Genomic DNA, 144179 nt, shown 5'->3' on the forward strand with positions numbered 1-144179 from the left:
TTTGAAAATAAATTGGAGTTTTAGATGTAACTTTCTTGTAATGTCGAACGTTACTGATGTTGATTGCATCAAATCCTCAATTGGTGAAGTGATCAAGAAGACATTTCCTCGAAAAAGACGAAACAGACAAAAGGTCTGTATATTGGAGAGATGCATTTATGCATCTTTTGTCGAGTGTATAATCTCTCCAACATTTTATAAATTAACAGGTAGTGAAAAAAGTATAGTTCTAATAAACTGTAACCATAGCGGATGAGAAAGATGTAAAAGAGGGTCATCAAAGCTCCCAGAGGTCGATCATAGATCATTTTCTATACAGGCAGATGGTTATGTTTTGTCCATGACTAAGTTGTTGTCGTATGGTATTATTAAGTAAGCTCATTACATTAACATCATATCAGGCTGGACTTGATAAATGGCCTTCTCCTTTGACATTATCATTACAACCATATGGCATTGAAGTGCCTAGTTCCCTTATCCAAAAAATAATGTTATTTATTGTTTCGAAAGGAGTATTTAGTACAGGTCTGTTTGTATATGTTAAAAAGAACCCTGAATTGAGGATCTTTATTATCAGGCTGGTGTTGGTTCATCCTTTTACACAAAGATTGTCGAGTTTCACCAATATATACTGAAATGCAGTCGACTTTAGCGTTTGATAGTTCATTGAAAACATTTTGGCGTACCACAAACAAACAACGTGTTACGTCTTATTTCATTGGCCGAAAGATTTAAATACAACAACAATTTAGTCAGTGTGCACGTGAATTGACACAGGTGACCGACAATGGAATTTACTATGTTACTTCGAACGTAAAAACAATGATTTGTATAGTTTAAAAAACCTTTGGTCAAAAGAAATAAATAAATGTTTTGTTAACTTCAAATAGTGGGGTCGAAATATTATACTGATATTTTGTTTTAAGTAATATTCTAAGTTCTTTGCATGCAGCAACTCAATTATCTTGTACCCGGCATGATGAGAAATATAAGGATAAAATAAATTCTAATGCAACAACGTGTGTAACGTTCATTTTGATTGGATAACGTCACTTTCTTACATGGCATCAATTGACAATTGATGCTATGGGACGTACGCGCAAGCGCAGACGGCATATGATAGATTTTAAATACATGTTTTAACGTTGTTTTCTGTCAGTTTCATTAGAATGGAGATAACTGTATTGTATTTTAAGCTCCGACGGCATCAATTGGGGATTTGATGGTCGCAAATTAAGTTTACATGCCACATCTTCTTTTTTACAATATAAATGTACTGTTTTCGATTTTAAATGGATGACCATTTATCCTTCAATTTTATACTGTAAGAATAGAGCTGCATAACATTGTTGAACTATCCGCTAAAGTATATATGTAGTATGTATTCGTTTTTAAAATGCAATACAAAACGAAACGTGTATGATAAACTGATAAACAAAATATCAAGAAATTAAGCATGACTAAATGCATGTACAAGAAGAAACTCACCTTTTTATCGATACATTTAAATGATTTAATGAATAAACACTTTTTAAAAAACTGTTTGTTTCTTTTTACATAGATATAGGAAGATGTGGTGTGAGTGCCAATGAGACAACTCCCCATCCAAATAACAATTTATAAAAGTAAACCATCATAGGTCAATGTACGGCATTCAACACGGAGCCACTGAACAACAAGCAATAACAGGTCCCCAAAATTACTAGTGTAAAACCATCTAAACGGGGAAACCTACGGTCTATAAATATTTACAATATATAATTTACGTTCGTTTTTCAACCGAGAATAGCAAAACCTAATGAAGTATATCGTTAGAGTTTATAAACTACATTTAATCATCCCCTGTGCCATGATTGGCCATCTCCGTTTTTTCTTAACAAAGCATGGTTGGTTACATGTTATGAATTTACTTACAATTTCGGGATTTTTTTTTTCTTCAAGTAAACGGAATCAGAAAAAAAATCGCTATCCTATGTCGATTACATAAAACTTGGAAAAGAATATGAAGTGTTTGGGGGGGGGGGGGGGGGGTAAATGAAAAAAATATGTGAATAGAGTTTTTTTTATCCTACATTGATGTCGTCCCTTGATCTAGAGGAGACATTTAATTTAAATTGAATATTTAGATGTGAAAACTGTTAAGATTTTAAGGTTTAAACTTAACTACCAATTGCAGAAAACTATAAAACCAATGAATTTCACATGCACATTTTTAAAAGCTAGAATTGTGATTGGAATCATTTATGAAAATACGTCGATGGAAGCTTTAAACGACCTTGACCAGATACGTGAATATTAATCAGTCCATTCAACGTTATAGTACGTGTGTTCTATTTTCGAAGGTGTGAGGTCGAAGGTTTGAATTGACCAATGGAAACGATCGTTCCTTAGAGAGTTAATCTAATAAAGTTTGTTTGACTGATTACGTCGCACTACCTGTCGCTAAGCTAAGCCGTATATGAGTGTAAAATAGACCACAAAAAGTGCATTCAATTTCGTACACGACATTTTCAGTGGAACAGTCCAGAGGCTCGAAAGATTTAGTAATAATACATCAAATGATAATGAATATAAAACCAGTAATGCATATGATGACAATATAAATCCTTTTTTATTTTGTTTTGAAATGATAAAGAAAAATTGTTATCTAACTGAGAAAAAAAACTTAAACATCTGGTACTAATGCAACGGAGACCCCAAACGAGATAGGTGTGTTTATGGAGTAATGGATAACAGCGTGTGCATAATATTATTGAATAAAAAAATAAGCAAAAGCGTGTGGCAAAAAATGATAAAAGATCTTGACCATAAACTGACCATTATCATGACAAATATAGTTATTTTGTACATTAATAAACATGACCTTGATATTTTCTTTCCATCTTTAATATGTGGAAATTCCAAGCTAAATGTAGAACAAACGAAATATACGACAATTAAATGTTTTCATACATATGGAAAATGTAGATCCTTTCAAATTAAAAAAAATCATGACAAATATAGTTATTTTGTACATTAATAAATATGACCTTAATAATTTCTTTCGATCTTTAATATGTGGAAATTCCAGACTAAATATAGAACAAACGAAATGTACGACATATAGGGAACAGTCATTATTTATCAGCTGAGGGGGTCGGTACATTTCAGGGGGGTCATTGCCAAAAATATGATACCACTGGGGAGGTTACCATCAAAAAATATTTTAACTAGGGGGGGGGGGGGGTCACACAATAAAGGTTTTTATGTCTGACTTGTATATAACATGTATAAATTGTTGACAAAATTGAAGTGAGTGTGCGATCTGTGAAATAATGTCTGTTTATTAAATCTTTGATAGTGTAAACTGTAAAGCCCCATGCAGCAGGATATGCCTAATTTCTCAAGGGCAGTGAATCTGATCACTCCTTATCACAGTTGTGTAAAATTACAATCAATAAATTACCAACTCTATGAAACGTTTCTTCCTAGTTTTGACCACAGGAAACAGTGAATTGGTAATCTATAGTCATAATAGTGTTTAAATCATGATGTGATTCTTGAGATGAAATGGGTGTGTAACTGTGTATATATAATTATTTTGATGAAAGCAAGGATGCATGTTAGTTATATGTCCGTCACGTGGTAATGGGTATACTTATTTTATGAAATTATTACAAAGATATCGAATAAGAATAAAAGAAGATCTCGATATTATAAGTATATCCCGTCTGTATTCTTTAATTTTTAAGATAATATTTTTCTATTCGTTAGTATTTTTTGCCCTTTTCTCCTTTTCTTCATATTTGAACACCAGTGTTCTCTGTTCTTTTTTTTTTTAAATTTTGGGTCCATTTTTCTGTAAATTTTATCCATTCTCCGATATTCTATCCTATCCAGATTTCAAATCTTAATAACAAAAACTACTTGATGGGCACCATGGTATTCACACACATTAAACAATACTCTATATGATTTGGAAAAAAGAACTAGTATATTCAGCTGGGGCCCCTAAACAAAAATGTGTACTTGTTCAGAGAAAAATGATAACACACTAAACTCTTAAAACATACATCTGTACAAAACAAAGAAAGACCAGAGGTTCCTGGCTTGGTTGTATATTTCTTTATCTCAAATAAATCATTTACATATTTAATCAAGAAAGGACAAGAACCATTTAATCGGTGTTATTTTATTTGCACTTCCTAAATCATTTGTACATTGGAATCCTGAACCCCCCCCCTCATTTCATAACTAGATATTTTAAAGTTCAAAGGAAAAAAAAAGAAACAAGGGCCTGTGATTGGGATTAAAATAACAGTCAGTATTGAAAGTTTATCTACCAGTATACTGATAAAATTTGTAGAATTATAGGTTGCAGTAAAATAAATTAATAAATTGGAACATATAATTTTCTGTATATTTTTTTTCTATTTTTCTACATGCAAGAAAAAAAAACAAGAAGAAAAGCTGTTTGTTATACTCAGAGCTTCCCAAAGCCGGTTACTATGTAGCTGGTCACCATCTCCTCAACACAACTGGGAATTCTTTTTTTTGGGGGGTCAAACTTTTGAAATTATGTTCTTTCGGGGGGTCATTATGTGGTTTTATAAAATAATGGGGGGGGGGAGGGTTCCCAACATAAAATTTTATGTATGATAAACTGATAAACAAAATATCAAAATATCAAGAAATTAAGCATGACTAAATGCATGTACAAGAAGAAACTCACCTTTTTATCGATACATTTAAATGATTTAATGAATAAACACTTTTTAAAAAACTGTTTGTTTCTTTTTACATAGATATAGGAAGATGTGGTGTGAGTGCCAATGAGACAACTCCCCATCCAAATAACAATTTATAAAAGTAAACCATCATAGGTCAATGTACGGCATTCAACACGGAGCCACTGAACAACAAGCAATAACAGGTCCCCAAAATTACTAGTGTAAAACCATCTAAACGGGGAAACCTACGGTCTATAAATATTTACAATATATAATTTACGTTCGTTTTTCAACCGAGAATAGCAAAACCTAATGAAGTATATCGTTAGAGTTTATAAACTACATTTAATCATCCCCTGTGCCATGATTGGCCATCTCCGTTTTTTCTTAACAAAGCATGGTTGGTTACATGTTATGAATTTACTTACAATTTCGGGATTTTTTTTTCTTCAAGTAAACGGAATCAGAAAAAAAATCGCTATCCTATGTCGAATACATAAAACTTGGAAAAGAATATGAAGTGTTGGGGGGGGGGGGGGGGGGTAAATGAAAAAAATATGTGAATAGAGTTTTTTTTATCCTACATTGATGTCGTCCCTTGATCTAGAGGAGACATTTAATTTAAATTGAATATTTAGATGTGAAAACTGTTAAGATTTTAAGGTTTAAACTTAACTACCAATTGCAGAAAACTATAAAACCAATGAATTTCACATGCACATTTTTAAAAGCTAGAATTGTGATTGGAATCATTTATGAAAATACGTCGATGGAAGCTTTAAACGACGTTGACCAGATACGTGAATATTAATCAGTCCATTCAACGTTATAGTACGTGTGTTCTATTTTCGAAGGTGTGAGGTCGAAGGTTTGAATTGACCAATGGAAACGATCGTTCCTTAGAGAGTTAATCTAATAAAGTTTGTTTGACTGATTACGTCGCACTACCTGTCGCTAAGCTAAGCCGTATATGAGTGTAAAATAGACCACAAAAAGTGCATTCAATTTCGTACACGACATTTTCAGTGGAACAGTCCAGAGGCTCGAAAGATTTAGTAATAATACATCAAATGATAATGAATATAAAACCAGTAATGCATATGATGACAATATAAATCCTTTTTTATTTTGTTTTGAAATGATAAAGAAAAATTGTTATCTAACTGAGAAAAAAAACTTAAACATCTGGTACTAATGCAACGGAGACCCCAAACGAGATAGGTGTGTTTATGGAGTAATGGATAACAGCGTGTGCATAATATTATTGAATAAAAAAATAAGCAAAAGCGTGTGGCAAAAAATGATAAAAGATCTTGACCATAAACTGACCATTATCATGACAAATATAGTTATTTTGTACATTAATAAACATGACCTTGATATTTTCTTTCCATCTTTAATATGTGGAAATTCCAAGCTAAATATAGAACAAACGAAATATACGACAATTAAATGTTTTCATACATATGGAAAATGTAGATCCTTTCAAATTAAAAAAAATCATGACAAATATAGTTATTTTGTACATTAATAAACATGACCTTAATAATTTCTTTCGATCTTTAATATGTGGAAATTCCAGACTAAATATAGAACAAACGAAATGTACGACATATAGGGAACAGTCATTATTTATCAGCTGAGGGGGTCGGTACATTTCAGGGGGGTCATTGCCAAAAATATGATACCACTGGGGAGGTTACCATCAAAAAATATTTTAACTAGGGGGGGGGGTCACACAATAAAGGTTTTTATGTCTGACTTGTATATAACATGTATAAATTGTTGACAAAATTGAAGTGAGTGTGCGATCTGTGAAATAATGTCTGTTTATTAAATCTTTGATAGTGTAAACTGTAAAGCCCCATGCAGCAGGATATGCCTAATTTCTCAAGGGCAGTGAATCTGATCACTCCTTATCACAGTTGTGTAAAATTACAATCAATAAATTAACAACTCTATGAAACGTTTCTTCCTAGTTTTGACCACAGGAAACAGTGAATTGGTAATCTATAGTCATGATAGTGTTTAAATCATGATGTGATTCTTGAGATGAAATGGGTGTGTAACTGTGTATATATAATTATTTTGATGAAAGCAAGGATGCATGTTAGTTATATGTCCGTCACGTGGTAATGGATATACTTATTTTATGAAATTATTACAAAGATATCGAATAAGAATAAAAGAAGATCTCGATATTATAAGTATATCCCGTCTGTATTCTTTAATTTTTAAGATAATATTTTTCTATTCGTTAGTATTTTTTGCCCTTTTCTCCTTTTCTTCATATTTGAACACCAGTGTTCTCTGTTCTTTTTTTTTTAAATTTTGGGTCCATTTTTCTGTAAATTTTATCCATTCTCCGATATTCTATCCTATCCAGATTTCAAATCTTAATAACAAAAACTACTTGATGGGCACCATGGTATTCACACACATTAAACAATACTCTATATGATTTGGAAAAAAGAACTAGTATATTCAGCTGGGGCCCCTAAACAAAAATGTGTACTTGTTCAGAGAAAACTGATAACACACTAAACTCTTAAAACATACATCTGTACAAAACAAAGAAAGACCAGAGGTTCCTGGCTTGGTTGTATATTTCTTTATCTCAAATAAATCATTTACATATTTAATCAAGAAAGGACAAGAACCATTTAATCGGTGTTATTTTATTTGCACTTCCTAAATCATTTGTACATTGGAATCCTGAACCCCCCCCCTCATTTCATAACTAGATATTTTAAAGTTCAAAGGAAAAAAAAAAGAAACAAGGGCCTGTGATTGGGATTAAAATAACAGTCAGTATTGAAAGTTTATCTACCAGTATACTGATAAAATTTGTAGAATTATAGGTTGCAGTAAAATAAATTAATAAATTGGAACATATAATTTTCTGTATATTTTTTTTCTATTTTTCTACATGCAAGAAAAAAAAACAAGAAGAAAAGCTGTTTGTTATACTCAGAGCTTCCCAAAGCCGGTTACTATGTAGCTGGTCACCATCTCCTCAACACAACTGGGAATTCTTTTTTTTGGGGGGTCAAACTTTTGAAATTATGTTCTTTCGGGGGGTCATTATGTGGTTTTATAAAATAATGGGGGGGGGGAGGGTTCCCAACATAAAATTTTATATCAAAAATTTGAACCGACCCCCTCAGCTGATAAATAATGACCATTCCCTTAAATGTTTTCATACATATAGAAATTGTAGAGCCTTTCAAATAAAAAAAAACCACTGAAAATACTAGGAATGGAATTTAACTAAACAAAATAGCACTGTTTGCTCTTATCAGAACGACAAACCCCGTTTCATATTATCTACTTATTTTTAACTTCAACTTTTGATCCTTCACATGCACTTTTTAATATAACATTCACACGATCTTTGCGGATTCAAAAATAATGAAACATACATAGTAACGAACTATCTGCTAAACACTGCCATTTTCCTGACTTGGTACAGGATATTTTAAGAAAGAAATGGTCGGTTGAACCCGGTTTTGTGGCCAAACCTCACACTTTATTGTAATGTTAGATATACCGTTGAAATGACAAAAGAACATGACGGATATACAAAAACAGCATAATAGAATTGCGAACTGTATGTTGTTAATGGAAATTGGGACTGTGTCAAAGAGACAACAAGCCTACCAAAGACAAGAAAACAGCCGATGGCAACCAATTGGTTCAACACAGCGTGGAATTCCCGCAGATGGTTCCCTAAACAAAGATGTACACTATTACAGTATAAATCGACGGCATACTAAACTGCATTTGAAAATACCTGTACCAAGTCAGGAATATGGCAGTCCATTCGTTTGATGTGTTTTGTCATTTGATTTTGCCCTGTGATTAGGGGGGTGATGAGGGACTTTCCGATTGAACTTTCCTCGGAGTTCAGTTTTTTTGTGATTTTCTGTTTTCAAAACATTTAAATGAACTGCAAATGAAAATCAGATAAAAATATCTTGACAAGAATCGTGACACGTATAGTTGTTTTATACTTAAATGAACATTAACATTACCTATGTATTCCATTCGTAATATATGGAAATTCCGATACGACACAATACAACTTTGATATACGGAATTCCTATTCTTTTACTGTTAAGTCAATTTTTAGAAATATCCATTTGACCGGGCTCAGTACTCATACATTCAATCATTGTTTTATCATTTATGGTACTTTTTTTATTCTTGTCTTTCTTGTTTGCTTAAAATGTGATTTAGTATATATTCATTTGTTTTACTATGTTGACATTTGTTTGTTTTTATTGTGATAAAGATTATAACGCAATGTTGACTGCTGTATGCATATGTTTTTTTACAATTTTACCTATTATGTTAGAAATATGACAGTTGTTATCCATTCGTTTAATGTGTTGCGCATTTGATTTTTCAATTTGCTTAAGGACTTTCCTGGTACCTTTGATATATATTTATACCACTGGGTCGATGCCACTGCTGGTGGGTGTTTCGTCCCCGATGGTATCACCAGCCCAGTAGTTAACACTTCGGTGTTAACATGAATATCAATAATGTGGTCATTTTTATAAATTTCCTGTTTACTAAACTTTGAATTTTTCAAAAAACTAAGGATTTTCATATTCCAGGCATAGATTACCTTAGCCGTATTTGGCACAACGTTTTGGAAGTTTAGATCATCAATGCTCTTCAACTTTGTAATTGTTTGGCTTGATAAATATTTTAACATGAGCGTCACTGATGAGTATTATGTAGACGAAACGAGCGTCTTGCGAACTTAATTATAATCCTGGTACCTTTGATAACTATTTATACCACTGGGTCGATGCTACTGCTGGTGGACGTTTCGTCCCCGAGGGTATCACCAGCGCCGTAGTTAACACTTCGGTGTTGACATGAATATCAATATTGTTGTCATTTTTATAAATTTTCTGTTTACTAAACTTTGAATTTTTCGAATAAACTAAGGATTTTCTTATTCCAGGCAAAGATTACCTTAGCCGTATTTGGCACAACTTTTTAAAATTTTGGATTCTCAATGCTCTTCTTCTTTGTACTTGTTTGGCTTTATAACTTTTTTGATATGAGCGTCACTGATGAGTCTTATGTAGACTAAACGCGCGTCTGATGTACTAAATTATAATCCTGGTAACTTTGATAACTATTCTGAAAGAGTCCACTGGACGTAAAGCAAACAATTCATCATCAATATTTTGTCAGATTGGATTGGGTCCAAACTGACAGATTCATTTGTTCAACCTATTCTATTCATCCTATATTAGCAATTAAGCATTATATCTCGTATGCCTAATATTGATTAAAATTGAGTTCATGCGATTTTCTATACTTGATTTGCGCCTCCTTTTTAAAATAAATGAAACATCGTTGTAGTACTGTTGATCCAGCTTATTGTGCATGCTTATAGAAATCAGGATCAACCGTACATGAACTATAGAAATTGAAATCATCTATTCAGAGCAATATCTTTCAAAAACAAAGCAAAATATATTTATAACGTTATTAGTTTTATTACGTATTTGAGATACTAGTAAATAAACACACTATCAAGTTCTGAAAAACTTCCAAAACAGATCTGTTTTCATTTATAAAAAAAAACCAGTTGGTAGTTTTTCAGTAAAATTATAAGAATATTTTACAGTATAATTTGGCTGTCATAATTCAAAGCATCGGTGGTTGTAGTCCTTTCTTCATGTGTTTGTTATGACTGTCAATGATTTATAATGACAGATTGTTTTTTACATAGTTTCATTTTAAAAAATATATTCTTTAAACTTTTGACATTATTCTCATACAGTTACCTCGTCTTTGTGGTAATGGAATGACATTTCAATCGATTTGATTAAAAAAGTCTATGATATACACGTGTGCAAGGGTAACGGTTGAGTACTACTTAAAAATCTTTTTCATTGTTCATAAACATTACAGTTTTTAACTGTTTTTAAATAACCAAACGCCTACATATTTCAAATATATCACTGAAAGAGATCTTGATTTAGGATTTATTTCTTTGTCGTATTACTAACAAACATTTATTTTGAAGGTTCTTATGCTCCTTTAGCGATCGTAAAAGGCTTTACAGGGGGTAAACTTGGTGACTGGAGAAAAGTTACAGACATTGAATAACTGAAAGTGTTCACATTTTCAAGAAAAGTCCCTTTCAAACTAAATTCTTTATGTGAGAAATGTAGGTTAAGTATAACTCGAAATACATACACTTGATTTTTTTTCAAGAGATAAACTTTTATTTTAATTTAAATCCTAAACGTTTTTAAAATATTCAAACTTGGCTAGTGATTATGTTTTTATAAAACGAAACCGGTACCATTTGGAGACATTCATAATTTTATTAGAGACCTGTTTGATTTCTCTTTACAAAAACTGATGAGTATTTACAACCCTAACGATGCACCCTGTCTCACTAGAATAGAGTGCCTGTGATTTAATCTTCCACCTTCCTTTATTATATAATTTGTCGACTAGACTACTCGACAACCTAGGCTATGCAATAATAAAGCTTTCGTTGGCCGGTGTTTACCTTTCCACGTCAGTTTATCTAGCGTCGTGACAAAGCATATAACAGTTAAGGCATTTTCTACAATTTTTACAGATCGGCTAAATTAGCTATCGTAGAAGATATTACAAATTAATGTAGGATGCAGAACAATTCTATGACAGTTGTCATCCATCGAAACACCAAAATAGTGATACAAGGCTGAAAACACATTCTGTATACATAATTCGTTTAAATAAATCAGCCCATCAATGTAAGATATGTTAATTTCGGAAGCATATTTTGTTTTTCCCTGCCATAGATTCGAACTCCTGGTACTATATATACATGTATATATATAAGTCTGAAAATTACTCCAAACAGTGTTAGAGTTAGATTTTCTACTGACAATTTTTTGTTCGTCCCTCAGCGGGATTCGAACTCACACCTTTACAACACTACAGCACCAATCGCTTAGCCTCATGTCCAGCGCTCTAGACCACTCGACCACATCCGCTATATAAAAATATAACTTCAATAGTCGTAGTGTTACCTTGTCACGGAAGGCTAATCTAGAGATAGACATGAGACACGTGTTTTTTTTTTTTTTAAGCGTGTGTAGATGTTATATTATTATTTTTATACACAATGTATTTTTCATTTGTCAGTAATCTAACTCAACAATTTTTATATATCATATGGGATCATGATGCATTTCATTATACAGTCACTAGAAATAAGTATATCATACAAACAAGTCTAAACAAGTGACAAACCATACACTATATATGCCCACTGGATCTCAGAGTGATAGAGATACATGGTTAATACAAATATTTATATAAGTCTGAAAATTACTCCAAACAGTGTTAGAGTTAGATTTTCTACTGACAATTTTTTGTTCGTCCCTCAGCGGGATTCGAACTCACACCTTTGCAACACTACAGCACCAATCGCTTAGCCTATATATATGTGTGTGTACTGTATCATAATTATATCATCCATCGCCCCGTAAGATTTATATTTGACTATTGTTCAGTCATTTTATATATATAGTCTGTTAGCTGTATATAGAACTCAATGTTTTGTTACATACATAGAGTTTGATGCTGTATAATCTTGTTAGAATACGGTATCACAAGTTCAGATTCGTTTTCAACTTGATAAATAAAACATAAATCGATTACTAATTCAACTTTATCAGCGAATGTAAACCATATGTTCTATCCCAACAGCACCCTAAACAAAAGCTTTACCAAATTTAACAGCATTTATTAACAATGCCTCTTGGTCAAATCTTTTGTCAGTAAATGTTGTCTTTGCATACAATAAATCCCATGACGAAAGTACCAAGTGGAAGTAAAACGCGAGATCGTAGCAAATTGGGAAAAGAGAAGGTACGTACATAAACAACGGAAAGTGGATGACTGTTGAGATTTCGTCTTCACAGAGAAATCATTTAATATTTTTTTCAACGCTATCAGTCAATTTTTTTCTTGAAAGTTAAATTCCACGCTTTTGTCAAAGAATCCTTTTCGATGTCGTCCATCTGAGTCTATATCGAGAAGAAAACATTAATTGCGAAGCAGACTTTCTAAATTGTGTAATATCCTTCATCTCAGGTTAACTTTGATGAGCTGTAAAGGCATTGAAATGTGACAATTTGTGTGACCTCTTTGTCCAGGTGAAATCTGACCAGAGGCTTAAAAAGATTTCTTTCAGCTAAAATAACTAACTTTATCGTTGTTATTTATTTTCAAGAAGTATACTTGATTACCTTGTTCGAGAATGAGGACCCTGGAATCATTATTACACTATCAAACATCGAATCACTACCTCAAATTACAAAATTAACTAACATAAGTATAATTAAAAGTTTAATTTTGTTCAACATCAGCTTCCTGGGGGAAATTATTCATCAAACAAAGAGTTGGTCGTATAATCAATATGGTTTGTCTGTCTCATATCTAGTTTATCTATTGAGAGGGATTCAGATTGACAAATATTAACAAGAACATGTCAGACAGTTTTCCTTAAATTAAAAACAAAACCGTTAATAGTCTTAAAAAAATAATCATCAAAGATAACATCAATTTATTTCAAACCTATTTTACGTATCCCATTCGAACTATATGACTGACCTTGTTCCAATAAGGTTATTACGTAGGCACATTCTAGAAATCAAAGACTGGGGCACTTCCATAAATTGCACTTTCGTGTATGTATTTGTAGAATCGCTGATTCAATAAATTGTTCATACAATACAGGGTTTTTATAGTTTAAACAAGGAACGCTAATGTGGGTCTGTACCTTTCTTTGTCACTGCATAGTAACATACAGTTTCTTTTTTTTTTTAATGTAACATATATATTTATACATATTAAAGATTTTCCAAATACTTTGATGAATATTAAATTGTTTTAGCCACAATGTTAAGCAACATTAGAATACTTAATTCGACAAAATAATAAAACGATGTTGCTAAACAATGGTTAATGTATTCTTTTTTTAAACGTGTTGACGTAAATGGAAAGAGAAACGACAATTTTCATTTTATTTTTGTGTTGTGTATCTTTTATCAGAATGTTTTCTTTTTATTTCATTGTTATTTTTATATTAAAGAAGCTGATTATTTGAACATGAAACAATGCACCTAAGTGTAAGTGCTTGTAAGCTGATGACTCAAACACTTGTTAAGACATAAGTTTAAACAAATAATAATGTTATAGAGAAGTCATGTGAATTATAAAAGTCGGTATTTAAGTACATTAATAAGTAAGTTGACAAAAGAATGTCGCATACCTAGTCTCACTGTAGATGTAATATATAAAGGCAATTATCTTATATGACGACGCAATGGTTAATACAAACTGAAGAAAATGGGGTCGTAGCTATATTTAAAAAAATATGCACCACTGATCAACATGATCATGTAAACATGATTTTTAGAAAATAGATACTTATACTGAAAACTTCCTTGGCAATGTGGGAGGAGTCTATTAATACTTATTCTGTCATAAGAGTTGTCTCGTAAATGTTTTCACTTTATTATTTGGGAAAACCAATAGAATATGAAGTTACGAGCACATTATATTGCATTTCAATTGGTTCTCACTAGAAATTCTGGGTAAACGAAAATGAAACAAGAACATAAAACATATATATGCATGCATTTGTGTATTTGTAGGTTTCCTTGCAAACACAAAAATATTATGAACTTTTATGTCAAAGACTTGTTGGGATACTTCGTCTTTGTGGTAATGGAATGACATTCCAATCGATTTGATTAAAAACGTCTATGATATACACGTGTGCAAGGGTAACGGTTGAGTACTACTTAAAAATCTTTTTCATTGTTCATAAACATTACAGTTTTTAACTGTTTTTAAATAACCAAACGCCTACATATTTCAAATATATCACTGAAAGAGATCGTGATTTAGGATTTATTTCTTTGTCGTATTACTAAGAAACATTTATTTTGAAGGTTCTTCTGCTCCTTTAGCGATCGTAAAAGGCTTTACAGGGGGTAAACTTGGTGACTGGAGAAAAGTTACAGACATTGAATAACTGGAAGTGTTCACATTTTCAAGAAAAGTCCCTTTCAAACTAAATTCTTTATGTGAGAAATGTAGGTTAAGTATAACTCGAAATACATACACTTGATTTTTTTTCAAGAGATGAACTTTTATTTAATTTAAATCCTAAACGTTTTTAAAATATTCAAACTTGGCTAGTGATTATGTTTTTATAAAACGAAACCGGTACCATTTGGAGACATTCATAATTTTATTAGAGACCTGTTTGATTTCTCTTTACAAAAACTGATGAGTATTTTCGCTAATGTGGGTCTGTACCTTTCTTTGTCACTACATATAGTAACATACAGTTTCTTTTTTTTTAATGTAACATATATATTTATACATATTAAAGATTTTCCAAATACTTTGATGAATATTAAATTGTTTTAGCCATAATGTTAAGCAACATTAGAATACTTAATTCGACAAAATAATAAAACGATGTTGCTAAACAATGGTTAATGTATTCTTTTTTTAAACGTGTTGACGTAAATGGAAAGAGAAACGACAAATTTTCATTTTATTTTTGTGTTGTGTATCTTTTATCAGAATGTTTTCTTTTTATTTCATTGTTATTTTTATATTAAAGAAGCTGATTATTTGAACATGAAACAATGCACCTAAGTGTAAGTGCTTGTAAGCTGATGACTCAAACACTTGTTAAGACATAAGTTTAAACAAATAATAATGTTATAGAGAAGTCATGTGAATTATAAAAGTCGGTATTTAAGTACATTAATAAGTAAGTTGACAAAAGAATGTCGCATACCTAGTCTCACTGTAGATGTAATATATAAAGGCAATTATCTCATATGACGACGCAATGGTTAATACAAACTGAAGAAAATGGGGTCGTAGCTATATTTTAAAAAATATGCACCACTGATCAACATGATCAAGTAAACATGATTTTTAGAAAATAGATACTCATACTGAAAACTTCCTTGGCAATGTGGGAGGAGTCTATTAATACTTATTCTGTCATAAGAGTTGTCTCGTAAATGTTTTCACTTTATTATTTGGGAAAACCAATAGAATATGAAGTTACGAGCACATTATATTGCATTTCAATTGGTTCTCACTAGAAATTCTGGGTAAACGAAAATGAAACAAGAACATAAAACATATATATGCATGCATTTGTGTATTTGTAGGTTTCCTTGCAAACACAAAAATATTATGAACTTTTATGTCAAAGACTTGTTGGGATACTTGTAATTGTTGTGCTTTTATTGTCATGCTATTTTACTTAGTACACTTTAGAATGTCGTTGCAGTTATTTGTAGTATACATTCGAAACTAAAACGGTTGATTTGAACATTTTAATTTCTTTTAATTTCTTTTTGTTGTTAAAAAGTAATTAAGACTAACCTCCACGATATTGACGAAAAGTTAAAGATCTGACAATGAGAATATTAATTTCCTTTTTTTGCTATGATTACGTTGAATTATTTGTTTTCGTTTAAGACTATTTGCCAGTATACTACGTAGGGTTAGAAACCTATGAATTACGATCATAATAACAACAAAACAAATGTGTTTCTACGGTTTCATTACGTTCTAGCAACCTTAGATTATTAATTTTTAGTAACAGACTTTGGTTTAGTTGCTCAATTCTACGATATGATTGGTAATGCCTTTATTACTATGATTATCAGACATTTTCGGAAACTGTAGTTTACAATAACTTTTAAGTTCATATTGATATTTACAGGCAATCTTACCTGTGTGTCATCTCAAAATACACAATGTCCCAAAAGATGTGGCTACATGCTTAGTAAGCGAAAATAATGAGATAAATGATTTTCATTTTACTTGCTAATAAAATATTTCCTAATAGGTATCCTCCATGTTATAGTACCCTTTAAACGACAACTAATACAGTGAAATTTAAAAAGAGGTGTCGAAAATAGTGTCATCGAAGAATACAGAGTTACTGATTCGTTACTGTTGAGTAATACATTGTTAAATTGAGGAAGTTATGGGAAGTGTTTGCAAAAGAGGGTCGAAAGATACCAGAGGGACATTCAAACGCATACATCGAAAAAAAACTGACAAAGCCATAAATAAACAAAAAATACAAACAGACAAATAATAGTACACAAGACACAACATAGAAAACATCAGAAACTGAGGTAATCTCAGGTAAGCATATCCTGCTCCACATGTGGCACCCGTCGTGTTGCTCATGTTATAACAAAACCGGTAACTAGTCTTATTTGGTAGGTCACATTCGTGAAAAAAGGTAACGGGATTGTAGTTACGATACAAGGGACATATCCGATGTCATATGTTGAATGGATATTTAACAACGGCCAACTAACTTGCAAATATTCCAACAACATATGTTATCAAATTGTAAATTTGTGTGTTGCTTTTGAATGCAGGCGTCGCGACTTATTTTGTTGATTTGAATTAAAATACATCTTATTAATGCGTTATTCGCTTTTCAATTCATAAGCACTGTACACTTTGAGACGGGCCCAATATAATTATTGGTAAATGTCACCATGTACACATACAAGTTTAAAAGAGTTTTTGAAAATGACTATTTTGATATCTCAACAAATAATTTTTATTTGTAAATAGTTTTCATGTATTATTTATTTTAATGTTCTTCAACATAATACTATAACGCAATAGTGCAGTAGTGACAAACTTAAGGCGAAGATTATAGTTCAATGGTTTTATCTTTGTGATGGCTGCCTTGAGTGGTTCTACACAAAACTTCGTCGGCATTAAACATGCGCTTAAACCAAGATGCGGATCCAGAATTTGGAAAAAATAGACAACGTAGTAAGTTAACTTTTATGCATATATGTAGCTTTCATTTCGTACGATGATTGTCATCATAAAGGGGTTCTGCTTTCAAAAAATGTATAGATGCAAATATTCCATCACTAATTGGTTGACCGTTATGGAATATCTGTTTCGCAGATACTGACGAATATGTTCCATTTGTTGTTTCCACTTTCCGTCCTCTTTTCCGCGAATGTGACCTTCCGAAAAGACTTATATTATCACCGGGTTACCTGAGCATCGCGACAGGTTTTTAGATATGGAGTAGGTAACAGGGTCTGACTACGCCTTGCAGAGCATTTGAGATCAAACCATTTTTTTAGCGTTTGAGTTGCTCAGTCTGTGGTTTTCTGTGTTGTGTTTATATAATTATTATTTTGTCTTTTGTCGTTTTACGTTTTTTGCCATGGCATTGTCCGTTTTTTTTTTGTTCGCATTATAACACGGTTAATGTTACATCGGTATGTTTGCCTCTCTTCTACGAATTAACCGCTAGACCTAGTTAAATAAAATAGACGTCTAGAACTATGAATATAATTTATTTCCATTTATTAGAATACCAAAAATAAGATTAATGGTTTGTGGAATTCAATTCATCATTGAGGACATATAAAAATGTTAGTCAGTAGGCAAACAAATCAAGAGAAATTCAGTGTACTTTTAGCAACATTACTGGCATAAATTCATTAACAGAATATTACAAGTTGCTGGCCTTTTACTATTTGGAGAAAACAATTCTGATCTATTTCGAAAAAGGAACATCATTTGATTTCAAGGTTTGTTAAAATATCTTAATGCTTTCCAATATAATTTCCAAAACAGTTCATTACAATTTCAAATTCCAAAAACAAGGAAATGTTCCAAGATGTTGTATATTGTTTTTTCTTCGTATAGTAATTTATTAACCCTTCACAACTGTAGACTTCTTTAGCTATCGGGATAGTATAAAAAGTCTAAGGGAAATGATTACCATGGATTTGACATCATAACATGATATGAACTGCATTTGTTACTTCTTTTTTTGTTAATTCTTAACTGAATTGGATGGAACATCTTGCAATGTAAATATTCTCTATCCAAACTAAATGTTGTAAAACCACCACTACTTTTTGTCCACTTCAAATTTTATGGATACTGTCACTGCTTCCGAGACAGAAGTTACCCTTAACATATGATACAGTCATGTCATTTTGTTACATCTGTGGTGTGAAAAGTGCATGCTCTCAATAGCTGACAACCTGCCCAGTTATATGGCAGAAATTGTATATCATTTCTGGCATGTTTACTCAATTAAGTTTAAATTACTTTCAAACCACGAATGATGTATCAAATATACTGTGTTTTTGTAATTACAGTTGAACTGTTTCACAAAATTTCAAAATCAAAACATGCCGATGAATGATTAAATTTATACAGAAGCTCCCATAATGATTTATGTATTATAAAAATAAGAAGATATGGTATATAAAGTATGTTTAATAGTCATACATCGATTTAATTGAAACAAATCTGGGTGACAACACGAAACCGAGGGTAACACATTAATAATAAGAGGAAAACAATGGAACAACATAAATACTGGACTATTACAAGAACAAACGCCAACATACATAGAAACGGTTTACTTGATAACAACTGACATATTCCTGATATTGGCACCGTTGATTTTCATAACAAATCGTGGGTTGAACCCAGATGCATGCCTAGCCAACTAGCCAAACCTCCTGCTTACTTGTATATGACAATGTAAAAATAACGCTAATATGACAACATTACATGACAGGAATGCAGTCCAAAAAAAACAACAAGAACACTAAGGACAGGGAAATACATAAATAAAAATATGAAAGAACATTAGAACATGTGAACCACAGAATATTATAACAACGGATACCTGCCATTGATTTATGACGGTGCAAAAGTACATCACGATAGACATTGAGATTAAAAGAGGGCGAAAGATACCAGTACACCTTACAATCATTCCATACACCAAATATGCGCTTTAAATAAAGTTTACCTATTGCACATCGAAGAATAAGAAAAACTTGACATTGATTAACATGATCAATGAACCATGAAAATGAGGTCAAGGTCAGTAGATACAAGCTAGGTGAACATTTACACCTTACAATCATTCCATACACCAAATATAGTTGACCTATTACATACAGTATAAGAAAAACAGATCAAAACACAATACCAAACTATATCCATTGAACCATGATAATGAGGTCATGTTCAGATGACACCTGCCAAATCGACATGCACACCATACAATCTTCCATACACCAAATATAGTAGACCTATTCTCATAGTGTCTGAGATACGGAAGTTAACCACGAAAACTTAACCTTGTTCACTGATCCATGAAATATGGTCGAGGTCAAGTGAAAACTTTCTGACGGGCATTATGACTTTGCAAGATACGCTCATTCCAAATATAGTTATTACTCATAATAAAGGAGTAATTAAGAATACTAAAAATCTTAACTATTTTTCGAGGAGTCACTGAACCATGAAAATGAGGTCAAGGACAAAGGACATATGACAGACGGAAACTTCGTAAAATAAGGCATTTATATACATAGTATAAAGGATCCAGATCTTCTACCTTCTGAAATATTAAACTTTTAAGAGGCTAGATAACGCCGCCGCCGGATCACTACCCCTATGTCAAACTTTTTGCACACTCGACAAAAATCTTTTGTTTACACTATAAAAGTTTATTGTAAATTCAGAAATTATTAAAATTGAGAATGGAAATGGGGAATGTGTCAAAGAGACAACAACCCGACCATAGAAAAAACAACAGCAGAAGGTCACTAACAGGTCTTCAATGTAGCGAGAAATTCCCGCACCCGGAGGCGTCCTTCATCTGGCCCTTAAACAAATATATACTAGTTCAGTGATAATGAACGCCATACTAATATCCGAATTGTACACACGAAACTAAAATTAAAAAAATACAAGACTAACAAAGGCCAGAGGCAGGCAGCTCCTGACTTGGGACAGGCGCAAAAATGCGGCGGGGTTAAAGATGTTTATGAGATCTCAACCCTCCCCCTATACCTCTAGCCAATGTAGAAAAGTAAATGCATAACAATACGCACATTTAAAATTCAATTCAAGAGAAGTCCGAGTCTGATGTCAGAAGATGTAACCAAAGAAAATAAACAAAATGACAATAATACATAAATAACAACAGACTACTAGCAGTTAACTGACATGCCAGCTCCAGACTTCAATTAAACTGATTGAAAGATTATGATTTCATCATATGAATATCAGGCACAATCCTTCCCGTTAGGGGTTTAGTATCATACCATCATAACATATATGAGAAGAACATAACCCGTGTCATGCCAACAACTGTTTTTTTAATGAATGTGTTTAGTTCCGATGCAAAGACCCTATAAGTGAATCAATATTAACGCCAAAATAAGCAATCTTTAGTGACTTGACAACAGTATCGTAACTATATCCCTTCTTAATAAGTCTATTTTAAGGTTTTGTTAGTTTCTGAGGTGAATACTGACATTTTTGTGCTTTATAAAGAATATTTACATAAAAAATTAGATGTGAAATACCTGAACGTATAAGAAGTCTGCATGTTGAGCTATATTTACAAATGATGTCCTTATACCGATGATAAAATTTAGTAAATGTTTTGACTAGTTTGTGATATCGAAAACCCTGGTGTAATAATTTTTCAGTAATACATAAATTTCCCTCGTTAAAATCTAAAACATTGTTACATACACGAGCGAATCGTACAAGTTGAGATATATAAACACCGTAAGATGGTGACAATGGAACTTCACCATCTAAAAATGGATAATTAACGAGGAAATGAAAAATCATCTCTTTTACCATAAATTTTAGTATTAAGCTTTCCGTTAGTGATATAGATATCAAGATCGAGGAAAGGGCAGTGGTCATTGTTAGTATTAGCTTTATTTAAAGTAAGTTCAACAGGATAAATTTCTTTAGTATACATACTGAAGTCGTCATTATTGAGAGCCAAAATGTCAATCAAATATCTAAAAGTATTATTAAATTTGTTTATGAGATGTTGTTTCGATGGGTCTTTGCTGATTTTTGTCATAAATTGTAACTCGTAGCAATACAAAAACAGGTCCGCAATAAGTGGTGCACAGTTAGTCCCCATTGGAATTCCAATAACCTGACGATATACGGAATCTCCAAAGCGAACAAACATGTTATCTAGTAAAAATTCAAGGGCATATATAGTATCAAAGCATGTCCAATTGCATGCATTTATCATTGCAATGTTGTCATTTTAGAATAAAATCCGATTTTGATGTTTGCGATATTGAGGAAAATTCTGTTTAATTCATATAAAAAATTTCAAAATGCGATTTTAAACTATTGCGATTATAACCCATTCGCATTTTTGGCAATAAAATAAACATCGCAATAATTTCTGAATTTACAGTACCTGATTAATTATCTTAACTTTTACATATAAATAGAAAATAAAGACAGAATTCAAACCACAAACGATAAGACACAACACAATATCCTACTTACACACGAAACATCATAACTAAATACATGAATGTTGGATGTTGGTAGCAATACCTAGACATGTATTACCTATAGTACGGCTAAAGTTTACACTCGTCAAAACAGTCATATTCGGGAATGGGTCACTTTCGTACTTGCCTGACCAGACGACACGGATGGTTAACACCTATATATATCCACGCCGTGGTGAAAATGTGGTTAGTTATTTTAGACACAAACACATCGTATAGATCAACTAACTCGTGATGATGTCCATAAAATTTACAGGGTGTCTTTCCTGCTCAAAACTTAAAGCAGTTTCTGCATTAGGGGTACACAGAGGCGGATTTAGGGGGGCAGGGGGCCCGGGCCCCCACTTTTTGGAAAAAAATTTGGTTGCTTATATAGGGAATCACTGAAGCGTGACTGGAGCGGGCCCCCTATTAGGTCAGTCAGTGGGCCCCCACTTATGAAAATTTCTGTATCCGCCACTGGTACAACCCTGTATATGAAGTTCGTATAATGTGAATGTGAACGAGCATTATGTAACAACTAAGATATGTCAAAACATTACGATGAATGAGAGGGTATGTTACTGCTGAAGAATAGGAAATTTATAAGTGGGAAGTTAAAATCGTTCCGTTTGTCATAATATTTTAGTGTGTCAAGTCGTCCATCTGTGCCAATATTGAGGAAAAGATCAAAGTATGAAGAATTCCTTCTAGTATCAGTAGTATCCTTAATTTCAAGTTCATTGGGATATATGAGATGTAAGTACTGTTTGAAATATGGGTTTTTCAGTGATAGGACATTTTGATATCTGAAAGTAGGAATAAGACTTTTCATCGATAACTTAATGAAATAAATACAAGTATATAAAGGTTACTAGAGAGTTTCAGCAATTAGCAAAACCAAATCAATATCATGAATATGATTTTTGTTAAAATCATTCTTTAAGGACAATACTCCTTTCATGAGTTGTCTGACATTTTGGTGTAAATAAACAGTAGGTAGATCTTAATTTTTTGAACTTTTCTGCTTCTATCATTTTTTTTTATTTGAAGTGATTTTTAAGATGATATCCTAAACTTTTAATACAAATATTTAATCTGCCTAATAGTGCACTTTCTTTAATTCATGTTGACCATGTTGGTTGTCAAGCAAGATCATTGGCGGTCGTCGTCCTTTACTTTTACAAACATCTCTTCTATAATTACAAAGACAAATTTATCCAACCTTAACCACAATCATCATTCAGGATTCTAGTTTAAAAATTGTGTCTTAAGGGCATACGATACAGTTACAGGAGAGGTTATGACGTTGCTAACGTAAATTGTTATTTTCGCGACGTCAAACTGTGACATATCGGGAAAAGATGCAGTTTTCGACTGATTGATAAATTTATCATTCAAACCGATTTTACACGAAAACGAGTTCATGGACCCCTCTTTTTTAAAATGCTATTTGGTTTGATTACGCGAGAGGATTATGTGTGCCAATTTTCATGAAAACGTAAATAGTGCAATTTTTTTTTAATTTGATAAATATGCCGCAAAAAATGACGTTTTTTCGTGAACATTTGATAAATATGAGTTATATCTGAATGAATAATGTATAATTTTTTAGGATACTTATAAAATACAGTAGTTACAAATTCACACACAAAAAACAAGTTATGTTTATCTGTTAAAACAAAAAAGTTATGACTTTCTTTCGAAAAGGAAAATACGGCCACAAATCCGAATTTTTAGCAAATATACAAAATTGCGACCTCATTTTACTAAAAAGTAGCACATGAAGGTATACTTTTTATTACATATTTGATTTAATCAGGTAAAAAATAGTCTATATGGATTTTTTTTATCAAAATGTAAATACGAGATCAAAACTGTATCGTATGCCCTTAAGACTAGACCACCACTCCATGATGGCCAACATTGCTAAAAGAAAACATAGGGATAAAATACATGTTTTGTCTATTATTTTGAAAACTGTGAAAATCTGAAATGGGTACAAATGTTTAGAATGTTGAGCTCTACCAGTTGTTCATTGATACATCAAACTCACTGACAACTTCTTACAGGAGTTTTAAGCCTATATGTTTGAAAATCATCAAACAAACTCCTTAATAGAGTAATTGTCTTTTAATGACTATTTTTAAAAATATTTGCATTTTTGCCACATATCTTAACTAAAGGCTCTCAAGAGCCTGTGTCGCTCACCTTGGTCTTTGTGCATACTAAACAATGGACACAGATAAATTCACGACAAAATTGTGTTTTGGTGATGGTGACGTGTATGTAGATCTTACTGTACTGAACATTCTTGTTGCTACAATTATCTCTATTGATAATGATCTTGGCCCAGTAATTACAGTGGAAAATATTTTTTTTTAATTTACCAAAATTTATGAAAAATGTTAAAAATTGACTATAAACAATAACTCCTTAAGGGGTCAATTGACAATTTTGGTCATGTTGTCTTATTTGTAGATCTTATTTTGCTGAACATTATTGCTATTTACAGTTTATCTCTATCTATATAAATATTCAAGATAATAACCAAAAACGGCAAAATTTCCTTAAAATTACCAATTAAGGGGCAGCAACCCAACAACGGGTTGTCTGATTCATCTGAAAAATTTCATGGCAGATAGATCTTTACCTAATAAATAATTTTAAACATTGTCAGATTTGCTCTAAATGCTTTGGTTTTTGAGTTTTAAGCCAAAAACTGCATTTTACACCTATGTTCTATTTTTAGCCATGTCACCGAACACATTTTTTAAACTAAATACCCTAATGATGATTGTAAGTTTGGAATAATTTGGCCCAGTAGTTTCAGAGGAGAAGATTTTTGTAAAAGATAACTAAGATTTACGAAAAATGGTTAAAAATTGACTATAAAAGGCAATAACTCCTAAAGGGGTCAATTGACCATTTCGGTCATGTTGACTTACTTGTAAATCTTACTTTGCTGAACATTATTGCTTTTTACAGTTTATCTCTATCTATAATAATATTCAAGATAATAACCAAAAACAGCAAAAATTCCTTAAAATTACCAATTCAGGGGCAGCAACCTAACAACAGGTTGTACGATTCATCTGAAAATTTCAGGACAGATAGATCTTGACCTGATAAACAATTTTACCCCCAATGTCAGATTTGCTCTAAATGCTTTGGTTTTTGAGTTATAAGCCAAAAACTGCATTTTCCCCAAGTGTTCTATTTTTAGCCATGGGGCCATCTTGGTTAAATGGCCAGGTCACCGGACACATTTTTTAAACTAGATACCCAAAAGATAATTTTGGCCAAGTTTGGATTAATTTGGCCCAGTAGTTTCAGAGGAGAAGATTTTTGTAAAAGATAACTAAGATTTACGAAAAATGGTTAAAAATTGACTATAAAGGGCAATAACTCCTAAAGGGGTCAATTGACCATTTCGGTCATGTTGACTTACTTGTAAATCTTACTTTGCTGAACATTATTGCTTTTTACAGTTTATCTCTATCTATAATAATATTCAAGATAATAACCAAAAACAGCAAAAATTCCTTAAAATTACCAATTCAGGGGCAGCAACCTAACAACAGGTTGTACGATTCATCTGACTGAAAATTTGAGGACAGATAGATCTTGACCTGATAAACAATTTTACCCCCATGTCAGATTTGCTCTGAATGCTTTGGTTTTTGAGTTATAAGCCAAAAACTGCATTTTCCCCAAGTGTTCTATTTTTAGCCATGGGGCCATCTTGGTTAAATGGCCAGGTCACCGGACACATTTTTTTAACTAGATACCCCAAAGATAATTTTGGCCAAGTTTGGATTAATTTGGCCCAGTAGTTTCAGAGGAGAAGATTTTTGTAAAAGATAACTAAGTTTTACGAAAAATGGTTAAAAATTGACTACAAAGGGCAATAACTCCTAAAGGGGTCAACTGATCATGATGATCATGTTGACTCATTTGTAGATCTTATTTTGCTGAACATTATTGTTGTTTACAGTTTATCTCTATCTATAATAGTATTCAAGATAATAACCAAAAACAGCAAAATTTCCTTTAAAATTACAAATTCAGGGGCAGCAACCCAACAATAGTTTGTCCGATTCATCTAAAAATTTCAGGGCAGATAGATCTTAACCTGATAAACAATTTTACCCCCATGTCAGATTTGCTCTAAATGCTTTGGTTTTTGAGTTATAAACAAAAAACTGCATTTTACCCCTATGTTCTATTTTTAGCCATGGCGGCCATCTTGGTTGGTTAGCCGGGTCACCAGACACATTTTTTAAACTAGATACCCCAATGATGATTGTGGCCAAATTTGGTTAATATGGCCCAGTAGTTTCAGAGGAGAAGATTTTTGTAAAAGTTAACGACGACGACGGAAGCCGGACGCCAAGTGATGAGAAAAGCTCACTTGGCCTTTTAGGCCAGGTGAGCTAAAAACTATATTAATAATTATATAGATAGAACTTACTGATCAGCAAGACAAGATCTATAATTCAAACAATATGGTAGACATGGCCTGACAACTTCTTATTGGAGGTATTGCCCTTTTATGACAATATTTACCTTCAATTCTTATAAGATCTTAAAATTGCGTTTTCCCTTTTATGATAAAAATTAAAATCTTTAAAGATTAACAAAAATCTGCTAGGCAAGATTTACTTAAAAGTCAAATTTTGCTGATACAGTTAATACGAATGATTGCCCTTCAATAAGGATTTTTATCACTATATTGTCTTTTGTGCTAAAACTGAAGAAGATCCAGGGAAACTAAACAGGTTAAATAATCCTCAATACAAGATAAAAAAAAAAAACAGAGATTTTTGTTATGAATTCTATTCTTATCTACAATATTAATGTTGAATATGCACATAGATCAAGGTGATCAACACAGGCTCTAAAAGAGCCTATAGTTTAACAGTAAATATCCAAATGATAAAAGATCGATTCCATTTGACACATCATTTTTATTTCAGAGATAAAGATTTTTGTAAAAGTAAACAGACAATGACAACAGATTCTAGTGAATAACTCATTTTGGGTCGGATGAGTTCAAAAGTACTTTCACCTTGATGTTAAAGGTTGACCATCCTTCATGTCATATATCATAAGCCAGTGTCAAAAGATTAGGACAATGGACATTCATTTGTTTCATAGAAACAACTTATAAAAAAATTGGTGAACAAAATGAGTAATGAAGGATTATAAAATACAAATGTATATATTTAATAAATAAAACAAATATCACAGTCAATATCATATTATTTATACAAGTATAGTAAAATGCTGATTTTCATATACATGATACAAGTACATTGAAATTTAGCAACAATAATTTCATATTTCAAGAATGTGCTCAAACAAATATTATTTTAAGTCTTCATTTAAGTTTTAAACCCATTTATTCAAAGGTTCATTATTTGGTAGATGTCCATTTCTTCTGATAAAAGTTGTTAACTATGCTTAAACATGTTAAATGTATATGCAATCAATCATGAACATACAACATGTTGCTGAAATCGATTTTTTTATTCTATAATTTTAAAAACAGGTTCAAACTAAACATGCTTAATATTGAAACAAATCATGTCTTTACCTTTTCTTATTTTTGTGTAATTCTGTATGTTACTACAAGTTGACTTAGTTAAAAAGTTTTGCTACAAAAACTATTTGAACATAGTTCCATTACGTATTTAATTAATTTTTATTTCCAAGGATAGAAGTAAGTGGTTTTCCCCCATGTTCCTTTAAAAATGATATTTATTCATGCTAAAAGTAATACAAATGATTTATTTGTTGATGTTTGACAACACTATTTATCTTACCTCCTATACATTTCTAGGAATATGATTGGTTAAAAGCGACGTCGTGGAGACCGTGTATATTCAATATTAGGTTAGTAGGGATGCAGGGCTTATTTCAATACACGGTTAGTAGTGGATTTACGACTTAGGCACTGTTTGATTATTTAAAAGTATTGAAAGTTCTGTTTAATATTGTTATATCAAGGTTGTTGATAATAGATATTTATCATTTACATTAGTTTTTATAGTGCAGACCAATTAAAGGAGGTTCTAAAAACTGAACACTTGAACACTTTAATATAGAAATAAGAAGATGTGTGATGATAGCAAATAAGACAACTTTAGTCTAAATTCAACAAATAAAGATAGTCTGTACGATAAATTGTTACATAGTGTGCTAGTGACCTAATATGATATATACAGGGTGGTCACTAACACAATATGTAACTAATAATATTTGAGATTAACACTCTTCATTTGAGCATCTATTGAAAACCATCATCTTCGATATTATTATTTGATCTTTTAAATAGCATCAGAATTATAGACTAACTCAATTAATCAATGAATATGTAATTTGTTTAAGGGGAGATAAGTGTTTCTTTAATGGAATATAAATCATCCAACAGCTTTTTGAATTATTAGATAAACTACAACAGTAACAAGAGACCTATAGCTTCTCAATCTACATGTTTTAAGAAAAAAATATAGAGAAAGATATTTACAATCAATCAGTAATAATATTTGTAGTGCAAATACTTGAATTGAACAAACAGAAATGTGCTATGAACCTTGAAAAAAACTATATATTCACCTTATCACACATTTAAGTTTCATCAAAGGTCAAAATCTTTACAAATTATACATTGCACATAAGATAATAAGTTTCTCAGCAGTTAGCAATTTGACACAATCGCATATAAATTAGTTTGGCCGTCATTGTATTAAACATAAAATAGTTTGAAACCACAGCAGAATCTGGAATAAAAATCACAGTACTATTAGGCAAACTTAGTTATTCACAGCAACAACCACAACCAAAAGGTTAATCATTATGAAAAATATTTACTTAAAATTAAAAATTTAATATTTTTCAACCTATAACACAAATGTTGAACAAAATTACTAAAACATTCCCAAAAATGTATTATGTCATAAAAATACATGAAAATGAGATTTAAACCAAAACAATATTGTGTCACAGGATTAATTTGCTTTTTAAGTACAATAGCCATATTTCAAATAATCAATGAATATTTAATACAGAGATGAATAAATATAGTTAACTGTAAAAACAAATTATTTGAAGATGAAATGCATAATCAAAACATTAAATGAAGGGTTTTTGTGACACTTAAAGAAACCAATTTTAATAATACATTTGCTAAAATAAGGGCTTTTCACCAAAATTTATTTTTTAGATCACATATTCATATTACCATGGCAAATTTATCTGATTATCTAAAGTTCTGAAAATTACTGTGTTTCAACTGGACACAGCTTATCACAATACAATTTAAAATATCATACATATACCAGCTAAGAATTTATTCGAAAATTAACCACTTAACAAAATAAAAAGAAAAAAGAAAAATGAAACTCAAAGACAATGACTATCAGAACTGACCATCAAAACCATCTTTGCTTGGAAGTTCTAGACTGAATTTGTTCCATAGTGCAAAAATATACAAAGATACGAAATTATAAGATAAGGAAAAGTTAGCTATAATGATGCACTTAGGCACATTAAAAAACTTAACAATATCACAGCAATAAATCAAATAACAATATTTCAGAGAAAAAAATAATAATTTTAGTACATTATGTAATAACATAAAAGTTTATATGCAATTGTATACACATGTTTTATATAAACCATTGATGCTTACTTTTATAAAGTATGTTCAGCAAAACAATTCACACTGATAATTCAATGCTTTGAAATAGTTTCAATAATATTAATTTTGCTGTTTTCAAAATTTTTGACTTAAAATCCATAAAAACTCAAATCTGAAAACAGCCACATCAATATCTAATGAGGAACAATTATGCAGTTTTATATGTTTAAATCAGACATGCACATTTAACAAAGAAATCATCTTATGCTGCCATCCATCCAATAACCTGAGTTCTCATCACACATCATTCATACATGAAGGAACGGCAGTGATCTGTATGTAGCTTCCTCCTTTATCTTGAGTGGTGCAGGAATATAATACTTGTTTCTACTGTTATTGTTCTATATAACCCAATGTTGAGTAATGTTTTGTAGTCTTGCACAAACATCTGGGTCATATTGATAAGACTGAATGAAATATAAGAAAATAATGATAAACCAAATTTTGAACACTTTACAACTTTTAATGCTAGAATTATGTAAGAAATGTCGCACGATACTGGTGTCACCTAACGTTACACACTCAAAAACGTAAGCCAAAATAAAAGCGTTGGAATGCATGTTGTTCAGATGGCTTTTTACAATAAATTTTAAAGGATTGATTTTTTTCCTAAGAAAGGATTAATTGTTTTTCCTTCGATAAAAGATGTTAAGCTTTAGTTTTATTAACAAATTAAAACTAAAAAAGTAACTTGAATTGAAACCATTTGTTTTATATACATTTTAATTATAAAGGCAATCGATTACTTTTTTTTATGGATAAACTACATGTATGCACTGCAAATGCACTCATCTTTGCACTCCAGAATGTCAAGGCGAAAGGACTACGGCATATCTAGCATGTCAGTTCTGCACAAATATATGCAAGGGAATTAGCGGGAACAATTATTATTGCTGGTTTTTTTTCTATTAATTTGTATTTTAGCGGATCCGACTATTATAGTCCGGAAAACAATTCAGTTCCGCAAGAAAATCTCTCCCAATCCCTTCTCTATGAATCGGTAGAGCTTCAACATAAAACAGTAATTTTAAAGTTTTCTTATTAAGCAACAAAATAAAATAGCCGTATTCAAAATCGTCTGTGAAAACCGCAATAATGACAATTAGACGGAACGTTAGAAGTATATTTTATTAAATAACGTCAAAATCGTATGTGGGGACATTGTATCGGACATTTTAGTTTTATCCGATATCTTGTATATAAGATTTAATTTATGGGAATTTAATATCAAAATAGAGCTAATTTTTTGTACTTTTATCCATTATAATTTTTTTTATGCAGCGAATAGCACTGTATTAAATAAACATCATGAAAAAACAGAAAACGTAACCCTACGTTTAATTTGGTTTGAAGGGGACAAAATGTCGGACATTGCTTTTCAACTCGAATAATAAGAATTTATTTTAAAAATTCCTGATTATTGCATGAGATGAAAGTGTGATCTTTGTACAAAATACTAGTATAAGAATTATTTACTTTCGACATGGGGGTTGCTCTGGAATTCCCTTTTTTGGGACAATTTAACAAAAATTACGGCAACCTTTCGTGCATGGGACACATAATTTGTATCATCTTGATCCCTTTTTTTTATAATTCTGTCTTTTTGAGAGAGAAAAATCGACATTACGTCATCGCCCAACTATGAATTGATTGTTCTAGACAAACTTTTCTATCGTTTGGTAATAAAATTTATATGTTTTTTACGGTATTCAGAATTTCACAAAACTAAAAGTGTAACGCGGGACAAGGAAATCATATTGCAAAATAAAGGTTTTATTGAGTTTTAATTAATGAAAATGGTCTGTTACATATACAAAATTGCAATAATCTGAAAGAAGAGTTTAAAAGCTTAAAAATGATATACAACACTTTATAATATCAATTTTTATGTTTAAAAATTAATAAGATGAATGTGTCTTGTCCGTGATTTTACCAAAGTAACACCAGTAGCGTGCGACGTTTCTATGCATTTAAAGCAGTTCTGGCCACGAAGTCTGATAAGTTTTGACCTGTGTTTATAAACTTTGACCAAGACTTGTCCCTATCACCATTTTAACAAACTTCAAGATTCAGTTGTGACTGTTTTACTATAAAACATAAGTACATGAACTTTCTTTAAAAGAAAATCATTTTCCCTCTCATCAATTATTTTCAGAAATGTGCTGCTATTGAATTAAATTGTCTTCCAGTACTGAGGTAATTTGCCAATATCTTTTCCTATTCAGTGACCTTAACCACAAGACTTTTTGATAGAACTTCTGCAAACGCAAAGCATAAATGCAAGGGAAAGAAATTGTAAAAAGGAGTAGTGTACAGGAGGGTAATAGTGTTATTTGATACTGAAAGAATATTTTAATAATGTAATAACTGTCATGACAATGTTTAATTAAGAAATAGAAACGCATAGGAAATACTGTATAAACATTAATTTTCGTGGGGTTAAAATTTCGTGGTTTTGTATCCAAAATTAAGTTTGTGGGGATTAATTTTCGTGGTTTTTAAGTTTAGAAAAAAATTATGCAAATGTCACTTTATAATTGACAATACTCAATAAAACTGATGGGAACTTTTGCCGTTGGGAAAGATCAATAATTGCATTTCATAGTAACAGTGAGCACTAATCAAGTGTTGTAATCTGCACACGCTAATTGGCTGTTACACACCTTTGATGTTTTATCCAAGGACAATGATTGTGTAATAAATGTATTACGACTTGAGGGCATTACAGACGCATTAGACTGTTAAATGACATTGATTGACAGTTCTTGATGATTATTAATTACTGTACAAACAAAGGATTAGGAATATCATCTGACTTAAAGAAAACCTTTGAATATCGATGTCTAATCAATTAACCTATTTATTTCATTGTCTGCATTTATGTTCATCAATTATATAATGTCAATAAGATTTAGTCAGATCATAAAATAATGTAAATCTACAGTTAAATTTTCATTGGGGTTTCAATTTCGTGGATAAATCCCCCACGAAAATTTGTGCTTTTACAGTATTAAAAAAAAAATACAAACATTGCATGTCTATCAGCATATTTATTTTTCACATTCTCCACAATTCTGTGTTGATTGTTCATCAAGGTCATGTCTATTAAGGTTCAGCAATTAAAAAATATATAGCAAAATACAAATTCATTAGTACAATACCTACTTTTGAGTAATACTTTTGGGCATCAGCAGGTTCTTTCTTGACTCCATGTCCTTCATGTAAACAGCGAGCATAGTAAAAACATCCCAAAGCAATGCCTTTAGAAATATAACCAGGTAGACAGCCAGTTTCATTGGAAAGTAATGGAACATCGTGGAACTCTGTAAAAATAAGTAAGTCTAAATCATAATATTATACTTCAGGAAAAATGAAAAAAAAAAATTGACATAGTTCAAAGCTAACATGCCATAAAAACAACCAATAACATTTGAAGACTGTAGTAATGATCAGGAAAAGTTTATACCCTTTTTAGTAGTTCAAGGCTGCCATAATCATTCTCTTACTGCTAAATGCTTAACGATGAAGCAGTGAATACAAAATCTGTTGTTTTTTTTGTTTGTTGATAAGATATTTCTATGATACATTCAAATAAAGTAAAAAAATAAAAAAATAACAGTGCCGTTTCAATTCTGGAATTTGTTTTTTTATTTATAAACATTTATAAGGAATAAATAGTGAGATTTCTTTTTAAATACTAATTTTTATCATGAATATAAAGACAGTTTATATGGTCTATAGTAAGTAAGTATTAAGTAAATAGCTTATCAAAATGTCACATACTTATTTGAAATCTGGAGTTCTTTCGCCATATAGATGTATCTTACTAAAATCCTAAAATATTTGGGAATAATTGTTTCTTCTTATATACTAAATATTCAATGATTTATATATTTTATTTTAAAACTGATTTGTGAATAGAGGTTTATTGAAGCTGAAGTTTGGAAGCTGATTTTTTTTAAATAACTTGATTAACATATCCATGTCCAACAAAATCTTAAATGTAACCTTTTATCCCAAAATGATAGTGATTTAGTCTAACTGGACCTTTATGCATACTGCAGATTTATTATCATTTGTTAGACACCAATTTTATATGTATAGAGTATAGAGTTTTCTCCTGTAATAATGACCGACTAGATTTCCCATGGCGTACACATTTCCACGATCAGAGGCTTTCTTCAAACAAACATATGCTGAATCCATGTCTTGTTTTACACCAATTCCAAATTCATACATTATCCCTTAACAACCTGGAATATAAAAGTAATGTGTTTAAAAAATCTGCAATAACCAAATTTAGCAAAACCTCAGATTCAAATTTGATTATTCTCTTAATTTGTACCACATTATATATACAAGAAAAACAAAGATTAATAAGGTTGATGTTAAGTGATATATCCAATTCTCACTCATTTAAAAAAAATATCTAAATAAATATGCTCTATTATATATTAAGGAGGCTCGAGGGTATAAAAATTTCAGAAAAAAATTAAACATTTGTTTTTCATTACAAATTTTATTTATTACCTTTTGTAGTTGTTACTTTACCATATGGTACAAAAAACATTCAAAACAATTAATTCGTGTTGGCCCCAGATGACTTTTAAAATGTAAACATCATTGAAAAAGTTCCAAATTATCTCCCTTTGGTGGAAAAATGCCATTTTTTTGCTTTAAAATTGAAATATCTCTTTAAACTCATCGGTGACCTATATTTTTTAATATAATTTCGATATATGCTGTACTTAAACTAAATTATTGTAAAATTTGAGCGATTTCTGTAATAAATTTCTTTTTTTATTTCGATATTACTTTTATTTCTCCTATTAGTTCAACAGAAAAAAAAACACTTTTACAAAGATGTATGCTTCTTTCGAAGGCAGACTGTGAGCGCAAATGAACGGTAACCCCATTTTTTTATTTTATTTTTCTATTAACTATAAGATAAAGTTCATTTATAGAAAAATATAGAGAAATCCTATATAAATAATTTAGACCCGCGAACCCCCTTAAATGAAAAAGTGTGGTCGATGTCTCTGCTGGTGGACATTTTGTCCCCGAGGACATCATCCGCCCAGTAGCAAAACTACAATTGCATGAACTTACGAAGATTCCCTCTTTTATACATAAATTATAAGTAACAGAAGTATGAGCAGTATAATGAGTTTGTATTTAGTAATGTAACATAGTTCAATTTGGGTTATCTCCCATATATCCCCCAAAAATTCAACTAAAACTAAAATTAAAATGTTTAACATGTTCCATTGCTCATTATAAATGCATAAGATGTTTGTCTGAAGGTCTTATTCCTAAAGTAATGATAACTTGTCATTGTTGTCAAGACACCTTTTTTGTCACATTAAAAAGTTTTTTTTCAAATGTTCTTCTTATGTCATTAAGGAGGTTCGCGGGTACAAAAGTTTCAGCAAAAAATCAAACATTTGTTTTTTCAATACAAATTTTATTTATTACACAATTAGTTATTACTTTATGATATGATACAAAAATCACTCCAAAAATTCGATTCAGTTTGGCCTCAGATGACTTTTAAAATGGTTAAATGTTCCTTATGATATGATCTTTCTAATTGTAAAGCCAAATTAGACTTTTGTACCCAATTTCACGGTTCACTAAACAGAGAAAATGAAAGTGCGAGTTTTAGGTTAAAGTTTTTGGTCAAGGTAGTTTTTGCTAAAGTTAAAGCTCAATCAACTTGAAACTTAGTACACATGTTCCCTATTGTATGATTTTTCTACTTTTAATGCCAAATTCGATGTTTTACCCAATTTCACGGTCCATTGAACATGGTAAATGATAATGCGAGTGGGGCATCCGTGTACTTTGGACACATTCTTGTTTATTATTGTTTTCAAATAAACTGTACATAAACTAAACAATTGTAAAATTTAAGCGATTTCTGTAATTTAGTTCTTTTTTATTTCGATATTATCTCTATTTCTCCTATTAGTTCAACAGAAAAAAGGACTTTAACAAAAATGTATGCTTCTTTCGGAGGCAGATTGTGAGCTTCATAAAAGGTGACCCCATTTTTTTATTTCAATTTTCTATTAAGTATATGATAAAGTTCATTTATAAAATAATATAGCGAAATCCTATATTATAAAACAAATTTGATTTATTCCCGCGACGCCCCTTAAATATGCTTTCATATTAATTCTATTATAAACTGGTCTTTGGTAGATAGTGCAAATATAATAAATTGATTCTTAAAATAACTCTGGCTTTTCAGACAGCAACCCATGTATTTGGATATGAAGAAGTCGGACTATGTGTATCCATTAGAGAAGAGAACTCAGAACAAACAGTCACAGAGTTTTTTTAAAATTGTTTGCAGAACGCAGACAAAATTGACATTAAACCGTTTAAAAAAAGAATGGTAAAAAGTTTTGGTCTGAAATCTGGCGATAAAGTAAATTATACAAGAAACCAAGAATATGGCACTATTTGGCTAAGCTTGACAGATGAAAATCATAAATAGTGTGCAACATGCTATCATGTATTTACCGACTGCTTAGGCCACATATCCACACCAACACATGATTGCAGTGATTTTATTATACAAACACAAGAGGACGATGTTAAAACAGATAAAATCTATACACCGTCCATAGAACTAGATTTTTCAGTAATAAGACTAGTTGTAATAATGTGAAAATTTGTTCCGGTCTTATATTTAAGGAAGGAAATCTGATTGATGGAACTCTTTTAAGTCGTGATATGAGATTGGTACCACTTGTACAAATATTTTATAAATGGGGTGCCACGACACGTTTGACAAAAGGAACATTTAAAGGTATAAATGAAGAAGAAAACAAATCTTCTGTAATTGAGATTGAAAACATATATAGAAGATCAAACTTCGCTAAAGGAGGAGATAGTGGGTCTCTTATTTGTTGTGACAACAATTGCATGCTGCATTTATTTTGACGGGACGGGGTATGGATAATCCTAACGGGATTTTAGGTTATAGACTAAGTGATGCTTTGAAAAGTTGTAAGGCAAATTCCATTCTTAAGAAAGTAAAACCATGTTTAGGGAGGGAGAAATAGAACGAAAAAAGATATCTGGCATGTCAGTCAACAGTTTGTCAGCTTTACAGATAGAATATGACTCAATCTTATATATCGATGTTTTAAAACAAACAGATTCATAGTGTGTTAATTTACGTTTTTTGATTGAGTTAAGCCTTCCAATTGATATTTTATCGTGTGGTTTTCTATGTTGTGATGCTATGCTATTGTTTCAGAAAAACGGAGAAAGTTTGGTACCATTAAAACGTTTATCCCGCTGCAAATGATTGCACCTGTCCTAAGTCAGGAATCTGATGTACAGTAGTTGTCGTTTGTTTATGTAATTTATACGTGTTTCTCGTTTCTCGTTTTTTTATACAGATTATACAATTGGTTTTCCCGTTTGAATGGTTTTACACCAGTAATTTTGGGGCCCTTTATAGCTTTTTGTTCGGTATGAGCCAAGGCTCCGTGTTGAAGGCCGTACATTGACCTATAATGGTTTACTTTTATAAATTGTTACTGGGATGGAGAGTTGTCTCATTAGCACTCTCACCACATCTTCCTATATCTAGATATTTTCGATTTGCATTTTAAGTATCATAATTAATAAACGAAAAATGACTTTTAGGTTCAATTTCTCATTCAGATTTGGAGCCATTGACAAAATTACAATGACTTCATTTCTAATTGATTCAAGTTGTTTTCAGGGAAGAGGAACGTCATTTGTTTGATAAATAGCTTTTTTCAAAATGATAAGTGTCACCATAATTCGTTTATAAATTCTTCGCCAAAAAGATTGATATTTTTTTTATTCAATTATCGTCACTTTTAATCATTTTTTCTTTGAACAGTTGCAAGTCAGTTTCAAATTTGTTCAGTTGTTATATTGTAATTAAGATCTATCATTACACTATTGCAACTTATTATATATTATTCCCCATTCCATCATATGGCTGTGTGATAACATTACCCTGATATTGCAACTTTACATCAAAACAAATATTGTAACGTTACATATAGGTTATAATGACAATAACATATATCATCCTTTGTTATCTAAATATATTTATGTTGCATTCAATATAATTTAAAATTCACAAGTTAATCGTGTTTGTTCTGAATGCATTGCAATATATGTAGACCACTAATATAAAGATATCAAATAAAGAAATGCGCTAGAATTGACAATGAGACAGCTATCCACCAGAGTCAAATACATGGGTGTAGGCAATTATAAATCACCGTACGACATTTAACAATCAGCAAAATCCCATTCGAAGTTCATAAATCGATTGAGAAAAAAAAAATCCGGGTTACATACAAAACTACAAGAAAACAACTGCATAAGAGAAACATTTAAATGTAACACACACATAAAATAACTATCAGATAACAATAGCAATTATCCTGACTTGGTACAGGACATTTAAAGAAAAATGGTGGGTTGAACCTGGTTTTATGGCTAGAAAATCTCCCCCTTTAATGGCAATGTTAGATATAACACTAAAATGATAACATTACATAACAGGATTACAGTACAAATAAAAGGAAGAACATAAAGGACAGAGAAACACACAAATAAACAATAGGATAGAATATTACGACAATCTAATAGTTATTCAAGGTACAAGGCGTATAATTTAATACGCTAGATGCTTATTTCCTCTTAATACTGACATTTTTGTGCTTTATAAAGACTATTGCCATAAAAGATATTTACGAATAATGTCCTTGTACCTTTGATAAAATTTAGTAAACGTTTTGATATCGAAAACCATGGTGTAATATTTTTTTAGCAATACATAAATTTCTCTCGTTAAAATCTAAAACACTGTTACATACACGAGCGAATCATACAAAGCTTTTCGTTAATGATATAGTTATCAAGATCGTGACAAGAGCAGTGGTCATTGTTAGTACTAGCTTTATTTGAAGTAAGTTCTAAATATGTTTGTGTTGCATTCAATATCATTAAAAATTCACAGGTTAATTGTGTTTGTTCTGTCGACATTGTAATAGACCACTTTTCTGAAAATAAAAAATGTTCTAAAATTGACAATGAGACAACTATCCAACGTACATGTATGGATGTAAGCAATTATAGATCAATGTACCACATTCAACAACCAGCAAATCCCACATTGTATTGTCAGTCTTATCTTCAAATGTGAAACATCAAGTTCCAAATGAGAAAACCCACCGAATAACAGACCAATACAACATGGAAAAAATTCAAATTCAAATTGGTATTGATTAAATATTTGACAATACTAAATTTTGGTATTGAAATCTGTTTGTCAACTACAACATTTATGATGTCATAGTGACCTTTCAACTAACATTCCTTAGTAATGTGTACAGATTATATTATCCTATTCATTTATCAAGTTGTTGCAGCCGAGTGATATGAGTAGTTTATTTACAGTTATCACTAGCTTGCCAACACTTTAGTTGTTAAGTCAAATCTTGCCCATGGCAGGTGCATTTACCTCTGATCTTAACATAGACTAGGATTGCCAGTTTCCTACAGAAGTCCTCGGTTCCCTCCTGAACACTATAGCTTTCTTCATGAATATAAATTGAATAGGCAAGAAAGCTAAAAGTGAGGTTATAACATCAACAATCGTTCAATCATTTACAAACAGAACTATTATAATTCTGAAACGATTGAAGAATTTGACTATTTTTGAATTTCCAGTGCCAGTATTCTTTTACTTTAAAAACGTGAACAATTATAATAAAACATGGACAGGTTATACTCAAAATAAGTTTGTATGTTTATATATATTTAATAAATAAAACAAATATCACAGTCAATATCACATTTTTATACAATAATAAAATGCTGATTTGCATTAATCTACAGTGAAATATAGCAATATTTACAATACAATATTTCAGGATGAAATTTTAACTTCATTCTTTTGATATATATTAATGGTATGTTCAACAAACAGTCAGTATGCAACTGTACATAACCAGAAACTGATTACTAGAAAATAAATGTCCAAAAAATAATGCAAGGTTCCTTACTTTTTTCAAATATGAACAGGTAATAATCATGCAAATGCATATTCAAAATCTGAATTTTGACAAAATTTGAGTGAAAGGAAAACTGAATTTACTGAGATTTTTTAAAAATTGTCATGACTTGCTATTAACTTCATTCCAATTATTGCTACAAAGTCAATTATTTTCTAAATCTACTTACATTTCCAAAAGAGTAAAATTGAATTGTATTCTTTACTTAGGTCAACACGGTTCAACAAATCATATATGAAGGCCATAATTCTGGATATCTTGCTTAAGGTGGTACATAACACAACAGGAAGATAACTCTCATTCTATTGTATGGTACCACCTTAACCAAACTAGTCTTTCTATCAATTTGAAAACAGTAAAATAAATTGAGACTTTGTCTTTTTTATTTCTTATACAATTGCTACAATATCTCATTGTTTGTAAATATCTAAACTTATTCCTGAAGAAATCTTTTTTTGGTCTAAATGACCACAAGCATTTAAAAATTACTCATGACAATTTATTTTAATATTCCTAGATATATAAAATTCAGTGTTTTTTCAATTGAAAAAAATCCAGTCTTTAACAATTTAAAGAGCCTAAAAACTTGAATTTGTATGTTGTTAAAGGTAAAAGAGGGAAAAAAGATACCAGAACATTTTTCCAAAAAAAAAATATTTTCATACAAATAAAAAATGAACATTGTACATCACCTTAAAGTACCTTAAAGTACTTAAAAGCATACTGACCATAAGACTATAGAAGTAAATCAATGCAACATCTTCCTATATCTATCCAAATAATTAAAACACCTTAAAACTATACAACACAACTTTAGAACTTAAATTGAGATAAGCAGAATACTTATATTTACATGTAATCAGGAATAATATCAGTAATGCTAATATTTGAGCCATAAACAACTAATTCTCACTTTTTTTTTTATTAAAACAAACAATAATTAACAATGTCTTAGAAGCTAAATATTAGCCTAAACTTTCAGCCTCCATGTAAATATCAAAATCTAGACAAATGAATTGCACATCAGATAATCAGTTTCTCATCAGTTAATAAAATGTTTTAATACTGTTACAAGATAAAAGAGAGTTAGATTGTATGTACTCTAAAAGATCTTTGGAATTTTTAAGTATCCACATCTGATGCACGCCACCTCTAGAATAGGCAGTTTCACAAGAACTTTGAAGCCCGTCTTTGATTGGTGATAAAATAGATGTTAATAATTTAGAAAGAGGTTTCGTGGAGCACTTGGAAGACCCAGCAATATACCGTTGTTTGTAAGGACACTTATGTAGTTTAGGTATCCAATACAGTGATGGAAGATCCAGTTCTTCATCTTTGGTTGAAATTCCAAAGGAACATGGAACAGACCTATGATTATCCAGGATTTCCTCTTTGGTAAGTGTCGTGAGGGTATATGTTGAGTTTCCAAGTGAATTGTCAATACTAATTCATTTATCAAGCATTTAATATAGTGAGTTTTACACACAAAAACGATGTTGTTTGGGGCTTTACCTGCGGGGACAACAACATATTTGTCATGGAGGTAGGATAGATGTTTTGCAACATTATTAAATGTATATCCGCATCTTAATTGTATATAACTTGAGTAAGTATATTTGATATTTGATACTTGTTGAATTTCACTTTGCTTTTATGATATATTCATGTAAATTGTTGAATTAAGGTAATACTCCATCTAGTGTATTAAAATTTCACCCAATATAATGGAGCAGCAGTGTTAAACATTATAAACGTTTATATTTACCTCACTACTGTTTTTGGTTTTGGTTTCGGTATCGGTTTCGGTATCGGCTTACGGTGAACATGTCTAATATAAAAATAAAGAAATGGGCTAGAATTGACAATGAGACAACTGTCCACCAGACATGCATGAATGTAAGCAATTATATATCACCGTACGACCTTCAACAATCAGCGCAAAACCCCCATTGTATTGTCAGCTATATCCTCGACATGACATGAAACCACTAAATTACAGACAAACAAATGCAAGAGCCAGTAAACATTAAGAGTGTAAACGTACTGAATTCGTAGTTTTAAGACAACAAATGTTTACTATCAATAAGACATGGTAATGATATGTCTTATCATCGTTATATAACAGCAATGACGAGTCTTCCGAGCTAATAACAGCTAATGAATAATTAATATTGCCTAGACGATATGATGCATTTGGTGTAACTTTTGAACGTATTCTATAGTAGTAACACGACGGGTGATACATATGAAGCGATGATAGCAAAATAAACTGACACACTAGTTTCATTTGATACAGTCCACTTACTTACACAGTTTAAATCACCTATTTTTGGCAGATGTCTATTGTCCGTTTAAATCAATACAACTGACAACATGTGTTTTATGAGGAGAGCTTCTTAAACTTCTATCCCAACTTATTCTATTTTGCCATCTTCTGCAGGAATGAAAAGAAATGAATAACAAAATCTAGTAAAGTTTAACTTCTGAAACTTAAAAAAATGAATTTTAATTTTATTTATCTAGATCCAGCCATGCTCTAAAACTTTTGAAGATGCATGCACTGGTTTGTCTGTACTATGAGTAAAATTTGTAGTGTAAATACTAGTCTTTGTCTTTTATCTTGAAAAGCATGCAAACTAGATAGAGAAAAAGTTATCCCGACAATAACATATATCTTAATATTTCATCTGAATATACATGTGTTGATTTCAATATCATTAAAAGTTAATAATTCGATTATGTTTGTTCAGATAGCATTATATTAGACAACTTATATGAACATAAAGAAATGTGCTAGAATTGACAATGAGGCAACTATCCACCGGACATGCATGAATGTAAGCAATTATATATCACCGTACAACCTTTAACAATCAGCAAAATCCACATCGTATTGTCATCCTTATCCTCAAATATGAAACATTCCAAATGAGAAAACTACTTAATTACAGAAAAATCAAGATGGGAAAATTTCTAATTACAAATTTGTTCCGCTAAAATTATAAGATCAACCAATAGGTCAAATGGCTGACATACTCTAATTTGGAGTAAATATTGTCAATGACGATTTTTGCCATTTTTTGGTGATTTCCCATTCTTCGGTCGGAGTATTGCCTTCCTTATCTCTCCCCTTGATACTTCCCCAATATATCTAGTTCTACTCCGAACTGTTCTATAATTGGAACATCTCGCCGAAGTTCAGTGTTCAATGCTTCTTTAAAGTGCTCAGTCAACCATTTCAGTTGTTGACTTTCTGAGACTAATACTTCACCATCCTTAGACTTACATGGTACACTGGAGCATGTGTGTTTACCGCTTAGTTCTTTGTGATTTTCCTAAGTACCAATAATGAATGAACATTAAAATGCTAACTGTCCCACATCAAGTTGGATCTTTGACAAAATGATTACTATTGCAGATACCATTAGAAGCAGTTGAGCCAAATAAGACATGCAGATGTCACAGTGTACAAAAATATAAAGCTTAATTTATATCATACTAAGATTTAAAGATTCTACTGACCTTGTAATAATTATCTAAATAAAAGCCCAGAGCAGGGTAGACATCTTTCAGTCATCAAATGTCAACTTTCCAGAACTTTCCAGTTTCAGTAGTCACCAAGTTCAACTTTCTTTTTCAAGTGTTCAACAAGTAACTTCTTGGTATTGATCAAATATTTGACAATACTAAATTTTGGTATTGAAATCTGTTTGTCAACTATTTATGATACCATAGTGACCTTTCAACAAGCATTCCCAAGTAAAGTGTACAGATTATATTATTCTTATTTATTTATTAATAGAGGTTGTTGCGGTCAAGTGGTATGAGTAGCTTATCTACAGTTATCATTAGTCTACCATCACTTTGGTTGAGAAGTCAAATCACACCTATGGCAAATGCATTTACCTCTGATTTTAACATAGACTAGGATTGCCAGTTTCCTATAGCAGTCTATGGTTCCCTCCTCGTCACTATAGATTTCCCCAAAAATATAAAATATGAATAGGCAAGAAAGCTAAAAGTGAGGTTATAACACCAACAATCAATCAATTATTTTCTTATTCGTGCCCTCAAACGCAAATAAAGTATTTATGAACAAAAACTCAAACACATATCTATGGGAAACAGCTCGCCTAGACAAGTGCAGCAAAGTTTCATTATAATTTATTCAACTGTCCTCAATCACTTTGCCAGCATACTAAGACCGCTGCAGCATACATGTCTAACAAACATATCTACAATGAGAAAACATGAAATAGAATCTTTCATATCACAAAACCATAATTTCGTAATGTTCTTTTTAACATCTGCAGAAAAAGCATAATGCATTTACAATATTATAAGCTTGTACAAAACATGTACACAAGGGGGAGGGGTGGGAGGGGGGGACTTCACTGCACTAAGACTGAGCTTCGAATGGTCATGTGAACAATTATAATAAAACATGGACATGTTATAATCAAAATAAGTTAGTAAGTTTATATATATTTAATAAATAAAACAAATATCACAGTCAATATCACATTTTTATACAATAATAAAATGCTGATTTTCATTAATCTACAGTGAAATATAGCAATATTTACAATACAATATTTCAGGATGAAATTTAAACTACATTCTTTTGACACTTGATATATATTAATGGTGAGTTCAACAAACAGTAAGTATGCAACTGTACATAACCAGAAACTGATAACTAGAAATTTAATGTCCAAAAAATAATGCAAGGTTCCATACTTCTTTTTTTTCAAATATGAACAGGACTGGTACTAATCATGCAAATGCATATTCAAAATCTGAATTCTGACAAAATTTAAAAACTTGAGTGTCAAAGGAAAACTGAATTTACTCAGATTTTTTTTTTTAAATTGCCATAACTTGCTATTAACTTCATCCCTATTATTGCTACAAAGTTAATTATTTTCTTTACTTAGGTCAACACGGTTCAACAAATCATATATGAAGGCCATAATTCTGGATATCTTGCTTAAGGTGGTACATAACACAACAGCGAGATAACTCTCATTTTATTGTATTGTACCACCTTAACCAAATTAGTCTTTCTATCAATTTGAAAACAGTAAAATAAATAGAGACTTTGATTTTTTTCTTTTTTTTCTTATACAATTACTACAATATCTCATTGTTTGTAAATATCTAAACTTATTCCTAAAGAAATCTTTTTTTTGGTCTAAATGACCACAAGCATTTAAAAATTACTCAATTTATTTTAATATTTCTAGGTTTGATACAGAGATATAAAATTCAGTGTTTTTTCAATTAAAAAAAAATCCAGTCTAACAATTTAAAGAGGCTAAAAACTTGAATTTTTATGTTGTTAAAGGTAAAAGAGGGAAAAAAGATACCAGAGGGATAGTCAAAAGATACCAGAACATTTTTCCAAAAAAAAAAAATTCATACAAATAAAAAATGAACATTGTACATCACCTTAAAGTACCTAAAAGCATACTGACCATAAGACTATAGAAGTAAATCAATGCAACATCTTCCTATATCTATCCAAATAATTAAAACACCTTAAAACTATACAACACAACTTTAGAACTTAAATTGAGATAAGCAGAATACTTATATTTACATGTAATCAGGAATAATATCAGTAATGCTAATATTTGAGCCATAAACAACTAATTCTCACATTTTGTTTTTATTAAAACAAACAATAATTAACAATGTCTTAGAAGCTAAATATTAGCCTAAACTTTCAGCCTCCATGTAAATATCAAAATCTAGACAAATAAATTGCACATCAGATAATTAGTTTCTCAGCAGTTAATAATTTGACACATTTATTTGAAATCTCATAGAAACAGTTTGGCATAATCATATCATAAAAATATAATGTTAAATCACAGCAGAATCTGAAGTCAAAATCACAGCAATATTTGGCAAACTTATTTATTAAAAAACAACAATCACCATGAAGGGATATAATGAAAAAAATATACTTAACACAGTAATTTATATATCTCAATAATACAACATTTATTGAACAAGATTATATCCAAATAATTTCCCCAAAAATGTACATTGTCATATAAAAACATGGAAATGAATTGAAATCAACAAAACTAAAGTGCTGCTAAATTTGTCATTTAAGTACAACAGCCATTTTTAATTTTAATACAGAGATGAATAAATATGTTGTTTACTGTGAAGATGAAGTATTTGAAGATAGACTGCATTATCAAAAAGGAAACAACTGTTTTAATAAAAAAAAATGTGATACATGTACTACTTTTGCCAAAATTCAGAATCCTTCACAAAAAATGGTTTCAGATCTTAAATAATCATGTTACCTTTGCAAATTTTGCTGATAATTCAATATTTGGTGTGAGAGTAACCGTTTTTGAACTAGACACATTTGATTACATCATGGTTATCATACATACATTCTGCTCAGAATTATTTCAGAAAAAAAACCCCACTAAACAAAGAAAAAAGAAATGAAAAATGATATTCAAGTTACAATGAATAGAAAAAAGTTAATCACAAAAATACTGAACTGAATACAGAATTATGAACTGATGATAAAAACCATCTATGCCTGGAAGTTCTAGTTCAAACTTGTTCCATTGTGCAATACTTTGGGGAGACACAAGATTCCTAAATTAGGAAAGTATATAGCTATAATGATGCTTTTGGGCATATCAAAAACTTAACAATATCACAGCAATAAATCAAATAACAATATTTCAGAGAAAAAATAATAAAAGTAATAACATAAAAGCTAATATGCATTGGTAAACACATGTTTCGATCATGTAAACCATGTATGCTTACTCTTTTTCTCTTAGGCAAATGATACATCATCTTAAAGTATGCTCAGCAAAACAATTCACACTGATAATTCAATGCTTTGAAATTATAAGTTTCAATAAATTTTACTGTTTCAGAAATTTTGACTTTTAAAAAAGTCATAAAAACTCTAATCTGAAAACAGCCACATCAATATCTAATGAGGAACAATTATGCATTTGTATACAAAATGTTTAAATCAGACATGCTTATTTAACAAAGAAATCATCTTTTGCTGCCATCCATCTAATAACCTGAGTTCTCATCACACATCATTCATACATGAAGGAAAGGCAGTGAACTGTTTGTAATTTCCTCATTTATTTCGAGTGGTGCAGGAATAGAATACTCATTTCTACTGTTATTGTTCTATATAACCCCATGTTGAGTAATGTTTTGTAGTCTTGCACAAACATCTGGGTCATATTGATAAGACTGAAAATATAAGAAAATATGTTAAAAATTTCAAACATTTGAAAATTTTTAATTCTCTAATTATGTGTGCATTTAACGCATGAAGTCTGACAAGTTTTGACCTGTGTTTATAAACTTTGCCAAAGACTTCTTCCCAGCATCATGGTTGACAATTTAAACAAACTTCAAGTCTCAGTTGTGTCTGTTTTACTATAAAACATGTGTACATGCATGAACTTTCTTTTCAAATGGAATCCTTTTCTCTCGTACCATTTTTTTTTTAGAAATGTGCAACTAAAAAATTATTGTCTTTCGGTACTCTAATAACTGAAACGCATGGGAAATTCTAAAAAAAAATTCAAACATTGCATGTCTATCATCTTAATTTTTTTTCACATGCACCACGATTCAGTGTTGATTGGTTATCAAGGTCACATCCATTAAAGTTGAGCAATAAAAAAATATAGCAAAATACAAATTCATTTGAACAATACCTACTTTTGAGTAATACTTTTGGGCATCAGCAGGTTCTTTCTTGACTCCATGTCCTTCATGTAAACACCGAGCATAATAAAAACAACCCAAAGCAATGCCCTTAGAAATATAACCAGGTAGACAGCCAGTTTCATTGGAAAGTAATGGAACATCATGGAACTGAGCAACTCTGTAAAAATAAGTAAGTCTAAATAATAATTTTCTACTTTAGGCAAAATTGAAATAAATCAATTAACATATAGATATATATCATACTAAAATATTTGGGAATAATTGTGCCTTTCTCTAACCAAAATATTTAATGATTTCTATATTTTAATGTAAAATTTAATAGAGGGTTATTGAAGTTGAAGTATTAATTTGAAAGCTGACTTTTTTTTTATTAAGTGATTAAGTAAACATATCTAAATCTCCAACAAATTCCAATTGTAACCTTTTATTCCAAAATGACAGTGAATAAAAACTGGACCTTTATGCATATCATAGATTCATTATTATTTGTTAGATACCAATTTTTATAGGTTTTGTAGGTACAAGTGAACCACAAATTCAAATGTTAAATAAATTACAAATTTTCTATTGGCTTGTACACAGACATTGGTAAAACCATGAAATCAAATATCAATGAAAATGCAAGTTTTACTCCATGAAAATTGGCCCTCACAAAAATAAACAAATCAATAGTAACTAACCTTGAAGCTAAATCAGCAGCTTTGGTATAGAGTTTTCTCCTGTAATAATGACCGACTAGATTTCCCATGGCGTACACATTTCCACGATCGGAAGCTTCCTTCAAACAAACATATGCTGAATCCATGTCTTGTTTCACACCGATTCCAAATTCATACATTATCCCTAAACAACCTGGAATAGAAAAATAATGTGTTTAAAAAATCTGCAATAACCAAATTAAGCAAAACCTCAGATTCGAATTTGATTATTCTGTTAATTTTGATTTCATTATTAATATATTCAAGGAGAACACAGATTAAGTAGGTTGATGTTAAGTGATATCCAATTCTCACTCATTTAAAAAAACATATAATTCAAAAAGTATGCTTTATTATCTATTAATTGAAGAGGTGATATAACTTATACATAAGTAACAGAAGTATGAGCAGTATAATGAGTTTGTTTTTGGTAATGTAACATAGTTCAATTTGGGTTATCTCCCATATATTCCCCAAAAAATTCAACAAACTAAAATTAAAATGTTATACATGTTTCATTGCTCACTATAAATGCATGAGATGTTTGTCTGAAGGCCTTATTCCTAAAGAAATGATAACTTGTTCCTTGTCATTGTCACATCAAAAAGTGTCTTTTTTTCATATGTTCTTCTTTATACGTTATCAAATATGCTTTCATATCAATTTTATTTTAAACTGTTCTTTGGTAGAAAGTTAGTTATGTAAAGTAGATCCGCAAATGTTAAGAATAAAATGCAAATATAATAAATTGATTTTTAAAATAACTCGGACTTTTCAGGCAGCAACACATGTATAAGTGGACTATTTCTTATTTGTAAGGTTCCTCTGGGGTTAATGTGATTTAAATTGTTTTCTCTGTTTCTTATAACAAGATTATACTTTTGTTTGTAAATGTTCCACTATCTGAGAATTTTTGTCTTAAAAAATGTCATTATGTAAAAACTTGCCCTGTGACTCAATACTTCCGTTTCCACAAGCCTCTGAATGCCAGAAGAAAGCTTTCTTGAGATCCTGAGTATCAGAACGTGAGTAATACATCCCTAATATGGTCTGAGCAAGTATACTGGCTTTAGGATTTCCATCATCAGCTGCCATTAACCAATACCTAAAACACAATTTGTTAAATGATAGTAGTATGTACTTTTGACAAACTAAATACAAATATAAAAATAAGAAGATATATCATATGGTGTGTTCATCAAAGAGACAAATTTCCGCTAGGGACCAAATGAAGCAGAAGAATGTGCATTGTACACTAGATTGCAGCTCTTTTATAGAAGGGTAGCAATTTTGCATTTTTTAGGCAAAACTAGGGAAATTTGCATGCACCAGTGTTCTTGTTTTCCCCACTCTTAGGATTTTCTAAAAGGGAATTTATATGAAAATAAGGAGACTTATATGTGAAATGATTCCAGATAAAACAAAAATCCATAAAAGACCAGAGGATTAGGATTTAAACAACTGATAATCTTTGTTTTTGTACTATAGTTAAGCAAAAGTAATGATACTATTGAAGTATCAGGCTTAACAAGTGTTTCTACTGTTCTATAAGTTTGCTATTTATATTACATTTTTTTTAACCTGCAATAACATATTGACACTTAAAGTTCAGTTTTTAAAAGCCAGTCATTTAAAAAGACTCAGTCTGTGATATATACAGGACTTGCAACAAGAGCAGGTCATACCAGGAGAATAAATTTGTATAACTGTACATGTATTGGTAAAGTGAAATTGTTGATAAAAGAATAATATAGAAAGCCATGCAGTGTTTCAAAAAAATGTTGTTGCTTTATAATTGATGAAATTGCTGGTACCATATATAAAATCAATAGAATCTGATATATCTGGAGAATCATAGCAAAGAGTTTTCAAAATATCCATGTAAGTACATTAAACCAACTAATGGGCAGAAATTATTCACCTTTGGCAAAAAGGGTAACAAAGTAACAGGCTTTGGAAGGATGTTTCAACTTCAACAAGTAACTGGCTTTTAGTAATTGCACTAGGAAAAGAACCATTATGTTATAAAATTTATAAGATATAAATAGAAAATGTTTATCTCTCTAGGGTGTACCGTTCTGCCTCCTCATCAGACTGTCTACCAACTCCATAGCCTTCAAAGAAAGCTCTCCCTACATTAAACTGTGCTGCTCTTTTAATATGTTGAGTTTGTCTGGAATCCGAATGGGCAATCTTCTTTAAATATTCTATTGCACATTTCTGTAATTTATGAGAAAGCTATCAGCATTATGAAGACACACAATGTTTGACATAAATGTGATTTACAAAAATAGCTAATTCAGGCCTAGGGTAATTGAGACATTAATAGAGCTTAGTTTGACATAAATAAACAATGTAGAAAAATCCAAAATTAAAGAATGGTACAATTTGAAACATTTAATCTATTTTTTTTATCATTCATATGTTTTTCTCATATAAAAGGTTTAAAAGTTTAACCTCCCTAAAATGAGATTTGAACTCACAACAGTCAAAATAGAATATCAAAAGTTGATATCCATCTTAGAAAAATGTGGAACTAAGCCATTTTTTCCAATTCATTTTCAATTACAAGGAAAACTTAAAATGACTAAAATTATGTCATCTATCTTTTAAAAGAATTGAACAACTTAGATATTTCTTTCTTTAGGGTAGTAGTATAATTTGTGTGTAAGGATTTAAAAGTTATTCAAAATCAATATTTTTAAAAGGTAAGCTAGTAATCTGAAGAGATTTGTTCCTCAAATTGGTAAGTATATTTGGAAAATGATTTCTTGAATATACCTTGCTGCAAATGTATATATATGGTCAGCAGATTATTCAAATATCTCAACGACAATGAAAGCTATGATTTAGCAGCTAAAATATACCCTCATTATTAAATTGGTATATATTTTGACACCTAATTCTGGTAAAATCTGAAGTTTGTAACTTGCAGTAAAAAGAGTATTAGTTCATGAAGGTTATTAAGTAGAATCGCTAGGGAGTTTTTTTTTTTTTAGATAAGCCAACCTAATTGCGCATAATTACTTAATTTTGTTTGGAATATTAATTGATCTTAACAAACAATGAATATAGTATTAGATAACTGTTAATAAATACAAGTTAACCTAAATTTTTGGTGAAAAAATCAAACTATGTGAATATACTACGTTTGCAAAACCTATCATAAATTTGTGATTCTATGGTAAGCTAGATTTAGTTCTCAGAGTTCACAAAATTTCTTTAAATCTAACCATTTCTGAAAAGATGTCCTGTTAGCCATTATAATTAGTTTGCTATTAATATATCTCAGATATTTCAAAACTTGAAAAATGAACCATGAAAATTAGCTATATAGGTAAAGGTCAAATGAACCCTGCAGTACATATGAAATGGATATGGGATAGATATATTCAATAATAAACTTAAACATATGTGGAGGGGATAAGTAAAGCTACATGGTTGATTTAGTAACTATTATTTAAGTCAAATATAATGCAAAAACAGTGATAACTCTACATAAGAGATAGTTGGTCTCTGAAATAATAGCAGGTCTTTAGTGTTATTTATAGTACATAAAAAAACTGTTGTCATAACTAACCTTACAGTAGTCCTGAAATATTGTAAAAGTTAAGTGCAAAAATAAACCTACAGAACACTTTTTTATATATTTAAATTTTGCAAGTGCTTCTTCATCAAATTGTAAGCATACATGTACTTATTAGTTATCTATGTAACATACTAGATGGAAGAAATATTTAGATATTTAGATAGTTATATCTTAGTTTTGACACTTTATATGGGAATGATTGATTCCTATAAAACAGAATCTCTAGTATATCACTATATGTACTTTAGTTCCAAATAGACATCCGAATCATTTTTTACCTGCAGCATTGCACAACTCCTTTTTTTTTTTTTTTAGCAATAATGCCATTTCAACTCTGTGTATCCTTTTTGCACTAATGCAAGTTATAGTAATCATCAATCAAATGTATAAAAATTTATCTTAAGATCTCAGTAAATGGTAAATACTTTTTTTCCTTTTAAGAACCTATACATATACATGATATATATCTGTATATATAATTCCATAAGAGTAATTAACAAAAATAAAACACTGCATGCTCTCAGATTTTGTTTCTCTAGTTCTTAGAACTATGTATATCTTACTTCATCAGCCTCTCCACCAATTCCATCATACAACATACACGACAGCATGTACAGGGACTGGTAATCAAAATCTTTAGATCTCTCAAAATACGTCCTTGCCTTCTCAAACATATCCTATAAAAAAAAAACAGAATTATTAATAAATAAATCCTAGTCAATCATATGCATTCTGTTCTTCATCAAAGCCTATTCAATTTGCAGTCTTAACAGTTTCAGTGGATAATACATGTATCTTCTTCAAAAAGGGAACCCAATGTTACTTTCTTTAATGATCAATGTATGCGCTTTGTACAAATTGTTGCAAAAAAATAATTATATTCCAATCAATGTTTCTTATAAAAAAGAAGATGTGGTATGATTGCCAATGAGACAACTATCCACAAAAGACCAAAATGACACAGACATTAACAACTATAGGTCACCGTACGGCCTTCAACAATGAGCAAAGCCCATACGGCATAATCAGCTATAATAGGCCCCGATAAAACAATGTAAAACAATTCTTAGATTGTTTTAAAAGTTCTTATACCATACATTTGTAAATTAATTATTAAGTGCCTAGACTAATAACTTTAACCTGGTACAGGGTGGAAGGACTATCAAACAGACAAAAGACCAGAAAACCTAAAGCCTTGCAACATTAGTAGATACGACATAATAAATTGAGAATATATACTCTCTAAGGTCTATAAGAGGGCTCGCGGATGTAAATAATAATTTTTTTTTAAATATAGGATTTTGCTATATTCTTATGTAAATGATCTTCATAAAATACTTTTAAAAAAAATATTTTAAAATGTGGTCACCGTTCATTTAAGCTCACAATCTGCCTTCGAAAGAAGCATGCATTTTTGTTAAGGTACTCTTTTCTGTTGAACTAATTGGAGAAATAGAGGTAAAATTGAAATAAAAACTGAACTAAATTACAGAAATCGCTTAAATTTTACAAGTTTTAAAAGTAAGAACAGCTTATTTGAAAATTATAATATAAAAATTTAGGTCATCGATAAGTTTAAAAAGATATTTCAATATTAATGCAAAAAAATTACATTTTTGCAACAAAGGGAGATAATTTGGAGCTTTTTCAATGGTATAAACATTTTAAAAGTCAAATGGGGCCAAATCAAATTGATTTTTTTGGTTGATGTTTGTACCATATCATAAAGTAATAACTAATAGTGTGATAAGTAAAATTTGTAATGAAATTTTTTTTTTTAAATTTTGCTGAAATTTTTGTACCCTCAGGCCTCCTTTAAATGGAAGAAATTAATGGTTTGCCTTTTAAAATGAAACCTGGTTTAATTGACATGTCTTATCACCAAAAAGTAAGAACATTTTTTCATACAGAATTCAAATACATCAGGGACAATACATGTTTTAATATCATTTACTAGAAATCATATTGAAAATCAAACTGTACCTGCATTTAAAGACACTCGATCATTCTAAAAGAAACATGTATAGTTAAACGCATCCAGAAATCATAAATCTTTATGATTGCCTTTGAATCCCATACATGGATAACCATGCAAAGCTTAAATCATTATTCAAACTCTCAAAATATTTCGTGAAAAAAATCTCTTTTGATGGCATTCTATGAATGACATGAATTGAATATTCTTTCTATTTTTGTCATTCTGCAATTCAAGATGACTACCTGGATTTTTCAAATCATTTAAATTCATATTTTACCTGTTCATAATAAAATAATCCAAGCTGGAAATAAGCCTTTTTGTCTCCATTTTTTATTCTCTCCAACAGTATAGTTTCCACTTTCTCCATAAGTTCTTCTTCAGTAAGGTTTCCATAGCCAGGCTTGTCCTTGGTTTCCTGAGCAATGTCATTCAGGATACTCTTTTCCTTTGTGAATGGCACTTTCTCTGCTGACAAGGTTCCCTTCATATCCATCTGTAAGTAAAAACAAATGTACATGTACATGTATAACAGATGCCTGATCATAGTTAATGTGATACAAATGTCTGAATCTTTAATCATCAGCATGATCATCATTAAAAACCAAAACGGCTAGGTCATGAAATGTTAAAAGTTGATCATAGATATAGGAAGATGTGGTATGAGTACCAATGAGACAACTCTCCATCCAAATAACAATTTATAAAAGTAAACCATCATAGGTTAAGGTACCGCCTTCAACACCGAGCCTTGGCTCACACCAACAGCAAGCTTTATAGGGCCCCAAAATAATATAATAAATTAAATAATAAATATAAAATTGAGAAAGGAAATGGTGAATATGTCAAAGCGACAACCACCCGACCATAGAGCAAACAACAGCCGAAGGCAACCAATGGGTCTTCAATGTAGCGAGAATTCCCGCACCCGTAGGTGTCCTTCAGCTGGCCCCTAAAATATGCATAATAGTACAGTGATAATGGACGTCATACTAAACTCCGAATTATACACAAGAAACTAAAAATTAAAATCATACAAGACTAACAAAGGCCAGAGGCTCCTGACTTGGGACAGGCGCAAAATTGCGGCGCGGGTTAAACATGTTTATGAGATCTCAACCCTCCCCCTATACCTCTAGCCAATGTAGAAAAGTAAAAGAATAACAATACGGACATTAAAATTCAGTTCAAGAGAAGTCCGAGTCTGATGTCAAAAGATGTAACATGTTAGGATACCAAATATAGAAATTGGTTATATGATGTACCAATTTATAATTTATAGAGATGCTAATCATATGACATATCAGTAAAATGTCTGTTTTTTAATGCCAATGCCTCTCAGTATCGTTTATAAAGAGTTTCCAAATATCTTTCTTGAGGCATCCTGATTTCCTGAATGTTTTTTTCATTATGACCAGATTGAGCATGCATTTCATTCTGGTTGACCTACAAAATTGCAACTTCTTTCCATTTGTCTATTGTTAATGACCATATCTTGACTTCTACACATATAGATACATTTTCTGTCTCATTAACATTTAAATACACTAAACACACCACTTTCATTCACACACTTGTAAACATGCACAAGCTCTATCTTCGAAAGAACTTTTGAATAAAAAAAACCCTTTATTTTAAGACTGAGTTCAAAAAACTATCCCTTGACGAAATTTGATGTAAAGGACATAGATGATGAACAATTCAAAAATTTGAACTCAAATTCAAATTTTATGAATAAATTATACTTACCTGACATATGTACTTAAGGATTTCAATCTCGTTGGTATTAGACTCGACCGGAAGTTCAAAACGCGCGGGAACCTGATGTTATGCTACATCCGGTTCACCATGAACTATCAGTTTTCTCACGGCGACTTGAAAGACCCCGTTAAGAAAACTTAAAAACTTCCTAGGGAGGAAGGGTGGGTAGTACATATGTCAGGTAAGTATAATTTATTCATAAAATTTGAATTTGAGTTCAAATTTTTGAATTTTATATCATAAATTAAGGTACTTACCTGACATATGTACTTAAGGATTTCTTTTGATTACAAAGCAATAATTTGTAGTAGGAAGTTTTGACCAAAAGTTTTCTTACAGTACTTCTTCCCATAAACCCTGAACTATACAATATAAAATATATACATATACAACTTAATATACATGGTAATACATACCCTTACTATGTAGTTCCAAAAAGTTTATATATTTCAACATTGTTGAAAATCATCTGATTATACAGATTGGCCGTTAAAAACCTGTGTTTTAAAAACCTCAGGCAAACTGTCATCTATGTGCATTTAAAAATCCACCACCATTCCCACATAACGAAAAAAAAACATATATACACACTCCCTCCGCGACTCGCCGAGGAAGAACTCATTCTTCATCCTACAAATTTAAAAAATTTACATTAACATCTTTTAAATAAAACTTAGTAAAAGTTGTGGATTTTGCCCAATCAGCACTATCCAACACATTTTTCATACTGGCTCCTTTAAAAAGTGCCCATGATGGTCCAACTGATCTAGTAGAATGACCTCTTACTTTGCCTATTTGCTTTTTATTCTGTTTGTAAGCCATCTTGATAGTTTTCACTATCCAATGTGATATAGTTTGAGCTGTTACTGGTTTGTGAGGCTTGTTAGTTGATAAAAACAATTTAAATTCTTGTTTTTCCCCATTTTGTCTCAGTTTATCTGTTCTTTTCAGATACATGTAAAGAGTTCTTTTAGGATCTAGTAATTTACTCTCTGGAAAAGCAGGTATGAAAATTTTTGAATTGTCATGATTAGCTCTATCTTGTTTAGCTAAACCATGTCTCAAGAAAGTAACTCCTTTTTCTTGAATATTTACAGAGCCTTCGCCCAATTTTAAAGATTGTAAGTCACTACACCTTCGAAAACTTGTAATAGCTATTAAAAACGCTGTTTTCCAAGTAAGATGTTTAAGGCTAGCAAATTTCATTGGAGCAAAAGGAGGTTTCTTAAACATGTCCAGAACAAGTGGTAAATCCCACTCTGGCAGTAATTTACGCTCAGGAGGTCTACTGTTAAACACCCCTCTTAAAAGCCTGATAATGTAAGGATGTTGTCCCACTGGTGTTTTATCAACAGGAGCTAACACAGAAGACAACATTGACCTGTAACCCGCAATTGTTCTATATTTTAACCCCTTATCAAATAAGGATGCTAAAAAATTTGCACACTCCTCTAAAGTTGCAACATATGGATCAATTTTCCGTTGATCACACCAGCTACTGAATTGTCTAAATTTACATTTGTAGTCTTTGTGTGTACCAGCTCTCCATGACGCGGACAATAATTTTCTAGTGTTTTCTGAAAAGCCTTTTGTTTCAAATTGTTTGTCGATATTCGCCATGCAGTCAGGCTGAATATCTCTGGATTTGGATGAAATATTCTTAATCTTCCCTGACCTTGTTCTAATAGATTTTCCCATTGAGGTAATAGAAGGGGTTGTGCTATCAGTAACTGTATTAACTGTGGATACCACCATTGTTTTGGCCAAAAGGGAGCTATCAGAATCATTTCGCATTGATAATCTATCATGTGTTGCAACACTTTCGGAATTAAAGATAGAGGTGGGTAAGCATAAGCAAACATCCTGTCCCATCCGATTGATAGAGCATCCTGTGTCAGTGCTGTTGGATCTTGATCCCAAGCACAGAACACTGGACACTTGCGATTCTGAGCCGAGGCAAAAAGGTCTATTGTTGGTGACCCCCATTCCAGAAAAATTTTGTTCAATATTGCCTTGTTCAGAGACCATTCTGTTGGTTTCACTTTGATCCTGCTTAGTTGATCTGCTAGAATATTTTTTACCCCCGCAATGTGGGCTGCTTTGATTACAATTTTGTTTGTCAAAACCATATTCCAGAGATTCCACGTCTGACTGCAAAGCTGAATCGATTTTGTCCCCCCTTGTTTGTTTATGTACTGTACTACTGTTGTATTGTCTGAACGAATTAGTACATGTTTGTTTGTTAAGATAGGAAGGAAATGTTTGACTGTTAGGAATACTGCTTCCAACTCCAGATTGTTTATGTGATTGAGTAATTCCAATTGATTTGTCGACCACAGACCCTGTACTGTTCGTGTCCCTAAATGTCCCCCCCAACCTGTCATTGAGGCATCTGTTGTGATTGTTACACTTGTTGACTCCTGAAATAGAGACCGCCCTTTCATTGTATTTGCTCGACACAACCACCATGCTAGATGAGCTTTCAGCTCTTGTGTACATGGGATTTGATATTCTAGACTCATTTTGGAGGGTCTCCAAACTTGTAACAAGTGCATTTGAATTGGTCTCATGAACAGACGACTGTTGGGAATCAATTCTAAGCATGATGCTATTAAGCCCAGAACTTTCAAATAATGTCTTGCTGATATCTGACCTTTCATTAACTGAATTATTGTTATTTTCAAATTTTTGATTCTCTCTGGAGTTGGATACACTAGTCCTAGATCTAGTCTGAATAATCCTCCTATATATGTTATTGTTTGTGTTGGCATTAAATCTGACTTTTCTGTGTTTATTATAAAACCTAGAGAAGTAAGGAGAGTGATGGTTGTATCTCGATTTTTTACAAACACGGATTTTTGTTGATCGACTATAAGCCAGTCGTCTAGGTATACTGCTAATCTTATCCCTTGTTTTCTCAGGTGTGCTGCCACCACTGAGACTATCTTTGTAAATACCCGAGGTGAGCTTGTTGGACCGAAACATAGTACTTTGAACTGATACACTGTTTCGTCTATTGCAAACCTTAGGTATTTTCGATGTTTTGGAAAGATTGGTACATGTAAATAAGCATCTTGTAAATCGAGAGAACAAGCCCAGTCTCCTTTCTTGACTAGATTTAAGACCTTGGTCATTGTATCCATTTTGAAGTGTTGTTTCTTGAGATACTGTTTCAGTGGTCGTAAATTTATAACGGGTCTCAACTTCCCGTTTTTCTTTTCTACTAAGAAAAGTGTGCTGTAGAAACCTGTCTGAATATGTGTTTTTTGCACAATTTCTACAGCATCTTTTTCTAATAAATTTTTTACTTCTTGTTTTAAAAGTTCCAAATTTGAGACATTTACAAAAGTCTTTTTGACTCCTAAAAAGGGAGGTTTTTGTAAAAATTCTAGTTTGTAACCATTTTGAATTATAGCCAAAACCCATTTGTCGTTGGTAATTTCTTCCCATTTTGGAAAAAAATGAACAAGACGACCACCTACTGGTATCTCCGGAAACAACACTATTCTCACCTTGTCATTTTCTATAGGACTTCCCTCCTCTAGCCGGAAAGGGAGTCTTCTTGTAACCAGTGTCTGGTTTGGAGAATTTTCCATCATCTGTCTTTTTGATGAACTTTCTATTTCCTGTGTTGGAATACACTTTTGGGATACGAAAATTCTCTGAAGTCTTGTCTTTGTTCTGGTCTGACTTCTCTATTTTAGACTTCTTAGCTTTACTAGAATCATCTGTCAAAGGTGTTTTTCTTTTCCTATCTTTTGGGAATATATCGGGTAACAAATCATCAAGAGTTTTATCTTTGTCTTTTCTCGCTTTTAAAGCAGAAACTAAATTGTCACCAAAAACACCTTCTCCAGTAAGAGGCAGGTCTGAAATGTCTCTCGAATCATGGAGAAGAAACATGGATGTATCTGTCATACACATTTGACGTCTGATAATATGGTGAAAAGCACCTGCTCTACCAGCTTGATCCAACTCTTTCGTGGACATGGCAAAAATGTCCCTTACTTGTTGAATTGCTTTGTCAATGTTTGGTGTTTCGTCTGTTAATAATTCTAATAAATTACCAAGACTCTGTTGCATGTACATGCAAATGACAATACCCATAAAACTTGCCTGCTGCCCTCTGTATGCTATTCTTTCAAGCATTTTGTAAGGTTGTGAATGTAAATTCTTTCCTTTAGAAAAAGAGGCTTTACTGCCATGTCTTTTAACTAAACAATTTCCAATGAAATCATCTAAAGTTGGTACCTGTAGGAATTTTTCTGTTTCCTCATCAACAGGAAAAAGCTCTTTAGTTTCCTCAGCAAAGGCTGATACTAAATTTGGTTTGAGTGCACGCCAGTGACCCATTAGAACCTCTTTTTGAGAATCATCCATGGTAATGCCAATTTTTTTCTCAGTTTTCTTGGCAATGGCATCCTCCCCAAAAATATCAAACAAACATTTTTTTGCTTTGCTTGACAAATGTTCATCATTAGAGCCTTCATTGTCAGACTCTGTGCCAGAACCCAAAACTTCGTTTTGACCTGGTTGTAATGACATTACATCATCACGTTCATCAGCAGATTCACTATCAGAATCTCTAGACCTACGTGTCTGTCTTTGTGACTGACTTGTAGAAGAACCTGACTGTCTTTGTGACAGACTAGGAGTAGAACTGGACTGTCTTTGTGACAGTGTATTTCCACTTTCAGACGTATTTTTGTCCCCATTTGCGGTACTTGTCTGTCCCTTAATAAAATCAAACATACTGTCCAACTTACTATTAAGGTTTCCAAATTTTGCGTTCCATTTTTCTTCTAGTTGCGTATACTTGGACCTGGACTTCCTCTTCTTCGTAACTACTGACGAAGTTGTAGGTGCACGTGGCTTCTGCCCTTCACCATCACGAGAGGAATCCTCCAACGTATCTTCTAACGGAGAAATATCTCCGTGTCCACTTACCTCTGCCATCTCAAAACGGCAGAATTATGAGTAACTAAAAAACACGACTGTCTTTCAAGTCGCCGAGAAAGAAAACTGATAGTTCATGGTGAACCGGATGTAGCATAACATCAGGTTCCCGCGCGTTTTGAACTTCCGGTCGAGTCTAATACCAACGAGATTGAAATCCTTAAGTACATATGTCAGGTAAGTACCTTAATTTATGATATAAAATTATAAAATGGTCATTTCACTGTTATATAATTTAAAGCTAATTCTCTACTTTTAATAGCATGACTGGAGAAATGTTGTCCAATCAATAAAACCTTTTACTCATTCCTGTTCAAATATATATGCAAAAATCGTTTTACATGAAAATAATACAACTGTGTTAAATGGATTAAACTATACACATGATATATAATAGAACAAATAAATTTTCAAAAAAGTAAAAACTTGAACAAAACAACAAAATAAAACATTAAATATACAAGTTACCTGTTAACAGTACAATTTAATATTATATCCAGGTAGAGTAAAATAATCTCTTTTAAAACTAATAGTTACAGAAGTTCCTTTTAAATATTTAATATGGTTACAAACATATATAAATTACATTAGATGTCATTTTAGTCAGGATTTAAGTCAATAAAGCACATCGATTTTAATGCATAAATTTTCTTTTCGAAGTATTTATGTCAAGTGTAGCAACATTGCCATTTAAATCTAATTTTATGATTTTGAGTTATACAATGTAATGAAATTTTAAAGTTAAAGTTACTTTATTGGAATTTAAACTATATCTTTTGAATTTAAAAAATCAAATATTTGCACGAAGTAATCAACTTTAGTGAGTTAGAAAGGGGTAATTTAATTTTAAAATGGGTTGTTAATACCTTAAAATAAAATCCTTTACTAAAATAATCAATTAGAAAGTTCTTATTAAAAAAAATATTGAACAACGGTTGTTTGTTTAAGATTTTCCATGCAAAGTTTGATGACTGTTGACATACAAAAAAACTGATTAAATAAACCTTATAGTTATTATCTTCCTAATGCAGGAGTTAAGACAAAATACTATAAAACCGAATAAGTTAAAGATTTCTCTTTGCAATGTGACTTCTCTGTTTAATAGTCAGTAAAAATACATGACTGTCCTCTTGACTTTTCTATGGCCAAATTTTCTGTAATAGGCAAAAACAGATCTAGATCATTCATTCATTTGCCTGTACCAAGTCAGGAATATGCCAGTTGTTATCGTTCATTTGACGTGTTTGAGCTTTTGATTTTGCCATTTGATAAGGGACTTTCCGTTTTGAATTTTCCTCAGCATGCTCAGAGTTCAGTATTTTTGTGATTTTACTTTTTATTATGAACAAAAATATTTTTTAAGTTCATTTCAGCTTTTTATTCCTTTTTTTAATAATATACACCAGTTCTTCTTAACACCCTCATAAATTTAGACATGCTGGATAATTGCATGCAAGCGCTGAACAAAACCTAGAGTTTTGAATACAATTAATACATGCATATATGTACATGTACATTGTATATAAATGATGATGACATATTATATAATGTTTCCCAAATATCTATGTATTCTCTTATCTCCAGGTACATGTATTAAATGTAAATTATACCAGAAAGACATATTGATCTTTGGGAAAAGTTTCTTCAAATAATGTAAATATCTGCAAATTTGTACCTTAGATTAAAAACTTAACGCTTTTTGTTTTGGAAAACAAAATGTTTCTTATTTGAAATTTACCCCTCATAATAGGGATTGTCATTACTTCAAGGGTTTTATCCCTCGTTTGAAGGATTTTTCTCAACCTCAAAGGCATACAAAAATTACCGGAAAATGCACAATTGGAAGCTCATGTTAGACCAAGTTTGTCATTTTTTCCATGTAAGTTCCTTAATTTAGGATGTTTTTAAAATAAGTTATATATAGCGTCACGGTACCCAAATTGCATCCATTTATCAAAAACAGCAGTGGAAATCTAACATGTTTTCCTAGAGAATAAACAATTTGTTTTATTATAATTTGATACTATGCACGTCTTTCAACATAGGTAAATATATTTAGATACAATGTATACACAAAATGTTCATAGTACTTATCTACAGATGAAGTGTACATGTACGTTACCGAAAAAATAAAATGTACAGAAAAGTCGCCATGCGACGTCATCGAAAGGTCATCTTTTTAAAATTAGCAAATAAAATATGTTACAAGCATCCATTTCTTAAAAAATGAAGAGTAATCATGAACTAATATCTAATTGTTCAAAATATTTGAAAAGAACTGTTATTACGACTTTGGACAATGCAAATTTTAGCATGGATGTAATTTGGGTACTCCTCATTACAGAATCATGGACCATTTAGAGGTCAGTTTAGGCCATTTTTTCTTTGATTTAATAAGGATTCAAAATTAAATTGGTGTCACTGTGAAACCATATAGTAAATAATGATACATCTCCAAAATAAAATCATTATGGAAATTTTTGTCTCCAGAGCATAAATAAATGTACGGTGGTGTCCGGTGTATCCCCGCACCTAAGACTTATGTGAACACATTCATAACATACTTTTATTTTATAAAATATTCTGTTTGTATGGTTTCATCCTCTAGATTTTGTGTAATGCTTGTTCAAAATGAGGGAAACCCCTGTTCTGAGAGTTCCTCCAATGTCCGATGATTTCGCGCATGCGTTCCAAAAGTAGCTAATTTTTAATAAAGGAAAGATTTTGTACTACGAAATATAGCCGAGTTTGAACCAAGCGCACTGCCAAGGACGCAGAGCAAAAAAATATTTCAATCTGACTTAAATAAAACAAATTTTATCTGATGATGTAATTTTTTTTAATGGAAATTAGCCAAATATGGTAAATCACTGGATTGCAGTTATTAATTAACTCTCGAACTTATCAATTTTATTCTTTTTCATCCCTTCGGAAGGCTAAAACAATAATAAGATCGATTTTATTTGTGTTACTGTGTTGATATGATGAAATTAGCTAATGCACTATATCACGGGCCGCACGAACAATGGGGACTCCACTGTAGGTTAAAAAACTGTCAAAATAGGTGCAATTTGTGTACCCTCACGTTATATATATATATATAAGTTAGTGGTGGTATAGAAGTAAACAGCCCAGGTAAACCTCGTAAGCACAAATATTTTGTCATTTTGTCACAGTCTTCACGACGAACTTTTAAATCTACAGGCCCGGAGCTCAATTTTTGAAATTTTTTAGTTAGTTTCTGTTGGCCTGTAGATATGATTTTTACAGGCCCGAGAGCAATTTTACTAGCCTGGGCTGTCACTCAGCGTGAATTTGATGCATTCCATCCTTCTTCTTATGAGTAAAGAACTCTATAATAACTGTCTGTAATATTCTAATTTAGATTATTTATTTTAATCCCAAACAAAAGTTGATAATAATCTAAATTAGAATATTACAGACAGTTCTCAAATTGGCAGAAAAGACATGACTGATCTTATGTACCTCTGAATCTATTATTTATCTGGTCAATTTCATAGTTTATCACACCAAAACAATAGCACTGTGTCTGTCAAAGCGTGCCTGGCGACAAAGTTCACGACCCCGTTCGTAGGACAGCAGTGAATTAAAATAAAATCATAATAAATAAAAACAGAGCTTATCTTATGAGGGGAAAAGTACAGACAGAGCATATGATTAGCAAACAATTAAAAACTAAATCGTATAATCAAATTTTTATAAAATATATTTTATATTTTGAAGCCCGGAGTACCCGGAAGTGTAAATTTTGCAGATGACACATGTCAACAAAATATTTCTTTAGGATTTTGTAGCTTAAATATTTATTATGGACCGTTGTTATAATGGTAAATTGATGTGTATTAACCATATGCTCGTAGTATTCACTTTTCTCATCATTCTAGCGACGCATTTCCTAAAAATAGTAGAGCTAGAGGTCAATGTTTACCTCAAACAAGTTGATACATTTTCATATTATTAATTTTAGATATTCAGGAAATGTTAAACTATATAACGAGATACAATAATTTGAATGAAATATCAACCATGAAAAGCAAGACCAAACAATAACAAAAAATAACTGTTGATCATGAGGAAGGTAAATGACATAAAATGTCATGTATCATGAGGCCAAATAAAAATATATGTGTGGTTTCCGTAACACTACCGTCCCTACTTTTTCGGCTTAAAAATAGCCTACCCTAAAGATTTTATTGTCATTTTTCATTAAGCACCGTTAAAGTCAGAATGTTGCTCCCATAGACTCAATGTAAAAAAAAAACATAAAAAAATAAAAATCCCTACCTACCTACCCTAACTTTTTTTCAGATGTAACTGGAACCACACATACTTTTTTATTTGGCCTGAGTATGTTCAAAACGTTATTGATAATTCAAGTGGAATACCCCTGTTAATGTGATGTTTGTCTTTCTTATCATTATATTTTTGACAATCAGATTCATTTGTACCTCATCATCATGATCATTGGTTATCAGGTGCAAAAAGGGTTAATTTTGACGATTTTTGTCCCATTTCCATATCCTGGAAGACCAGCTAGGCCTAGGGTCTAGAGATGCTAATACAGTCGTCTCATCCGAGGTTCGACTCATCCGAGTTCGAGTGTGTCGTCATAAATTTTGAATGCATGAAATATGGTATGAAATTTGTGTAATCTAGATACAATGAACAGTGTGCCTTTTTTTTCTATATGACACTTTATAATCTGATAATTGTGTATTCAATCTCCATTTTTGGTCCTTCGTAATAATTAAAAACACAATAACAGATACAAATCATGCACACATAAAATCAATAGTCTACACAAATGTCGCTATAAATTATGAAATTTCTCTCAGCACAAAACAAGTTCTGAACGGTCTCTGATGAGGTCGTCTGCTTTACATTAAATTATCATGAATTTATTATAATTGTCCTAATCCTTTTATCTATAGTAATTAATGAGTTTTAAATCTTACGATTCATTTAATCTTGACTTGTGTCATTTAAATTCGTTTCGTTTTTATCTCAGGTGCAAAATGTTCAACACACTAACATTCCGCTTGAACGATCAACAAAGGTGTTAATTAGCGGTCACCATTAACATGTTATTTTAACTGTTTTAATCTCTTTTGAAAATGATTAGTCGACATAAGAAATACATCCGACTTAAATTTTTATCATAAGTTTGCATCTTTCGAAAATTCTTACTTTCTAAGTTCGAGACATCGGGGTCAATTTACATTAATTTTACTTCGACAGGACTATAAATTTTACTTGACTTAACCGAGTATTCAAATCAACCGAGTTCGACTCATCAGAGGTAATTATGCATTAAACAAACAGAGGAATTTTACCGGGACCAAGAAATTACTTCGACTCATCCGAGTTTTCGACACAACTGAGTTCGACACAACGAGGTTCGACTGTAGATGTAATACAGTATCCATCTGTAGTCTGCGTGTAGAGTGGACCACAGTGATAACTTCTTAGGTCAGAGGTAAACTGATCTTGGTACAGGAGTCTAAAGAAGATTTGTTAGGCCAAAATAAAAAGATTGTATGTTTGCCCAAACGCGACCGACCCAAAATAAACCTGCCGACTCAAATTCTTTTTTTGACGTTTTTGGAAGAATTTTTTTTTTCAGATTTATATTGGGTCCGCTCCGTCATCGTACAAAACTTAATGTTTGTCGTCTTTGCGTTTGAAAGTAACTGTGAATAAGATTAAAAGAAAGCGTATAAAAGACGCAGTTAATCGATATTCGATGTTCTCTGTTTTTATCTTCTTATTTAACGAACGTAAAGAAGTAAAACATGTGAAGTGGCACAGTTTTTTTACGCTGTAGTTGTTTGTACTACCAAACCCTTAGCTATATGCTTAATGTTAATTTCATCGTGTTATCGAATATCTGATAAGAATATCCAGGTAGATTTGTTCAAAACCATGTGCAATCGAATATTTTCAATGTTATCCTGACAGGAAATGGATCAGGAAGTTGCGAATTTACAATCTTGCAAGAAGATTTTGTTTTTACTGAATAAAAAGGAATTATTTCTTGATAAATTGTTGTCTTTAATTATAATCTTCCTTTATCATGTAAATTAGATGCCCTTTTATTCAAATAGTTCAAATTTACAAGTCTCATTAGCCAGTCAGTACGTTGCAGTTTGGGAGAATTTGATAAAACTATAATTGCTCACAGAATCAAAAATATAATCTGAACTGAATGTAACTCCTTTTGAATAATTTATTGCAATATAAATATAAATTCCTTTTGACAAGAGAAATCTGACTTTTGTCAGAAATATTTTTTCACATGTGCAAAAGTAAAAACATTGTTATGGACGCCATATCTGTATCCAATGAATTTCTGCCAATATAGGCACACCTCCGTTATATGGAGTAAAACAATAAAAGTAGTTCCACCACCGCAATAGTATAGAATATTAATCCATCAATATATTTACACTATGAGCACTATGTACACAGTTCACAGTTTTGGATTTTTATACAATTTGTGAGGAAGCCTCTAGAGCCATGACCTAAAAATAAAGTCTTCAGAAAACGTTAACTTTATGCAATTATATTTGATCAATAATGATTATTTTCAAAAATTTAAACTTGATTATTTAAAGAAATAAAATTATAACAAATACATTTTTAGTTTGGAGATTCTACAGAACATGTTTGATCTATTTATAGTTAAATTAGTTTACCTGTGTGATAATGTAAAATATAATTTTTTTTCAAAACATAAAAAAGATACAAACTAAGGATGGTAGATACATTTTTAATAATTCATATAAATATTTTAGGACATTTAATCTATTTTAATAGAAATAGGATTTAAAAACTGCAAACAAATTTAATCATTACATAATCAGCTGATATTTTTTTTACACAAACATCCTGTTGATGGAACTGTTGAAAATCACTTCACAAATCCAACAGCCCTTTCACACAGTTAGCCACTGTCAGGGTTATAAACATCTCAGGATACAAATCATATAGTAAACTAATTTATTTATAAAGGTTTTAAATTCATGGCTTTTGGCTGTCTCTACAAAGGTTTGACAGAGAAAAAAAAGATATACTGTTTTAAAATATTTCAATATTTTCATGCAAATTCTGATAAAAAAAAAAAAAAAAAAGAATTTGCCTACCTACCTACCCACACCCAGTCATCATGGGTCGGGTTTGGGCAAACTGAAATATTTTTAATTGTGGCCTTATTACTAATTTTTGACCATATTTTTTTTTTTTTGACAATCATGACAATGGTGATTGTTTACATGGAAAAAGTCTACTTCAAGTAGCAAAGATTAATATTCAAAGTGCTGCTTTTCCTCTGAAATGCATGATCATGCATGGTTTTATTATCCTTTAAAAAAAATCTTATCAGTTTGTGCAAAATGTACATGTGGGTCCACCATTTCCACCAGAATCATTACTTATTCAACTTACTTATAAGTTTATTTTATCATGTTTATAATTGTATTTTCCAATCAACATTTAAATTCTTCAATTTTTTACTGGTAAGAACAGATAACTTCTATTGTCAAAAAATTTGTCATGATATTACATATGAGTATATCAACCTTTACAACTCTTTTTGTCCCTTATGCACCATGGATGTAGTCTTAATATTATTTGTACATTTTCAAAAGATTTTGAAAAAATATTTCTTGAAGGATAATGGCAACTGAAGCTGCAACAGATAGTAAAAGATTATTGAGGAGATCGTCGTCCAATAAGATGGGACTGAAAGAAAAAGTTGTACAGATTTATGAAATATTCTTTCAGGTGAGAGAATTTATACCGTGCATACAGCAATTTGATAAAAATTCTTAAGATGTTTTTTTGCAAAACCAAAACATATATATAAATCAGCTCTCCATCAGAAATCAAATGATATAGAAGCCAGTAACTGTCAGTTCACATAAACATGATAAAGTCTTCAACAATGATCAAATCCCATACAACATACTATGAAGCAAGCTATAAAAGGCCCTGAAATGACAAATTTAAATGTAAAGCAATTGAAACAAGAAAACTAACAGCCTGAATTATGTGCAAAACAATAAACAAAAACAAAAACAAAAAATGATATACAGCAACAAAGACAATCTCTGAATTACAGGGTCCTGACTTGGGACTAGCACATATCATGCATATAGAATTTTGCAGGGTAAAGATACATGATAAGTAAACTTTGTTATTTAAAATGAATTCAAGTTATTTCACTTTTCTTAGTACATATATTGATAAGGAAAAGTTCTAAAAACAGGTACAAATGTACATGTCAATCTTTGAAGGCACCATCATACATGTCATAGAAATGTATATGCTACATACATTTGTACATGTGTAGTTCTTTTTTTACTCACTTATGTTTAATAATTGTCACTTGGTTTTCTTGAAATTCTTCTCCCCTTTTTAAATCTTCTGAATTTGTGTATGGTTATAAAGAAATTAACCCAAATGTAACTTTTTAATAATTTGCTATGTTTATCCATATTATTTTTTTGCATTGAATTGAACATATTACTAACTTTTTTATCCAAAGAACATCAATATACATTTCAGGGAGATGACGCATCCTGTGACAAACCAAATTTCTGGGATGAATTTTTCCTTCTTAAAGTAAGTACTATACAAGTTTTAGCTTTCTTAAAAGCTGTGGACTGCTTTGCTCTATCCTAATTTAATGTAATATGTGTGCATTTGGTATTTTAGATAGTTGATTGATACAAAATGGATTTACTTTAAGAGTGTGCGTTATGAGTGTGCCTCTCTGGAGGTGTGCCTAGATAAGCAGAAGTTATAAAATACAGATAATGCTTTTTTGAAAAAGTTGTATAGAACCATTGTTTAGCAAAACAAATCGTGCATATTGCAGATTGACAAAGCAAATAAATGTGTATTGATAATTGATATTTCAATATTGAATTTCCGTGGGCAATATATATGCATAATAAAACTAACATGAATTAATGACAGTTGATCGGAACTGATATACACATAGTTAATTTTCCGGCTTTTAATGACTTATCCTGAACGAGAAAAGTCTGCATTACTTTATCTCATTTAAACCAATGGCTGCAACAAATTAAAGTAACCAATTAGAGATCAGTAATTATTTCAAGATGGTGTGTATGTCTACTGAAACTAATATCTCTGCACCGTGAGGTGAAGCAATCACATTAATATGCAAGTCTTTCCCTTGATTGGATGCATTCAGTTTAACAAGTTCAACTTAAAAGAATTTCAGAAACAATCATCAATAACATAAGCATGATAAGGAGAGAAAGTCCCATAAAAGATTTGGGACAAGTTGTATTTATTTTAATAATAAAAAAAGAGGGTAAACTCAAAATATTTATTCTGACTTGAGTCGACTGAACTTAACAATTGATTTAAGCAGTCAAGGAACAGGTAGAAAAAGGCTTAAATAGGTTTGGAAAAATAACAGGATAGTGCAGGAACTTCAGTCATGTCAGTAAGAAAAAAAGTATGATTTTTTTTACATATTATGGAGGAACTACAATTATTCACCTCTTTCCAGCTCCTCTTAAGGGGAGATTATATGTGTAGACTTTTCATTCTAGATTTTGTATGATAATATTAAGTATATTAATATTTAAGCATTCAAGAACACAATTTAATTATCTTTACATGGATTTAATTAGTAAAAGAAATAGGGAATACAAAATATACTACGTTACAAGGTACATGTATATTCCCCCAAAAAAACCTGTTTGTACTTTTTTGGAAAATCTCGATTTCACCAAGAATAATATCTAGAAATCACCATATTGCCTTGCATATTGAACAAGTGGTCATATATATTGTGAAAGAATTTTGAATTTAACACGAATTATCTGAAATCAACACCTATTTTGACATAAACATGATAAACATGTGATGTTGTTTAAAGCTTACAAATATTCATGTGAAATACTACAATACTTAGTATTGAAAATTTAAAAAATGTCTTTGAATTTTTGAATTGTCAAAAGTTTGTTTTCAAATTGTTTCTCATGTGTATTTTTATTTGTTATTCTTATTTAGGTTAACATTGGTCATATAGAGAGTGAGTTTGATAAACTGTCCAATGAAAGCCTGCTTGGTTTAAAGGTAAGACTTGAAAATATACTTTCCAGTAAAAATTTCTATGCACATGTACTAGTATATTGCTAAAAGGTTTTGGCTTCATGTATTCAATGTATCCTCAAGCGCATGATTTTTTTTATTCAGGAAAATATTGAAAAGTTTGAGTGTGACAAAAAAGTCTGTTGTACTTTTCAGTATTGAAAACTGTAAATGAATATGATAGTGCAATGACTCACAGAACCAATTACATTTAGTGGCAATAATTTCATGTTTATTCAGGACCAGAAACTTTTTGACATTTTGGCTTTCAACAGGCCCACTCAGGGCCCTCAGAGAGTCGTATCATTGGTTTACATTTGACTACTAGATGGTTATATCTCCAAGAAATAGAAAATTCCTTTAACTGCTTAAAAAAAGAGTTATAATTATCATTGACATAAACTTTCTTTTTGGAATTTGATGGTGGTTTTTTTACTGGAATGGATTTTTGTAAACATAAACAATTTGATAGATGTAACATGTGTAACCAGAAAGACATTTTATTTACATTTTTCTTTGCAGGATAATTTAAACTTGCTGTTTTATAAAGCTGTACAGGCATTGAAAGAAGAAAATCCAATTAGAGTTATAAATGCATTACATGTAAGACAAAAATATATTGATAATCAGTGTAACCTTTAATATCATGAATATAAATAAAATGAAAATTTATAATCATATCCAATACTGAAATTGTTATGCAAAACAGAAAGTTTTATAGAAGACCAAACACAGCTATATCATTGATTCATTGTTCGGTTTTTATGGCCACACGCAACTGCCAGTTTTCATCAGTGGAGAAAGACAGCGAAACTGGAGAGAACCAAAAACTTCAGTAGAAAAACTGACCTAAACCAAACAGCTAGATACTTTAAAAAAGACAAGACAAATTTCAATTAGACCTCAACATTGCACAAAATTGTTAAAATATATAGTTCTACAGGTCATTTATTATCACAGACAAGAAAAAGTGTCTTGCCTTAAAGACAAACCATCTTACATTTCCCAGGGTTACTTCATGGACAGTTGAATTCAAGAAAATGTAAAAAATACTGCTTACTGAAATGAATAGCACATATTGACCCATACTTTAAATACTTACTTTAGAAATCCAGGATAAATCTGTATACCAAATACCTGTGTTTGTTATTTTTTCAGACATTATGTGCCCTGATCAGAGGTGTGTTTAAGAAGAGTGTAGGTGATTTTGGATTTGATGTTATTAATATCCTGATAGGATTTGATTCTGCTGAGACAGTAATGCAGGTAAATTTAGTTTTATGTTAGGGGATAGTTTTTCACTTTTAAACATGCAAGATAAGTTAATGCAATTTTTAGAAAATGCCCATACAAATAATGCCTTCAAAATATAAAATGAGAGGTTTTATATTTACTATACTATCCTGCTGCAACTTCTGCAATGATTGAAAAATCACTTAAATCAATGAATTATTATTTTTTGGCAAGCATGAAAAGTCTACATGTTTTGTTTATTTATATAGAAACTCTAAGAGAAAGGCCAGTACTTAAGGCTTAAGGTGGCTCGTGGGTACAAAAATTTCAGCAAAAAATTGAACCTTTATTTTTTCATAACAAATTTTATTTATTACACTATTAGTTATTACTTTATGATATGGTAAAAAAATCAACCCAAAAAATCGAGTCGGTTAGGCCCCAGATAACTTTTAAAATGTTTATATCATTGAAAAAGCTCCAAATTATCTTCCGTTAGTGCAAAAATGCCATTTTTTGACATTAAATTTGAAATATATTTTTTAACTCATCAGTGACCTATATTTTTTATTATTGTTTTCATATAAGCTGTACATAAACTAAATAATTGTAAAATTTAAGCGATTTCTGTAATTAGGTTACTTTTTTATTTCGATATTACATCTATTTCTCCTATTAGTTCAACAGAAAAAAAGGACATTAACAAAAATGTATGCTTCTTCCAGAGGCAGATTGTGAGCTTAAATGAACGGTGACCCCATTTTTTTATTTCATTTTTCTTTTAAGTATATGATAAAGTTCATCTATAAAAAAATATAGTGAAATCCTATATTAGAAAAAAAAATTGATTTATACCCAGGAGCCCCCTTAATTATATTTTGAATGATAATTAAAAAAAATGTTGAAATGTAAAATTAGATTGATACAAATCAAACCATATGTAATGTGTAATTATAGTTGGTTTTTCTGATATTTTACATTTATACTTTTATTACAGCAAATGGTCGAGAATTTAAACAGAATATTAACAGAAGAATATCCAGTCATTTTAAAGCTCCAAGTTTTGAAGTTTTTACAAGTTTTAGCTACAGTAAGTTGATGTCTTTCTAAGAACCTGAGCCAGCAGTGGCACAGGCTATCAAATTTAATTGTTGAAATAATGTAGTTTATGAAAATCTAAATGTATATACATGCCATCTTGACATTTTTTTCTTCAACTCCTTGTACTTTCCAATAGTTACTGTTGTTTTTTCTGATTCTGATTCTGTTGTATTGGTATTGTAATTATACAGCTGTGCCAAAGAAACAGTCAACAAAGTTTGTAAAATAAAGCTTAGGTTTAAGAGTAATCAACAAAAAACTTTTTGCCCAATTCTTTATTTTATCGCTGGAGGTACAAGTTGTATAAATCATAGATAAGGGGAAATAACTCAAGAAATAAATTATTTTATTTTATTCTAGTCAAAAATGATTAATATAGCTATTTGGTCAGCAGAAGCAAAATACCTGACATTTTTAACAAGAAACCTTGGCAAGATCAAATTTATATTGTTTTTTTAAAGATTGTTGTTTGAAAAAAAATCATTAATTACTTTATAAGAACCAAACCTGTATATGTACAGATCTTCAAATTAGTAGTCTCATCCTTAATATACATGAAATATTTGCCCCTTGACATTAAGCAAACATTATCTAAAATATCAATCAAATTAGGAACATAAAAAAGAATGCCCCTCTAAAATAATGATTTTCCGTTTGTAGGCAACAGATAATATAAGCCAGAATACTCTTTTGGAATATATTTTAATCAACAGTGTATTTGAATCTTTGATCCAGGTAAGTGTTTGTGAATTAATATTGTATTTACTACATGATTGTAAAATGAAAATATTTTCACCACACCCAGGTTAAGGAATGCCTTTAGAAACACAAGCAAATCATATACTTATCTGCTCTTGGTCCTTTTTTGTGTAGCTTGCAAAGAAATTCAACATAACCATGATAACTAGACAAATTTAGAAATTCTTCACTCTGCCATTAGCGCCATCAATAGTAAGGTTTTAGTTTGTGGTTAAATGTTTGGAAAACATCAATAAGTTTGCGCAGATTTTTTGTGGCATTTTATGAAACATGGGTGGAAACAGTATCCAGTATAAAAGTTTCTAAATGTATTTGTTCATTTTCCGATACTCTACTGGTAAATGAATTGACTGTTTTTGCTGTTAACATTTAAGAGACTTTCATAAGTATTTGAGACATTTAGAACTTTTCATGGAATTTTATGAATCTTGGACATCTGGTTGTTCTTGATGAAAAGACAGCATCAAAGAAATTTATGACCAGCGCAAATATCTTCTCAATAAATTTCTTTCAAGTAAAAGATAACATCCTTCAGTTATCATCTACATTGAAATATATTTCGTTCTAATTTTATGTTGTTACTTATATTATTCTAAATACTACATAACAATTATATAACCTTTTATATTATATTGTATTGTTTTTCCATTCAAACTATCTATAACACTTAAACAGTGGTAAGAGATTAATTAATAATTATATTGTATGCTATTTTTGTAGATTTTAGGAAATGCTGCATTAAGACAGATTTTGGGTCATGACACTGTGTTGGTTCTAACACTTTTCATACAGTACAGAAAGTATGAGGTATGACAAATTAAGTAGAGTTAAAAGGGTGCTTGATATTTATTTTATTCTATTTCATTTGTGGTATGTTTTTTTCCATTTGTAAGTTGATGTAAAAGTTAATTTTTCTTTTATCACTTAATCATTATACTGTAAACCAACAAATATTTGCAAGCGATTTATTTTCACTTTTTTTCGCAAGTAGAAAAATATAGCTAATATAAATTGTCACTAATATGTTAAACTTAGATTTTATCCCCCCACCTATGTTTGTCCGTCCGTCTGTCCTGTCGAAGGTTAAAGCTTTTGGTCAAGGTAGTTTTTGATGAAGTTGAAGTCTAGCCAACTTGAAACTTAGTACACATGTTCCCTATAATAGGATCATTCTAATTTTGATGCCAAATAAGAGTTTTGACCCCAATTTCTTGGTCCACTGAACATAGAAATTGATAGTGGGAGTGGGGCATCCGTGAACTATGGACATATTCTTGTTACTGTGAAAGTACTTTAATTCGTGTGTATCAATTTTCGTGGTTTGGGCAATTTTTACATGTTCGTGGGTTTTTAAATTCGTTGATTTTAGTTTTCTAAAAATAGAAAGAAAAATGAAAATGAAAAATTAAAGCCTATAGAAACGAAGGTAAAAAATAGTCTTGACTGAAGGAAATTGTAAAGTAAACATTGACCCGTGTAAATCATAGTGATAACACTTATTAACCCATGATAATGTGATGAACAGATTAAAGACCATCAAATGTGTTAATTAGGCCATAAACATGTCACCTAAAGAAAACAGTAACATAAACAAATGCTTTAAACATTTCTTGAATTGTCAAATAATTCTTATTAAAATCAAGCCAAGCATGAAATTATTATTTCCCATATGTACGAGAACTATGAGGATATAAAATGAACACTTTATCATACTAGCATCTCAATACCGTAAATCTGACTATCATCGATCAAAAATATTTTTCATGAGCATTAAAAGATCAAAAGTTGTACAGTTAATGTTATTAAAAATTAAATAGATATAATCATGCATGCAGTTGTAGTTCTGTGATTGCTATTAAAGTATTCTCAGTTTTGGTGTTATTCAATATATTCTCTAGATCATATCAGCAGTCAAACCTACTGATAGTGATCTTTCCATGTCTTGATTTGGAAAAAGAGTGTTTTATTTCGATGGACACTTAAATTCGTGGATAAAGTCATCCACGAAAACCACGAAAATTGGTACCCCACGAATAAAAGTACTTTCACAGTATTACTTAAATACATCAAGTAAATTTTGAGAATCGTGAAATTAAATTGCTGGGAAATTGAGTAGAAAGGGCCAAACGTGAAATAAAGTATCCATGAAAATAAGTTGGATTACAATATTCATTAATGTATACTCAATATTGAGTGGCAAATATTTAATGTATATTCAGGAAGATCTGATGTCAGTGTCTAAGGAATATATCCTTGTGTATACAAGACAGAAATGCCTATGATATGTTATTTCTATTTACTGCCAAATTAAGAGTTTGACCCCAATTTTACAGTCCACTGATCATAGAAAATGAAAAAAAGAATGATAAACCTGATTAGTTGCATTTCAGTGTTTAGTAAATAATTGATATTATTATTTTTTTTTATTTCAGTCTGCAAATCAGTACATTGTAAAGTTGTCCATATTGGATGATGAACTAGCTCTTACGGTAAGTTGAAGTTTATTGTAACATATTACTTTAGTGCTGCATGCTTATTTTTCAGGAATCCAGCTTGGTGTCCACCATAAATACAATTGTCACAAAAAAATCATGTCTAAAGTTTTCTTGGAAATTTATTGAAAGAATTTAATATAAAAAATGTAAGAAATATAAAATTATTATAAAAATATTATAAAAATTGCAAAAACAAGCCCATTGTGTTTTAAAAAAACTGAAACCTAGGAAGTTTGCATTAGTTTAGGAAAGGTCATAGTAGTAACAACTTATGTTGATTGCTTGATTGATTGGCTTTCAATCTTAAGACCACTTAAAGACAGAAGATATAACCTGAGGGTTCCAAAATTGCACTTATTTTGAGAGTTTTTCACCTACGTTTTCAATTCTCTATACAAGATTGCATTCTGGGTTTATTTTGTAGATGTATCCTTACTTACCATATAGTTACACTGATTTAATTTTGAATCCATATTGAATCATAGTTTAATTGAATCATCTTTAGAAAAATTGTCTGAATTGACCTCCAAACAAATTATACATAAATCCATGCTTACTATTCTTTTTTTAAGAATTGGATGCTTGCGACATATTTAATTTACCCGTTTTTAAAAGATGACCTTTTGTGAATGTCGCTGGCAATGTTTCTGTAGATTTTACTTTTGCAGTAAATACTTTATCTGTTGAGATACGCTGTGAATGTTTTGTTCATATTTGAATATATTTTCTTATGCTGAAATACCTGTATAATGTCAAATCATACAAGTACATATTGTTTAGTCTCAAATATAACTTGTAAGATTTCCGCAGCTATTTTTGTTCAATAAGTGCAATTTGAGTACTCGATGCAATTTGGGTACTGTGATGTTAGCCTTGTGAAAGATTTTGGAGAAGATGGAAATATTTATACTAAATATCATTAATGTCACGGAGGTTGATTCCAACAGATTTACATTTTAGTTAATTACAATTGAAATACTGAAAAGAAAATTATATTGGTTATTTGTTTTCTTTCAGGGTTATGCACAAGTGGTCCACAATGCATTGTTTGACTTTAATAGGTATGTAAATTGGCTATTTGTTTGATGACTCTCTTGGCCATATAGATCCTCAAGTATAAATACACCCAAGTTTTTTCCTTCAAATTTCTGGTTTTAGAATAGAATTCCTAATGAAGGTAAATATAAAAAAGTGCATTGCTTTGTATCCTTTTTTTGTCTAGGCTAGACAGAGTAGAAGATTGTTTGGCCCCCCTTTTCAGTCATGATTCATTGACTTTGAATATTTTGCATTATTTACATGTATTATTAGTTACATGGTGTGTTAGTGACCTAATATGATATATATGGCAATAATAATAATGGGATTAGTAAATTCCATATGAGAGCAAAGCTCGAATCCCCATATGGAATTTACTTACCCCATATATATTGTATTAGGTCACTAGCACACCGTGTAACAAATTTATCTTACCTTCCATCTTCACATGTGGTATTTTGACTAGCGACCTACAGAGATGGGTCCGATTATTTCAATGTAATTGATTAAATTACAATTACTTTGTCATTTGTACGATTAAATTAAATTAATGATTACATCATTTCTGAAAGTATCTGATTAAATTAATGATTACATTGGCAAAGTAATCATGATTACATCTGATTACAATGAATTCAAAAACAAAACATTTTGAATGATGTGAATGAATAAACGTTCAATATAACTAAAATTTCACTTCATATATATACATTACACTTTATCACCAATGATCTCTGAATTATTTTGAATTAAATTTAATAAAGATATATCATAATCAAGAGTTTTTTGTTTGTCTTCTGACCTCTTTCATAATTTATATGTATTCCAAGTTGCAGTTTATGGAGGTTTAAATATGGATGAAATAAAGTTACCAGTTAAAACTAGGTTAAATTTTAATAGATATGTTTAATCAAATTGTAAAAAATATGTAAGTACTAAAAATCATTGCGTTTTACATGTCCAGTTCAAATACATTTTTAAAAATTTTAAACAACATATTAGTCCAACTTTTAATTTAGTTTGTGCTAATTAGATAAATTTTCACGTCTGATTCATCTTGTATCATATATATTTCCCTACAGCTATACTCAATTGGTAATTGCAATAAAAACAAACCTTAATTAGTCTCCTACCTGTCAATTCAAAGTTGACAAAAATCACAAAAATTAACAAAAGATTATAATTCAGGGTTAAAGAAAAGTATTACTTGAATATATAATAGCTGTTATTAAATATTAATATGAAGATCATTATAAAACGATGAATATATTTGCATGTACAATATCTTTTACCAAGATAAAAGGTATATAATTGTATTATATGTCTCTGCTTAGGCTAATGATGACTTTTCAATACTGTAACAGTTTATTTTTTACTGAAGTAGACATGCTTAAAGTAACCAAACCATTTTAGTGTGTTAAAAATTTATCAAATATGAATAACAAAGAGGTTCATTTAATGACCAAAAACACAATTTTAGAATTTTTTCATTGTAATCAGAATGTAATCAAAAAGTAATCATGATTACAGGGTATTTTGAAGAGTAATTGATTAAATTAAATTACATGTAATCAGATTTTTGGCTGATTAATGATTACACTGATTACTTGAAGAATTGTAATCAATTACAGCTGATTAACGATTACAATTACAATTACCCCAAGTCTGGCGACCTATCAAATTGATTTTAAAGTCTGCAATACTTGGTAATAAGATCCTACTTACATTTATTTATACAGAAAGCAAATGCTCACAATAACAACTTTTTAGCTTTAAATTTGTTTTATGATTTAATTCAATAGTTCGTTACATGTATCAGATTTCTTTTTTCCTTAATTCCAACAATAACAACTTGTTAGCTTGAATTATGTTTTATGAATTTATTTCAATCTTTCATCATGGATTTCTTCGTCTGTTGAGACCTTTCAGATTTTCCTCAACACTGTGTTGTTTTTATAAAGGGTTGTACCATCTTTTTTGTTTTGAGAGGGAAGTAACCCCTTACTAACCCCATATGGTAGCTAACCATGTATGGTAACTAACCCTATATTTTTTAGGACACCCTATATCAAATATACATGTATATATTTGTCATTAGATCAGTTCAAGTTGAACAAATTATTTCCATGGAGATTATATGACCCCACACCCTTATCATATGGTTCATTGACTTTGAAACCTTTACATGTTTACAAGTTAAAGTTTGTGTTTAGGTTTGTTTAAAGCTGATGATAAGTCAATTGCATTTAGTATGCATTTTGATAAGTATTTCCCTTTCACATTTCCATTGAGGTTATTTGGCCCTGCACCTTTAATCTTTGTAGGAAGCTGCATGATGACCTAAAGTTGATTAAATCCATGCCATTTGAACTTTGATGGATAGAAGTCGCATTGGCTTTCATAATACATTAATCTGCTTATTATGTATTAAGGATGTACTTAGGTGAAATTAAAAAAATCTAGAATTTAAAATTGATACTATAAGTCAGAAATGCACTAATGCAGGAACAATTAAGGATAAAAATATTGATAGGTTTATATGGAGCTTAATCTTTTTTGAGATACTGTAAAATGCATGCAATAATTTCTGAATTTACAGTATTTAATTTTTAAAAACAGACGGGGAAAACGCTGACCTGGACTTTTACCTTAGATAGCAATACACAGTTAGGAGTTTAGTTTCGCATTTTGGCCCGGTGGATTTTTCAAATATGAAAGTTATTGTAAAATAAAATTCATTTTTAGACAGCTGAGTACTAATTTAGCAATCAAAGATGGTTTATAAGATCATCAAGATTATTTATTACATGTTTTATTGGCTATTTTCTGTTTGATTCTCCGTATTTTCATAGCTAGACCAGTCATCGGTCCAGAAATTAATGTAATGTTTACAAAACACTTTTTTTCTACACGAAGTTTTTGACGCAAATTACAAACAAATGAAACGAAAGACATATGATTTTCATTGGATTAACTGAAAGATATATATGTAAACAGCTTCAGAAAAGGTATTACTTCAAGCCATTGAAATTCTACTTTTAGCCAAATTTTTGGGAAATATGTGACATCTTTTCCCCCCTTTTTGCAATATTTTATAGCAAATAAATGCAGATTGTTGCCATGGATACACCCAAAAGAAACTATATTATACCATTTTTCTATGGAAGATTCTGATTACATACATATGAACAATGACATAAATAGTCAGCTTAATATTGCAAGAAAGCAATGAAAAGGGGATGGTAAAATTTATGAGAGCAAATTTTGATATTTTTTCCTAACTGTTTATTGCTACCTTATACATCGCATTGGTATTATTTGGGCCTCAAATTAAAGATTAAGAAATCTAGGATCTGCTTAAATTGTGGTAAATGATCTATTGAAGTCTTATATGAAAAGAAAAATAGGTGTTATGGGGCAAAATATTTTATCCTGTATTGAAGGGAAAAAACAAGGAGCCCGAAGCATTGGATGTTACTATATGACAATTCAATGTAAGCTGTATTATCATAAAATATCCAATTGCATAGAATTGATGGGGAAATACTATTATTTGGTAAATGACAAAACTTTTTTGTTATCAATCATCAAGAATCATTAGGTAAACGATAAAAAAGGATTTTTTATTTCAAAATGTCGGCTTACAAGGTCATACTTGTTTATAAATACCAGGTAAATTTAAACATTTAAATGACTAGAATTATTTGATGATATATTGATTGATTGATATTGACTTTGTTGAGAGTTTTGAATTATTCTTTGCCATTATTTGGTATATTGATTTTGATATTACAAGACATATACTCATTGTTATAGATTTGCAATGGGTTCTTTCCCCTTATTACACTCACATTCAATTCATTCAAATAATTTTCATAGTTCAAACATCATATATACATAAACACAATATGATTGGATTAAAGGCAAAGCCTTTACAAATCCTTTCCCATTATCCAGTAGACGAAATGACATTCAAATAACTGAAAAAAAATTCATTTTAAAAAGTGTAATTTAGAGATAAAGAAATGCATCTTTGTCTTTTGAATTCACAAAAAGTATTTAAAATAAAAAAAAACCTGAGGTGAACTGTTGTGAGGCCATTTAATTCTGGTAGAGACTATTTGCCAATTCAATAATTGACTCAGTGATTTGAGATCTATTCGTATGAGTTTAGAAGAACATAAATTTTAAACAACAATTAAGAGCTAGAGGAAAGATCACATAACTAACTATAACTATTTTATGAGTGTAATCTTTAAGTTTTTCAAATCTTTTCAATCAGATATTTTAATCTTTTGTGATGCTAAAAGTTATTAAAGACGATTATTTTGCATTGAAAATTGGTTTAGACACCTAAGTATTTCACTTCCAACATCAGCCCATTATGACCAGTACTGAACTATTTTACAATTCATGCATTTTTGGAAAATGACGCAGTCATTGTTCCATTACTGGCGACCTGAACTTCATTAAATTTCTCTGCCTACCGCGCTTGGTTTCGTATTTACTATTTTCATTACAAACTGGAATTTGCTTGTGTTATCATTATGCATGAGAGGTCATTGTGTAGTAATCAGCCAGGAACCAGTTTACAAACTAACTGGTTTCTGCTTGTATTCCTTTACACTCGAACAAAGTGTTGTAGTTTGACGGGAACCAGTTTAGAATTTGTAAACTACAAAACGTAATCGGTTATTGTTCATTCCGTTTTGGTGTTTCAATTACCGACTTTTATGGTTTGAATAAGCTTAAGACCCTTCAAACATTAATGTGATAGGTATATTAAAGACTGTTTTACAAAAGGATGGAACTGTTTTGCTTTCAAAGTCGTACTATAGTGATATCTGTTATGTACGGATTTCCACTCTCACCGGTTAATTTCTTCTTTTACACGTGCTTTTGAAACTTCCTGTTTAAACATCGCAAGTATTAAAATTGTTTTTTGAGTGAATTTAACTTATTTTAACAATCATGAAGCGTTCCAGAATCATTTTCAAGCAGTTTCTTCTTCTCTTTGATGATGGAAAATAGGTTTTTCTCAAGAAAATACCGCAAACGATCGCAGAGGAATTGAAACGTACAAGTCAAGTCGGCACCTTGTTAAATTGGCATCTAGTCAAATCGGCACCTATTTGACGTCAATGCGGCATCCAATAATATTTGTTATAATATTTTCTATTCAATTAATTAATAACCGTTACCAAGTACATAGTGAATATGTTGTTGTGTATTTAGGTAAACAACGAAACCAAAGTGAAATTATGTTGTTGTGTATAAAGGTAAACAACGAAGCCCTTACCCAAGCTGTTGTTTTAACAATTAGACAATTATTAAAATAAAATGAAAAACTATGAGTCCCTTTCAATAAATCAAACTTTCATGCCAAATAATAAGCAAATTTAAGGTGTTTTTTTTTCTTCAGTAAAGTTTAAAAAGCATTAAACAAACAATCCTGTAAAATGCTCAACTGGTTTAAATAATGCATAAAAATATCCAATATCTCATGTATTGGTCCAAATATTTAAGACGTCTGTCAAGGCTATTTTATTTTTTTTCTGTGATGTCTTCCTACGAAGTTCGTAGGAAGGCGTCCCAGAAAAAAATTAACATAGCCTTGCGGTCATAGAAAGGTGTCCCAGAATAAAATTTAAAAAGCCTTGCCAGACGTAATAATTATTTTGACTACTCATATATATATCATTAAAAATACACCAAAAAAGTCATTAAGTTGAGAAAAATAAATATATACAAAATGTACATGAAGACCCAAAAATGTGAAAGTTAGTATTTAACTCTTTTTGCTTAAATACTGAAAAAAATTCTGGCAACCCCTTACTTATTTTTACTCTTTTTGCTTAAAATACTGTTAAAATTTATATTTAACATGGGTGACGAATTGACTATATCAGGTGCTGATTTGTCCAGGTGGCGTGCCAATTTAACCAGGTGCCGGTTTGACTAGAAATTACCTGAGTTTCATTAGACCTTTGATAACAGTAACAAAAAGATTATTTACTTAATATTTTGTGGGAGAAGGGGGTTCAGACTATGTGGTATCAGGTCTGTTCGCGCCCAATACACTTTCGCACCCTACATGTTCGCACGTTCGCACCCAAGGTCCGTTTGCACTCTACTCATTCGCGCCCAATTTTAATTCAAATTCAAGTTGAATAATTGGAAAATCATGATTGTTGTTTTAAATTGCTTTGGTGTAAATACTGAATGTATTTATAGCTTGGTATGAGTAAAACATTGAAGATTTTAAAGGAAAAACACAAAAGATAATTGTTTTTAACAGCTTGGTCCCTTTGATCTGAAACAACGAAACAATAAAATATAGGAACCAAAATATAGCAATCCACTATTATAACCAAAACATGATAAAATCTATTCAACACACAGAAAAAAACATAGTCAGAATCTCACTTCGTTTTGAAAGAAGTCAATGAAACAAAGTTATAGCAATACACTAACCATAACATGATTAAGAGTTATTCAACACAAAATAAAACGTTGACAAAATACCACTTTATTTAGAAAGGATTATTATAATTTTTAACAATACGCTTTCTAAAACATGATTAAGATTTATTCAACACAAAAAAAAATGCTGTCTCACTTTATTTTGAGACAATGACAACAATTATACTTATAAGAAAACACTTGCTTACAGAGTTATTAAACACAAAACCAATTAAGATTGGGTGCGAACATGTAGGGTGTGAAAGTGAAAGGGGCGAACATGAGTGGGCGCGAACAGACCCGGATTCAGACTATGTACCAGTGAGAAATATACAAGCCTTTCTACGGTATTTATTTGTACAATTCAGGTAGTCTTGACCTATTCATTTGTCTTAAAAAACAGCCAGGTGTCACCTTCACTTCACACACACACACACATATACGAATACCAATTATATGCCTACGAGACATGTTGCATTGTTAAACTAATTACGGTATGTGAAAATCAAGACTTGCATAAAAACTATCCCAATATTAGAGACAGTGGCGTCATTTTTCTTCAGAGCTTTCAGCTCTTTGATTTGAATTTTGTGCATCATCTCATAAAGTATATTAGATAATCAGAAACTACAAATCAAAAATGTTCATCAATACATGATCTGAAAAATCACTGATATCAGTGGCTGATTGAAGGGAATTAGTAGAGTGTGAACTTAGATTGGACAGATGGAATGTTAACAAAAACTTAAGTCTCAAGTGATTATTGTTATTTCTGTAGGAGTTATGCTGTAAGGAACATAGAGCCACAAGGAGGATGGTTTTCAGCATTAGCCTCAATGGTTGGTATATAATTTTATTTTTCTCTGTGAACAGTTAGTATGCTTACATATTCTTTTCTACTTAGTTTCAAATAAAGCTTCAATACAGCTACAAATGTTTACTGCTATTTTATCATTTGTTATTACAATATAAATGATAAAAATTGAAATTACCAATTGCTTGAAAGAAAATGTTCAATATCAGGGAAGATTAGTTTTTAATAATAACCCCCCTTTTGAGAAAAAAAAATTGGTTGATTAAATACACTGAAGTGTGACAGGAGTGGGCCTTCTCTTAGGCAGCCAGTGGGCCCCCACTTATGACAATTTCTAGATCCACCACTGATCATGTTTGTTTTTTTAAATACTACTAGCTAGCAGTTTAATTTTGACCTATATGTGCTATTTATAGCAATAACAACACCACAAAACATATTTAATTTAAATCTTGTTTAAGTAGGTTTTTTTCATATAAAAAAAATTGGAAACCAGTACTAAAAATGTTGAACATTTCCATTATCTCTGAAAATAGATAATATGTTTGATATTTGTTCTACATTATATACACAATCAACTTGTTAACATTAATTATCTCCCTTTGATTTATTTTCAAATAAAGGAATAAATTGAATTTTAAAATTAAAACCTCAAAATTAATTGTATTAATTACTTTAAAATATCTCTATTTTATAGGAAAATATAATTTCCTAAAGTTGAAACATATTTTTTTAAAGTTTTTAGCTAATTGTTAGTCTATTCTCCACCTATTTCAGTAAGATATATGCTAAGTATAGATTACATTTTCAAACAATTGTTGATTCGTAATGGCCTTCCTGGTTTATACATTATGATGAATAGGGTAATCATGTGACTGCATGAGACATGTCTCCTTCTAACTTGTTACGCAGAAGGCATGTCCCCATCTGAATAACCAAGGAAACATTACAAACTTCTGCAGTTCTTTTAAACAATAAAGTTTAAAACACTCTCAAAATCCAATTGGAAAATGTTTATAGCTGAGTCTACAATTAGTCACTTCGGCTATTATGTATTTCCATGCAAACTATTTTCTTAACTGGATTGAATAAATTGAATAGAATTAACCATATGCAAACAAATTGTATTTAAGGTACACTTGTTACAGTACACAATTATGGTAAAATATATTTATATTTTAAAATATTTATTTTAGGTTGGCAACATGTTTGTAGCAGATGAAAAGCAAATTGCTGCAGTTAGGTAAGACAAAAAGAATTGGGTTTCAGGATTTCTTGATGAAAAATATAGTTGTTGTTGTTTTTTATTTTGAAGGAATTAAGTTATGTGTAAAAGAAGGATGCTGTTGAATCTTTATTAAAAGAACAAGAGTATGTGGGAACCTAAGTACTCAAATTACAAATACGGTGGATATATATATTACCAATGTTATTTCAACTGGTCGGGCGGAGCTTACCTTTTAATTTGTATTAGGACAGTCTATTTGAAGATGTGTGAGACAGGGTTGGCAAAAACCCGGGTATTATGAGTATTGCCCAGCCCAGTGGGAAATACTGGGAAAACCCGGGTTTTACTGGGTTTTAATGGGTAATACTGGGCAATACTGGGTAATATAAAATACTGGCCTGAATTTTAAAGAGGATTCAGTGATCAAACTCAATTGTAATACATTTAAGATATTTTTAAACACATTTTGATTTATAAACTAGTTTACTTGTTTGAGAGTGATAATACTTTTGACACATTCCCCATTTCCTTTCTCAATTTTATTTTATACATTTGAAAAAGTACTATTCTTGCAACTATGAGACAAGTAAACATGTAGGCACACATTAAACAAATATTAATGGAAAAGGCCTTTATCAATAATTCTCTTCTGAAAGTCTATTAGATCACCCTCTCGTATAGATTGGTCAAACTGTTATCATAAATTCAAAGAATTCATTTTTCAACTGTATATTACATTAAGAATTAACAAGAAAATGTAAGAAAAATTACTTTTGCATAATTTATATGTACATCACTAATTAATAAGTAATTATTCAGATTAGGACATTGATATGTTTATATAACAATATTCAGCCTTTTTTTTCTATAAGGGTTAATGACTTGACCCTGTAGGGTGTTTATTTAGCAATATGATTGCATAGACATTTAAATTTATAATTCACATAAACACTGCTATAAAATGCATTTTTTTTTTTAAAGTTTGGATAGTTGAAACAATACATGGAAATTAACAAGGTATTAATAATCCTAAAATATTCATATTTTATATTCTGCCTACATAGAAGTAGTGGAGAAAAGAATGAAATTGAATTTTCAATCTTCTAAAAACATGACTCTCAATGGTTATCTGTATAAAATGTATAAATTTAGCTATAATACTATGAAACTACAACAAGACTTTACTATTTTGTGTTAATATAAGCTTAAAAAGTCTTATTGCCCAGTATTACCCAGTATTACCCATTTCTGGGAATATTGCCCAGCCTGGGAAAACCCGGGAATTCCCGCCTGGGTTTTCCCGGGCGGGTAATACTTTGCCAACCCTGGTGTGAGATAAGGACGATTACCTTTATAATTATCATTTATTTCTAATCACCTATCAGTGTCACCAACTGAATTAACAATGACCATAACTGGACTCTTCATTGATGAGTTTATCCCAAAACACCTATCAGTAGATGGACTGGTCAATGTTGCGTGAACCGTTTTGACTCCGCCCAGTCAAGTGAAATAAATCAAGTAATACCTTACAGTAAGGGTACAATGTTTATTTCCTGTTGGTCAATATTTTTCACACATATTTAATTTAAGTTTAAACATATATCGAGATATATATGAAATATCTTATAAGAAAAATGCTGAACAGATTGTCTATAGTTTATTGTATTTATTGCAGGTCAAATGATTCTATATTATTGGCATTGTATGAAGCTATCCATCTCAATAGAAATTTCATTACAGCTCTTACTCATGTAAGTTAATTATAGATCAGACAATATTTGATTTCAGTTTTCATGAACTGATTACATTACTTATTTTTAGAACATTCTGACGTCCTTTGTAAATTATAATGTGAAAAGTCAGATGTTACCAACCATTGATGTGGATTTTTATGGAGGTCACCTCTAAATAGTATTACCCTTGTCCATCATTGCAGGTTTTTTACTTTGAAATTTCGTGAAAATATCGGTTATACAGAAAAAAATTCTAAACACCTCCTCATATTGAGTTGCAAGTTGTTGCAAACAGGGCCATTCATGTCATTCCCACAAATATACCGTAGTTTAAATTCAAAGTAAATGCTATAAAAATCTATATCATTTGTTTATATCCGATGATTTCAGGAAACAAAAAAGCAGTCATAAAATTTAATTCTTCAAATGATATACCTATCAGCTATCAGATGAGTTCAAGAATTTTATTTTGTTATCCTAGCCTTTTGGGCAATGATTTCAATGACATTTGAGCATACTGAGCAACATTGTAGGTTGAAAAACACATTTAAAAAAGAATAACAGTTCTGTTGCAGCATATGATTATCCTTAACTATTTAACATAAAAGAGGTGGAAATATTGCTGTACTATTTATCTATTGTTTTCCTCTTTCAGACTCATACCCCATCGACACCTGCCACACCCCCATCTTCACCTGTACTCTCACCTGGAAATCCTTTACTCAATCAAGGTAGGTGTTATATAAATTTTAATCAAGAATTCTGTCATTCAGAAAGTTCTTTATCAAGAATTTTAAGAATAGGAAATTTACATGTTTCCTGAACTTTCAAGGTATTTTACCTTTCAGAATCTTAAGCATTCTTGATAGTATTTTCCAAAAATGTTCACCAAAATGTGATTGGTTAGATATATTCATCATAATGTTTGTATAGGATTTCTGAGTGTTCAATGAATCTAAAAACTTGGGATAAATTCTGTATTCTTTTTAATTTTGAGTTAAAATTTTAATTAGGTTTACATCAATAAAGTTTAAAAATACAGATTTTTGTAGGTAAGGAGACAGTTTTAAGATGTATACAAAAATGCTTAATATATTATTTTACTTTGTTTCGTTTTTTAACTTTTACCTTATTATTCAATATCTTTTTATCTTTATAGTGCCCAAAACAGATCCTGCTTTGTTAGAACCAACATGTCAGCCCACAAATTTACTGGTAACATTCCTGGAATATAGTTCTGTAGTCCTCCAAGATACCAAAGGTCAGAATTACTTATTTAGACTTCATTTTATTTGAATTTCAGTGATATCAGAACTGGTCAACAATTAAAAAGCTTTTCAACTTACTGGCTGGCAATACATTCCACAATATGTTAGGCCAAAATAAAAAGATTGTATGTTTGCCCAAACGCGACCGACCCAAAATAAACCCGCCGACTCAAATTCTTTTTTTGACGTTTTTTGGAAGAATTTTTTTTTTCGGATTTTTTTTGGGTCCGCTCCGTCATCGTACAAAAGTTAATGTTTGTCGTCTTTGCGTTTGAAAGTAATTGTGAATAAGATTAAAAGAAAGCGTATAAGAGACGCAGTTAATCGATATTCGATGTTCTCTGTATTTATCTTCTGATTTAACGAACGTAAAGAAGTGAAACATGTGAAGTGGCATAGTTTTTTTACGCTGTAGTTGTTTTCACTACCAAACCCTTACCTATATGCTCAATGTTAATTTCATCGTGTTATCGAATATCTGATAAGAATATTCAGGTAGATTTGTTCAAAACCATGTGCAATCGAATATTTTCAATGTTATTCTGACAGGAAATGGATCCGGAAGTTGCGAATTTACAATCTTGCAAGAAGATTTTGTTTTTACTGAATAAAAAGGAATTATTTCTTGATAAATTGTTGTCTTTGATTATAATCTTCCTTTATCATGTAAATTAGATGTCCTTTTATTCAAATACTTCAAATTTACAAGTCTCATTAGACAGTCAGTACGTTGCTGTTTGGGAGAATTTGATAAAACTATAATTGCTCACAGAATCAGAAATATAATCTTAACTGAATGTAACTCCTTCTGAATAATTTATTGCAATATAAATATAAATCCCTTTTGACAAGAGAAATTTGACTTTTGTCAGAAATATTTTTTCACATGTGCAAAAGTAAAAACATGTTATGGACGCCATATTGGATTTTTATACAATTTGTGAGGAAGCCCCTAGAACCATGACCTAAAAATAAAGTCTTCAGAAAACGTTAACTTTATGCAATTTCATTTTATCAATAATGATTATTTTCAAAAATTTAAACTTGATTATTTAAAGAAATAAAATTATATAAATACGTTTTTAGGTTGGAGATTCTACAGAACATGCTTTGATATATTTATAGCCAAATTAGTTTACCTGTGTGATAATGTAAAATATAAATTTGTTTTCAAAACATAAAAAAGACACAAACTAAGGATGGTAGATAATAATTCATATAAATATTTTAGGACATTTAATCTATTTTAATAGAAATAGGATTTAAAAACTGCAAACTAATTTAATCATTACATAATCAGCTTAAATTTTTTTTACACAAACATCGTGTTGATGGAACTGTTGAAAATCACTTCACAAATCCAACAGCCCTTTCACACAGTTAGCAATTGTCAGGGTTATAAACATCTCAGGAAACAAATCATATAGTAGACTAATTTATTTATAGAGGTTTTAAATTCATGGCTATTGGTTGTCTCTACAAAGGTTTGACAGAGAAAAAAAAGATATACTGTTTTAAGATCTTTTAATATTTTCATGCAAATTCGGAAAAAAAAAAAAAAAAAAAGAATTTGCCTACCTACCTACCCACACCCAGTCATCATGGGTCGGGTTTGGGCAAACTGAAATATTTTTAATTGTGGCCTTACAGATGTTAATAGCACTCTTTAAATTGCCTGAGTATGTTTTCCTCCAGGTTTTATATATGGTATTTTGAATGCTTCCTCCTGAAAGTTACCCTTAGCATCAAAACACTATATGCCAGTGGTGTCTAGACCATCAGACTTTGAGCTTATCATGAATATTGAGTATTAGATGCATAACAGAATAAAAAACTAAGCCATCAAAAACAAACACAAAATATTCTTGAGGAGCAAAAATTAGTTAATTTCAAAATGTTATTTACCTTACATAGATTTTTTGCCACCAATAAATTTACTCAGACTGAATCATTCCAAAGTTCATGATGGAGGCTCTGTGCCAGTTATTTTACCTCAAACTCTTAACTTACATTATAAGTGATATTACTTGTATTTGGTTATTTTCACAGTTATTGCACTTCTCAAACGATTCTACTTGTAGTACCCATCTGTTCAATTGGAACCAAAGGCAAATACAAAAATTATTTCCAATTTATATCTGTAACATTAAGTCAAATGGAATGACTCAAAATAATATATAGTAAATAGTAATGTCGCTTGAATTGCTTGTGTCATGATCTTATTATTTGATTTTTTTCTCATTGCAGATGAAACACAACACAACAATGCCAAATTATGTTTAATCATTTTAACTTGTATATCTGAGGTAAGTTATTGTAAAGTTCAAAATCATAATAGAAAATAAACTTTGGTCTAATATATATAAAATACCAAAATATATGTTTATTTTATTATGAATTTACCATGTATGATGTAAATGAAAAGTTGACAATCATTTATATGTTAAAAAGTGAGGTCAACATTTGAAACTGCGCAAAGATTAATGCTTAAATTAAGGAATATATTTGTCAAAATTTTAAGATCTTATTCAGGATTTCTTAAGTAAAATCATCCAGGAACCAATTATTTATTGCATGTTCTGGTAGTTAAGTATCTTCAAACTTCCCCATTCACCACAATTATTTCTATGACAGCATACACAGACTGTATGTAATACCAAACTATTAAACTTGCTATATTGCTTTTTAGGATCAGTATGCTAATTCACTGATGCATGACATCAATATGAACTTTAGAGTTCCTTTACACAGAATGGTATGTTATTTAATGGTTTATAATAGTTTTCTGTACACATGTAAAATTGAGAATGGGAATGGGGAATATATCAAAGAGACAAAAACCCGACCAAAGAGCAGACAACAGCCGAAGGCCTTTAATTGTTCTTCAATGCAGTGAGAAAATCCTGCTCCCAGAGGTGGTCCTTATCAGTCCTCTACATAAAAATGTGTACTAGTTTAGTGAAAATAGACATCATACTAAACTCCAAAACATATAAATGAACCAAAATTAAAAAACATAACGTGACGGTACTCAAATTGCACCTATTTTGACAGTTTTTTCATCTACGTTTATTTATGATAAAGACAAAAATGTCCATTCCGTGTTTATTTTGTAGCGGTATCCTTCTTTATTATAAAGGTACACCAATTTGATTTTCATTCCATATGGTATCATAGAAAAATTGGTCTAAACTGACCTCCAAACCATCAATGATTCTGAAATGAGAAGTACCCAAATTGCATCCATGCTTAAATTCACATCGTCAAAAGTCTAATAACAAAGCTTTTGTTTAATTTCTTCAAATATTTTGAATAATTGGATATTAGTCCATGCCTACTCTTCATTATTTTTTAAATGGATACTTGTAACATATTGTATTTGCTCATTTTAAAAAGATGACGTTTTGATGACGTCGCATGGCGACGTTTCAGTACATTTTGCTTTTTCAGTAAATACTTCATCTGTTGATAAATACTGTGAACGTTTTGTGCATATCTAAATAGTTTTACCTATGTTGAAAGATGTGCTTAGAATCAAATCATAAAAATACAAATTGTTTAGTCTCTATGAAATCTTGTAAGATTTTTGCTGCTAGTTTTGCTAAATAGGTCCAATTTGGGTACTTGGTGCAATTTGGGTACCGTTACGTTACAAGACTAACAAACTCCAGAGGCTCCTGACTTGGGATAGGTTTGCTAAGTGCATTTTTCCTCATTATATAAAAATAAATAGATGTGGTATGACTGTCTATTCAATGAGACATTTTTTGACTGGAGACCACAGGATGGTGATGTTATAAACAACTATAGGTTCCTGTTGGGCCACTAACAATGAGCAAAATGCACACTGTATACTCTAAATTCAGAATTTATATTGCATGCTTTTATTATTGCAATTTTGTTATTTGAGACTAAAATGCTATTTTAATTTTTGCAATATTAAGAAAAATCTTGTTTAGTTCATAAAACATTTTTCAAAATGCAATTTTTAAAGTATTGCAATTATAACTCATAAAGCATTTTTCCCAATAATAAAAACATAGCAATAATTTCTGAATTTATAGACCCTTGTATGACATAATGTGAAACAACTCAAAAAAGAAAACCAGCAGACTGATTTAAAGCTCCTAAATTATAGTTGATATAATAAATATAATATAGTTAAACTATCATTTGTATCAATAAATCTAGATAATCAAAGTGACTATTTCTAAAAAAAACAAGGATACAACTTTTGGCATAAAAGTATATCATTCACACACAAAAGTTTGTAAATTTATTAATGATATAGAAACACACACAAAATGATTTGGAAAGATATTTAAAGAATCACTAGTTTGTTTTAAAATTATTTTTATAATGTTGAATAGCTTTATATGATTTAATTTCCTTTTAGCCCATGAGACACAGGAAAATGAAAGTAGAGAAAGATATTTCATCAAGACCATTAGTATGTGCAGTCTTAGGTTAGTTTACATTAGGTTCATTGTGTCTGTTCCTTAAAACATTGACATTCATTGATATTTTAAATGTATTGCATTGCCAATAGATTATTCAATATAAAAAAGAAGATGTGGTATGTTTGCCAATGAGACAACTATCCACAAGAGACCAAAATGACACAGACATTAACAATTATAGGTCACTGTATGGCCTTCAACAATGAGCAAAGCACATATGGCATAATCAGCTATAAAAGGCCCCGATAAGACAGTGTAAAACAATTCAAACGAGAAAAACAAACTAAACTGAACATAGAAAATGATAGTAAAGTTCAGGTAAAAGTTTTTGGTCATGGTATTTTTTGATGAAGTTGAAGTCCAATCAACTTGAAACTTAGTACACATGTTCCCTATGATATAATCTTTCTAATTTAAATGCCAAATTAAAGTTTTGACCCCAATTTCACGGTCCACTGAACATGAAAAATGACAGTGCGAGTGGGGCATCTGTGTACTATGGACACATTCTTGTTCTTAACTTAAATCAATATAATCTTTAAATTATTTCTAAAATAATTTTACGTCCATGTTCCTTGTTCTATTGTTGGTCTTGTTGGCAATTATGCCACATGTCTTAATCTTTATAGCTTTGTTCCAATAATGAAAAGAAGTAAAATGAATCAGTCCTTGACATTGTTTGTAACTGCAGTTTGTGGAAAGTTCTTTATTTTTCTTTGTTACAATTATGTGTAAAAAAAAGAAAACTACATGGTATTATTTTTTGAATGACATCAGAAGAGAAAGCATTCATTAAAAAATTTCAGAAAATAAAAATGGAAATGCGGTCCAACCAAACCAGTCGTCATACTTAATTTTTTTTTTAATTTGAAATTAAATCAAATGAATTACCTCCCTTATTTAATCAAATTTATATTTCTCAATTAGTCAAAGCAAAATTCTCTGTGAATGTTACAAAAATAAGTATTTGATGGATATGTAGATATCTTAGATATAAACTGTGGATTCATTTTTATTCAAATATAATACAAATTATCAGATGTATAATTTTGTTGGTATACTGAACCACACATTTCAATGTTAAAAAAGGACAAATTTTAAATATAGGCTTGTATGCAGACTTTGCCAAAACCATAAGATCAATATCTACACAAATTTCTCAAATCAACAAAGATTGGTATACACTAAAATAATGAATCCATGGTAGAGTGGGGTGCTCATTTTCGCCATATCTTTCCATGTTTTCTTCAGTTTATGTTCAGGTCTTTATGTTTTTGAAGTATACTGATATTTCTATATGAAGATAACTTCAAATGCAAAATATTCTTAGCTTTAAAACGTGTTTGTTTTGAGAAAAATCATTTGAAATGTTGGATTAAAGGGTGTTTGAAATTTCCTGATGTTTTGTCAACAGGGGACACATATTTGCCGTTGTATCACATCTATTTAAAACCAAATAACTGCAGCTTTAAACAATATTTATCAAATAAATTTCATTATAGATGAATAGCAGACATTTGAAAGGGGTAACTTTTGGCATATGGCCCAACTGAAATTTAGGGCAATCAGTCAAAGAATTACTAAAGAAATACTTCTTTGAAATCGTTTTTTCATTCAGGAAATTGACTGAAAATCGTTGTAAGTTTTTCGGTCCTTTGAGGTTAGTGCCGAAATTTGGTCTCATTTTCAAAAATAATCATACTTGTTATAAAAATATAATTTACCGGCATATTTCTTCAATTTCAACCATCCTTTGAAGTTTTTACACCTCAAAATCATGAAACGGCGAAATTGTGTCCACGGCGAATATGAGCGCCCCACTCTATATAAAATAACAAGTTATGAAAATTAATTTCATTGTGTATATTTTAGTTGACAACTTTCAATAAAAATCTTTATCAACAATTTTGCAACCACAACCAAACATAAAATTTTTTTTGGGAGCAAATGACAAGAATTACTAGACAGGGACCTGCTTTGGACATCTGTTATCTCCATCGTTCCCCTTTTAATGAAATATAGTATGATATTTTCATTTTTACATTTCAGATTTAATGGTTGAATTTATAATGAGTCACATGATGAAAACTTTTCCATTAGAATTATATCTGTAAGTAACAAAGGGACTGTTTTTTCCTTTTCTTGAAGAAGCATTAGATGTTTGCCACTGGACTTTGAGTAATCCACTTTCAGTCAATATGAAACATTCTTTAAAACCTAGAGGACAATTTTAAGAAGGTCATATTGTCAAATTAGCTCTAATGTCACATAGAGAAGTCCCTGACAAAGGCCTGCATCTCTTTTATGTATCCTAGATAAATTTATACATGTCAATTCAAGAGCTTAAAAAAAAATATTTATATACTTTCATATTAGAATAGAAAATAAATGAAAAGAAGACTCATCACTTGCATTTAAAATCAGTAAAAAAAAAAGCAAATATTGTTTAAGCAGTCAGGTAAAATTTGTTAGATCCATTTAGTGTCAATTTGACCTTAGGTTTAGTATAGAATTGTGCAGTATGATTGATCTGTATGTTTTTTTATTAACAGAAAATGTTTAGGAATCACTCACAGGGTACTGTGTTACCAGAAGAAATGTAGAGTCAGAATTCAGTATCCATGGAAAGAGTTATGGACTGGTAAGATATTTTGTTTACTGCTATGGTATTGATAATATTATGTTTTGTTGGAGGAAACCTTCCAATTTGTCAAATGTGATGTTTATTTAAACTGTTTTTTGTATATTTTTATTTTTAAAGAAGATCATCTGTGTAGAAAAGGTCAGGCTTGCACACAAAAATATGCATTCACAATATACAAAACTACACATGACAATCAGGAAATAAAAGTATAACAATTGGATTGGACAAGGATAAGTACATTACTCTCAATTACATGGCCTTGAGCCAGGGTTGTTGTTTGTTCAACTTATTCATTTTTTTTAAGGTAGATCTTATGTATGTTGTTTGTTTTCTTTGAAATATATAATGATAAGAAGTAGAATTTGGAAAGACAACATTTATCAAATATACTATTCTCTTTCTAAGAACATCATTTGAAAACTAAAGATTTATATTAACAAGCAATTAGTGGTTACAATAAAAGTAAAGGAAAACCCTGATAATTGTTCCTGGACACTAATATACTATCTATGCAGTCAAATTTGAATATTTGTCTTTGATTTTACAGCTTTGATTAACTTACTGAAGTTCATTCTATCAAATGAAGGCAGTCTGGTGAAGAGACAGAACAATATATTCCATCTTAGTTCAAAGGTAAATAAGTTTGAACATAATTGATAATTTATACCACCGCACAATTAACTCCACACTATTTGTTATCATTAACCCTTTCACCGATTGCTGCCCAGACAGAAGCTACTCTGAGACGATGGCTTCCCTGGCTACTTTTACTCAAATGGGAGATCTTCATAATATATGTCAATGAAAAATTTGTTTGTAGTTATTTGTGTATTTATTTCATTCACTAACACCATGTTCACAGTTTTTTTTATGTTTTGATAATTTTTTCCTCATAAAATATTCTAATTTTCAATTTTTCGGCATTATTGAAGTGAAATTCTCAAATTTCTGCTCTTTGACCCCAAATCGTAATTTTTTAAACCCAAAACGGCAAAATTTTGAAAAAATTTGTGAGGCTGTACAAATTCCTCACACTGAACGATGTCCATTCCAAGTGTTTTGTACATAAAACGACATTTTATGTCAAAAACGTATACTAGTTTAGCTTAATTTTTCCATATTCTTTCCCCAAAAATGTTCCCTCATTTCAAATTCTCGTAAATTCCGTAAATTTCGTCTGATTTTGACACGGTTTTCAACAAACGGAACCGCCATGTTTACACTTTCATCCGGGTATCCATCAAAGAAAGATTACTCATGTTTGCACTGTTTTGAGCGGGAAATAAAAAAGATGTATTCCGATCCCGGTAAAACGGGACTCATCGTCAGCAGTCTGAAGCGTGAATCCCGGTAAACCGGGACTCATCGGCGAAAGGGTTAAGAAATCTGTGGGAGAAGAGAGTCCTTTCTCGTCCGTTTATTCGTCTGTCTAATTGATACAAAAGGTTGAAAGATGATAACTCGAGCTTGACTTTTATCAATATATTTAGGTGTGAAATAATTGTTGATTATAGAATAATCACAAATAAGTAAGCTTATTAAGTTTAATAACTATAATATTTGCTTATCTTTCGACAGGTTTGTTAGTTGAAATGGGTAAAAATCAGCAAAATTGATGGTTTCTAGAAACGTTTTAATTCAATTTAGCTATCTTTTAAAAGCCCTGGTAGACCAAATGGGAAACAGTTCAAGAGAAAACACACAGTATAAAAATAAGAAGATGTGGTATGGTTGTTAATGAGACAACTATCCACTAGAGTGAATATAAAGTGGATTTTAGTAATAATATGTAACTGTACAGCTTTTAATAATGAGAAAAAAAGACTCATTCCAAAGTTTATTTTCTTTTTTCACCTTATTTCATGATATAACTTGTCTGACATAGCTTACTGGACAGTTAGCTTCCAGCTGTATTTTTACGGTATATTCTTTTTTGACAGTCTTAAATTTTGTTCAAAGTATAGTTATTGTTTAGTAATTAATGTTTTGTTTGATTACAGATAATGAATATATTTAACACCTTCATCACTTATGGAGACACTTTTCTGCCAAACCCAAACAGCTATGATGAACTCTATTATGAAATTATAAGAATGCATCAAGTATTTGATAATATTTATTCAATGGGTGAGTTTTGCTGATAAAATATGAGCTTATTTCTCAGAATAGGTACACTGATTACTGCCTTTATACATAAATTAAGTTCAAATAAGAAATATATAATGTACCAATGCATAGAGTAGATAAATATTGTATCATGTGAGATACAGCAGTAGAATTATTTTTTTTATGTCAAAAAGCAAAATCAAAGAAAACAAAAAAATGGATGATGCCTTAACTCAATTTTGAAGTAGTGAGAACAAGGAAACCTTACATGGCTATCAACTGGTCCAAGAAAGTTTTATTGGCTAGGGATAAGAAAAATAGACATTTATTCTATTAGGCCAACTAAAATTAATTAGTAGATTTTCATCCAAATTTTTGAAAAAAATGGGGCGGGTGGGAGGATTTTATATTTCAATTTTTATTTCTTATGAAACCCTCTTGTGACTTGTTCTTCATATATGCAAGTGTAATAATAAGCTTTAATATATCATGTATATAGATGTATAAGGAATCGTATATAATTTTTCAAAGGTAAATAAATACCTCTGATTGGCAACCACTGTTCCAAATGCAATTGCTGCTTTAGAAACCTATTTTTAGTAGACAGCAAAAACATAGAGAAATGCTCTCTTCAGTTCGACTACCTTCACCAAATTTATTTGTCTTTCTAAGCTATGTTTTTTTGTCTCCATAAAATGAAACAAATATGCATTGGTATGCAATAAAAGAATTATGAGTACAGAACAAAATTAAAACTCAAACAGTTTTGAAAATAATAGGGTTGGTGTTTTTAAGATTCTTCTTGTAGATGCAAATATGATTAAGATGTAAAACACGAACTTAACAAAAAAGAAGAAGTTGTTTAATGACTCTATTGAGGATACTGGGACAGAAGGTGTTTGCTGTTTGGCAACAAAAAAACAATAGCCATGGGTAAACCTAAGTGTATTTTGCCGACTTTTTGAACTCATTATACTGTCATAAATCTAACAAGTTAGTGCTTGTGTCAATTCTTTTAATCCAGTTATGTTTTTGTACCAATGTGTTCCAAGTTCTTTCTCTTTGGATATAATTCACAGTCCAAAATTTCTGCCACAAAGTCATTTTATCAATAAAAAATCAACGGTTTTCTAACCACAGAAATTTGTGTCATGCCGCGATTTGCGTTCTTGGACACAGCGTATTACTTGTAAACCGATTATTTTATACCCTTCTCGTAATCAATCTCTATTCTCGGTAGGTGATTTTTAACATAGAGCTGCAGAATCGTTTTAAATTACTCGAAGAAATACGAAAACCGAAGTTTGAAACAGGAAGTTCTGACGGAAACGAAATTTTTAACGGTTACCGGAAACGGAAATGAACAAAATCCGGAAATCGTAATTTTTTGAAAATAAAAAAAATTGGGGCGGGACGAATTAATTTTAATTGGCCTTAATAAAACTACTCAAAAAAAGATAATTAGATTATCTCCCTTTGATTTTATCTTGTTTTCCCCTTGGCATTGGATTCACTTTGGAACCATTGTTATTCTGTTGCTATATTTACATAGAAATTTATCACACTCCTTTTAGAGAAAAAGATGGTTATAGAATTCCCTGATTATTACATATTAGAGATAATTATGATGATTATTTTAGTTTTATTTTTTTATTTTTTTTTGGGGGGGGGGGATTCAAAGGCAGGGCAATTTCCTAAAAAAAATGTAAGGGGGTTTGGTTGGAAGGCATCTTTCATTTAGTTTAAACATATTTATTTATAGTGGATTGGGAAACAAGTTTTACAACTTATATTAATCCCTTTCCACTTTGCGGGTGTGAGTGCTGCCTTGTAGCGTTTTGCAATGCATGCATAAAATTTATGTTGATTATTTTATTTTGTTAATAAATTGTAAAAGGCTATCTGTCTAAAATAGCTAATCAAATTTTAATAAAAGTGCCTTCCAACCCCCAAAACAACCAATGTAGCAAGAATATATCATATTTCATAGTAGTTATGTCAACATATTACATATTATATACGTTTAGATGATAAGCTATCAATGATTTGAATTATTCATAATATAGTGTCAAACAGCACTATTTGAGTTAAAATTGTTAAGGGTTTAGTAATTTTAAAAATGTGAATTTGATACTGAATGATAATATTTTTTGCTTTTTTTGTTTTAGCTCTTCGTTACACAACCAATGATGGTGAGAGTAAAGATTCTGCTGCTAGACTGACAAATCATCTAGTAAATATAAGGTAGGTTAAGATACTTATAGGTTATATTTAATATACTGTAAACCAACACATTTTTTCAAGTCAAGCCTTTCCTAGCCAGTTATGGAACAATTCAATTTTTGATATTTTTTCTGACATTGTTGATGTATTCATATTAAAGTGGTACCTAACACAACAGGGAGATAACTCTGTAAAATCAGCTAAACGTTTTAATCACATTGTATTGTTAAGGAAATATTAAGCTTCTCGATGATCAAAACTAGTGTTTGTCAAATTGCTATATATCTAACCGAGAAACTGATTAGATAAATTTTTTTGAAATTTTTATATTTTTTTCAAAGGGTGAAAATAAATATTTTGTCAAAGTTTTATGAAAACTAAACGACCCAAATTAATTTTAGTCAAAGCGTTGGGTACCACCTTAAGGAAGATATATGAAATATTTGTTACTTTTTTCTATTAGTAAAAGTGGCATAGATAAAAAATGAAAACAGCACTGTATAAAGGAATCAGGAATGCTCAAAGTCAAATACTTGAAAGCCTAAGATTTATATGTATTGGACCTAGAAATAATAGCCATATCTATCTAATGTCAACTTAATAAATCATTTAAGAAAACTAGTTCGTTTACTGTATCTAAAAAAGTAGTATTCTACTTCTATTACTTATGAATTTGCAGGCTAAAATAGTTTCAAGGATGATACTATTATAATTACCATTTATTTGAAGGTAGAACATTGACATATTGTAGAGTAATTGCATGACTCTTAGGGGAATATTGTGTCCGGTTGTATATTATTTTGAATGAGCTTGCATGGCAGTTTTACAAAGTATGATTTTCACAAATATTAATGTTTTTTTCTTAAACTTACTATAAAGTTAATATTTTTCAACACATATAATTTGATAACACAAATAGCTATACAAAGCTGTTGTATATTTACAGGGCCATTGTCAATCACTTCACTCCTAAAGTAGACGCCTGGTCTGCAGCCAAACAATTGTCTTCCTTAACTGAAGAACAGGTATGTTATTATTTAAGAATTGAATGCTTCTTTTTGTAAATTTATTGGGATGTAAAAGCGTTGACCGAAGTACATTTTGTATGAAGCGTGGAAGCGCTTCATTCTAAAAATGTACGCACGGTCAACGCTTTTACAACCCTATAAAGTTACAAAAAGAAGCATTCAATACTTATAATTACATTTTTTAGCTATGATCACGAAAACACGAATTTTATATATTTTATTATTTAATTCACCTGTGCACTTTATTGTTGGAGCACGTGTTATCATGAATCAAAAGTTGTATTGAGCATTACAACTGCTTACGGAATAACACGTGATGTGCAGTTAGCCAATCAGAATAAAATATTATAATGAAACATACATCTAATGTAATTATTCAGGTTTAACAAGCTGTACACAATTTAATGGAATGGCCAAATATACTTACATCCTTATAAATATGCCAGAAACATAACAGGAAAACTAGCTCTAAGTGAAACAAAATTGCATCATCAATAAAGGTTTATTTTTTGACAAACATAAATACACAGCCAGATATTTGAGTTTTATGCCACTGGAATAAGAGAGATAACTCAAAATTGCTGCATGAGAAGCAAGAACAGCTCTGACATGATTTTTGTTAGTCAGTTTCAGGATGTGTGTGATAGCAACAGGTTAATCACATAAATATTTGATAATATTTGTTTTTGTCTGTGTATGGATTTTTGAAAATTTAATGCTATATTTCATATAAATCGTTTACCTATAATTGTTGTCTGATAAATGCATGAATTAGGTACCCCTGGTTTTTTTTTCAATGAAAATTATCTGAGAATCTGAGAACTTAATTAACATTGCATAAAATTAAAACTTTATTTCTACATAATTTTAATTTACAATTGCATTGAAAAAAAGTTTAAAAAATTTAATTTAGGATTACCTCATTTATATCTTTAATACTTCTCTGTTTTAAGTCACCACAATAATATTCTATTATTATATATAAAACTTCTTACATGTTACATTTGGACATCCTTAGTATCCAGTAAGCACATTCTAAGTACTGTCTTTTTACTCTATGTTTGAAGGTGTTAGAAGTAGTAAGAGCTAACTATGATACCTTGACATTGAAACTACAGGACAATTTAGATCAGTTTGATAGATATTCAGAGAAACCAAGAGAAATGGGCTACTTTACACAGCTGGTGAGTTTCCTGTAGCCTCATTACAGCAATAAAATGCAAAAATGAATAATTTCCATTTAAGATATCTGCATATTAAGGGAAAGTATGCATAATTTGGTGGAACTCAGATAAATATGCATGCAGAACATGGGACTGCTTAAAATAATTTAAAAAAAATTGTAACATTGTTTTATTAAAAATGTATCAAATAAATCTACAAATGTAATGAATGCACATAAAAAGTGTCATAAATATCAAACCTATAGGCATGTGATATGGGCAAACACTACATGAACAATATCATTGAAGTTCAACCATTTAAGGAATCTGATGTACTTAGACGAGGCTTTGGAATTTTTGACATGTTCTGACTCCTTGTTTGTTTCCTACAGTACAGGGTAAAATATTGTGACTCAAGGCACCCACTTTTTCTTTCCATATGAGACTTCAATAGCTCATAAAAGATCATTTACCAAAATTAAAGTAAATTCTAGATTTGTGACCCAAATGATACCTATGCTAATATAAGGTAAAAGCCAGAGTCAGTCTGTTCCTGCCATTATTTAAAAATTAAATTTTAGGAAAAAGGATAACCTATCAATAATTTAAGCTTATTTTGTTTCTTAACTAATGAATTTCAGACTTATAGTATCAATTTCAAATTCTAGATTTTTAATTTAATTTTTTACTGTCATGACCCCAAATAACTCCCTCAGAGACAGACATCCTTTCTTTTCATAATAATGAATTAGCAACACAAATTAAATTGATGATAAATTATAAATTTGATATCCATAAAATGGAAATCTTCATTAAAATATTGACATGTAATGGAGAAATAAAGAGATATCCGATCTTTTCTTGTATCTTTAATCAAATGATTTTGCTTTTGTAGGTAAGATCAATCACTGTAGAAGTAAGGAAAACAACAAACAGTATCTGGACTACACAGACAGAAGTTCTTCATAGCCTGTCTTCCATTACATGAACTAATTATCACAGAAATGTAGGAACCAAGCCATATAATTGCAATATAATACCTTCAAAAATATGAACACAGCCATAATAATGTATAATTTATTCTGCTAGTCTTTCAGATGTGTTCCTTATTATAACGAAACTGTAGGCATTAGTTAGTTAATGGTATTGATAGTGTAAATATTGACCCTCAGGCCTATCCTTGAAATATTTATGAAGTAAAATAGCTGAGAATAGCACACATCAGAATGGGTATTATAATTTAGGATCATAATTGTAATTGGTGTATGAAGTTAGTTTGGGTTGAGTACAGATGTATTAGACTGTGATAAGATTATTTCATTGATAATATCTGGGTACACAATAACACTACACAATATTGTTGTTTTTAAAAATAGTTTATCTTCTTTTTGTGCCCCACCTATGATAGTAGAGGGGCATTATGTTTTCTGGTCTGTGCGTCCATTCGTCTGTTTGTTCGTCCATCTGTCCCGCTTCAGGTTAAAGTTTTTGGTCAAGGTAGTTTTTGATGAAGTTGAAGTCCAATCGGCTTCAAACTTAGTATAAATGTTCCCTATGATATGATCTTTTTAATTTTAATGCCAAATTAGAGGGTTTTCCCTAATTTCACGGTCCACTGAACATAGAAAATGATAGTGCGAGTGGGGCATTCGTGTACTGGGGACACATTCTTGTTATTATATATATTTCTGCAACTTTTGACTTAAATGACTTGGATTGCCAAGTTTTGTGCTAAAAGTCAAAGTTTTCTCGAGTTTCTTGGACTTCCTCCACCAATAAATACTTGTCATTATAATGATATCACAAAGCCTGTTGAAAATGTTCGATGATTCAGTATAAAAGTAAACCATTATTACTGTTGAAGTAACAAAATTAATTTTTGAACTGACCAGTTTGAAGAGGACAGGTTATTTAACTAATTGACCAGATGTGTACAATGATAACAAGAAGCAAGTTGACCATCCAGTGACACCACTTCCATTAAAAAAAACACCATTTAATCCATATTTCACTCATGGCATTTGTCATATATATATGTGTCTGTTTGTGTCAGGTTTGATATGTGATATTTGGGTGCTGTCTCATTTATGTATATTCATTTTGCTCATGTCTGTTATCTTATAACCTTATCCCTGACATCTTAGTGAAAATATCATGGGACTTTTTTACCTTTCTTACTAATTACTAAGTTTAGTTCATTGCCTTTGTTTATGTTCCTTATTTACCTGTTTTCTGTCAGTTTATAACAAAGTATGTGTTATCCCTATGTTCCTGTGCTTGCCAGGGGTAAACTTAAAGTAATTTGCATTAAAGAATATGTGTTATCACAAATATGTTGATAGATTTGATTTTTTAAGGAAAAAAAGGATGTCACCTATCATATTTTCTTATTTTTCTATGCATCATGTTCTCAATTATGACCTTATAACATGTATTATGGGATGTTTGTCTTTTTACTTCTGTCATTAATGACCATGCATGGGAAACCCTCAGGGTAATCAAGGCCATTGATCATCCCAGCCCCCTATAAGAGTTATTGTCTCCATATTAATAATTCCTTAGTGAGAATTTCAGACAAAGATTGAGCAATACTCCATAATTTTGGGAGTATGACATTGTATATTTTTGTTAAAAGTAAGAAACCTATTATTATGTAATGTATCAACATTGTCAATTATCAGATGTTGGATGGGATGAGTCTGTGAATTCAAAGTACATGTATCATGATATAAGTGAAGAAAATTTAAACACTATCTTGAAGGGTAACTGAAAATTGTTATACTAGTCATATGGAAGAACTTCCAGTTGAACACACTGTTTATTCAGAAATTCTTGTGATATTTTAGTATATAATTGCAAAAATGGAGACATGATAGGTGTCACAAAATTAAAAATGTGCATTATATATATGTTGGACGCATTTGTGTGCAGCATTTTTCTGAAATAAATCTGGCATTTGTGTCCATTGTTTGACAATCACCATAACAAATTTTGCACACAAAAAATTCTAAATTTAACAGTGATTGATAGCTAAATGTTTGTATGTTATTGGTTAAGTAAAAGTATTGTTTAGATGTATAAATAATCTTATTTATGTTATAATAATGTTGTTATATATATAGATACCTACTTGTATTGTTGTTTGGTTAGAGGATTGATGTTAATATTAAAAGATGCAATGTGTTATTTGGAAATAAATGTCTTATTACTACATTGTATTTGAATATAATACCTCATCCACACACATTCATAGTTTCATGGATTTTGAAATCTCCTAAAACTTTTGAGACGAGAAAGAATTCGAAAAAAGGGTAGAAAGAAACGACTCTTTTAATAAAAAATCACAAAAAAGTGGTAATCTTTCATTAGATAAGGATGATATTACTGAACTCAATTACATGGTCAAGATTAAAATTTTGTGATAAGGTATTTCTCAGATACTATTTGAAAACTATTTTAGGTTTATGGATTGATTTAAAGGTGTTCATGTCTGTCTAGTAAGGTTCATGATACTGTGACTTCATTTTCATAGATCATTAGTAATTATATCTTGATTAGGTCTGTTTCTCAGAAAGGACATATTGTAAAGGTACATGTTGAAGTTAATGAACATATAGAAAGTACATATTGAAGTTAATGAACGTCATATCAACATGTATAAAATTATTGAAATTTATGTTATTAAGGGAAAAAATCATTAATTTCTGAGGCAGGTGTTATAGTTATTACCGAAAAACATTTAAGAAGAGAAAAAAATATGATGCAGGGAGAAGAAATCTTTTAATAAGATTTTGGTAAAAAAAAAACACCAAATAATTGATGGTTGTGTGATATGCATTTTTTTTAAGAAGAAAAAAAAATCCATAACCCTAAAATTTATTGGTCATTCATATGAACAGTTTAAAAGGAGAAATACTCATTACATTATTATTGATGATTTTTTTCACGGTCAACCTATTCCAAATGTTATTTTATTTGTCCATAATGATTGTGTCTCCGGGTACAAAAATGGGTTGATGTCCATTGGCTAGTTTATCATTATTGATATCAATAGCCTCAGCAAAAAAATTAATAAGTTCCAATAGTTATCAAAGGTACCAGGATTATAATTTAATATGCAAGATGCAGGTTTCCTCTACATAAGACTTATTAGTGACGCACAGATCAAAATAGTTATAAAGCTAAAGAAGTACAAACTATTAGATGGTTGATCAATAACATTGAAATAGTCCACACCAAATCTTGAATGCAACAGTTAAATTGTATAGTTTGCATTTTAAGCATATTTTTGTAATTCAAATGCTCTAGAACCTTTGACTGAAGTTCCATAATTTATATTGCCAGATGTTTTTATTACACCACTTTTCAAAAAAAATGTAAAGTACTTGGATTTTTCTGACTTATAAATTCAAGAAAGTTATCAAATTGGAGCTGGATATCATCTTTTTGAGTTTCAACAGGTAAAGTCTCCAATTTTCTATATGAGTATCCAAGTTCATGTACACAAGAATGTGAAAGATATTTGGCAGATGGAACATTCTGTTGATTGCAAACACCATTTACAACCAGATTTTTTCCTTATTTCAGAGTTCAAGATAGTTTTGATTGTTTAAAAAATTCCACACTTGTTAACACTTCTTCGGTCATGATGTCTCTTTTAGACTGCTTTACTTTATAGTTGTTTTCAACACCACAAATGTATTTACTAATAGTTTTAAGACATATACCAGTCTGCTTGGAAATAGCAGAAAAGGTTAATCTATTTCGATTTGAGGTATTTTTTCCCCTACATATGGCCTCTCTTGGTTTTTGTCGAGCCTGCAACTTTTGTTGCAGAAAGCTCCTCACAGGGATAGTGATCCGGCGGCGGCGTTAGCTGACTTCTTAAAAGCGTTACATTTAAAAAGGTGGAAGACCTGGCTGCTTCATACTAAGTATATAGATGATTTATAAGATTTTTTTCCCATCACTTTGCGTCCGTCATCGTTAACTTTTACAAAAATCTTCTCCTCTGAAACTACTAGGCCAAAGTAATCCAAACTTGGCCACAATCATCATTGGGGTATCTAGTTTAAAAAATGTGTCCAGTGACCAGGCCAACCAACCAAGATGGCCACCATAGCTAAAAATAAAACATATGGGTAAAATGCAGTTTTTGGCTTATAACTCAAAAACCAAAGCATTTAGAGCAAATCTGACAGGGTAAAATTGTTTATCAGGTCAATATCTATCTCCCCTGAAATTTTCAGATGAATCGGACAATCCGTTGTTGGGTTGCTGCCCCTGAATTGGTAATTTTAAGGAAATTTTACTGTTTTTGATTATTATCTTAAATATTATTATAGATAGAGATAAACTGTTAACAGCAATAATGTTGAGCAAAGTTAGATTTACAAATAAGTCAACATGACCGAAATGGTCAGTTGACCCCTTTAGGAGTTATTGTCCTTTATACTCAATTTTTAACCATTTATCGTAAATCTTAGTAATCTTTTACAAAAATCTTCTCCTCTGAAACAACTGGGCCAAATTAATCCAAACTTAGCCACAATCATCTTTGGGGTATCTAGTTAAAAAAATGTGTCTGGTGACCCGGCCATCCAACCAAGATGGCCGCCATAGCTAAAAATAGAACATAGGGGTAAAATGCAGTTTTTGGCTTAAAACTCAAAAACCAAAGCATTTAGAGCAAATCTTACACTGGGTAAAATTGTTTATCAGGCCAAAATTTATCTGCCCTGAAATTTTCAGATGAATCGGACAATCCGTTGTTGGGTTGCTGCCCCTAAATTGGTACTTTTAAGGAAATTTTACTGTTTTGGGTTATTATCTTGAATATTATTATAGATAGAGATAAACTTTAAACAGCAATAATGTACAGCAAAGTAAGATTTACAAATAAGTCAACATGACTGAAATGGTCAATTGACCCCCTAAGGAGTTATTGTCCTTTATAGTCAATTTTTAACTATTTTTATAAAATTTGTAAAATTTTACTAACATTTTCCACTGAAACTACTTGGCAATGGCCAAGTTCATTATAGATTGAGATAACTGTAAGCAGCAAGAATGTTCAGTAAAGTAAGACATACAAACACATCATTATCACCAAAACACAATTTTGTCATGAATCCATCTGCTTCCTTTGTTTAATATTCACATAGACCAAGGTGAGCGACACAGGCTCTTTAGAGCCTCTAGTTTGTAATGTTAAATTCTCTCATTATAAGTAAAAGGATAACTATATTTGGTATGTGCGTACCTTTCAAGGTCCTCATGCCTGTCAGACAGTTTTCACTTGACCTCGACCTCATCTCATGGATCAGTGAACAAGGTTAAATTTTGGTGGTCAAGTCCATATCTCAGATACTTTATGCAATAGGTCTAGTATATTCGGTGTGTGGAAGGACTGTAAGGTGAACATGTCCAACTGACAGGTGTCATCTGACCTTGATCTCATTTTCATGGTTCAGTGGTTATAGTTATTTTTTTTTTTTTGGTCTGTTTTTCTTATACTACTAGAACACACCCGTGATATCGCGGGTCCGTGACTGAATTAAAGTATATAACTATGAGTTGAACCCGTCAACCTGGAACTTCTCAATTATTGGTAATATTAATTATTTGGAAAACAAAAGGTCCTGGAAGGGAGTATTTTTTTTATCAACAGCATTGTCCTATATTAGTTATAAATAAGATTGAATCCTTTGATTAGCTGTTTTACGTCATGTCCGCTAACAAATTGAAAACTGCTTATACGCCTTATTTTAAGTCCAGAATTTTAGAATTCGTATTGTCATCTTAGAAAGTCTTACTGATTAAATACTACAATAGGAAACAATTTGTCAATGATTGAATTAGTACTGCAACCCTGTAATTATGACCCGTGTATATAGCAAAATCCGAAATACACCGTTTGGTGGTGCGTCTGTCAGATGCGGAACGTGCAAATAATGTCATAGGTAACAGATGAATATACTATTGGTATCGGTATCGGATTCGAACCGTAACTCGTTAATTATTGCCACTATTAGTTATGTGGAAAACAAAAGGGTCTGGAGTACCGTGGTGTAATTTTTAATCAACACCATTATCCTATATTGGCTATATATAAAACTGAATTCTTTGATTTGTAGTTTTTACCCGATGACGTCTGACAAATCGGACCTCGTTATTTTAGTATTATAGATATGCAACAGATCTACTATATTTAGTCAATTGTAAATTTTATTTCAAAAAATTTGTATAAAAAAACCTAATTATTTTCTTTTTGTTTTTAGGTCTGTCAGAAGATAGTTGTGGCCAAGATGTTGGCGAAGTTCCCTTTCAAGGACCCAGTTGTTTGTTGCTTAGCCTTTCTGAACCCATCAACCAGAGGTGACCTCCCTTCATCATCTGTAACAGTTGTAGCTAGAAGTTTCCCTTCAGTTGTTCCAGAGCACCTACTTCAACAACTGGAAGAAGAGTTCACAACCTACAAGGTCATATCAGCATCAGAACTGCCAACCTACACAACAGAATCAACCAGAGTAGACCAGTACTGGGGACAGGTGTCAAAGATGACCAACATAATTACTGTAACACCAATTAAGGTTTCCTCTCCTATCTAAGATTGTATCAGCAGTGTGTACCATTCCAAATTCAAATGCTGACTGTGAGCGTACCTTTTCAATGCTTAAGGAGGTTCATACTGATACCAGGTCATCTTTAGACAATTCAACATAATGTGCCCTTCTGACTGTCAAGCTGAACACCAACAGTAAATGCTACTCATTCCAGCCAACAAAGGAACATCTCAAGACAGATAAGCAGGCTTGCTCCTCTTACAACAAAGACTGTGCATAAAACATACATGTGACATTTAGTAACAGATATTGAACTGTAGTGCTACATAATCAAAAAGTTGTTTTGAACATTTTTAACTTTATGAACTTTATAAACTTTTGAACACTTTTAACTGTAGTGCTGTATGTGTGCATGTACTCTTAATAATCATTACACTGTACCTTTTGTGTTTGACTGTTTGACATTACAACTTGTGATATTAATCTATATAATATATTGTTTTTTTTTATTAAATTATTAAAATTATTACTTTTTTTTATTTTTTGACAATGTATCAGACAAACATAAAGTCATCCTACTGTTGTTTATCTCAACAAAAAGAATACAACAATCAAACAATTTAAAAAAAGATGGGTTATAACAGCATCTTCATCTATCACCCCCCAAAAAAGAAGTATGTCAGCCACTTTTAGGAGCCAAATCATCAAACGAAAAAATGCCGAGAAAAATTCTACCCTCAAAAATGGTGCCGCGCACAAAAACTCCCATGGCCATTTTCAAAAGTTGGCAGGTATGTTAGTGTATGGAATTATTATAAGGTGTACATGTCAAGCTGACAGGTGTCATCTGACCTTGACCTCATTTTCATGGTTCAGTGGTCAAAGTTAAGTTTTTGAGTTTTTGTCTATTTTTCGAGTACTATATGCAATAGAACAACTATTTTTGGTGTATGGAAATTTTGTATGATCTATGTGTCAGTCGCGCAGGTTTTGTTTACCTTGACCCCATTTTCACGGTTCATTGCTAAGTGTAAAGTATTTGTGTTTTGGTCTGTTTTTCTTAATTCATAAGCAATAAGTCAACTATATTTGTTGTATGGAAGAATTGTTAGCTGTACAGGTCTGACTGGCATGGTTCATCTGACCATGACCTCAGTTTCACGGCTCATTGATCAATGGTTTAAGTTTTCTTGGTTAATGTTGAGTTTATGTGACGGTTGTAATAAAGCTTTATATTTAGAACTATCAACATGATATCAATGATTAGTAAAGAAGGCGAGACATTTCAGCGTGTGCACTCTTGTTCTTTAAAATCCATTCTTAAATTTCATGCAACTAGCATGAATTTTAACTAATTATGTATAGTAGAATAAGATGATGGTATTGTCCACCTGTTCTAGTGTTTGTTCCATTTGACAGGTGAAGATAGGTAAACATCATTTACCTTCATAAGAATCTAAACATACACATACTTTGAAAACACCCCCATCTTAAATTTGATCCTTTTAGTTTATTTAAACACAAAATTGGCATTAGTAAATTTGTTCTCTTGGAAAGTAAGACCCATTTTTGGTAATAATGAGTTTTGAAATGACTTCTGAAGACTTTTTCTTAAAACTTGGTCCTGACTATAAGAAGTTCTCTGCCACATTTAATGAACATGGATCTACAGATGTTGAAACTATCTGCACAATGAAGACCAACGAAGACCTGTTAACCATGAAAGTATGCCCCTAGGTCATAGGAGAGAGATTGAAGCTGCAGTTAAAAATTAGAAAACTGCTACCATCACAAAACCCTGTGAGAACTACAGTAATAACAAAGAACCATGCAGGGGAAATGAAGATAGAGGAAGTCTATCAAAGATTCAAAAGAGAAACAGGTTGATAAACTGAAAGAATTAAATGACAAGTATGGGGAAGCTTTTGCAGCTCAGAAAAAAATTGAAAAGTTCATCCACTTACCTGAGCCTGAAGGGCCTTATAAAACCCAGACATGTTCAATTTGTCATGTTCGAGGCCATAAGTCGGATGGAAATAAGGACAGATCCCATTGTATGAAAGACCCATGTACCTTATGGGAGTATTGTAGAAGGAGACACAAACACAAACCATAGTTGAGCAGAATGAAAAAATAGACGGAAAAAGAAATCGAAGAATTAAACCGTGACATAACAGAGGTCAAAAAGAGCAAATGGATATATTTGCAGAGAGGTCTCAGTCCTCATTCACCTTAGGAAACTTTGATTGAAAGCAATCAATCCAATGAAATATTCCCTGTGCACAAACTTATTGATGAGAGATGTGATAACACTCAAAGAATTCTATAACTGCATGTAAGATCCCACAACATGACCCAATGTAATTCCACACATGCATCTGTTAATACCATATGTGCAAGTCCTCAGAAAACATCATAACCCGTCCATTTTCATCTGATCAAGCAATGTCTGCACAGTCTAGTTTACATCAACCAAATTATATGTACCCATTTATGCCGTACGGATATCCTCAAATGTACTACTACAATCCTTATTACCATAATTAGTATCCCCAACTGCCTCAACAACCTCCAATGCCAACTTCACCACCACCAACCAATCCACCACTACCAAAAGGATCACCATCTATGTAACTTTATTTGTTTTATACAAAGTTTGACTTTTTTCAACAGAAGTTTGATGTAAAAAAATTTAGTGATAATTCTAAGTGGAGATAACTCTAAGTCATTTTTTTTAAACTAGTGCTTGTAATAGCTGGATACAAACGAACACATATTCATTAGTTTGTAAGGATTAGATTGTGCTGATTTGCACTTTGTGGATATACTAAAAAAAATCGTAAATACCTGGGGAGTATAGTAACTGGAAACCCTATATATATAGCTTCAGTGATTCTGATGAAAAATTTCAGTGGAAAATATTTAGCAAGTTTAAGTGATAAAGTAAAAACTTTGATATATACCGCAGTAGTCTTAGTGACATGCATTCAAATCTGTATGACACAGAAAAAGTTATTAAAAAATTAATAAATTTGTTGGCTATATTGGTTTTATATTCATATATTTTCTTTGATTAAGCTAGTAATAAGAGGTAACTGTAAATGAAAGAATATGGGACAAAAGCACATGGGACAATATCCAATTCAACAAAACTAGGGGAGAACCACATAACTCTGCTGAATTATGGCCAAACTGCTTCTACAATTCATTACTTCAAATAATTTTTGTAGGGGATTAATATTCAACAGCATAGTGTATTGCTCAAAAGCAAAATAATAAAAAAATAAGTTCATTAGACCACATTCATTCGGTGTCAGAAACCTATGCTGTGTGAACTATTTAATCACAATCCAAATTCAGAGCTGTATCAAGCTTGAATGTTGTGTCCACACTTGCCCCAACTGTTCAGATAAGGGTTCGACCTCTGCGGTCGTATGAAGCTGCATCATACGGAGCATCTGGTTTATATAAGACTTTGATGATGTATCTAAATGGGTAATTATGGTTGAAAACTCCTTTAACTCGAGGGAAAGAATTGGGTTTTTTTGGAGGGGAAAGGGGGAGAAGATTCTTTACTCATTTTAGATTTCAGGAATTAATAGAATTTCTTAAAATGTAAAATTTTTTTTGCAACAGCATAGTGTATTGCACAAAAGCAAAAAAAGGGGGAGGAACCTATATTTCGTATTGGTTTTTTTGGGGGGAGGGGGTGGTGGTATCAATTTGCAACAGCATAGTGTATTGCACATTAGCAGAAAATTGAAATAAATTCATATCATATAACTAATTCTCAGTTCTTTGACTACAGTTAGTCTGTGTCAGAAACCTATTATGTGTCAAATATTTAATACAATCCAGATTCAGACCTGTATCAAGCGCAAATATGGTGTCCGTTTTTGCCCCAACTGTTCAGGATTCGACCTCTGCGGTCATTTCAGGCTGCACCCAGCGAAGCATTTTATAATTAAATATAAATCATATGTTTAAGATAATGTATGTAATGTTTTTAGTAAAGTTAGAGTATGAATAAACGAATGTAGATAAATATAAAGTCGGCATAATAGAATATGATCTCTTGATTCATTTGAGTTATTGTATGATCTAACTGTGCTTTTGCTATATCAAAGCGATGCTTCATTTGTAGAACGCTTTGTTATATTGCTTACATTCATATCTAACACAATCGTCATATGCTATGTACAAAATGTACATGGTGGTTTTAAATTTTTTGAAGATGCTTCATTTGTAGTCTACTCTCAGCCACACTTTACCATATTTATTATTCAAGCGTATTTCAAGACCTCACGACGAGGACGTGGTTATACATTGGGGTCCATGTTTTTTTTTTATTTTGTTTAGTCATTATTATAATAGTAATATTTACATTCATATCTAACATAATCCTTATAAATTTTGTACATGGTGGTCCATATTGATAAGCCGTAGATTTGTTTTACCACTATGGTTCACTGTATTTTGTAAGATGTAGTTTTTACACTTTTCGTATGTTTCCTTTGACAAGGCTTACGTGCACATGCACTTGTTTTGGGGATTGTCAGCCCACCATCTGTTGAATTGGTGGACTCGATATTTGTTTTTAACTTTCTCCCATGAGTCAAGAATACTTGCAGTGCAAATACCTGTTCTCTCTCCGATTAAATCTGCCAGTAAGATTTTGTGCATTGTAAATGGCTTACTGAGAAGCTTAGCTCAAAGTCTACATGTCCATAAAGTGCGCCATTGACAAGACTTTCTTGCGTCTTTATTTCTTTATGTATTTTATTAATCAACTATGGCAGTTTTTCAGGCTTCCAATCTTGATTTAGTTTCAAGATATGATTAATTGCCTCACAATCGTTGTTTTTCCATTGCAATGGAAATCTTGACTCTGTTTTTCGAGCATTGTACACGTAATCCCTAATAGTAGGAAAGAGTTTTTGCGAAAGGTATGGAGCAACGAGGTCTTCATATTTTCTTTCTGTATCAGGTTCATTAGTGGTAAAATCTACCGTAGGATCCGCTTCTATCATACCACTATCCCAAACAAGTCCTATAACATTTGTTTTTGCGTTTTTGTAATTCACGCCAACCTTTCATCGCAAATGCCTAGTTACATTTTCACTCAAGTGTTTTGTGCACAATGTTAGTTCAGATGTTGGAAAACTGTCTTTGATAGCTTGAACTAATGCCTTTTCCTTATCTGAACCAATCACAAGATTGCTATAACTAAGCAATGTATCTGTAATTGTGGTATCAAGCACTGAGTCAATATGCGCAAGCACCATTCCAATGCAAATAAATTAGTCCTATTATTTTTGGGTTTGTGTTTTTCCCTTTACGTTTAAATTTGTTTCCTGGAAAACTGTTGTCGTTACAAAGCTGGCGCCCAAATTGAATGTTCTGTCAACACCAATTATTGATGACCTACAGGCACTGGCAAAATGTTTCATTTCAAAATCTGTATAGCAGACAACAATTGGTGGTTTTGCCTGACTTTGGTCTGAACAATTTCTTCCAAAAAAGGATGCTTGGCAGAATTCATATAATGACAGTTTACATATCATCAGCTGCTGCAATATTTTGTTTGTTGAAAAGATTTTTTTCATTTTTTCCCACGATAATTAACGTTTTGAACATATTTTGAGTCACGTGGCTGATGTTCAGAGTCAAATTTATCGGTGAAAGTTTATTAACTGATTTACCAGCTTCTATCTCTAATCTAACTTGCGATTTAGTCTCAGGTGAAGTTCTGATATATTCTTGATTTGTCATTTTAGCGATATCATGCATTTTAACTATTTAAATAGGATAAGTTCCTATGTATTCTGCTATAATGACTTTATTCATAGTTTCAAGTGAATCGCTCGGCATTTTTATCGAACCAACTGATGCTTTTTTGGTAAGAATTCATTCTTTTCAGAGAGGCATATATAATAACGTTTAAGGATGAACAAATTAGAATCATAAGGTTGTGGTTCTAAAGCAATAAAATACTTTTTATTTGTTTACAATAAAGATAACTTCTTAATACATGAAACCAAATTGCTGTCATTTTGTCGTACACAATATGTTGTCTTAGTTCATCATGTCGATTTAGAATTCCATGTTCCACAACCGTCCAATATTTGATTCATTATCTAACAAAAAGTACTCATTTTCTTTAACCAAGCGTGGTATTTAAGTATGAGACACATTTTCATTTACCGGCACATTATTAACCTGATCAGTAGATAAAAACTTGCCATCAAAATTTCTTTATTTATATTTTCATTTTGAATATTTGATTCATTGGTCTCAAGCGTGCAAGATATGCTGTCTACCTTTACATCAGTATACGATTTATCCAATTCTGCGTGTATTGCCTTGATCAACTGAAGACAACACTAACGGGTTGCTTCAGCAAAAGAGTAATGGCGTAATTTGTGCCTTGCTTTTCTTTCACTATGAACGATCTCTGTTGATGAAAGAAAGTAACATTTTCTGTATTCAATCTTTATCCTGCAGAGTTTTCATATTTGAAGTATACTCTTTAAAATATCATATCTGTATTCGTTATAATATCACTGCCTATACCATTTCATATTCTACTGAATTCTTTACTTTCCCGTGTGGTCCTTCGAGCTTTGTAAATTTCTCTTATGATGACAAAAGCAGTAATACTATGCCTACCCACAACTTCTTTCACCTCGGCATTTATAGTAAAATTTCTACTTATTTCCAAATGAACTGCCGATTCAGAAAGTAGTACAGGTTTATCATTTAATGTCCAAGACAATAGAATAGAAAATTCTATTTTAAGCCGGGTTACATGAACATTACAAACAAGCTCTGTAGAGCCTTTTGCTGAAAGTAATAACAATAACAACAGATACAATATTCAAGAAATACCGGGTATAAGACATATAAAACATATTTAAGACGTATAAAGTATGACAGCTATATTGCATAAGCAAAAATGTTCAGTATAAAAGCAAAGCACACACAAGTAAAGCACTAAACTAGATTATAAGCACATGCAAATAGATGAAATAAAGACAGATAAACTAGTTCTAAAAGCTGCATGTAAAACTGCAGTATTTGCATATTCCAGTTGTTCATCACTCTTTTAAACTGGTCCAGGTTCGACTGCGCAGGGATTGGGTCAAGCAGCTCATTCCAGAGTGTAGCTCCAGCATACCTGAAGGGGTGAAGTCCAAACTGTATTTTTCTCACCTGTGGTACTTCAACCGTCTGTTGCTTTCTAAAAGAGTATGGTACACTTTTAAGATTAATAATATCATGGTGATATACTGGTGACTGTAATATTTAAAAAAAAAAACTTCTATTGCCATCATTTGTAGACGTCGGGTTTTTATTTAAAGAAGGTAAACAAGTTTATAGCAAAATAGTTTCGTAGTCACTACTTGCATCTTCATAGATGTACCTCAAGGCATGTGTATTTCCCCCCATTTTTTAAGTGTCACCCTCCCCACAAAATGCCAAACTACAGGACAACAATTAAATTAACCATAATATATGAGTGATAAATAGTTCATCATCCGGATTTAGATAGATGTTTTCAATTAAATTTTAGTAAATTTAACTGCCTTAAAGCTTCTTTTTGCAAATTTCAAAAATAAGTGTTGATAAAATATTGTCGCTCCAAGGAGCTTTACCTCAGTGTCGCGGTAAATTTTACTCCCATTCATGTTTTTTTTAACATCCCCGCTTTAAGATTTATTGACAATGATAATAGCCTGAAATTTATCCGTATTGACTTTTATTTCATTTTTAGCAAACAATGCAATCAATTAAAACTGTACTTTCCTTTTCCAAAGATTTAACTAATCCGCTTAGATCTGGTCCTAAGTCTGACAATGTGTTGTCATCTGGATAGTTGTATAGTTCATTTGCTTTAACAAAATCGAAAATGTCCATTAGAAAATATTGTAAAGCACGGGACCCAAGATTGAACCTTGCGGTACACCTTTGTAAATCATAGTAAAGTATGCATTAACTTTTACACATTGTTTTCTGTTCGATATATACTAGTCAATAAGATTTAATGGATCATACATATGCATTTAATTTTGATAACAGTAAGCTATGGGGTAAGTAAAAAAATAAAAAAAATAACAGACAAAGCCGGGTCTAAAAGCGGACAAAAGATAAAATATCTCACTAAAATATTTTAATTTCTGCTTGTATATGACCCTTTAAAGTAACTTAGGTTGACACCACCAGGTCTAAAAGCTGACAAAGATGAATGACATATCTCATCAAACTATTTAATTAGCTGCTGGTATATATGACCTATTCAAAGAACATTGACAACACGTATATGACCTATTCAAAGAAGATTGAAAACACCTATAGTATGCTAACAGGTCTGTAGTTTCATGCCTCTAGCTGACTATTTTTCTTATACAAAATACATGTGCTTCCTTTAGTTGATAAGGAAACTCTGAGTACATTTTTTTCAACATATTAATAAGTTTTGTAATAGGTTTTTACAATTATGGGTTTTGCTGTTTTCCAAATTTTAACCGATACACCATCAAAGCCATTCAATTTGTTTACATTGATCTTATTAATTTGTTCTTCTACAAAGTCATTAATTTCATTAAAAGCTACCTTCAACATTACATGTCTCCATTATAGGTTTATTGTTTAGATGTTTATCTTCTACCTCACAACTATCATTGTTTTTGGCTACAATTTGAACATTTCTGCTACATTAAATTGATCATTTATGATGTCATGATCATTGCATAATACAATAGTGTTGTCAAATTGACTACTTTTATTTCTAAAAAAAGTGTTTATAAATTGTTGGCCAGAAATTTTTTTTTTGTTTTGAACCGCCAGTGCAACGCTCTATAATGAAGTTCTTATAGACTGACGTCTTAGATTGGAAACAATATTTCGTTGTTGGCAATATGCAGCAGCCTCTTTCCATTCAATTTTTCATTTGAGAATTCATACCATTTTCTAAAAATAACTAGTTGTCTCCGTTAAGACAAAACTTAAGCATTTCTCTCATTAAGCCAAACAATGTCAAAGGCTTTCCTTGTATTCATAAGAGCCACATTTAGTGTTGAATTCGTCTTAATTGCTTTGATTATAAGTTCAGACCTCAACAATTTATGATGTTGATTTTTGCTCACCATGTTAATAACGTAATTCGTTCGCATTATCTGCATGTACATTTTGCATAGTTTGTAATTCATAAGGATCTGTTGAAATTGGCGCAACATCGTCGGATACACTCAGTTGGAATACCGCATTAAATTGGCCAGATCCTTAACATGTTTCTTATCATTTTCTCAAGACTGCAATAGCAAATAAATATAAAAACCTTGTATGCTGTTTATGACCAAGTACCATCTTGCCGTACACCTTGTCGTTCCTCTATTGATTTTGAAAGTATGTACCCTTGTGATGATTCAACGCTAAACATATGAAATTTTATAAAAAAAAAAATCCACAGCCTTTCTCCTTGTACTCTCATATTAGGCTAGATAAATAATTATTGTATGAAGTGCAATGATTTCTTTAAACCAAGTTTAAAAAATGATATTGGTTAATAAGGATTATGTACCCTTGTGTTGATTCAATGCTAAACATATGGAAATGTTATAGAAAATCCACAGCCTCTATCCTTGTACACTCATATTTGGCAATTCGGTGACTGATAGACAGAGGATTATTACATGCAGTGCTAGCATTGGTTTCCTGAAAACAAGTTTATCAATGTAGTTATTTGTTAAAACAAATATAAATATGGACCAAATCAAGTACACATTTTAAGGTGCGTTCGACTTTAGTGACTCAGCACGAGGTATTTTGGAATTTACAGGTTGCTTAGAATTTTTTGTAAACAACAAACGCTAGCATATCATAGAAAAGCAAGTGAGTAATCTATGTTTAGAATCTTATAACAAAAATCTCTGTATTAAAGGCTGTGGATTCTCTATGTAAATCTTGTTTTATTTGCCACAATGTCCTCTTTTTCTATTAAATGCAATGAACCAGTATATATAACAAAAGTTTCCCCTTGGTATATGTACAAAACGACCTATCTCTATTATTCATTATATTTGTTGTTTTGACACTATTGCAGTTTTTAAAGTTCGTACATAAATGGCTACAGAATGGTATTAAACCTGAAAACAAATATAAATGCACCAATTCAAGTGCACCTTTTACTGTGCGCTAGACTTCAGTGACTCGGCACGAGGTGGTTTGGAATTCAAAGGTTGTTTAAGACTTTTTGTAAATAATAAACGCTAGCACATCATAGTAAAAAAAGCGAGTAATCTATGTTTAAAATATTATATAATAACAATCATCTCTGTATTAAAGTCTGTGGATTTTCTATAAAAAAAATCTTAGGTTTTATTTGCACCAAATTTCCATTCTCTATTAAATGCAATGAAAAATAAATAGTAATGCTTTGAACGAAGTTTCCCCTTGGTATATATACAAATTGACCCATCTCTATTATTCATTATCTTTGCTGTTTTGATACTATTACAGTTTGTTAATGTCGTAATTCATAGGTCAAAATGTTTTATTTGAGATTTTATACCATTTTTTTTTAAAATATAACCAGTTCGTCCCAGTTTAGACCAAGCTTATGCATTTCTCTCATTAAGCCGATATGCCAAAACATGTCAAAGGTTTTCCTTGAATCCATTAGAGCCAGATATGGTTTTGATTTCGTCTTAATTCCTTCGGTTGCCCCAGAAGCAAATCATTTCTGGATAGACGCGTTTTTTCGACTACCTTTCCTACTGTATTTGTGAAAGAAAATCTCCGATATCAGTTTGGGTCAAGTTTTGATTTTCCATTTTTTTTTAAAACAAGACAGCAATGTCACCTTTTAATAAAGTTCGAATATGTAAATATTCAAGCATAGACCCAATTGTCATAATAGGTCTACAATAATTCAAGTGTTCAGCTGCCTTATTTTCTTCATCTGCATATTATAATATTGTTCATGAATGCTAAAATATCCTTCTCTTCATCGTGTGTTGAAGGTGAAATATTTTCAGTTACTGTTTTCGTTAAATAAGGGGCGTAAAAAAAAGGGGGGGGGGGATATCTGCACGGAAGATTCGGTTAAATAATGAGTAGAACCTACTCAGGACGAAATTATCCACCGGTAATTCTTTAAAAAGAAAAATCGATCTATAACTCGCATTTTTTATATTTTCTCAAGCATTGTTAGATATCCCGCAAAATGGATCAAATAAATTCTGTTTTTTTCTCGATTATTCACTAGCAACAATGTTTAAAGATTAGTTATATAAAAAGGAGATTTGGTATGATTGACAATGAGACAACTCTTCACAAGACTAAATGAACAACTATAGGTCATTATACGTCCTTCAACAATATTTCTTTTTATCTTACCTCCTATACATTTCTAGGAATGTAGTCGTGCTTCCCTTGTATTTAAATAAAACAAACGTTGATAGTTCTATGGTTCTTCTATTTCATCAGAATTGATGTAAATATTCTAAGTGAAAAATGACCCTAACATGTAGTGCACAGGTCTTTGTTTCACCAACTGATTGGTGTGAGTCAGTTAATTCTTTATCAATATATGTAATACCTTATTTAAGAATATGATAGTCCTAGACTATTTCAATAATAAATACATGGCAACTGCAAAATAACCTGAAGACAATGGCTACCACTTCATATAAATACTTTAGCATACTGCCCAAAACAAAGAAAAGTTAAACAAAAGATTCCCGCCTAAATCATACTGACCAATAGAAAAGATATAATCAAAAGGTAATGTTCTACCTGAATAAATTGGCAGACTACAAATTATAATAACAGTAAATAGAAATATTCTAATAACATAACATTTTAACACAAAACATAAAAATATAGCTCTCCAACGCATTCCCACAAGCAAAATAATGACGTCCCGTCATTCCTAAACTAATGGTGGTTAACTATATCCAGAATGGCTAAGGCTGCTTCTCGCTGTAATGCTGAGAACAAAGGTTTTCTAGCTAAAATTGAAATGTACTCAGCTTTTTGTTGCCGCTCAGCTGTTGGCTTCGAATGTTCCGTGGTAGTAGTATGACCAACAGAGGTAGTTCCAATAGCTGCGATGTCGTACAGACCAGAAGACATCCATGCTGGTGGTCTACGGTCTCTTCCTTTTTGTCTGACTGGTACCGGTGACGTATCTGGTTCCTGAGATTGCTCTTCCTGTTCTACAGGTGTATCTTCCTGTGTATTAGCATCCTCATCAATGTATTTATGAACATTCTTAATAGACAAATTATATTAATTTCATTATTACTGGTGATATTACATTTTGCACACTATCGTCTGGTTTTATCATATGCTCTGGATCCTGAGCTTGATTTTAAGGTCAAACATTGACACAACTCATTCAATAATACTATCATTTTTATCTGAATCCGTAATTCTAATTTTCTTAGTAATAACTCGCGGTATATAAGCATTGTGCGGATCAAATACAACCCAATGGATATATGATGTGTGTCAGGAATGTCCCAATATTTTTCTTATGTCTCAGTGTCTGTAATGTTATCCATGACATTGGAAGATTTCCAATTGAGAGTCATGACGAAAACAGCTATTTTTACCTCCATGAGCTGGTGTCTGATTTTGACCACGAGGATAGTTACTATTTCAGTAAGAAATATTGAACTCTACTAGTCTTAATTTTTCTACGGTCTCTCCCTGATCGTCTGACTGGTACCGGTGACGTATCTGGTTCTGAGATTGCTCTTCCTGTTCTACAGGTGTATCTTCCTGTAGATTAACATCCTCATCAATGTCGGAAGCGCTTAATTCCTGCAGCTGTCTCCATTTCTGGCCCTTGGTTCCTCCCAGTATAAAATATTAAGTGTTGAATCGCTACGTTACCCTTAAATTGTTTCTTGTGTATTTACTGCCCCGAAACAAGACACCATGTTTGACGCGCAACGTAATATTTCGTCACAGATCAAATAAGATGATGTCACCTGTGTTTTAACTGTGTGCGCGTCATCGACAATTTTACGTTACAGACTTCTTACGTATATTGAGCAGTAACATTAAGGTAGCTTCTGGTGTCAACAATCAACACGTTCCGAAAATTGTTCCATGTGGATATCAACTTGTATTGTGAATTCATTAATGGTTCAGTACTGTGAATATGTTATATATGTTGTGTTGTTTGTAAAATATATTGTATGAACCGATCGTAATTTGAAAATTGCCATTAGAAATTTTAATTGAGTTTGAAAAAAAACTTTGTCAAAATTTTCATTCATGTTGTAGTTTACGTTGGAAAAATACTTCTATCGTGTTTCAAACGCTTTTTCTTGATCTGGACCCTAGCGCATTGTTTCTGTTCATGTTTCCTTACTTTCTTCTTCATAAGACTCGGCATTAATTCTGTAAGTGGCTTATTGATCTTGCTGAAGTGTCGAATGAAGCGACGATAGTATTCGACGAATCCAAGAAGTCGTCTTACATTTTAAGGACTGGTGGGATTTGGCCAATTCACAACTTCATCTGTCTTGCCTGGATCAACTTCCACACCCGCTGAAACAACATGGCCGACGTACTTCACTTTGGTCTTGAGGAATGAGCACTTGTCTGGTGTTTTCGAATCCTGGCAAATACTAGGCGGATATTGTCCAAATGTTCTACATATGTTCTGCCAATGATGATGACGTCGTCTATAAGGATGCAGCAAATCTTAAGGTGCAAATCTGATAAAAATTCCTCCATTATTCTTTGGTAGGTTGCAGGCGAATTGGTTAAACCAAACGGCATTCCGTTGTTCTCGTAGAACCCGAGTGGAGGACCGACTGTGAATGCGGTTCTCTCTTTATGCTGCTCTAGGATCTCCACGTGGTGATACCCGCTCTTCTTATCAACGCATGTAGAGTATGAACTGCCTGCATCAAAAATATCTTCTATCCTAGGCAAATCATAGCTGTCTTTTTTCGTGATTCTGTTAAGTTGGCGATAATCTGTACATAGCCGCAGCTTGCCATTCTTCTTTCTTACTAGAACTACACTCGAAGCTAGGGGTTATGTGATGGTCTGATAGTTCCGTTTCACAATAGCTGTTTGAGATGAGCCTTCACGGTAAATTATATAAAACAATAATTTCAGTAAATTGGATTAGACTATTAAATCTTATAGAATGAATGTTTTATAATAATTTCAAATTTTAAATAAAGTCATAAATTGATAAAGATGTTAATTAATTTTGATATGCAGATTAGGTTAGTTATGAATTTACAAAAAAATAGCTGTTTTATATAATTAACCGTATTGGACCATAAAACACAATAATTAAAGAGATTTAAAGTTCTTTTAAGTTTTCTGTTATTACACTAACATACCACATCTACACATCATTCAAACATGCATTTATTCATAACATTCATAAATCATGCATACATATAATTATAAGTATTGATAATTAATATATTAGTATAAGAAGTATAACTGACCTATGAAATATGAAAACTAAACTCAAACAAAATATAGTCAGAATTTACTCAACATAGAAACTTTTCTATCACAGGGATATGATTGGTTTAAAGCGTCTGCGTGGAGACCGTGTATATTCCATATTTTGTTAGTAGGGAGGCAGTGCTTATTTCAATACACAGTTAGTAGATGATTTACGACTTTGGCACTATTTGATTATTTAAATGTATTGAAAGTTCTGTTTAATATTGTTATATCAAGGTTGTTGATATTAAATTGTTATTGTTGACAAAAAGTCCTACCTACAGTTCTGCTATTGTCACTAAAACTTCCTTGCATGTCTGAATATATGCTTCTATCACATATTTGTTACGAATACGTTGAGTTTTGCATATGTAATAACCTCAAAATTGCCCAGGGCAAAAAAGAGGTTATTGGTTATTGTGTCCTGATTCCAAATGACGTGACGTCATTGCATCCTTAATGACTATTGATAATCCTTTTGCGAAAAAAAAAATTAAGATTTTATCTGTTATGTTTCAATAAATTGTTATATTTGAACTTTTTTCACCTTTCTGCAGAACTTTAATATGTGATAAATAGATTATAACATGTATTTTCCATATTGGACCTGGTATCATCCCTCGACCCATATCAGCCCTCGGGTAAAGCCTCGAGACCGATATGGGAGTCTCGGAATGATACAAAGGCCAATATGAAAAAGGGCATGTTATAATCTATACTTGTTATTCTTGTACTTAAATCACACTTCTTATACAATACATCATCACATAAATTTACAGTTGAAGCTTTGCTTTACAAAACCAATACATTTTAAAGAAAGTTAGAATCCCCTTGGTCAGGTTCATATGTTGTGATGGAAATACTCAGCCCTGTTGTGTACAAAATTCAGAATTAGAAGAAATCAGGAGTTATGCTTTATGGTCGCCTTAAACCATACTATACACTACAACCTCCATGTTGGGTGTAAACAATCCAGAGTTCCATTAAGCCAAAATCAATATACAGCTAATCCTTCTCATTAGAAAGAAAAACATATTTTTTATTCCTCAACTTATAGCAGATCAAATCATGTTCGCCTTTAAAGGAAATTTGTGTTCTTCACTATTTTCTAGAGATGGCATGTAATTCGACATCATACTCCACTAGATCGATGCTGCTCCTGCTGCACCCTCTGCCAACATAAGAGCTATAAACTCCACTGAACTCATTAATCACTTCGAAGCTATAAACTACATTCAACTCATCAAAAAACAAAAATAAAATTACACAACAGAACATAACCCAGCAACAATGCATAGGAACTAGTAAACCCTACGTTGTAACTTTCACCAATTACAAAACAGGAGATGTTCAGATATTAGGGGCAGAGTCTATACCAACACAGGAAACGGTCGTCGAAACCGACGAAGCAGTTCCTTAATCAGAAGACATGGTTGCCATGAAAGACCCCATCATCAGCACACAGAAAGAGAATTGTAAAGCGGGAGGTGATCATAAAGATATTCTACCAAAGGCAGTTCAGTTTCATAAAAAGAGGAGGAAGATGATCTCGTACCGGATTACGAGGACGACTTATCAGATGACATATATGATAGAAACAAACCAATAGACAAGTCGTGTTAAACTCATTAGGACCTTCTTTAGATAATGTACCTGTTTGAAGAGAAGATAAAATAGAATGAGAGAATCACAAAATATAAACAAATAAACTAGCAGATTTTATATAGAGATTACAAACCAGACTTGAGAAAAAAGAAGAAATTAAAAATCTGAATTTTATGATTGTCACAATGGACGAATATGAAAACCTACCAAAATATGGCACCTGCAGTTCCATCGCTTGAAACGGCTTTGAAGATCTTTGGAACAATCCAGATGAGGAAACTGTCAGATTACAAGAGAAATACCAAACAAAGACTCCGCTAAAACACCCACGAGCAACAGTCCTAGTCTAACTAAGAAAAAAAAGTGTAGGTATACGGCCGAAGTCGAGTGTAAAGGTAAGTAGCAACATTCCAGCAGCACCTGCATACGGGGTATATATCTCTCAATTGATACGATATTCCCGTGCTTGCATTTCCTATCATGATTTTCTTGATAGAGGGTTACTGCTCACAAGGAAGCTATTAAATCAAGAGTTCCAAATGGTGAAGTTGAAATCATCCCTTCGTAAATTTTACGGACGCCATCACGAGTTGGTTGACCGTTATGGAATGACCATTTCACAAATGATATCGGATATGTTCTTCACGTCGTAACTACAATCCCCTTCCCTTTCATGAATTTGACCTACCGAATTAGACTATTTACCGGATTTGTAATCACATAAGCAACACGACGGGTGCCGCATGTGGAGCAGGATCTGCTTACCCTTCCGGAGCACCTGAGATCACCCCTAGTTTTTGGTGGGGTTCGTGTTGTTTATTCTTTAGTTTTCTATGTTGTGTCATGTGTACTATTGTTTTTCTGTTTGTCTTTTTCATTTTTAGCCATGGCGTTGTCAGTTTGTTTTAGATTTATGAGTTTGACTGTCCCTTTGGTATCTTTCGTCCCTCTTTTATGGAAAGAGCTTGCGCAGAAAGTTAACATATCGTATCAAAAGGACATGTAAACAAAAAGGATACCATTTTTAAATGACTTTACTCATTATCAGTTAGATACACACGATATAGATATGTTTATCCATTTTTTTATGATGCTGAAATATGAGTTTTAAGATAATTAAAGACTGAAACCAGCATTTTTTTCAATAAATTTATATTTTTGTGAGTTATCGAAAATATTTAAACAACAGTTAAGGGTTTGATAAAGCCCATGAGGACAAAGGTGATCTAACACCGACACGCCAAGTACAAATGGTATAAGTGTTATGCATTCCGCCTGTTTTAAATTAAATATAAAAACAAATCATTTACGCTTCATGATAAAAAGTAAAATCACAAAATATCTGAACTCCGAGGAAAATTTTGAAAGGAAAGTCCTCAATCAAATGGCAAAATCAAAAGCTCAACACATCAAATAAATAGACAACAACTGTCATATTCCTGACTTGGAAGATGTTTTTTCTTATGTAGAAAATGGTGGATTAAACCTGGTTTTAACGCTAGCTAAACCTCTTAACTTGTATGACAGTCGCATCAAATTCCATCATATTGACAACGATGTGTGAAGATATCAAACAGACATAACTAAAATCTAGTTCAGAACGCCACACCATCGTTATAATATACTTTTTATATCACTTTATATAGTATATACCCTTTATAAGCCCAGGACACAATGTTTAAATATATAAAATTAACAGTGAGTAAATCCAGTCGTTCTTGTGAAGAGTTATCAATTTCAATAGAAAATAAATCGCGGGTCTTTGCTAAAATTCTTTAGTTTTATAGTGGATTTGTCATTCCCGTCAAAATATTACAGAACAAAAGAAAGGATGCAGAACATAGAAACTCCAGCGAGGGTGATCTGGTACGGGTGATATCCGGCTACGATCACCCCTGGTAAAATAAACGAGTTTGGATGTAAGGCTAAATAAATTGTGTTAAATTGAGAATTTAATTTGAGAAGCTAAAATTTTAATCATGAGCGATTTAGTTTGAGTTTGACAAAAATCTTTATGTTAATTTTTTTGGGATCAGTAGTTTGTTTAATATGAGTATATTTCAATATGCGCTGAAAGGGAGGAGTGCACATCAGCAAAATATCTATAAGTGTTTAGATATTAAATGCAAGGAAATCATATTAACACTCGTAAACCAGGCACATTAGCTTATGTTTATACAAACATTTCGTTAAACGGGCGCGTAGATTATTATAATAAATCGAATATATTTATCTCGTTCTGAATAGATTTGCGTTAATCTGATAAAAATAAGTGTTTGATCTATGTTCCCGTACTAGACGTGGTTTTACTTCCCCCGGAAGCTTTCTTAAAACTATGGAGACCAGTAATGTGCCGAAAGTGTCGCACGATTGCCTGAAAACTTCTATGCCTATATACGGCCTTAAAAGATGTGATAATCTCAATCGTTATTTTGTGGTGCTGTGTCTGACAATGCTTTCATGTGTGCTTGTTTAATTTAACTTCCTTAAAATAGAATAATGTGTCCATTATGTTGATTTAATGCTAATTACATGGAAATTTTATAGAAAATCCACAGCCTTTCTCCTTGTACTCTAATATTCAACAATTTGGTGCTTGAAAAACAGAAAAAAACAGAGGATTATTTCATGCAATGTTTTCTTTAAAATAAGTTTACAATTTAAGATATTGGTTAAAAGAAATATAAATGTGGACCAATTCAAGTACATCTTCTATGGTGCGCTCGACGTTGCTGTTATTCATTATATTTGCTGTTTTGATACTATCGCAGTTAGAAAATTTCGATCTTCACATGGCTCAACAACGGGTCATTAACCACTGATAATTAAATGTAGCATGTAAATGCGAAATCATCAATAATACCGGATGTTTCACCTTCCGGTTGTGATTTAATAAGTAATTAAATTTCTTCAATGTCTGGTAGACTTGGACTATTATGTACTACGGATTTAAAAGAGTCCCAGAAAGATTGCAATTGTAGAATATTTCCTCAAAATTGGGCAGTGGTTATTTTGGTTGGCGGTGTGTTTGATTTCTAAACGTTGATAGTTATGGTGCGAAAGTTTCTGAAAAAGTTAATTGTTGGGGTTCGTGTTGTTTATTCTTTAGTTTTCTATGTTGTGTCATGTGTACTATTGTTTGTCTGTTTGTCTTTTTCATTTTTAGCCATGACGTTGTCAGTTTATTTTAGATTTCTGAGTTTGACCGTCCCTTTGGTATCTTTCGTCCCTCTTTTAATGGGTGAAATATGAACCATTATCTATTACTTTCAGTATGTCAAAATCAAATGAATTTGTATCAATATCTAATAAATAATTCATATGATCTTCCCATTAACAGATATAGACAGAGAAGATGTTTCATTTTCAAATAAAATAGGCTGAATCGTAACTAAATGTTATCTTTTTTTAATCTAGAATAGCATTATATCAATATGATCAAAACTATAGTATCACCTAGATCGTTGTCGTGGTTTATGTTGGACAATCATATCTCCATTGTCCTTTGGTGTTGAATCTTAAGCGTACGGGCCTGTCATCCTGGTAAGGACGAAAAGATTAAAACTATTAGAATAAGTAGAAATAACTGAGTGATTGTCCCATTTTTAAAGATATACTAGCTCTTGTTATTTGTGCTTCTTGATAGGCAAGGGTAGAGTTTGGCCTTAATGTTCTTCTCATCCTTGGAGTCTGATACAAGCTCGTCTGACAGTGGATACCATTAATATTTCACTTATATAAATGTTCTTATTTGAACTGTTTAACCACTTTTTTTTATTTATTCGTTGCATTTTCCTTAAATTCACCCTTTTACCTACAAATTTAATTTGCGATAAACTGTTTGATAATTACGTCTGCAGTAAATTTTGGTTATCGTATCTTTCTTTGTCTGTGATGTTAGTATAATACTCTCTCAAATGTGGACTTTCCCCATGTTTAGAACTTGCCGTACTACATAAAGTTGGAAGTTGAAGAGAACATAATGTTACTGGTCACCTCGACGGCAATGGCTCGAATGACTTTAAACCGCCTAAATACACTCGTGCTTGAAACACAATAAAACAATATAACCAACCTTACTATAAAAAGCTAAATACGTGTTTACTATTAACAAACAATATTTAACATGTCTCTACTTTAATTGACTCTCTACCTGATGTTCGTGGTAATCCTTTACAAACTGATATGCTTTTCTGTGGATGTCTTCATAGTTTCTTCTTGATTTTCTGTTGATGTGATATACTGAATTGGACATTTTAATTCGATAAAGATCGCAACATGCTGATATAAACTTGGATTTTCCCTACTCCATATCCAGAAATTAACGCCACTTTGCTTATTTGAATATTATGCCAAGGACGTATATTAATTTTTTTAAACATGTTTTTTTATAGATTTTTTTTTATTGAAAATTTGTTGTACATGTAAAACAAACTTGATTCGTATTAAATGTTGACACACAAAATGTAATTAGTTCTAGCAAAAATAATGATAATATGATTTTATTTGTACATATCAATTAAATATGTCTTGATTTACTGATTTTGTGTATGCAATTTGTGTTGTGTATACATGTATATATGTAATATATGTTACGTGTTTGAGATAAATAGATTTGAATCTAAGTTGCTTTAGTTTGAGTTTCAACTCCTGCCTTTTATGTGACAACATCGATGACAAGTTTCTAGTACACAGGTATATATTTCTGACACATGTACATGCAATACTCTGTATGATGAATATGAACAATATTAATCATATTATTCACAAAATAGCCTAAAGATGATACAAGTAAAAACAGGAGATGACATGTAATTGGGACAATGTAAAAGTTCATAATTGAATTTGAAGGTTACTGTATGGCTGTCAACAATGAGCAAAATCAATACATGTACTGTGTATACGTTACTGTCAAAGACCAAACTTGCGAAAGTTTACAAAATGAAAAGATGAAAATCCAGCCTAATCATGGCTCAAACAATGAACAAAATCCAAATTGACCAACTGTTCTCAACAACAACTAACGTGTTATCTATAATAATTCTATACACAATTTTCAAAAGTGCATTGTTTACTAATGATGAAACACCTGATAGTCATGATCTTAGCTGTAAGAAAATAAATAAAAAACACATCTAAGTTTCACTTCTTTTAATACAAATAATCAGGTAGATATGAGCACAAAATCAACAATTCAATGATGCACAGTATTGAGCAGCACTCAATTGTTCTTTAAAAGATTCTTAAAATTACATGAACATCAACACTAAAATATAATGATCAGGGAAGACATATTTAAATAAAAATCAAGATAAATCCATGAAAAAGCACTAGTCTACAGTTTATTATTAACCACTTCTAATTAGTTTTTGGTTATGTCTTTCAATGCCTGTCTCAAACTTGAGGATGACTTTTTGGTACATTTGCTTGTTTTATTACGCTCAAGTCGGGTAACAGCAAAACCACGTATCCTTAGAAATAAACGGATAATGTCTTCTGTAACGGCTGAAACAATTGAACCCTCTTCATTTGCCATTAGAATGTTACAATAGTATTTGATCATGAAACTTTCCATAATATTTTCCATCAAGGGTTCAGTTACGAGTGAATTTGCCCTTAAGACTGTGCTGGAAGTCATGTGAACAATCAGTTCCATCTCACGTACTAGCAGAAACAAAGTGTCACATGGCTTTTGGATGCCACCACGGTCTTGAATATGTTACCATTTGCTATATTTGGTAACAAAATTCTGACTATCTGATTTGATTGTAAAGTTTGAAATTACACCAAGTTTTTGCACACTGTATCTAGAAAATCTTTTACGAAGAGAATACACAATATATCCAGCTATGTAGAACAGAATAGATTGGTAATTGCAATTAAGTTGAGATTGCTCTTTTTCTGAGTTGTGTTTTTGCACCTTGGTCATCTGTGCCATAATTTCTCCAATAATGTCTTCAAAAATCAATTGCCAAAATATTGAAAGTACTTTTTCTAAACTGGTTGGAAAATGGTCTAGGAACTTCTGTCTTAAGGACACATCTGAACGAACCTTATGGAGTTTTCTAAAAAAAGGTTTTCTCTATCAATTATTTGTGTCAGGGTAGAGTTCGACAAAAATGGCGTAAATAACCTGATTTAAATATTCCTTAGCAGATGAATTGTTTTCTAGTTGCTGACATAAATCTTTAATCTCGTGAGGATTAACAACAAATGGATCATTTGCTATATTGCATAGTGATGTTGGCAGTGCTGTATAAAAAGTTTTACTGAAAGTATCTTTTAACACTTGTGAAGATACACAATTAGTAGATGTTGAGAATTTGTTGCTGAAACACCATTTGTAACACGAAAGTCACTGGCCCGAAGTTGTTGACCATGCTGTTTTGATGTATGCCCTCTAAAGCCCGAGATGGTTTTCAGTGTCTTGTCACATACTGGACATTGATACGTAATGAATGAAACCTTGCTGTGGGGCTGGCAGTTTTTTTCTTTTTAGGACTAGACACAGCGAAATCTATGCTACTGTCACTATCACTTGGGTCATATTCTGTGTATTCCCCTAGCAATAGTTCTAAATCAAGATCAGTGTCCCAAGATAAAAAAATCTGACATGTTAATAGAGTTCAAAAAGTAAATAGAAGATTTTGCAATTCGTTATTTTTATGACAAATTCGTGTATAATTAAAATTAAATTGCAAATATTTTATTTGATTCTCTTCGTTCACCTTTTCTCTTTTTTAACGGTATGTTCAGTTTGCTTCACATTTCTTGCATATAAAATGTTTTGTCGAGTAACAGGAATAGAACGATTACACAAACGCTCTATATACGTCCTTGACCCCCTTGTCACTTGATTGCATTGCTTTATCCATACTATTTAATACATATGGAGCTGTCCTGGAAAACTCAGAATCGTACCCTTGTGATGGAACAAACAAAAAGTTTCTTCCCCTTGATGAAAAAGAAAGACTAAAAAAAATTCCGGGTAGTATTATCTGATTAAACTTTTTCCAGAAATTTTTATCTGATAGTCATGATTAAAACATTCCCGTAATTAATCCATTAATTATTCAATAAGATAAATCAAATTAAATCGTCTTCTCTTTTAAATATATTATCTGTTTTTTTATAATGTCATTGAATCCATTCTGATTTCTACGGATTCCGATCGTTTAAACTGTGTCTTTCTTCGAGCTTTTCTGTGTTTAATTGCCCTTTTTTCTAATATTGACTATCTCTACCATAACATGCTTCTAAATGGATATTTCAACTTTTAGAATACGAGCGTGTGAATACTGTAACCGAAGTTATAGTTACTGATCACAGCTTATCCAAGCTGAATTTCTGCTATGGAATAATTCTGTGAGTAGAACCTACTCAGAACAAAACAATCCACTGGTATTTCTTAAAACTTACCCAATCTTTCAATCACCGCTTTCAAGCTTTCATCTGAATTTTTAGTTATTCCGGAAAATGGATCAAATAAATTCTCGTATTTCTCGATTTTCCACTTGCCACAATGTTTTAATGTGTTTTTTTTAAACTTTCATAAAGTATGACTACAATCCTTCACAGCACTTGCTCTCAAATAACGTTATTCATAGAGCATCAGAAGATCTCAACAGTTCTCTGATGTTAGAAACATACAATGCAATATTGTCAGAAGTTGCTCCCAGGTTCTGTTAATTGAATTTAATTAAGTCATATAGTTGAATGCATGAATATTTTACTAGTGAAAACATAAATAACATGCTATGGCAATACATAAACAAGTATATACAATGTAACAAAACGACAGATAGCAGTGAACAATACATAATATAATAAAGGTACAATTAATTCACAATACATGATCTAATTTTCTAAGCATTTTTGGATAGTTACACAGTTTGGTTCCAACACTAATCAACATATAACAGTTTAAAAATTTCTACATAATTGCATTAATAAGTCCTGACTTTATCACTCACAAATAGTTTATATTTGTTGTTGTATTTCGGAAATGTCGAGGCTACAAAATCAAACAATTTAGAATGCACTTTTTCTTTCTTTCACCCGAGAATGCTACTGGCATGATTAGTTTACCTTCAAACATTATATTTCGAAAAGCTGGTGACAGACATAAATCATCAAGCTTGAATGAATTATCATAAAAGAACTCAAACGGATGATCATAATTTATATCGATATCAAACAACTGATTTCTTATTGACATTATGTATGGTATTTTTGATGTTAAATCTGGAAATAAAAGTTACTTCAAAAATAAATCTTTCTAAATGATAAGCCAACCAAACTTAATTGTAAATTCTCTTTTCTTCGTTCATTTTTCTAACGATATGTTTGCTTCACATTTCCTGCAATGCCTTGACGGGTCACAGGAATTCATTCAATGAACACACACACTGTCTCTATATACGCCAATGGCTATCTTGTCACTCGATTGTATTGCATTGTCCGTCCTCTTTAATATAAACCAGCTGTTTTGGCATACCCCAAATCGCTTTTTGTACTGTTACCGTGATGAGTCCGAAAATGCAGTTTCGTCACCTAAAAAAAAGAATTAAACAAATACCAAAGCTAGTCATCCTTTAATCTTGAATGTAGCGTCATAAAAGAACATAAACTGAAGATCAGAATGGGTTTTGACATCATATATGGTAAAGCTACAATTAATATTAAAAAAATACCCCAAAACAGTAACTTCATGAAATTATTCCAATTGGTATGAAATAAAAAACCAAACTAAATTGGAATTGTCGTCTTTGCTGATTTTCTTTTTTCTCTTAACTTGACTTATTTTTAACTTGCTTCATATTTCTTGCATTTAAAATGCTTTGACGCGTCCCTGCAATATAGTTATCTCACACAGTTTATAAATACGCAAATGGCCGTCTTGTCAACCGATTGCATATCATTTTCCATCCTCTTTAAGAAATATGGAGCTGTACTGACAAATTCCTAATCCGTTTTCGACCGGTCTAATGATATGCCGGAACATAAACACTTTCATAACCTGTATTGAAAAGAGATTGTTATTGCTAGTCTTCATTCCGTGTAGTTTTATCTTATATTTGTTTCCCAACATATATGATTCATCGGTACAATTGAGAATATTCAAAATTTCACTCTGTTTATGTATGATGGTTGTCTGGTATAACACAACATCTCCGCCTGTAATTCGTTGAGTAGTTGATCTATAAAGTCTGGTCATAAGTGGTCTAAGTGTTGTCACTGATCAACTACTCCTAATTTAGAAATTATTGCGTGTACTTTTTATAGCGATTAATTTTTGAGATTTCAGGAATATATACATACAGATATTTGTATCAGATATTATAATGGGAGTTATTATTAAGATACCAACCAAGTCACAATATCCGCCTACAAACCCCGCAATAATTTCTGAGATTAAGTGGAGTTGTATAAAAAAATATCAAGTGGAACATACACCAAGAATGATTTGAAATCACTCCATTGAAACTAATAATATGTATAGTTAAACCAATCAGATGAAGAACTCTATATTAAACGGATATTACCCGATCCAATTTTCTATTTTTGGTAACTTTTATCCAATTTATTTGTATTATAGTCCTGTCATGTAATGTTGTTATTTTAATGTTATATTTAGCATTGCCGTTAAAGCGGGAGGTTTGGCATGCCACAAAACCAGGTTCAACCCACCATTTTTTTTTCTTAAAATGCCCTGTACCAAGTCAGGAAAATAGCCATTGTTATATTTTAGTTCGTTTCTGTGTGCGTTACATTTTAATGTTGTTTTTTTGTTGTGTCGTAGTTCTCCTCTTATATTTGATGCGTTTCCCTCAGCTTTTTTTTGTAACCCGGATATTTTTTTTATATATCGATTTATAAATTTCAAACAGCGGAATACTACTATACTGTTGCCTTTATTTAAGCTTTTTGTTTTGGTTCACCGGATAGTCTTTTAACCAATAATATCCCATAAATCTTTATAGGAGGTAATATTAATGTATATAATTATATGGTGTAGCATTCTACTGTTTTCATTGGGTATGACGATCACGACTCCTCATTTCTATAAATACGTATATTGGTGGTCAATATCTAAATGATAGTAAATTAAGATTTTTGACCTCATGACGTCACTCATAACAACCCAGGAGGAAGCGTCGCATCAGAAAATAAAAGTTGCAAGTTTATCAGGAGATTTCAAGAATTTTATGTTAAATGCACACGATAAGAATATAAGAAGGCTAAAGCAACAAGCTATGAAGTTTAAAAAAAATTGATATTCAAATAACATGTTAAAGTTCTTGCAAAAGACAATTAAAAAATACACAAAAAGAACATTGAACGTCATTTTCCTGATACATTATTTATATATATAATATAGAAATTAAGGACTTTCACTCAATCAATACGTTAGATATGAACCTTTAAGATTATATTGACACTCGGACTTCTTCCACGGTCAATATAACCTGAACAGGTCCATATATAACGTATTGACCTCGTCAAAATTCCATAATGGATAAATATGTATGTGTATAAAAAAAAAAACAATAGTAATAACATTAACGGTACCAATTTTCCTGCACCAGTGAGTGTTAAATTTTTAAGTTAGTCTTGAACATGTCCCTAAGGATATCTTTTCTTAAATATATATAATTTTGTGCATGTGAACTATTTTCCCTTAACAATGTATACCGTTTTTACTGCAGAAGTTGTAGATATTACATTCACCAAGTATAAAGACGACACTACGAAGTTATTGGGTGTGTAAATGTCTACATCAATGATATAAAAAGTCTGTGCAATAAGTTAAATGACCAAGTATGTACAAGAGGGGGGGGGGGTCTACGTCATCACGCAGGGTGTCGGCGATTAAAATTGGACCTCCATCTTGTCGCTTCAAGGTAAGAATTTTACTTATTATGCCAGTTATATGAGAGTTATGATTATACAAAATAGTCCGCCAAAGACTATATAAAGTAGGAAAATAAATGAGCCATTGCTCAATATAATTGGTTATCTCAATTTTGCAAACACTTCGATACAAGTTTTAGGAATTAGGTCAAACATGCAGGATATCGGCAAAAATTTTCATAACAACATCTTGATTATCAAGAACCGCCTCATTTATCAACAAATGAACATGTCCGAATTTTTAATTGTACTCGGGGAAAATACTTGTTACTCACTAATATCCGTCATTATGGTCGAAAAACGTCATGTTTTTGAAAAATGGAAAAAGGATGTCGGCAACACATCGAATATCGAAGGATGTCGGGGACACATCATATACTATTTTTAACACATATGTTATTCAACATGTGACTAGATATAATTTCTTATTTTTTCAGATAAAACTTAAGGTTTGATTTGCGTCTTGTCATAACCATAACTTGTCAGGCGAAAACGATCGCGAATGCAACCTGAGGTTCACCAGCCGACCATATCACCCACTAAATAGCCATCCGTAAAAAAATCAAAACAATGCAAATCTTCATTTGTCATCAAAATAAAATCACCTGCCAAAAATGTTAAGTTTCACCCAATTTCAACTACTGAAGAAATTTCAACAAAATCGCCAGTAGACTTGAGCAAAGGTCACGATAGAGGACCAACAGGACCATGCATACGATTGTTTGCAGATCAACTTCAGAACGACATGTTACATGAAATAGAACATGAAATAGAGGATCCCCAAAAAAATGACAAACTGCAAGAATTGATAGCACTTGCTCCTGCTAGTGCTATCAGTTCTTATAGTTCTTAATCAAAACAATTGTGCTGATTCCATCGTTAAGTTCTTCAAGGTTGTATCAGACGGAAAATTTTCCCTTGACAATATTGCGTTTCTTTTATGGATTGAATTAGTTAATTTTTTCAGCACTTCAAACACTTGTGAAATGCGTTACATAGACAGTACAAAAAAGTTTTGGAAACTTGGATGGATATTGTTTGGCAGCAAGTTTGTTCGATTCATGATGGGATTCAAAAACACGTCGCAAATTACGTTTGGTGAAACTGTGCAGGATTCCTTCAATCCAACTGAAGCAGATATAAACTTTGCAGTGCCAGATATTAAAATTCTCAGAAACTTTCAACCATATAACTCTACGAAAAACAACATACGTGAACCGGGAATCTTCACTGACATTATGCACGATATCACCAATTCCCTACAGGATACTTCAGCATGCTTATCATTTGATGGAAAGAAACTAAAACAAGGTTTAAGTGGAACACATGGTGATATCAATCTTCTTGGATTTGAGGATGGGGTATCTTTAATTTATATGAGAAACAAAAGAAAATAGAAGCTGAGTTAAGCATGGTATATGAAATTATTGGCGAGATACAAGCAAATGTAAAAATTGTTGGTTTGAATGATATTCCTCAAGATATGAAAGCTGACATAGTTTCTGTCTTGCAGGAAGTTCTAAAATTGTTAGGATTAACCGCTAAATCATTACGAATGATAAAGGAGAAAAAGTTGTACGCAAAGGCTAAATTTATTGAGAGAACTGCTCCGGGATCAGATTGGAAAAATGGTCAATATGTCTATGTGATTAGCAGCATTAATGCCTTTTTATACGAGATACTCTTTTTTCTGGCATTATGATATAACACTGGAAAAACTACTATCAGTTCTATCCAGTTTAAAAGGTTGTAGTTCTATGTATATCGGTGGTTATCATTTCAAATTAGACGATCATCAAAACTTCAAACCGTTAGCTGATATAGAAACTGATGAATCAAATCAAATCAATAAAACAAACCTAAACCAAAACCGAGGGAAACACAACCAACCACATGAAACAGCAGAAAAACAGAATTACAAAAAAAGGCAAAAGCAATCACACACAGAAACCGACTGTCTGATTTACAGCTGCTATATTCCTGTCTCAAAGGGATACGATATTAATGATAGTTATTTTTAATCCAGTTTTTACCCTATATTCACTAAGCACTTATATTGCAGGGATCATTTTTTTGATACAAAGGCACGAACACGTGCTTCTGGTAAACAGCGTCTTGGAACTGTATCTTTAAGGAGAAATGCTGTTCAGAAGGGTACACTTGGTGTTCTGTGGGAGAAAGCAAGAGTTAACGAATCAAAACTGTTACCGACACGTAAAATGGGAATACCAAACGAGTAACAATCTATTATTTGCATGTACTAATCTGACAACTAAACTAGTTTGTTTTATTGTTAATTTTGGGTAATTACGTTATAAACGGTGATATATTTATATGTTAATAATGTTATGTGTTGACTTTTACGATTGTTGAAGTTGATTGTTAATGTTGACACCTTAATAAACTATTATGAAATGCATAATTTGTTATGTGGTGTTTGATCATTTATTGGATGTAAATTTTCCGAAAAGTATGACATGGAAAAGTAATGATGATTAAAAACAATATATTTGGTAGATATCTGCTTGTTCGTTTTAACATTGGTAGTTTCACATTTGTATAGCTATTTACTTTAGTTTTTTTTTTTTATATCTAGTTACATTTGTATATTGGTATTTAGAAGAATATACTTGTTTACAAGAAACTTCAGTTGCATTGCACCAACAATACACACAATAACCAAAAATGCACACACAAAAACAAAAAATCACACACACACACAAAATAAAGGCGCAACTCCGACTTAAAAATTGAAGAATAAATTCAAAATTTTCGTCTGTATAATGGTAGATATGAGACATGTAGGATAAACAATACTACAAAACGTTTGTGTTAGGCATTTTTATTCCAATGCTATTAACATAAAAGATACAAAAAATAACAAGTTATCACAGAGATAATATAATGTTATCAAAACCTCTTTTGGTCATTATAATGTAAAAAGGAAAAAAAAACATGATATCAGGAATTAAAAAAAAACAAGATTGTCATGAAAATTAATTTCATTTGTCTATAACTGGTGTTTTCTTTTCATGTGAGCGTCTAAATACCTCTTTGAAGTGAATATCTTTTCACATTGAGTACATGGTATTCCTCTGTTATGGACGGCCTGGTGTTGTTTTAAATTGTCCTTTCTATTATAAAGTTTACCGCACATTGAACATGAATATTACTTTTTGACGTCTTGAGTCTTTTTGTGTCTGTTTAGATTACTGCGAAAACGGAAATTTTTGTTGCAAACAGTACATCTATGGTCTTTATCACCACTATGTATTCCCAGATGATCCTTTAGTTGCTTCTTTTCTTCAAATAATTTGTCACAATATGAGCACTGAAATCTTTTATTGTTATTTTCTCTATTTTCATGTTTTTTAATTCAGTCTTTCCTTTAAAACATTTTCCGAATGTAGTGCATTCGAATGGTCTTTTCCTGAATGACTTCTGGTATGTCTTTCATGGTTTGCCTTACTAAATGATTTAAAACTGCATTTTTCTAGTGAACATTCGTATAGGCCTTCATTTTAGTGCCTCAGTTCATGCTGCCGTAACGTTGATTTGTTTGTGAACAGTTTTCCACAGTGTTTGCATAGCTGGGGTTCATAAGATGATGACATTTCTAAAATAAAAGTAATAATCAGAGGTCATTTCATAAAAAGTTAATCAAAGGATTTCGATTAAATTATAAAAGTTACATGAACTTTCATATCACATTATTAGTATTTAGTTGATGTAACGTATTCTAATGTGTGGTTGAACAACGTGTAGTTAAATAAGATTGTTTTGTTTTAATCTGGTTATAAATGGTGATATATTATGAAAGTGTAAAAAGACTTGGTCCAATAATTGACCCCTGTGAAACTCCTGCCTTAACTGAAACGATATCTGAGTTTCGCCTTCTAAAACTTTTTTTTCCCAATATGTACAAATATTGAAACCTGACATTGAGTGCATGAAATGAAATCAAGCAAAGGACACTAATCTTGTTTTTTTTATCGTATCTTTATAATGGTTGATAAAATCAAAGGACAATTACATTGTTAATATATTAGTGTGTCCCCGACATCCTTCGATATTCGATGTGTTGCCGACATCCTTTTTCCATTTTTCAAAAATATGACGTTTTTCGACCATAATGACGGATATTAGTGAGTAACAAGTATTTTCCCCGAGTACAATAAAGAATTCGGACATGTTCATTTGTGATAAATGAGGCGGTTCTTGATAATGAAGATGTTGTTATGAAAATTTTTGCCGATTTTCTGCATGTTTGACCTAATTCCTAAAACTTGTATCGAAGTGTTTGCAAAATTGAGATAACCAATAATATTGAGCAATGGCTCATTTATTTTCCTACTTTATAAAGTCTTTGGTGGACTATTTTGTATAATCATAACTCTCATATAACTGGCATAATAAGTAAAATTCTTACCTTGAAGCGACAAGATGGTGGTCCAATTTTAATCGCCGACACCCTGCGTGATGACGTAGATTCCCCCCCCCCCCTTTTTGATGTATGTATTATTATTTATATCATGTTTTTTTGTAAAAGTAGATTTGTAAAAGAGGGACAACATAAACTTAATGTTGGATTAATACCGAAATTAAAGCAATTCCTACTGCTTGAAACCATTTTTATTGTTTTCCTTGTAAATATACTCATTTATGTATATGTAAATCATTGGGCTTATATCATTTATTTGTATACTCATTTCTTTTTTACGGCGTTTTGGTAAAAATAGTGGATGGAAATGTTCATTGCTTGTTTGCATCTCAAAACTGTAAGAATTTTACTTTATTAAAGTATAACATTATGATTTTTCAGGTTATAAATGCATACGGCAGTATTCTGGCAGAAAGACAAATGGACCAGATTAAAATGGTGAGTCAATAAAATATTGCAATTTGCTTTTGAAATTCAAGAGTCCCAAAATCTTCAAACTGATTTTCAGGAATATTCTTCTATTTTTTTACCTTCAAACCATGAAAAAAAGCAATAAGTTGAAAATGTCCTTTACATTATTAATGAACTAACATTTTGTACTGAATCTTAGGACAAATGTTATGACCATCTTATGACTATCAAATGATATGTCATAGAATGTAAATCATAGCTGTCATAAGATAGTCATACCTTTGTCGCTAACAGTCAAAATAGAAAATGTATTCCTATGAAAATAATTTCTATTTATACTATACTTATTTTATATGAATACGACATATTATTTTTTATTATGATGAACACGAAAACATGATATTTCTTATTTGCAGATTCTCTATAAATTGAAAGACTCACGTCGATTTTCCAATAAAATTGAGAAAATTAAAAAAAAAAAATCATTTACTACCAACACTTTATTTTTAAATACGAAAAACATGAAATTATATACAAAGAGGAGTTAAATTCTGAGTTGATAATTTGTTTAAATTTAGTTAGAACTTCGCGTTCATATATTATTATAATGAAGTGTTATTTAATCGGGAATAATTTTAAGATTTGGTACATAGAGTACCCGCCCAATGAAATGCCCGTGCAAATACGCTTCGATGTAAAGACAGAAACATTATGTAAAAATATTTAAAATAATCATCTCAAAGAAAGGGAAACCAAATTGTACTTGGCATGAAATTCACATTTTTTTAATGAAGAAGAAATAAATCTTTACTATTTAGCAGATTGAACGACAGAACAAACTGCCAAAAGAGAGTAAAGAATGCTACATGCAGAAACGGAATTTTTGTAGGAAAGGACAGGGCCTCGCCCACTATGGAGCAACATATATGGTTTATTTAAATATTTTTAGCATATGCAACTCCAAACGCTGACTAGTTTGAGGTCCCTTTTCAGAATCCAGAATCTGCATGTTGCATAAGCAATTAAAAAAATGTGTGATGTAAAATTCATGCATAAGTCATGTCGCAAGGTGTCTTAAGTTTATCTTGTTATACAAACAGATTGAAAAAATGTCACATCAACCATACATTTGAAATTATATTTTCATAACATTTGATTGTAGTTGTATTTGTAGAAAATTAAAAAAACACTTCGTTTAAAAACAACAACAAAAGAAATCAAATACAATTAGTGTAGTGTTTTTACAGGAAGTCGTGCAAAATTACTAACTGCTGCACAACAATCAAATGTTATTTCATTATTTTTATTTTTAATGTCAAATATTCCTTTGACACGAGAAAATGTCATTTTCGACATAAAAGGTGTACCATTACATTTGTCTCATTAAAAATGTTTTGACGATAATGTCGTGAGTATCAATAAATTTTCTATACTAGTAGTAACAGAAGTTGCTTGTGTGAGTTGGCATAATTTCAGAAAAATAGTAAAACTATATTCAACTACTGAATTAATATTTCCAGCACTCATCTCGGTAGCCCAACATGGCAGAACCTACACCTATTGAATTTGTTGTGATTAGGCACGACTACTCACCACTGGAGATCATTAGAGCGGTATCTCCTCCGTTTTTGTTTTAAAATGTCCTGTACCAAGTCTGGAATATGGTCGTAGATTACCGTAGCCGTATTTGACACAACTTTTTTGAATTTTGGGTCCTAAAGTCTCTTCAACTTTGTACTTGTTTGGCTTAATAACTATTTTGATCTGAGCGTCACTGATGAGTCTTATGAAGACGAAACGTGCGTCTGGCGTATTAAATTATAATCCTGGTACCTTTGATAACTATTATCAAATAGTCCGTGTCTATGTTTGTTGGTGATTGTTTTAAAAGCTGTACGGAGTTTCCGTTGTTTGTTGTTTTTCTCTTTGATTGATGTGTTTACCTCGGTTTTGGTTTCTGACCCGGATTTGTTTTCGCTAAAACGATTAATGACTATTGAACAGCGGTATTCTATCTACTGTTGACTTTAATCATATTGAAAAGTGACGATTCTGACTTGCAACAGGCCACTTTCGAACCCTCAATGAGTTGTTACAAAGGTTTTTAAAGAGAAGTTTGTAAGAGCGTGACAACTCTCTCGCTACAGGAGGAATCGGATTGAAAACGTTACCATTTCGACCAGACGTGACTGCGTACCTGTG

The 144179-nt window shown here is 31.3% G+C and overlaps 3 protein-coding genes across 5 annotated transcripts; 1 reads left to right on the forward strand and 2 right to left on the reverse strand.

Moving 5' to 3' along the window:
- Positions 1–40413: 40413 nt before the first annotated feature.
- LOC139520439 (LRP2-binding protein-like) lies at positions 40414–64245 on the reverse strand. Of its 3 annotated transcripts, XR_011663888.1 has the most exons (9): positions 64128–64245; positions 54205–54420; positions 52513–52626; positions 50435–50580; positions 49308–49465; positions 48343–48514; positions 47654–47819; positions 45473–47176; positions 40414–40683 (listed from the first exon to the last, which is right to left on the reverse strand). XR_011663888.1 is itself a non-coding variant. In XM_071313041.1 (8 exons), exons 2-8 carry the CDS (start codon positions 54418–54420, stop codon positions 47111–47113), a joined length of 1038 nt encoding a protein of 345 aa, XP_071169142.1. In that variant the 5' UTR covers positions 64128–64245; the 3' UTR covers positions 45145–47110. The 3 variants fall into 3 exon arrangements, 2 of the variants coding, with proteins under 2 accessions (XP_071169142.1, XP_071169143.1); XM_071313041.1 differs by lacking the exon at positions 40414–40683 and having other exon boundaries at positions 45145–47176; XM_071313042.1 differs by lacking the exons at positions 40414–40683; positions 64128–64245 and adding an exon at positions 61110–61133 and having other exon boundaries at positions 46969–47176.
- On the reverse strand, positions 56101–60770 carry LOC139520401 (uncharacterized). Its single transcript, XM_071312988.1, has 2 exons — positions 59198–60770; positions 56101–56315 (listed from the first exon to the last, which is right to left on the reverse strand). The coding sequence occupies exon 1, from the start codon at positions 60639–60641 to the stop codon at positions 59202–59204; it is 1440 nt and encodes a 479-aa protein (XP_071169089.1). The 5' UTR covers positions 60642–60770; the 3' UTR covers positions 56101–56315; positions 59198–59201.
- A 140-nt stretch (positions 64246–64385) lies between the features above and the next one.
- On the forward strand, positions 64386–105762 carry LOC139520440 (armadillo-like helical domain-containing protein 3). The gene is made up of 27 exons (XM_071313044.1): positions 64386–64489; positions 68333–68444; positions 69228–69284; positions 70713–70778; positions 71316–71396; positions 71952–72059; positions 73024–73116; positions 73788–73862; positions 74607–74693; positions 76319–76375; positions 77399–77442; positions 84660–84720; positions 85892–85938; positions 87602–87677; positions 88315–88390; positions 88819–88920; positions 91175–91233; positions 91617–91682; positions 93324–93393; positions 95437–95497; positions 95940–96028; positions 96579–96664; positions 98032–98158; positions 100306–100381; positions 101307–101385; positions 102456–102572; positions 103447–105762. Exons 2-27 carry the CDS (start codon positions 68337–68339, stop codon positions 103537–103539), a joined length of 2061 nt encoding a protein of 686 aa, XP_071169145.1. The 5' UTR covers positions 64386–64489; positions 68333–68336; the 3' UTR covers positions 103540–105762.
- Positions 105763–144179: the final 38417 nt, after the last annotated feature.

This window comes from Mytilus edulis, chromosome 4 (assembly GCF_963676685.1).
Source record: "Mytilus edulis chromosome 4, xbMytEdul2.2, whole genome shotgun sequence".
Taxonomy (NCBI): domain Eukaryota; kingdom Metazoa; phylum Mollusca; class Bivalvia; order Mytilida; family Mytilidae; genus Mytilus; species Mytilus edulis.

Coding starts and splice junctions, on each gene's coding strand:
- LOC139520439 (XM_071313041.1), bottom strand. CDS start 54,420: ATGGATATGAAGGGAACCTTGTCAGCAGAGAAAGTGCCATTCACAAAG. Junction 48,515..49,307: donor CGGAAGTATTGAGTCACAGG/GCAAGTTTTTAC, acceptor TTTCTATTCCAG/GTTGTTTAGGGATAATGTAT. Junction 47,177..47,653: donor CCCAAAAGTATTACTCAAAA/GTAGGTATTGTT, acceptor TTATATTTTCAG/TCTTATCAATATGACCCAGA.
- LOC139520440 (XM_071313044.1), top strand. CDS start 68,337: ATGGCAACTGAAGCTGCAACAGATAGTAAAAGATTATTGAGGAGATCG. Junction 95,498..95,939: donor TTTCCATTAGAATTATATCT/GTAAGTAACAAA, acceptor TTTTATTAACAG/AAAATGTTTAGGAATCACTC. Junction 102,573..103,446: donor TGGGCTACTTTACACAGCTG/GTGAGTTTCCTG, acceptor TTGCTTTTGTAG/GTAAGATCAATCACTGTAGA.
- LOC139520401 (XM_071312988.1), bottom strand. CDS start 60,641: ATGGCAGAGGTAAGTGGACACGGAGATATTTCTCCGTTAGAAGATACG.